A 123926-nucleotide genomic window follows, 5' to 3' on the forward strand; every position below is an offset into this window, starting at 1 on the left:
AATTTATACATTCATTGACTATGTTAGATTCATATATTTTTTTAAATAATTAGAGTGAAATGTTAATTGTATCAAAAGTTGTGTGAGTGGTCAGTTAGATGTGTTCTATCCAGTCAGTATGTTTTTAGCGTGGATAATGATAACATTGTTCCCGTATTTTTTTGTGTTTTTGAGTAAAATATTTTTTAGTTTTGAACTAATATTCTTAAAATGATTTTAATTTGAAGTAATGTTTAATAAGCTCATTAATAATGTACCAGTAAGATCTCGATATGAGAATTATATTTTCCTACTGATTTCTTACTGGTATCAGAAATACTAAGGCTGGCTTCAATATACATTATTTAATTTGCGCCTTAAATGCTGAGTATTATCTGTCAAGATAATTTAATAGAATTAAGAATTTTTAGAAATTTAGCATTTAGTTTTTCTTAAGATATATTGTCCTAAACACCTTCTGTTTTGTTAAACATTTTTAAAATAATGGTCATGGAAAGTATAACCGTTATATTCTCGGTTTGGCCCTCCACCTAAGATTAACAGTGACTGTGTAGCTTAATACCTAAGTAATACGGGCTACTGGATTACTATGGTACATTACTCCTCAAAATTTATATTTTAAATAGTTGTTGATATTTATATTGTTTCAAGTTCAGTTCATAGAAATAACTAATTGTCAATAGTACTAATATTAGCGAACGATTCTGAACACAATTTTTTGTAAATAATGGTCCATTAAAATTAATTATATATATTTGTATTAACAAAGTGAGCTTGTGACCTAATTGCTAATTAAATCTACCTTAATTTACTAATATTCTTATGTTTTCAAGATCATTATATTTTTCAGTAAGATGTAATACCAATAATATTATTACTATAATACTTATTAATGGATAATTTAGGTAATTAGCGTTAGTTAAGTTCAAAGTTCAAGTTCATCAAAATGTATTATTATATAAGTATCATAATATTAGAAAAGAAATTTACTTATTTTTCTAGTGTTGATTAAGTATTAAAATTTTGTAAATCTTTTAATCGGTTTTTGTAGTCAATTTTTTCAATAAAAAAAAAAAATTAGACAAATAAATAAATTGAAATAAATAAGTATTACAAATTCATTTAAAGTTGTATTTAATTTACTATTCACTTTTTCTGTTCATTTTTATAATAGTTTCAAAATTCTAACGTATTTGATTATATTTAATCAATTAAATATTTAATTGATTTATTTTTATTCTTTTTTTAAATTAAAATAATTAACGTTAATAATGTTACAAGTATGATTAGGTTTTTATAATTCAATAATTAATAGAAATATGCGTGTTGGCAATTTTTGATTAAAAGTAACCTTTGCTATAAATATACAGAACAAAACATGATATTTTTACTTATGTAACAAAATTAATATTATTTCTAACATAGATTAAAAATAGTTAATATCTTAACCTTATAATAATATCATGACATAGAAAAATTAAATGAGAATTTATAGTTTGAAAATCCCAAATTAGATAGCCAAGTAAAGTTCTTTTTTGCGGTTAATAATTATACAAATTCGGAGCAGGTTGTAATTTTAAAATTCAAGCTAAAAGAAAAAGTTTTTAATGTACTTGAAAAAAAAAGTTTTGGGCAGAATTTGATAGTCAATCAGAATATTTAATCAAATTAATTTTTTCATCAATGTTTCTATTGTTAACAAGAGTAAAGTTAATTTGAATAAAAAATACCTAAACAATGTAACTCATACTTGAATGATTTTTTTCTGGCAAATTTATTTACTAATAATTACAACGTTTAAGTTTTAAATGTCTTATATATGTGATAAATTGTTCAAATTTTCGCCGTATATGTCTGATTCTGAAGCTGGCGGACCAGGCATCTATAATTTGCCGTCATATATTTAAGTACAAATTATTGAGGCACTTACTTTTTGTGTATCCATGTCGCGAATATGATCAGTCTTATTATATTAAATAAGTAACGTAGTTTTAATGTTAAAAACATATGTACGCTTAGTTTTCATCGCACATGACACACGACCGATTGAAGCCTACCAAATCAAAACGCGAACCATAATTATTAGAATAACGAACGTAGTAGACAATATACAAGGACGGTATGATATGATAGTATAGTAGTGAGTCAATGCAGCGTTAATGATATAATTGTAAAGGAGTGAGGTACGTATATACGCACTCGTGCGAGCCGCATACATAATGTTCTATGTATTGTTCTAGTAATTATTGATACGAACTGGCGGGCACGATAACAACGCAGGTAACGCGATGTTTGACGTGATGCGTTTAAAAAGTATATAATCATAAATAATAAACAAATTTTTGATATTATCACAGGTGTTAAGAAAATACTACTGTTGTTCAATTAGTTCCGTGTAATTGAAGGTACCGGTGCACACAAGCGGAAATAGATAAAAAAAATTGGGCAGCAAATGATATATTTTTATATTATTCACTCATTCCAAAACATGTTTTTATAGTACAATAATTATAATTTTGTAAATTTTTGAGAAGGCTAAGCTCTTCTGGTGCAATAACAATAAAATATTTAAAATGCAGTGTTTGCAATCATAAGGTATCAATTTAAAAGCGAGTATTTTGTATAAGAACGGAGCCACTGTCTCAAATTTGATTTAGGGGTCTCAAATACAATATAGTACAACAATAATTATATCATTGTATTTGAGAAGACCCAATTTTCTATTATAATTATTACAATTGAATATTGGAGCTTCCCAAGAAAAAAAAATTTCCTCACTACACACAGACATGTTGCAATTTAGAACGATCAAAATAATTAAAATATATCATTCTGACGAAACTGAAAACACAATGCTCAAATTGAAGTATTTAAATGCTTATTTATTCATACTTAATAATTGTTTAATATCTTAATAACAAAATATTAGACTTATATTCCATTTATTTTTAAATAAAAACATAAAATTCTCAGCGGGGACATAGTACCTGCTGATTCTATGTATTTAAAAAATACATCATGTAGAATAATTCCTTCTACAACCAAATTATAGGTTTATAATGCAATATATTAAACGGACCTGATAAGCCAAAAATAAAAAATGGTCAATAATGACAATAATTCAATAATCGCTTCCACTTCAGGAGGGGTATAAAATCGCTGGTTGCGCCACTGGTCTGAAGTACAAAATCTATACGGTGGATGTCGTTATAGAAATCGTTTTTAAAAAGTGATGATTTCGAAGATCACATTGTATTATATCTCATTTGTAAAATCTTTGATTTTTTCATAAATTTCTTTTGATTAATATCAGTGCCTAAAATTTTATATTTAGTTTTATGAAGCCATCTTAATAATGAGTTTAATGATGTTTGTTTTATTCATGTGAAAAGTCAAAGTCATTAATTTTAAATATATTTACACCTATATTTTAATTTTCAAGTTCTTTTGTAAATTTGTAAATTTATACGTTTAAATTATTGTTAGGTTATAAATAATAGTTTATTTAGTTGGTTGTCATTTAATAATATTGTCTTACCTATTATTATGAACATCATTTTAATGGCTTTTTTATCATTGACATTTTGCCTAACTTTTATACAAACAGGTGCTTCTTAAGTAAATTTTCAAGTTATATTAGTGATTTCTACGAGTTCGTATATTTTCTATAAGCTGTTGAACAACTGATAAAGTTATTATTTTTTCGTAAATCACTTAAAGTAAAAAAAAATGAAAGATTAGCTAATTAACTATTGTACATAAAATAATGATATTTATGTATATAATTTATAACCATAAAAAACATTTCGTATACACAGTATGTTACGTATACTGTACAATGTACAGTGTACATATCTGTTTATACTATACAGAGTAATCCATAATGTTCTGACAAATTCACATACTTTTTTTATGGAAAATTGTTAGAACATTGTAGGACAATTGTATTTTGTTGAGAAAAAATGTTCTTTAATAAAAAAGATGATTAATTTATCATTGACATCTAGATTATTTCTAAGGCAATAATGAGAATTTTAAGAATTTTTTCTTGGCTAGTATTTATTTTTTGATTTTTAAGTAGTAAAATATTTTTAAGGATCATCCGATATAAAGGGATTATTATTTACAGTACATTTATTCTTCAAATAATACTATACATATTTAAGTAGATTATAATCTCCTAATCAGGACAAGAAAACGTAATTTATAATGTTATAATTATAACGTTTAAAACGAAAAATGTTGTCTTGTCACTTCTTCTTCTTCTTCTGCAGTATTCAATCTAATAATTGGTTTGGAGCAACTTCCATGTTATTCTATCACTAGCCTTTCTCTTTAACTCTTGATATGAACTACATCCTTGATCTTCTATTATTTAACTTATGTATTGCAATCTTGGTCTTCCTCTATGATTTTTCAATCGATTATTCATTCTAAGATTAATAATCGCAACCCATTGTGACTTAAAGTATGACCATTAATTCATTTCGCCTTCTCTGTATACTCTTTCATGTTAATTTCCTCTAAGAAACCCTTTCTAAAACTTCTTCAATAGTAATTCTATCAGTTCAACTTATCTTTTCCATTCTCCTATAGCATCACATTTCAAATGCCTCTTTTTTTCTCATTTCTTCTCTTGCAATAGTCCATGTTTCACATCCATATAAAATGATGCTCCAGATGCACGTTTTAAGTAGATTTTTTCTAATATTAAGGACAATGTTTTTTGAAGTAAAAAGGCTTATTTACTTATTAAAATGCCTTATCCCTATTAAACCTTTTTAAAGGTAAAGACCTTTTTATATTACTCATCATTAAAAAAATTTGGATGCTCCTATTAAAAATTTATACATACGCTGAAAATACGTAATGATAAAAATAACATTACCTGCACCCACCTTCAATCTATGTTTTAAAATGTTAATAACTTCTGAAGTACTGGTTTAAAAGTTGTTATCAGCCAATTATTCTCTAAATTGGATTATTTTCTGACATTTAAGCTAGTAAAATATGTATGTTGCCTTTAAAAAAATAATAAGGCAGAAATTTAAAAAATATTTAACTTTTTATTAATTAAGAATTAAATGTTATATAACAAAATCAACATAAAATTTTCAAAATTATCATTATTTTAGTAGAAATTTAATGATCAACAATAAATTAATTAAACATAAAAAAATTAATTATTGACCGAAGGTAAAGTATTTTTAAATAGCTTTTTTACAATTATAAAAATATTAGCTTCGACACAAATTAAAATAATACTACGGGTTAAAAAAAAAGGATTGTAAATTTAATCACATTAATATTGCGTCAAGGCTTTTAATTTTTCATTGCTATAAAATTTTCATGACAGAGTTCAATGAATCAAAAACGTTGTAATACTTTTCAAATTACGTTCATGATCAATTATAACAAAACCATTAAAAATAAAACTGAAATACATCATATTGTATTGCAGTTGATGGTTTTTCGGATAGATGTCGGACAAGGCAGCTATTCTAAAATTTATTTCAACCCTCCGTGTCTAGGGTAAGATAACTTGGTAGCGTTTTCCATTGCGGAAACAGTAGTATTCCGACCGCGTTGAACACGCAGACGTTTCTTATACGACTGTATTCGTCGCAGCTGTTATTGTTTGATTTGCATGGTTCGCATTAACGATATTTTGAATTTAAATCAATTATAACAAGAATGTTTCTATTTTGAGCTAACAGGATAAACGCTTTTAGTGAGTACAGTATTTTACTATTTTTTTTTTTTAATAAAGCAGTAGAATAATTAATATTGAAATTTTATTTATACTTTTTATATTTATGACATTTTTGTCTTTTGTTAGTTAAATACTTGAATTGTTTAAGTATTAAACAGAATTTGATTATTAAACATGTTTTACTTATTCAAATTTATAAATTTATTAATAAATTTATCAGTTAAACAAAAAAAAAAATTATAATTGGTTACTTGTGGTTACTTTATTTTCAAAAAACTGTATTTTTATAGTTTTACTTTAAGTGACATCAAATACATTTAAATAATGTTACGTTTAAGTTAAACAATTCTTTATACATATAAGATGTTGTGATGACAAAATAATTATAATTTAATAACTATCCAAGTATAAATTTAGGTGTATTTAAAATATTTATCCTTTTAACACCAGTGGTGTTGAACACACGTTAAATATAACTTAACCACGATAAAAGTTTGTTTATGAGATCAACACTTCTAACTTAGAATAGAAATTTTTTTGAAACACAATTATGTACAAATTAAAATTGATTGTACAACTAAAGTACGTGGGTTTTAAGAAATAGAAACAGTTTTCAATAAGGTATTGATTTTATGTTTCAAAAATGCGTGGGCAGAGCTATGCAACTTTTTTTAATTAATGGAAATTATATGAATAATACACATAACCATATAAAAGTATAACATTAATTATGCAATGTGGTGAAGTAAACATATCACAAGAGTAGGTAGTTGGAAAACGTGTCAAAAGCTAAAATGAGAGTAAACATTTTTAAAACGAACACGGTCCTCCCATTTTCTGGGTTTCTTTACTATAATAATGCAGTCATTCTAATGCATATGACTTGATATGAGTAGACCACTTGCCTTTGAAATCTCAAAAGTTAAAAACATGATTATTTCTTAATACACGGAAAAAAATATTTAGTTTTATATAGTTGATTATGCCTGTATATTTGATTTATTTTTTAGTTACTTTTGGTACAATACAAGATTTTGAATTGAAAAATATATTATATGCGCCCCTCCCTTCATTCTAATTTTCTTCTGGGTTTTCACTTTTTATACGTAAAATACACGTACATTTACTGTAAGCGCTCAAATTCGCGACTAGGTGCCATGGATTGTATTATTAAAAATAGGCGTGGTAAAAAAAAAACTTGGGTTTTGAATAACTATTGAACTCTGAGGCTTATTTTCTATTTTTATTCGAAACTATAGATTATATTATTATTTAACAAATATTCTATAATTAAGGTAACGACTATAAGAAGCAATATATTGGTTTTGAAAATATTGAACTTCTTTACGATACATTTCAAGAGATATAACGGTAATTTTGGATAATTTGAGTCTTTACTTAAGGTGCGTAGACGATGTTTAATTTTTTTTTAATTTTTCAAGTAATATTTTTTGAACGTAGAGGAGTTTTGCGTTGATTTTTAGTTAGTAAGAATAAAAGAAGCATAAATTAATTAACATCTATTTGTAAATGTGTTTATAAATTAAAGAATCATGAGTTTTTGTATTTGTGTAAACTATTTATATTATTCTTGAAATAAATTGAGTTTATTAATTTGTCGAAAGTAAAATATTAAAGAATTTAATGTATACTAGTAGTTAGTTTAGTCGGTGCATTAATAAATTAATAATTAAGTCTAATGTTGGCAAACAAAATGTAGCCATATTATTGCTATGAATAGAATTATTAGTTTTTATTTGCTAGGATAAATTAAACAACAGACACCGTTAAAATCTATACTTGTAGAAGGTTTAAATATTATTTCCAACTAGGTAATGTGTGAGGGTTTTACCCAAACGCCTTCGTACGTCTCCCTTATTATTTATAGATATAAAAACAGTATCAGTTTAATTGATTTATACGTTAAAATTCATACGTATTATTAGATTAAATTCTATCATAAAATATAAAACGAGAGCCGACGCTAGAGATTTTATGAGGTTTGCCTTCGTACCAGGACTCGCAAATTAAGTTGATGAAAAACAAAAGTTCTTTTCTACCATTTAGAATCTAGAAAAATTGTGCACTCTATTATAGGTTTATAAAGCAATTATGTGTATCTCATTGCCAGTAATGTAAAAATATTATGTGAAGTATAAGTTTATAAAGCATGTGTTAACTACTTGTTTGGGGCGTAGACTCAACGGGTTATTTTGTCAATATTAAAAAAAAAAAATCATGTAGCACAACATTATAGATATAAAATGGATCCTAACCTATAATTACTATATTTATTGTCACACGTAGTCATATAAAAACTGTACGACTATGCATATTTATTGTCACGCACATAGTATGTTCACGAGGAACGATTTTATGCTTAACTAGAGAGTATGGTAATTAACAAGTAAAAAATAGTTCTGTAAGTTTATTGTCGAATTTAGTGATCTGCACCGCGTTAATAAACTAATATATTTTTAATGTTAATTAAATTTTTATGCTTGTACTATTTATTTGTTAAACTTCATACTAGTATTGTAACAGTTAATGTTTATAATCGACTAAAATACGTGCAATACATGAATAGGTGCAACTGTAAAAAACTTAAATTAATATTTATGAAGACAGTATCTTAATTTTATTTATTACAAACAAAATAAACTTTAGGTTTTATGTTTCATTTCTACAATTATTTATTTTGTTATAACTGAAATTGTTAAATTATATGTTGCTATCCCTTTATATACGTTGATTTCATGTTTTTTCTAGTAGGTTCCATCAGTGTTCTTTTTTTTTAACGCCATTTATATTTTACCAACCTTTTTTCTATTGTTATTTGTTGCCAAAAGTTTCTAAAAAACTTTTATTGCAATACCACGTTGTCGGCAAAGGTGTCGCGTGCCAGCCATATTTTTGGCTGTCTACCAGAAACAATGCTTATTGATCGCAGTCATTCAGTTGTACTCAACCATTGGATGATACCGTGAAGAATGTAAATAAATATAAAGAACACAAGAGAATTGTATGACCTAAAGTTCTAATCAGTGGCAAATCTATATTATTTTTAGGGGTAGAAGTGCAATATGAAATTTGTCAATTTAATTACCTAAATGAGTAAAAAATGGCACAATTTATTTTCAAAATGTCCAACACTAAGGACTTTGATGAACGATTGCGCGGTATGACATCGCTCCACCTCCTATGATATCACCCCTGGTTCTAATAAACACGACTTCTTGGCAAACAGTCAAGACGTGTTTGGAATTATACCACCAATGTGCAATTCGTCAATGACAGCACGACTTAGTAGTGTGAAATACGTTTTGTTCATTTAGCTGACAGTAACTATCGTCAATTAGAAAAATGCTTATTGAATTTTGAAACGTTTATTTTTTTTAAACAACTGGAATTACTGGACAGTGATGGAACACCCAATAAATTGTTAAAGAAAAAAAATTATACAACACGAAACACGTGGTTTATAAATGATGTAAAATAAACTATTTAAAATGTAAACATTGAATATGTGTTGGACTTTGTTATTAAAAATTATCTACATAAAATTTACACCATGTTAAGTAAATATTTTAATTTGCTTGTACTTTTAATACACTGTTAATTTTTTCTTTTATTAACTTGATCACTCTAGTAATAAAAACAACAAATTTATGTTGAATATATTTAATAAATATTATTTATACATTATGTTTGTATCTTAAAACGAATAACGTCAGTGAAGGTTGATACAATCGTTATTGAGTCATTGTCGCCGGATTTATACTTGCTATTGGTGGAGCTGAAAAATAAGCAAGGAAATACGGAGGTTTGGTTTAGTATAAGTCACCCTAGCGGAATCAAAACTAGGCCGATGGGTATGCAATACACCGTCAAAGAAATGGATAAGTTTACAAAATCGAATGTGAATTATCGTCCTTGGATATGAAGAATAATAATTGAAAATAATTTCAATTTAATGTGACCTTCCATATTTATGGGACCGCCCCTGGTAGTTATCTATTTGGAAAAATAGGTGTCAGGGAAATGGACTATGGGGAATTTGGTCTTCTACTGTTTCATGTGAAATAGATTTATCAATATTAAGAAATCGAACATATTGAAACATTTTACTTTTGCGTTATATAGCTCTATGTTAATATTTGTACTTGATAATTAACTTTTAGTTGTATTTTTATAATTGTAAAATCAACATTTTATGTGATTTTTGTTGAATATCAAACTACTACATTTTTTAAAATGATTGGTTCACATAGTTTGTAACACATGATTACTTAGTTTGTATAATGCATGTCAAGGCTTAACCAAAGGGTCAGTTGTTTGAAATTTGGAGTTCATTTATTGTTTTTGTATGTTATATCAAGTATAAAATACTTCAATAAATGAAATTTCTTTGATGTACTGTGAAATACCAGTCCCGACAAATTTTATTAAATGTTGTTTAGTGTTGTTCAAACATTATACATTTTTTATTTAACAGTTAAATAGTTTTTTGTTGATTTAAGTTTAACTTTTGATATATATATATTATGGCATAGTGAACTGTACATATTGCAATATTATAACTATATGTTTAATAGGCGAGGTAAAAGAAGACGATATGTTAAATGTTAATATTTTTATGAGTAGGAAATAAATAAAACAGCTAATGTCGTACTAAAAAAGTTACTTTTCATAGAAGCCAAACGAAATTTTAAAAATGAATACAACATTAATATTGGATAGCACTAATCCTTAAAATAAGGTGTTATTACAAATATGGGGGATAATGAGTATTATTAAAAAATATGACAATTCTTACTATATAATTATAGATGATGAAATAAAAAACAAACTAGTCTGAATTCCTTAAAAGAATGACAGTGAACGACGTTGTACACGTGATATTAAACGGTAGGTTTTAAAATGAGACGGCAACATATGAAATTTAAATTTAAAAACAAAACTGTATTGATGTAAGAGTTATTAAGTTAGTTATATTTTAATAAAAAAATGAAAGAACTTTGAACATGCAAAAAAAGTTTTTTTCTGTTAAAAATTAGTAACATTTAATACATATTTATGAAAAGTTTTAAGATTGAGTTGACACAAGTGATGTTAGTAGATCGATAGTGTATAACGTTTTAAGTTATAATGTTTGATACGTGTGACAAATGATGGATGGAAAGGAAACCCCAGATCTAAGACAGTTTCGAAAAGAATCTATGTTAGAGAAAGGCTTGTTGGAAAATATTTTTATTGACATCAATCCTATCATTTACGTGTTAGAATGGAAAATGTATTACGAAAAATTACTACACGCCCTAAAGGAGCAAATGGAGATGTGCATATATAAATATTAAATATACATATATCACTATTGAGCACTTGCTGAAGAATTTACCACATGAACAGTAGGTTACTATTCCTATATTTTCTCTCTTAATATATTGATATATTTTATGTTATATTAATATTTTACCTCTCATAAGTCTAATCGTATATATATGATGTATATCTGAATGGCGAAAGAGAATAAATATATATACGCCGAGTCGAAATGTCCGTAGTATAAAATAACGCATTGTACAAAAGATAAAAAAGTATTGTCTCTCAAGCAATCTGGTTTTATGAGATTTTTTTATTTTATTTTATAAACAGATATTTCCGTAAGCTAAATTCAATTTAATCTCTCTGTTACACCTGGTGCGAAGCAATTTTTGCGCACTTGCATCTAGTTCTTTACTAAGTATTATTGAATTTCCCAATTTCATTTGGTCGATAATATTAATGATTGTTATTATTTCATATTATTATATTCTGTTGTAATCAGATAGTTTTTTTATCATTATATATTATTGAATAAGGTCGAGGTATTTAATAATAGGTAAATTTCACAGTGATGGAATTTAAAAAAGTGTATTAAAGTTTTTATATAATTATAGGTATTTCAATATTGTTGTCTATAGGCAGAACTACGTATAAACAAATAGAAGGGCTGTAATTTCTAAAAATGCGAATGTTTCGGTGTATTTTGTAAACTATAGGTAGGTATATAATCTCAGATTTACAATTACAATTTAATCATATTAACAAGAAATTTACATTGATTTAAACTAAAATTATTAACCAAAGCTTAATTATATTAATTATAATTACTAACTGATGTAGTATAACAGAATTATATTATAATTAAATTTTTAAATCTTTTCGATATTTTTCTTATGTTTAAATTGTTTACAATATTATCATAATAATAAGATTATAATAAAGAGTGCATAGTATTTTAATCCTTGGAAAATTATATACATAAATATATATATTATTTTTTAACATTTTCAAAGTTTTTTCTTAAAAGTTCAAATATTTAAAATTAAATGGACATGTACTTGTGACTATTCATATCTATTTTTTAAATTTTGTTTAAAAATTAGCGAGACGTTAGTGAAGCTATTAGTAACAATTGATTTTTTTTTTGTTTACCTTATAACTTGTCAATTAGGCATGGCATTATTGTTCATGTTAAGTTATCTAGGACATTCAAAGTTCATAAAATTTGAGAATATTCATTTCGTATTATAATTTGTATTGGTAACGTACTTCAAGGACCTTAAGGTTTGTCTCGTTTTATATAAAAAAATGCATCGGAGTTTATGTTGTAATTTTTATGTTAATAATTCGACAAAATTGATTGAAATTTATTATTTTCATTAGGTCACTAGGTTTTCTCAACATAATTCAGTTTATAGTTCATGATTAAGTTGAACATGAAAATTTAGGCAAATAACTTCTTGTTATATAGGACTTCTTAATAATTCCAAGGATTTTATGTTAATAGTACTTAGTAAAAAATAGTTGATCCTCAACAAAAGCCTAACTATGACAAAGTGTCTAGTTCCAATCTTTTCTTTCCTAAAAAAGTAAACATATATATATATATATATATATATGTAGCCAAGTTTGCTCTTTATTAGTTCATCAACTTCAATCCCGCTTTCATCACCAACATTACTCCTTTAATCGTATATAAATAATACTTGGCCATAAATGAAGTATAAAACAGATTTTGCCACAATTCTAGATGAATCCTCTGAGATGAGAACCTTTTTTCTTTTCTTTTGAGTTCTCTCTTCACATTTCTCGCGTAATTTTTAAATGAGTATTGTGCCAGTTTTTGACCAGAAATTAGTGTTAAGCATTACAAATAAAGGACCAATGGTGCTCATAAAAGTAGGATTGATGTTCAATATTTAAATAAAGCGCCTAATTTAAATTTCAAAACCTATTTCAAAAGAAAACAGAGATACAGGGGTTAGAAAAACTGGGCGAATTGTTTTATACACTAGAATTTCTAAAACTGATGACTGCTGTGCGCTCAGATACAAAATGATAATTTGTAGAATTATAAATGTTTAAGTATCAAAAAACTTTTTTGTAGTTATTTATCATTATGCATCCATTAAAATAACATTAGTTGTGTTTTGTATTGTATGTTGTCGTATTTTATAAATTAAAAAAGATTTATTAAAATAAGAGTTTGAATAGGTATTTTTTAATTATTAGGGAATACCTTCTCAAATCGTAATTTGTTCACACTAAATAAAGCTGCATGAAATATTTTTTTGGCCATTTTTATCATTTTATATATATTTAATATCAGAGTATAAAGTAACATGCAGGTAAATAGAGAAATTTAATTATCTGTAACTTATTAAAACTTTTTGAAGTGTTGAAATTATAATTTTCACCAATATACTATTTAATAATATTTACTCGTTAAATTTTTTAAAAATATTTTTAGGTATGAGAAAATTGTATCAAATCCTCCTAATGCTGGTGCTATATTTTGTGGGATCCTGGAAAATTAATAAATGTGGAGAAATAAAATAAATGATTTTATCACCAAATGACCTTTTTTTGTACATCATATTTTTGTTTATGGCTCAAGAGCGTTATAAATTATAACAACGATGAAGTATTAAATTGAGAATTGGTGGAAAAATTTAAGAGTTTTGCAAAACCTAATGTATTCATATTTAGGTTACGATTTTAATATTTTATACACTAATGTTAGTTTTAGATATCGGCTTTTAAAACCTTTTTTATTCATTTTCACTGGTGTTTAAAATCTTGCAAATTTAAAATTGATGTTTTAACTAATTAACATTCTTAAATATTCTGAAATATTTATAAGATGTTTTGTGAAATGTAAAAACGTATACATAATGTTAATGTATTATACTAATACTGAAGTACGCATAAAAAATAATTTTCATAAATCGAATATATTGTCTGAAGTAGTTTCATAGGATTTAGTATTTCAGAACTAGAAACAAACTTAATTATTTTATTGAAAAATATAAAAAGTATTCAATTTTTAATCAAAGTTTTATAACTTGAATTTCACTTGTTTTAGTGTTTTATACATTTTAATTTTAGAAATCTAATATATCTGATATCACTTGAAACTCTGTTTATGTACAGAATAAGTTTCAAATATGAAAAAAATTTAAGATTTAAAAATATCTTATACTTAGAATAGACGAGACTCGTATTTATAGTAGGGAACGAAGGATTCCTTTTAGGCATCACATTTGTGTGTTATTTAAATTGTATAAAATAAAATTTGAATATTTTGTATTATTCTTCATTGACTGTCCTATCTGTAAATGTACTCCTGGAATTTATACCTATTTAATATAGTCATTTATGATTAGCAAATAGCATAAATATTTTAAATACTTTGTAAATTTTAATTATAAACATTTTAAAATTCAATTTAAAGGTTCGAATTATTTTTCAATTCACTTGCACTAACGTTGATTTCTTGTTGAAATATAATTGAAAAAAAGTGTTTCAGCTCTAGAAAGTTACTGTTAAGTAACTTAAAAATGTTTTAAGTTACATTTTAACTCAGTAGTTAAAATGTGTACTACTTTACCAGAACGTACATAGTTTTCCTAAAAAATAAAAAAAGTTCTTATTTACTGAAATCCCATTAATTAAATATGATTTTTTTGTTAGAACAATGTGTACTTTACTAAAAACGCCTACTGGTTTTAGCAATACACCCCAATAAAATAATCTGTAAAAAAAAAAAAAAAATACTACCATGGAATAATTTATTTCGGTGACCAGAAATAGGACAGAGACGAGTACAAATACTCTTTAATTAAAAAAATCCGGAGGGCAAAAAAAAAACGAGTTAGTACTTTAAATGTGCGAGGGTATGCCACTGTGATGAGTAGGAGATATAATGGTTATCGATGAAAGGGTGCCAGTAGTAGTATTTATTGGAATATCTCGTCAAAAATAATTTATAATTTATGAAATTTTCTCTCATTTAAACTAGTGTATCTACACACATGTGATGTGATACGTGCTTCTTAATATGGTCGGCATTCTAATATTGATTTTGTCTTTTTACTCTGTGGCCCATGAACAATCGACTCCGTAGCGTAGTAAGTATGCAATTGTGGACAGGAGGTTGGGGTAAAATGGAAAGCGGTGGTCGCCAAGCGAAAGCTATAAATAAATGATTGCATGTTGTTTGGTGTATGGCGATGACGATGACGGTAGTGGCGCCGACCCACTGAGTTGGAATGGATGAGGTCGGACATAGATGTATTAGGAGGGATATTTGAGCTCTAAGGAACGTTCTTCCCTACCCTTAAATGGTCGACGATGCCTTTTGCCGAATGTCAAATGCAGGGTTTTACCGCGGAACAATCCCTAAAGGTCAGCAGATTCACGGATAGTTAAAGGGTATGAGATACTGCTATATACATGTCCTCTTCACGACCTTTACGGTGAAATTATTAAGAGTTACAGTACAGTATAGAAACGAGAAAAAATTACAGCTGATGTAGACTGCGTTTTTTGAATTAATTTATGTCTTTTTCGAAGTGAATCATATCAACAAAATAAGCTCTTAAGTACTCAAACAGTAAAATAAAAGTAATAAACATTGAACAAAAGGAAAAAAAATGAATTACATAGACACAATATCTCATAAAGTGGGGACAATATATTTGTTGGAATAAAACGCTAATAATTTCGTGTCATCAATATAACAAAAGTGATAATTTTGAATAGCTTGATGTAAGATACTTAAAAATTAGAACTTGTAAAATGATATACAAGTTATTGGTTTAATTTAATTATATAATTTATTTGGGCTACACTTATTTCGAGGATTTATGGAAAATATGGCTACAAGAATTATTGCCGTACGGGGTATTTTATATTATCAAAAGAATGTGACGAGCAAAACAAAATATGATTACCAAAAGACTAAAATTATTGTGATTTACTAAATAATAGTTGCCATTAATTATAATATGAGCGATACAATATAATCGGGCGATCGACCTACCAAGTATCCCGTTGGCATAATCTGATGCTGTACATAAATAACGTCAAATAAAATTACTCAGGAAAAACAATATCTTATTAATTAATAATTTTGACTAAAGTGAAGAATAGTATATTTATAGTTCTGAAACAACTTTTATTTTGTTATAGATCTATCGAAGAAAAATGAAAAAAATTGTCTGGTCTATCATCTTCCTAGTGATATTCACTAATGGTTCAGAAGTCAATGCCAAGGTATATTTTTAATTACATTAATAAACAATCATTAACTGTATATCATATCGTATAGTATTATGCATAATAGCGAAATTTACACGTGTCAACATTAAAATGTTATGCGACTTTATGTATTTAAGTTAAAATAATTTTGTAATGATGATGATGATGTACTTTTTAAGGTAATTTTTGAAATCGTAAAATTTTGAACTATGTCGCCAGAAATATACTTTTACCTTGGTTGCTTTTTTATAAACATTTTGTTTGACGCTGGAATAAAAGTTAAAGTAAGAAAGTATTTTTACTTTTGGATTAAGGGAAAAATGGATAACGAATAATATGAGCGGAATACAAATTGGCCAGTTTCCATTTTAAATAGCGACCTTTTTCTCGGTTTCCTTTATACACCGATTTTATAGCCATCACCCACAGTTAACGTATAGGAACCATGGCTTTTATCTTTTATGAAATGCTCTACAGGACTATTTCATTAAGATCGGGAATTTTGCAGATTGGTGTAATTAGAAAGTTAGGGAAAAACAATGGGCCGTAAATAACAATGCCGTAATATTACCGAAAAAGCCGGCCAAACTTTCGAACGTCTTTTAATTATGTCGTACACGCCGCTTTAATTTTAATCAACTGCATTGTACGTAGACTATGTATGCCTTATCTATTATATAATATTAATTTTCGTCTACAAATGAATAGTTAATTCGGAGATGGTGAAAATTACAAGGCAAATTTACTTTTTCAAATTATTTTTTGAAAATGGATAAATTTTAACATTAATTATAATTTAGGAAAAAAAAAATTTTTTTAGTAATATTACAGTATGTTTTGTCATTTTATAATGACTATTATTTTATCAGTCATTATGAATACATAATAGATGGCAGGGAAAATTTAACTTAATTTTTAATTATTATTTCATGAATATGACTACTTTTAAAAATAAAGAACATTACTTATTGTCACTATTTACAAACGAGATTTGTCGAATCTATGAATTATGAGTGTTTTATTTTTATTTTTTTTTTGTAATATTTAGTTTAATGTAATTACAGCAATAGAAATTCATTATAAAATGACAATTTATGTTTTGATTTATCATACAAGTTCTTTTTATCGCGAAACGTTAAAAATACTTTTTAGAGCTGTTAATTAGTTTTTCTTTGGCCGACTGAAAGTATAATAAATAAAAACTATGCGGTGGGTACTAGAAGAAATTCGCAGAAAAAGTTTTTATGGTTTATCGTGCACACCTCGACGATATTCACCCATGAAACATCACCCCGAAATGGAAAACGGTTTTTTATCCTTTCACGTACAACAGCCTTTGGGAAATATTAGTTGCGATCCAAATCTACCCGGATGCAACATTTTCGCCTTGTGTACAAGGGAGATGCTCTCGCTTTTTTTGCACTATCTATACTATTTACTTGAAGCGTTAGGGTTACGACGATTGGACGTGGAATCATCGTATAGCTGGATACATACATCCTAAACGTAAATGCAATTTATATTTTCTTTAGGGGTAAAAATCTTATACCATGTCACCTCGGTGTGTTGATATCCATGTTGTATAAACGAAATCCATACTTCACCGTCTTGTCGTATCGGATTGCCTATACATATATAGTGATGATGGTGTGCCGTCCGATTTTCTAAGGGGAGTTGGATAAATGTTAGTTGCGGCAACACCTCTCTCGGATTTTATTATATTCTTCTAAATGTATTTACTAGAATGAAAACGTGCGAAAACTGTGATTTGATAGATGTGCCGGAGAGAATACAAATCTGAAAAATCTTTTTCTCGTATAACAAGAATAAATTTGATTATTTATTCATAAATCATTTTATTTAAAATTACGTTGTTTTGAAATTTCATTACAGATATTTACAAAATTAATTTTTCATACTATCAGCCAAATCAATGTTATTTAACTTGAGATAAATATTCATAATATTGTTTACCAATGATAAAAATTAAATTATACTTATTTTATAAAGTAATGCATATTTCTTAACAAATAACACAATTGTATTTTTCCCATTTATTTTTTTTTACTTTGAGAAATTTTTATAACCTCTAATGATATTTGAATTTATATCACTATGATTAATGATATTTAAATAAAATAATAATCAAAATGAAATATTATCAATTAAAAATATGAACTAACTGTCGATTGTAAAAACCAGAACTTTTTAAATTTTTAACATGATATTAAATTTTAAGGATGCTAAACGCTTAAGTAATTTAGTTTATTTAAGGAATTATAATATATGAAATTTATTTACATTTATTTTCTTGCCTTTTTATAAAAAAAAATGTCTATGAAGTTTTTTTTTTATTTAATAATAAGACAAGTTTGTCAGTCTGAGTTTATAATGGGCTTACTTTGATTAAATTTTCAATTGTTAATATTATGTATAATATAATAGACTGGAAATATTTAACTAAGAAAATATCATGATTTGAAAAATTTTAAAAGTGAAAGTTTAAGACTTGATATTCTACTTGAATAATTAAAAAGCAATTCTTTATTTATCTTTTTTATATATTTTCTTTAAATAATAAAATATTTATCGTTAATTATTGAAGGAATTTGGGAGGAGCTAAGACCTTCCAAAAATAAAAATAATTAAATAACATTATGTATTGATTTTTCATATAATATATTCAAAAGTAGGGTTTTTATCGTACAACATATTTGTTTAAGTTACTAATTTTTTCAAATTATCTAAATTTTACTATAGTTAAATAACATATGTTGTTTTTACATGAGTGTAATCATTAAATATAGTTTTTTAATTTAGTTAAAAATTTATCTGTTTTCGATTATTTTTAGATAATAGTATGATAAAATAATCTTTATTTTCAATGTACAATGTATCAAACAACTCAGTCTTAATTGTAAAAGATCTTTAAAACCCTGATGGTTTAGTCTTGTTGCAATGACAGGCAAAGTAGGGGAATTCATTTTCTTTTTGGGTTGACGTTTTTCGTGACTATGCTGTTTGTAAGTATATTTCGTTGTTGACTTTTTTTACTTTAATTAAAACCGTCTGGCTTAACGGAGGATAATGTAAATGCAGTTTATGTCAAAGACGGTGACGCTAGTTGAATGTGCATCAAATCAAATGACATTCTAACGGGTAATGGGTATCGAGTAAATATTTATTTGCGCTCTAGTCCGTTTTGGTCCACGATGATAACGTTTCGCGTCTTTCACTGACAAGGAGGTCTTGGCAACACGAGGATCCGAAATATGATTGATTATAATCGCTTTACACCCCTTGGTTAAACTCTCCACGATCGTCAGCTATAAATTAATCGCTATATTAAATTCCAAATTATGAATACATAATGCAATTTCCTTTTTTTATAATATTTCATTTTTTTAAACTGTATCAACAAAATAAATTAAGGGTTATCGATAATCGGCTTGTTTAGCAAACATAATTAATTGATTCTAAGATTTTGAGGATTTTTGCGATAATGAGGAATTTCAAAAATAGTCCTTTATTAATACAAATTTTTTTTTGTATCGCACTTAATTTTGTTGTCTCCTTGAGATATATATTTTCTATGATTAAAATCTCTATTGTTATTTTTTGGTATATGAGTATTATGATAATATGAAACTACAATTTAAAAATCATAAAAATGTTCCCCTTCAAATAAGTTTTTCATCTGTAACAAAGAGTTTTAACAATTTGAAAACAATGAATTGTTGCATAAATTTAAATATTAATTTTGAAAAAGATACTACAACTTGAATTACTATCTATTTTATAACCATATTTATAATTAGTATAGGCGAAGATTAAGGAGAGGCTAAAGATCTTTAAACTCTTCAAAATTAGCTTCCCTAAACATAAAATAAATCCGCACGTGTCGTTATATTATCGTACATAAATTTTTAAAAAGAATTCTGGAGGACTGTTGAAAATTTTGAGAAATTTAAAGATTTTAGCACCACTTAAATTTGCACCTATGATCCTCAGAAATAAAATTAAATCAGTCAATAAAAATTAATTAATAATCATTAAATTTAGTAAATGGTATTAAATCTTGTTTAATAAGAATAAAAATTCCATCATTTTATATTTTCTAATAAAACAATTATTTTCACCTTTGACTTGTTAATTAAATTTTAATTAAGAGATGTGCATTTTTTTTTGATAAACCTAAATGAATAAAAGTAATAATAATTTTTTTGAAACTATAAGAAACAGAAGTATAAATTTAGTAGTAGCAATTTTATGCAGATAAAAAAGAAAATTATCTTTAAATTTTTTAGCCTCTAGCCCAACTATTGAGTCGGATCTATCTTATAATGATTTGACAGAATTTTTAAATCGGTTTCTATCTGAAGCAACCATATTATAATTGAGGGAGCTATTAAGGGAAAAAGTGTGTGTGTTTCTGTTAAAGATTCTTATGGTTACCCATCCAAGAATCAAAATCAAACATTACACCTGAACATCATCACTAAGACGGTGACTGAATAAGACACTACTCCATTCTGCGTCTATTTTATTTCATCTTTACTATGAAAATATTTTATAAAGTTATATCATTAAAAAAATCTAGTATAGCTAGGGCCTAGCGTAGTAGAGATCGGGTAAAGTAAACTTTAATATAGTATGATGTTTAATGGTGATTAATATCATTAACATAAAACTTTTTGATACCATTGTTTATAAAGAATGGCTAGAAAATGAATAAAAAACATTTTATCGAAAGTTTTTCAAATTTCGATTTCAGTTGTCTATTATTTAAAGAAAATATATTACCAAGAGGTTTTTCTTTTAATTTGAAATACATTTTATGAGTTATAATTTGTTTAGGTATAAATAACGTTGATGGTCATGAACATTACCAATATCTAATTAAAAAAAAATTGTATAAATATTGCTGCATTTAAAAAAATCTTGTGCATATGGTTTTGATTAAATTTTTATAAAATGTATATTAACAAAAAGTTAATTATTTTTATAATCACTAATAAAATTTAATTTTTATCAAAAACAACCTAAATCAATTAATCTATATTAAATTAAAATAATAAATCATTTAAAAATAATCAATAATAAGCAATCAATTATTATTCAATTAAAATATGTTTATCACTAAATCGATAATTCTTTGTGAGTTATAATAAAAATTAACAGTGTTAAACTAGTTAAGGGAATATTTATCGAAGTAATTTTTTTGCAACGCTGAATAATTTTTATCGTTGTAAAAATGACTTAGTGTTTTGTACTCTAAAATGTTTTAATTTAAGGAAATTAGAAATATTATACCTATATGATTATGAACATAAGTATATCATACTTTTTATTTTACTTCTATTGCTCGGCGAGAAATTAAATATAAACTGTAAAATAATATTTATTAACAATTAATGTTACCTAAGTATTATTAGAAATATTTTTAAAAGTAGTTTTTTTTTTAATTCTACATATTTTTTCTCTAATGAGTATTAAATTCATTTTTAGGCTTTTTATGTCAAATATATACACTATGAATCTTGAACAACTATTTTAACTAAAATATCTAAAAAAAATTAATTTGCTTACCATAAATCAATAAAATTTTGAGTTATAAATAAACACCATCGAACACAGTTAAAATCAAATACTTATTTTTAAATTATACTCATTAAAATTAAATATTTTTTTATTGGAATAAACAAATTTGTTTTAACTTAAAGAGGAATTTTTAAAAAATACAATTTAATATTTTGTAATGAATTTAATGCAAATATATATTTAAATTATTACACTTCTATTAAAAAGTTTCACGGTTTTGTTTATTTTCTATTTTAATATTTTATCAGAAAAACAAGCTTATTTATTTGAAATACATTTAAATTGCAATATACTCAATTATAAAAATTCTATAAATTTCTATTCTGACATACTGTTAGTACGTTGCTATGATTCCATATCTTATGAATATATATATATATTGGTTTGTATACAATGGTTACTATACAGCCCGTATTCGACAGGGTTTAACTTGCAATTATTTTCTATTTGGATTGTTTGTGCCTCATTTAAAATAATTGAATAACTATGATTTCATGATTACAGTAATAACACGTTTGACAATTATTCACTAAAACAATGTTTTAGATTTTCAAATATTCTATAATATATTTTTCAACTAATTTAAATGATTTCCCTTTAAATAATTAATCTGATAAGTACTAATTATTATACGTGAGTTATGTAATTCATTAATTATTAGTTACTCTACGTATACATTAACTATCAGCAAAAATAGTCCATCTTTATGGTCAATGTTCATATTTATTTTAGTTGTAAAGTGACTTTCTTTTATTGTGACTTTAATTTAAGATTCTTCTCTTACCATATTTAAAGCTCCAGGTAAAATATATCGTAAACAAATAAAAAGATAAATAGGACAATGACAATGCACTGTACTATTGTAGAATGGTTTAAATTTCATCAAAACTAAATTGTGTCGATGAAGTCGTTGAGAATTTTAAATAATAATGTAGAGGTAGGAAGATAAATTTAGTAAACCAAATAATAGGTGTATTTGCGTAACTATTATTAGTGAGTTTTAGAAATTTGACTACTCTCAATACAATTACATAATAATAATTAATGTAATAATGTTCATATTTCTTTTAGACGTAATAAAAAAACCCAGCACAGTGGGGTCACGGCACAGTGGGGATGTGACATAATTGGGTCAAGTATAATGATATCTGACTGTGATTATTATCATAAAAAACGCTTCGATTCTAATCTGTAGAAAGTGTTTAATTTTAAAAAATTGGTGGATTATTCTAAAAGCTGCATGATCTCCTATTTCCATATTTATATCCTGATTACAAGTTTTGTGATTTTTAAGTGTATTATATGAATAAATATATATATATATATATATATATATAATCACTGGCGTACGCAAGGAGTGGAGGGGTTGGGGGTTGAAACCCCCCAAAATTTATAAGCATAGCGATAATTTTGGACTATAAACAAGAAGTAATAACAAGAAAAAAGATCATATCATACTATAAATATTTCCACAATAAAGTAATTGAAAACAGAAATTTTTGTGATCGAATAATATGGGCAGTGTCACATCTAATTTTCTTTAAATTTCAAAACCCTCCCCCAAATTTAATTTCTGTGTACACCACTGTTTATAATATATAAATATATAAAGGGAAATGGTGGTGTTTATTAAAAAAAAAGTATGTCGAATGAAAGCAGGATATAAATATTATTTCTCATAAAAAATTGTATTTATCCATACACTTTTCAATTAGTTCAAACATTATAAAGTTAAAAATTTTAAATATAAAATCGAGAATTTTCACACAAAAATAGCATTTATTAACTATTTTCACCGTGAAGATAAAATAAAGTCCAAAATTTTTTTTTCCTAAATAAAGTATATTACATTATGTTTAATTTTAAATACATAAAAAAGTGGCAAACTTTCCGAAACACTTTCAAAAGTTAAGTTTTTTAAAATTTTTTGTGAAACAGTTGTCATTTTAAATCCCCCCCTTGTGGGCAGGTTAAGGGTCAGTTTATAAGAAAAATATACCAAATGATAAGTAAATACATAATGTATGTATGAAAAAAAAAATTATGTTAATTTGGTTTTAAGTTTTAAGTACAAAAAGTTGAAAAAATAATTCCTTCTCAGCTTTGCATCGAAGCTAAAAATGATACCAGTATTTTATTAATTAAACAATAGAATTTGTTTTTAGCTTCGATGCGAAGCTGAGAAGGTATCAATTTTACCATGATGCGTTTATTTATTATTATTTTTTTTTTGTGTCTATTAACACCTTTCCTCAGCTCTCACCGAACCGATTTCTTTCAACGATACGTCAAAAGATCACAAATCGTATCTAGTCGAAGACATTAACTTCGAAAATTGAAAATTTTTCCTCTTTCCCCGTAAATGGGGGAAATCTCCAGAAAAATTGCTAATTTAAAAATCGCTAATTTTTGACACTTTTTCAATTTTTTTTACTTATAACTGCCATAACTTTTTTAAAAATAACCAAATCAATATAATTTTTATTTATAGATGTATGATGTCTTTACCTTTCATTTGGTATATTTTTTTATAAATCTGACCCTTTATCTGCCTACAGGGGTGATTTAAAATGACAACTTTTTCACAAAAATATAACTATTGAAAGTGTTCCGGAAAGTCTAACACTTTTATATATATCATAAATTAAAGGTAATATATTGTAATAAATAAATTAATGTAATATATTTTATTATAGAAAAAAAAAATTCGGAGTTTATTTTGTCTTCACGGTAAAAATAGTTACCGAATTCTCTATTTTTGTGTGAAAATTCTGTATTTTATATTTTTAACTTTATAATGTTTGAACTTATTGAAAAGTGTATGGATCAATACAATTTTTTTATGAGAAATAATATTTATATCCCTCTTTTATTCGGCATACTTTATCTTAATCAGGATATAAATAAGGAAATAGCAGATCATGTAGCTTTTGTAATAATCCACCAATTTTTTTAAATTAAACACAATCTAAAGATTTGCATCGAAGCGTTTTTTATGATAGTGATTTTAATCACTGTCAGATATCATTATACTTGACCTAACTATGCCACGTCATCACTGTACCGTGACCCCTCTGTGCTGGGTTTTTATTTACCTAAAATGCAATAACATATACATATTAGATAGTTCACCATATTTTAACAATACTAAATTATAACTACATTACATTTTATGAAACAAATGGGGTCTATACTTTTACAATTTAATGTTTATAAGTAGAGTTGTGGATTAGAACTGTGCTATGGAGAAGAGGAAATGGATACAAGTGACAAAAAAATATAAAAAGAATTTATTTATAAGATAAATTTTATATAAAAATATACTAAATAGAGGCATCAAATATATTATTAATCTAGGACGCCAATGAAATTTAGCATGGCATTGTTTAGGACAATGCCTTAATGCAATTATAAAGTTTGATTAGATCACTTTTGAGTCACATAACCTCATGAATACAGTACCACTGGAAATTTTTTTTGTTATAGGGTATGATTCCCATAGGTCTTTCCAAAATTAAAATCCTATTAAATGTACATTGATAACGATTAAAAAAACAAAAAATGGATAACTATTTATCATTGATGTACTCTAGGTGAAAAAAAAAATACTTTATAAATGCTTCGAATCTAATTAATGAATTTTTTTTAGCCATTAGGTTGGAATACGTTAGTTACTTTTAAATATTGAACAAGTGTAACCTGGAGAATTATTAAGTATAAGGTTTCATGTTTTCCATCAGTTTGCCGTCGTTAATATTGACGTGTAGTAACTCATCTGACAACTGACAGTGGCAGGTGAAGTTTAACTTCAGAGATTAGTATCATTTAAAGTGTCCACTGTCCACGCATGCTTCCTGTTCATAAGTCATAGCTAGGAAATTTTTTTCAAATTATAACATTGATAGGTTCAACTAGATATAATTTGTGAGCTTTTGATTATTTTTAAGTGAAATCTATCCAGTTGACGGCGAAAAAAGTGTAGACAGACACAAAAAAATACACAATATGATACAATTAGTACCTTCTTAGCTTCCCATCAAAACTAAAAGTGGATAGATTACAAATACTATAACGTTTAATGCTATGAATCAAGTAAACAATTTAAAATTAAAACATTTAATTTGAACGTCGTAAATTTTAATAATGTCTTTTAGAGTGATCGATATTACACGTTATTATTATTATAATTTTTATAAAATTTACAAAAGTGTATTACTGTTAATTTTCAGTAATGGTAAAACTTAATTTATACAAAGATAATTTAATAATCCATTTTTTATTAATATAAAATTTTCAATTGGTTTAGCAAAATTAAATTAATCATATTAATATTATAAAGTTATAACACTAATTATATAATATTAAACTCTAAATATTGCGTTATGTATAATATACAATATACAAATTAGGTGCCCATAAAATAAACCAAATTGTATTTCAACAATTTTAATTAAAATAAAATTAATTTTTGAAAACTTGTAGTATTTATCTTAGCGTAGCTTACCAGAAGATTTCGAACATGATTATAATTATAATCTTAGTAGTAAGAATATGTGTTCTTCCATTTTTTAAATATACTTGTATGATGTGTAAAATTTACACCCAATGTAATTTATCAAATGATAAATAACCTAAGAACATTGGGATTAACATAGAAGAAAACGTTAGCATAAGTAAGATAACTCTTTGCTGCTCTTTACATTGTTTTTGTTTGGTGACTATCTTAAGTATGTACTATAGTAAGACATAAGCTTACATACTTGTACATTAACTTTTATTATCTTATTTCTGATAAAAATAAATTTTAATTAATCATGTGACTCAGTTATTTTGTTCAATAGATTTTTTTAGTTATAGTTTAAAGAATTATACAATTGTAAAATTTAAAATCTGCTTAAATCATTCAGTCTAAAGACTTAAAAATTTATTTGATAATAGATTAAAATAATATTGTGATAAAGTACATCAAGTTGATAGGGAACTTAAGTGTGTATTTTCTTTGAATAATAGCAAGTTTTCTTGTAATTATTATAATTCAAACAACAAATTACATAGCGCGTTTGGGCAAACCTAAAATTTACGGAATTAATTTTTGTGAAAACGATTTGCCGACATTTTGTAAAATAAATTATGCTGTATTTAAAATTAATTTTCTTGGTGATATACATTCATTAATGACTTTGCTACACCGAATTTCATTTTGGAATAATATTTAACATTTAATCAGAGTTTGAAATATTTACTACATATCTGTTTTAAATGACATACTTGTTTATTATCTAAAATTTTAAATTTTTATGAAGCACATTTTTTATAACTGCTATGAAAAATTACGGTAATCAAAACTAAGGCTCTAAAATCTGTCAAAAATGGTATAATATCAATTTCTATCTAAACTGAGTTTTTGCTCATTCATTAAGTATTAAAAATATTATATGATTAGAAATTTAATCATTTAAATAAATTTTAGCAGCCAACATGAATAATACAATGAATTTTTTCCCCCCGCGTTTCTTTAATGAAAAAAAAAATTATTTTTAAAATTCGAGTCCTTTTTATTCTATATTTTATGGTTATAAAATTTACTTAGGTAATTATTTATTTGACATTTTATTTATTATAATAAATAAAATAGTTGAGATAAATTTGTTCATTTTAATCTTTCAACAGCAGTTGTATATATTTAGAACTCAAAGTAATCTAGTATATCGTTAAATAGCCTTTTTATTTGTGAAAACAGAAGGTTTTATGATAGTTTAATATTTTGTGTAATAATGTTTTGTATAATTGTTTAAAAAAATAACAGGAAATTCAATTGTAGTAAGTTTCCGTGTAATAAATATATTTTTTTATTAACATAGTATAAATGAATTGTTGAATACTTAACTGCAAATTTTCTAAAATCATCGAAATCATATCGCCACATTAAAGTAGTACTACTTATTTGAGTTAAATTTACTATAAATACTATTGAACATGAAATCCTAATTTGTAGATTTAATGGAACCATTTGATTTATTGTTCAATATAATCGTTTTTCCACAAATATACCGTATAAGTGGCAAACAGTTTAAGTATTTATTAATGAATTGAGTAAGAATCTTATTAGATTCATCAAGTGAAAATAAATTTATATGATCCGGAGGTGCCTGTAACAAAATGTTATATTGATTATAGACATAAATAAACAATAACAATAATAAACTAATAAAAACATAAAATTTAATATAATGTTTGTCTTTTTGAGGTGATTACCAGTACTGAATGACGAATCATGAGTTCTTCGAAAAATGTATAAACTTCTTTAAAATTCAATTCCTTTAAAGATAAAGCAAAGGAATGAGTAAAAAAATAATTGCCAATTAAAGATGACATTTGTGCATTAGTCATGTATTCATTGTTACAATACATCTTTAGGTCAACGAATAGTTTAAACATAATTTCCTTTTCATCTGACGATTTCATAATACATCCAAAAGCTTCATCTATAAATTATGACTATTTTTTATTTTTGTATATGAATGTATTTTTTTAATCAAGTCATAAAAACCAAAAGGTTCTACTATATGCAGCGTATATGAGTGAGAACATCTTGATTTTCATATTATATGAATATTGTAAATATATGATAGAATATTTTGGTTTTCATACCACGAAATGTCATTACCGAATATTAGTTTAAGATCTTCGTAAGTTACGGCGAAGTTAAGATCATAGCAATGTTGTTTTGTCAAGTACAACCAAGTGGTGATTTTAGGTGTAAACTTTGTGATGGAATTGGTGTAAAATTTTTTTCCTGCTGGTAAGTTACACAATTCGTGAAAGCTATTGCTCCATTTTCTGAGCGTATCGGTGCCTTGAATTTGTATTGTTTGTAAATGAGGCTCTGATACTGATCGGCCGAAACTGGGCTGCACATACTTCCAATATGATAGGAAATCTCCCGTAATTGATTTATCATAATTTTGAAAACGCTCAGTGTTGATTAAGTCAAGCCAATAGCGTTCTATTTGTCGCCTACGAGAAGAATAGGTTTTATCAAAATTGTTTTAAACTAATAGACAAGTATCTCCTTACGAAGGTTTTGTGAGATTCGACCTAATACAATTAGTTTACGGAAGACTGTCGTATTTTAATGTCACACCGATTATTTATACCCTAAGAGTTGGAATTAGTTTCCAACTAACTTTTAAGAATAAAAAAACAAAGTCTGTTGGGAAAATACTCATTCGTGTTAATTGATAAGTGTTTTTGTATTGATATTGGCAGAATTACACGTTTGGATTGAACTGTTTTTAATCATAACGGAAAAGTACGATTTTAACTTAAAATCTGTTTTTTCATTATTTATTTATTTTCATTTAACCTAAGTAAAGTACTTTACACTGTATATTACACTTTGTATGCCGTGAGCGCATAATGATCTCGCTCTTTACACGTTACACTTGGACAGCTTTAATCAAATTAGTAAAGCTTCGAGGTACCGCACTTAATGTTTTCAGAAGATTTTACTTTGACGGTTCGAGTAATGTGATACTACAATGTTCCAAGAAAATAATTGTAATTACAATCTTAAATTACGTTACTTCAGTTTGATACGTTAGTCGTAACTTTTAATAATTAAAATATACTCCATTAAGGAATGTTCCAACTTGAAATTTTCAATTGAATTTTTTTGCTGTGTTTTGAATACACATTTGGACTTTAAAAACTTTTTGAATAGTTTTATTTTTTAATTTTAAAGACTCGGAAAGAAAAAATAATGTGCTCATATATTTATAGAATATTGACCGTAAATAATAATTTTTTTAATATTCAGTCATTGGTCACCAATTTGCATTATCGTTTTACTCGATGATCGAATAGTATTGAATATAATCACTTAATATTTAATTTTAAATATTTTAAATTAAAGCGATTTGAACGAGAAGAATTATTGTAATGTTGGGCACTACGCCTGAGACATTTTATGAATAAATATAGTAGCTCGGAGTTTTAAAGAGAATTAAGTTAATACCTGGAAAATAATTTTTTGTTATGTAAAAATATGCTGTCTTCAAGTTTGTGGAAATTTTGTCGTTGAAATGAATGTGGATCATTATCGAGTTCACTACTTTTGTTGTTACTTTTTACAGCCGAATCTTCGTTAAGAATTTTGATTGCGTCATCTTTTAAATTCTCCTCGTCGTTATTCTTCATAGTCGCTGCAAATTTTAGTTAAATAACAAACGAAATGTCTGTGTGATGGTTTTACTAGAAATAATGAATTTTATTTTGTTGCTATTGTTATTTATATCGGATTTTGTTTGCACTGTTATTATTTTGCTCAGAAACCTGAATAGATAAAACATTTTTTACGACAAAATTCAATTAATATTCCTCTTGTTATGATATATTTTTTTAATAATATGTGTGTATGCACACACGCAATATGGGTCCAGTAGTGTAGGGAGAGATTGAGTGCTGTTAGCGTAATAAAATTCACTCTATGGACCGGTAGTTTTAATTGGTTTCTTGCTGTCAACCTGGATTGGAGTTGGCTTACTGCTGACGGTTTTTGCTCGATGTCATCTCCATTATTAAAGTTCGTGCATGTTTTCGACTGCTTTTAGAATTGAAGAAGGCCAAACGTCATTATAATTATCAGAAAATAGATATACTACACATTCAAACTGTACGATAAATTTCAAATGGAAATTCTTTAGAAAAACGCGCAGAACAAAATACCTATGTATTTATAAGGTTTCCTTTTTTTAAGAACTCAGACCGTAGAAAGCTTTTTAAAATCATTATAATGTAAAATTTAACGAATGTTAACAAAAAAAAATAGCAGCGATTGTTTTTTCTCGTTTTACAGTCAAGGATCTTGAAACGCTCAAAGATTATCATCATTATTTGTAATTAGTTCCGCGGAAGAGTAACTTAGTGAAACTTAAAAAAAAATCTCAGAAATTTTAGAGAAGAGTTCTCTAGTTTTTGCTCGTTTCAACAATTACGGACGAAACATTACTATTTGACTAATAAACTTTAGCGATGCTTGCGGTGCATAATCCGATGTAAGACAAAAAAAAAATATCATTTTAATAATCTGATTCTCTTATACAAATTAATTTTAATTTTTTTCATAGCTTCCAAGCTGTTTGAATGATATTAAAATTTCCAATTGTAGTCAAGTTTTAAAATTCGTCTGCACATGACGATAGCTAAATGGTTCACATTTAGGTAAAAATAAAAACGCGCTTGTCACGTGCTAAAACCAAATCAATCCGCAAAACTCGTTAAGCTGTTGTGTGTTAACGTATGTGTTACGGAACAACTAAAATCCGCTTGTACCGTTTCCTTTGTTTATTATGCCACGTTAATGTGCTTGCAAAAGTTCGGCAATTACTAAGCGTCTAACCATAACTTTTTGAAGAGACAAAACGTGTCCAGGTTTTAGAGATTTAGTGCAATAATTATGACAAGGTTTAAAGCTGCTGCTACAAAGTGACCGAAATATATCACTCAAAAATGTATTATTGCCGTGTACTTTCAAAAAATCAATATTATATCAACTCTAATATTTTTCATAATGTTGAAAGTGCTTCGACGAGAAACTTTATTTTAGAATAACAAAAATGGACATTGAACATTTTTTAATAAATCGATTTTAAAAACTAACTTGATTTTTTACAAAAAAAAATTTAAAATGTTATTCTATAATCTAAAATTTTCATAATTATGGAGAATTAAAATTTTTACTTAAACACGTACCGTTAAAAAATATATGTATTTAAATATTTTGTAAAATTCAAAGAAATAAATATATAGAAAAATTGTGTATAAATTTAATATTATTTCAACTTTGGACCCAATAAATAAAATATGTTATAAAATTTTTAATTTTCTTTCAATAACTTAATGAAAATCTTTTTTATTGACATAGACACATTATTGTTTGGAGAGTATGTAATTATTATTTTTAATCTTTAACATTAAATTTCATTAAATGCATTTTATAAATAATAAATACACAAAGATTTGTCTCGAATTTTCAGAGCTAATGAAAAAGTATTTATTTTCCAGAATGTCTTTTCAGGTAATACGAGTGCAGAAATCAACATCGAAATATTTAACTATTAGAAATATGTTTGATTCTTTATTAAATGTGTCAGACAATAATTATTTAAATAAATTTCATTGAAAAGTGACGATTGTCACGTAGATAGGTGCTTGAACTATATTTCTCCATAATTGACAATATTTACATTATCTGAATTGCACTTGTAAATTAATTAATATTACATAGTTATAAAATTAATAATAAATCCTTTAAATTCTATAATTCTGGTTTTTTTTTTCGTTCATGTTGCATAATATGAGTCACCGTTAAATATAAATAATATAACAATTATTAAATTATATTAAATGTTTATTTTTTAATTTTTTTTTATGATTATAAAATTATGACTTGTACACATTAATAATACTGATATTGTAATGCCTGAATAATAGTGTCTTAAATTGACTTTTGATATTAAAAAATATTATGTCTCAATAATTAGTTCGTCGGTTAGTAACATTATTTTGATAAATTAATGATTCTGAGTATTAGACGAATTTAAGAAGTTTACATGTCTAGACGTTCTATTTACCATATTTATTATGGGAACATTTAATTTCAAATGAGTAATGAAATCTTTAATCATACTCAAACATGATAAAATTATTAAATAAAATTATGATTAGAAACTTATATTAGTTTTTAATTTTTAACAGTGTTATTCTACGTAAAAGAAAAAAATACTTTTATTAAAGGAGCCACTTTCAAAATGAATAGACATTTGAAAAAACGAGAAGCCCAAATTTGTGTTGTTTTATTTAAAATATATTTTTACATCACCAATTATTTTAAATTATAATTTGATTGGATTAAATTCATTTATGTTATGAACTTAACTTGATTTAAGTAAATAAAATTTATATATTTTTTTGATAATCTGTTGAATTAGTAATAAAATTGCGACACTAGAATAAAATTAAATAACTAGTACTAGTAATATTTTATGAATAATTCATAAACTCAATTTAGGAACATTTGCATTTCGCGTGTATATAAATTGTAAACCAATTTCACTTAGAATTCGCGTATACTTATTAATGTAGTAATAGTGAATAATAATTACCCACTACTTAGTTTAATTAATATTTAACTATGTGCCTTAGTTAATGAATAGGATGTGGATTTATATGTATTTGTAATTTTTATTATGTTATACACAACACACCATTAGCCAATACAATTATTTATAAATTAGTATTTAGTGATATGTTATTATTGAGGTTATAGAATTGGATTTTTTAGAGGGGTTGATCCCCTCTAAATCGAATATTATTTCCTATGCTACTATATAGTCCTACGACAAAGTTTCACAAATGGGATTCATCAAAGTGGCTTTAACAAAATTTATAATTCCGTGCTCTAGTAACAAGTATTTTATAAATAAAAGTTTTGTTAATTGTACATTTTTATCTGTAAATCAATTGAATTACTTTTTTTCCCTCAAAATTATTAAGAAAACAATTTTAAGTCTCTAACATAAGATAACTCGTCTAATTATGGAATCATAAGCAAATAGCATATTTAAATGTCGACATACACAAGTGTTTTAAGTTATGTTATCTATGTCATTCAACACAAATTAACATAATTACTCAACTTTGATGGTTAATAGTTACAATTTCAAGTAATGCCAATTGTGTTCACTTATTAAGGGTATTAAGTAACCAAACCAGTTACCTTATTTGAAGAAGTTATTACAAATAAATACTATATATTTCATTAATATGCTCCACAGCAATTTAATTATATTAATGAAATTTACTACATTTTTTATTATTATAGAATTTTCGGAAACAATAATATTATTTTTTAATTTAGATATTTCCTTATTCAGACAAATTTTGCAAATATTTATTTTTGATTCAAGTCGTGTAAAAACTGTTATTTACATTGACAACAGTAAGATTTTATATGTATCTTCATAGAATTATTGAAAAATTGATTTTTCAAACATTTTGGAAAATAAAAACTATTCTTGGTATTGATTTATGTTGAAAAAGACTATGGTCAAATAAAAAAGGTAAAGAGGGATTTACTATACATTGTATTCATAAGCGCAGAATAAACGACAGGCTGAGAGAGTAGATTTATGGACGTGTAATAGATGTGCAAAAAAAGGTCAAATCATGAAGGTAGCAGGAGCAGAGTGGTCTAGTTGTTGATAAGGGAAGAGCGGTACGTTTCACAGTCAACTATTAATCAATCTCATTGTAGACTGACAACTTATCGTTGTGGGTATGGATGGAATTTGCCGCCGTAGGACTATTGGTGCCAGTTTTAACGTAGCTGACAACACTTTTAAAACCACATGAATTATGTTTTTGATTAAAACGCATGTAACGAGTAGCTTTTCATCCATTCTATATTTCATTTTTCATTTCACCCTCATAATTTGTATTGTTCGTTGGAAATTATTTTTATACAGTTTAAATGAAAAAAATTGGAATTCTATGACAAAATAAAAATAAATTTATTTGGTAGTCATAATATTTTGTGGGGACCATTTATTATGGCACTTGAATAATGCTCATCGTGTAAAAACTTGAAATTTATATTATTATTAAAAACATTATAAATTTTTATAGTAAGATTATGCTCTCTCAAACACTTTTGAGACACTGCTAACTAGAGGTTTGCTTAAGAAAGCAAAAAAATATATAATAAAATTAATTAAAAAAAACACGTTAAAAATGATTAAACATGTTAAATAAAAATGATAGATTATTATAATTTATTCAGAATGTTCGGTTATTAAGTAAACAGGTAAACTGTTATAAACAATGTGAACATTAAGTACATTTTGTGTACTTACCTCTGGAAGATTATAACACTCTGTATATAGTATAGATTAATAATAAAAATAAGCATTCTAATTGTATGCATATGTAGATAATTAGTTTTCTAAGTTATACTATTTTTAAACGGTTTTCTTTAGTGTAAATATGTCGTACTCAAAAGTTATTGGAAAGAATGAGATTTTAATTAGCTTTGTATCTATTTTAAGTTAGAAAACTCAAATATATAAATGAAGTAAAGCTATATATTGACTAATAGCTTGCTTTGAAAAAGAAATATACAAAAAATTAAGCTTGAGTCATGAAACTGTCATTTCTTAAAAATAAAATAATAGTTTGTAATAATGTACCAAACACATCATATTTCTAAAAAGAAAATTTGGTCTATTAAAAGTAAATCGAATTTTTACGAAACGTCGATATTTTTAGTTTTGTTTTTATTTTAAAGTTTTGGAAGAATATATTTTCAATCTACGTTTTCATCTTAAGATAAGAATAAATTATTGAGATCTCAATAAATTAAAATTTTTTCGAGAATTTTGCTTAATTGGATAGATAAAAATATTATTTTCTTGTTAAATATTTTGAGTTATTTGACCACTATTTTTCGCTAATGAATACTAAAGAAAAGTAAATTATTGTATAGTTTTGTTTCTACAAAGAAAAAAATATCCGAAATGTATTGTTGTTTACACTTACAATATGTTTATCCCTGGCTTTCGTTGCTTAACACCTTCGACCAAAAAGTCTTCCTCGAGAATAAAATTTACTTTCAATCTATCTTCAGGGAGTTAAAAGTTTAATGTTTATAACGTTTAGGTGTCCCTGCGGGACTATTCCAATAAAATACGAAAACAAACTTTAAAGATACTTCCTGAAAAAAGTGTTGATATTTTAATGCTGAAGTAATTTACCTTAGATGTTACATTTCTAGGTATAAACACACAGAAAATTTTTTAATGAATATTGTTAAAGAAGTATTTGTTCGATAGTATTTTGTTAAACTGTACCAATTTGGATGTCTCTTAAATGTGAAAAAATTTAGAATTAGAATGCATTAAATTTGTGTTATAAAAACTTACTGAAAAACCTTATAGATATTGTTTACAATAACTGAAATTTTACTGAAATAGACTTTTAAAAATATGTTTTCGATTTTAGTTTTAAAAAGGCAATACATACTGAATATGTAATTTATGGTTGATAATTGTTATCAAGTACTTTTTGATCTAACTAAGCAAATTACTAGTGTATAATAACTTTTAAAGCAGTATTTCGGAAGTTAATTATATTTTTAAATGTAAATTAGACGTGAGGCGTGGGTTATTGCATTTTTATCTTTAGACATTTCTCGGCCGCACTCATTCTGGCTAGGCATAAAAAAAGTGTTCATTACATTCAAAATATTGGTTAAAATATTGTTTTGGGCCTGTCATTTTCTTAAGTTAACCTCTACTTAAAAAAAGACTAATTATCTATTTATGTCTGTATATATATATGAAAAAAAGTTGATACCCTTATAAGAGACAAAGGATAGATTTAAAAATTATTTAAATTCATATAAATCAAGGAATAAATATGGTTAAATCATGTCGAAAAAAAAATTCTCAAAATTATTTTATAGATAATAGTAGTCAACGGATAAGTCAATCACTCCGTATTTAATAAGTTTTGTCAACTATTCCATCAAGGTTCATTTATCAAGCTTCGACTCGGTAGACGTATGTAATCCGTTTTAACGTTTTTTTAATAGGATTTTGGACTTTTCAAAAGAAATCAATGCTTTGATTAATTTATAACACAGCCAATATATATATTTACTATTGATCACGTGAGACTAGCTATGTTAGACATCGTTGTTCTAATATTTTGAAATATTCAAACGAAATTAAATTTATATGTTTTATATTTAAAATGTTATATTATCTTTGGTCAATAAATCACAATATCTGTTTGATTATGATGTCATTGGGGTTTAGTAAGATTGGTCGATGTAACAGAAAAAGAAGGGTCGATGGTTGAAGAATAGTGCGTAATATTAAAAATGCGTGAATTTTGTGTGCAAAAAATACTGTTGGCTACCACTTTTTCTTCTTGTCAGTATAGAGATTGCACTATCGTTGGATTATACGGCTCACCGGGCTCGAGACCAATTTGTAAAACGTCCGTTACCGGTAAAACACATTATTCGCAGCGCCTTGTGTGTGGGGCACCGTGTCTCTTCCAGCACATTCTATCGTAAGTATCATCTTAAACAGAGTGCGCATGATCGAATGATAGTATTTATTTTAAGCGTTCTTGTTGAACGGGTCGATTATGTTTTATAGAAAATTGAAAAAACTAAACTATATTGTTACAATTATTTTTAAATATTTATAAAAAATATGTTTTGGTGTGATGATAAAATATTAAATTTTATGCAAAACGCAATATTTTAAATACCGTGAAAACAGGATTTGAATAAAAAGAGGACGTTTTGTTAAAGTTATTTAAAAGAGGTTTGGAACACCAAATCGAGAATGATCGCATCGATAAAATTCATATATATATATACAGGGTGGCCCACCACTCACTGACAACTTAAATAACTTTTGATCCAGTTAATATTTTTAGTTGATTTTTTTTTTAAATAATATTTATACGTTAGGTCTATAGGTATATCTCAATAATTAATTTTTTTACATTTTATTAAAAATATTAATTATTTTAAAATTTTAAATAAAATGTAAAAAAAAAATCTAAGATAGCTATTTTGTAGAGTAGAATTTAAGAAAAATTTTAGTAAAAAAATATCTTATTAATATTCAGTAGTAAATATTCTGTAGCGTTTTGAAGTTTGTGAAAATTTGAATTTTCATGTACTATTTTACGGTATTAAACATTGAAATACGTATTGAGAAAAGGACAGAAGAAAACGATATATTTTCAATATACTTTTGAATGAGAGTGATAAGTAATAATTGCCTTATCTAATTTCTTATCATGGTATTAATGCCATGTTTGTAATGTATACACACTATCATCATATGTATACACAGTAATCATGAAAAGATAGCGTTTTCTTCTGTCCTTTTCTCAATACGTATTTCAATGTTTAATACCGTAAAATAGTACATGAAAATTCAAATTTTCACAAACTTCAAAACGCTACAGAATATTTACTACTGAATATTAATAAGATATTTTTTTACTAAAATTTTTCTTAAATTCTACTCTACAAAATAGCTATCTTAGATTTTTTTTTTACATTTTATTTAAAATTTAAAAATAAATAATATTTTTAATAAAATGTAAAAAAATTAATTATTGAGATATAGCTATAGATCTAACGTCTAACTAATATTTAAAAAAGAAATCAGCTGAAAATATTAACTGGATCAAAAGTTATTTAAGTTGTCAGTGAGTGGTGGGCCACTCTGTATATATATATATATATATATATATATATGAATTTAACTATATATATTATATAGTTGGAGACGTCGCAAAAAATTGACATTTAACTGATAAATACATTTGCACTTGTTTATAACAGGCTAAACGAAATATAAACTGGATAGATATTGAAACATCTTATTTAAAATCAAGTTGTTAGTTATTGTAAAGTTCTAAAATCAATAAAATTGATTTAGATGTATTTTTCATATTTTACTGTTATCTTAATTCGAATATTATTTAAATTTTATTCCATGTATGATAGAGTAGATGAACGATACGGACTTAACATAGTATTTTACTTGTCCATTAAATACTTATATCAGTTAGTTTTTTCATTGGTAAATAAGTAGAATATGTAAGCCAAATATTATGTTATGCGTAAATTACCTTGACGCATATCCGCTAGAGCAAATACACAAAATTTTATTTGTTATTTATTTTTATTTTTTACCTTCGATGAAATTTTTGTCAAATGCCCGCCTGTTTTATCTACATTACCCAGATGCCAGTTTCATTAGCATATATATTTATATTCACGTACAAAAAGCTTAACCATTTGGGTTTATAATTTATTAGAATACAATCTGAATTTTTTTTTCTTTTAGTAAGAGTAATTTTCTTTACATATACTATTGAAATAAAAATGATATTTTACTTTATTTTTTATCGAACAATCAATACCAGTGAACAAATATTGTATAGTATATTATAAATCTAGTAAATTTTCCTCTATTATACTTTTTAATTGTGAAGTGAATAAATCGTTTGATGATTGAAATAACACAATAACCATTTAGAGGTGCCTGTAATTAAAAACATTATTATGTCGAGCATTAGCATGATCCGTTAGATTTTTTTCAAGGGTGTAAAATGTTTTTTTTATAAAATAGTTTTGAAGAGTAATACGAAAATCAAATGAAATTAGTCCAGTTCATTTTGAACTATAGGTTACACAATAAAAAAAAACCTTTTAAATAACAACGATATACATTATTTGAGTACAAGTTAAAATTACTTTCAAAGTAAGGAAACTATTTTCTTTTTCAAGTTAATTAAATTTATTTCGAAAATAACGAATTGTGAAAAAGTTAGTTGACACGAATTACTGATTTTTAATAAAATATTACTGTAATTAATTGGCATTCGTTGTTTTTATAACTATAGAGTATTTTTACAAACATCATAGGATTTTTATTTAAATTGATAATAATTTTATCAAAAAAGTAATTTTTTGTTTTTATAAGCTTATATACTTTTTTGAATAAATTATTTAGGTTAATAATTCATTTATCTTTGTTTAGCTAAATGATAATAGTGTTTTTAAATTTTTGATGTGAATACTCAATATTTACTTTATTTTTGTAACTTTAGCATAAAACTTTGTTTAACTTGAATAGTATTTAATGAAATATTAATTATTAGTAATGCTTTGGTGTGTTTACAGTTCTGTTTGATTATTTATGAGAATATTTCCAGCAAAGATTGACTAACTCAAAAATAATTGAATTAATAGCTGCCTTAACTGAATTATACTAATAATAATAAGTTCGCGTCAATTAGATTTTTTTATCATCATTGTTCAAATTGTGATCAGTTTTATAATTAAAAGGTCATTAGGAAATAATATTGCGCGCTATTAAAGGGTTCGGAGAGATTAATTTTGGAGTACTTCTTATGTGATCTGTCAACATTCATAAAAAAGAAAGTAGCGATTTAAATATTTCTATAACTAAAATATTAATTAAATATAATTTAAAATGATTAAAAGAAAAGTTGTTTACCATTTTGCTTAAGTTAATCTGTGATAATATAGTTTTTAATGAATAAGTCTTGTTTATTAATTAAAATTTATAATCTAAATAAATGCTTGATTTTTCTGTTTCAGGTAATTATGATAAACATTTCCTTCTAGTCTGGCAGTTTAAGTTTGTAATAAACTTTATTTTGGAGATACGATGTCACGTAGGCATAAGTTTGTGTATACAAAACAAGTATTAAGTAGATTTGTTGAATATTATTCTTGAATATTAAATTAGAGATATCAAATAAGTCATGTGTACACAGCTAAGGGTAAACATCATTGATAGTAAAACTATATACTTATGTAGTAGAGATTACAGTGTATTATTTCATTATTGAAACAAAAATCACTTTGTTTACATACTTTTTTTAAGATATTAAGACTGACATAGTTTAATTAAAAATGAAGTTTTGAAATTTTTTCAACATTAAGTTTAAGTATAATAATTAAAAATTTTATATTTATTCATAATACTTCCATCAAAAACATAGAAATATATATTTTTTTTATAGTTAATATTACACAAAATTATCTGAATTTATGTTGCTTTAATGGGAGTTGTATAAGAAATTTCAATTGCACAAATAATATTTAAATATTGTATACACTTTTATTTGTTATACATTTCAATGGAATATTTTCGTTTTTAATTTTGGGTAATTTTTTAAATTTTATATCAATACAAATTCAAAAAGAGTGAAAATGTAATAAATGATAATAGTAACGTTGCAGTCATCTTGATGGGCAGCATTCCGCGAACTAATGTACTTATTCAAAATACAATATAGATTTTAGGTAATGTTGTCAACAAGTTATAGTGAAATGAAATTTTGAACATTATTGATATTTGGTTCCTGTTGAACTTATTATAAAAAAAAATGGAAAGTTGAATTATATTGATTGTAAATTGTATACTATAAAAGTTATATAATTGAATTTATTTTATTTGATTTTTTTATCAGTTATTTTCTGTTACTTTGTCACCAACAGACATAACAGAAATTACGCGTAAAGACGTTTTTTTATTAACTTCATTGTTCTCAAACAAATCTTTACTTAAATTTTATAGTGTCTCGAGGCGAGTAATGCTAAAACGTAAAACTGTAAGAATTTTTCTATGTATGTTGCTTTTTACTGATATACCATATGATGACATTCGGTCAAAAGTTTTTTTAACTAACAGTTTCTTATAAGATCAGAAAAGTTTCTTAAACGTCTTTATTTGTACAGTATACCACTGTATATTTTATAAAAAACGCATGTTGGTTTGAAAATCTTTAAAAGCAAGGAACGTTTCCTATAGAATTTACTTTGTATATAGTTTTATGTATTTGTCTGGATGGTGAAAAATAACTAGAGTTGTTCACTTAATAAAAATAAATCGTAGTCAGTTAACTAATATTACGAAGCATTTCTTAGAGACAATCTCTGCAAGTATGTTTTGTCGGATATTTGACCATGAACACCATGAATGTATTTTTTGTGAGTTATGTGTTCAATCAGTATTATTCGTAATACAAATCCTTTAAAGTAAAAATTATTATTTCAAATTTATTAATAATCAGTCGTTTGCTTGTGACACATTCGGATTTAAGTGTTTCATCAGACTTATCGTTTACAGTATATATTTTAGATATACTTTTTAACTCGAAGTCTTTTGCAATCTTTATCGATTCACATAAACCGATTTTTAAAACTCAAGTTCACTATATGTTCACACATGATTTTTGTAATTTGTTCTAGTTTTTTTTTTTAATTTTTATCCGTAGTGCTATAATCAGTATATTTTTTAATGGAAAAATTAAATGAAATGAACAATTAAAAAACTGCGAAAGATTTCACTTTAAAATTATACTTTAGATAGTTCAAAAGACGGGCGTATAATTTAAGCAAATCATTGAAATTATCAAAGAATCCTGGAGTTCGCAAATAAAATGACAAATTAAAACTATTAGAATCTTGAAACTTTAACACTAATATTATTAGGAAAAATGATTTTTATAGTTAACCTTGTAAAGCGTGCAATTTGTATTCAATGAGGTGATAATAACTATTGTTATTATTTGTTGACTTTGCTAAAATTCAATTAGTAAATAATGCTCGGCATAATTCATTTAAAATTAATTATGCGTGAACAAGGAAGTACACATGTTGGTAAATTTTCATTAAATTTGTTTATACAAACTAGTACGTCTCGACTGACAGCATCGAATAACGACTAAATTGACCGTCAACCACTTCGCCCCTCTTTGTCTTATCTTAACAACGACACTTCATTCAATTATGTGTGTTGATAATAATACAGTAAATATTGAACGTGTCGAGAAAAATGACTGAAAGATGAGATTGAACATTTGAATCTACGTAATGGTACGATGGAATAGTATTAAAATGCTGGAAAAATATGTTTCATAAGCGGCTCTCTTGACTTTTAAGTGTGTTTTCTGTAATATTATTCTGAGTTTAAACGTTTGGTCTAGTAAAATAGAAGAAAATGCGTTACAGGTGTATTTTATTGCGTAAGAAAATACAAATTCTCACGGTACTACAGTAATACTGAGCTTACCATAAGTTATTATCCTTGTTAAATGTTCAAAACAATATAGGAATTTAGCATGGTCTCATAGTTTTCTATGTCTGCGTATATTAATTTGAAATTATACTGTTTAGAATAATGTTTTATTTGCTTTAAAAGTACGTCTGTTTTGTTTTGTTTAATATTACGGTATTTAAAAACGGCATATTGAGTTAAAATAAAATAATTGAGTCATTTAAGAAATGTACGATTAGAGCTGTAAGTGTATGCTAAGTGTGGTAAACGAAGTTCAAGAGCTAATTAATATCTTTTATACATCTGTAAATCAAAATTATTGATACGAGGAGTAAATTAATTCAGTAGTGATAATATATATGATAAAAATTTACAATTAAATTATGAATTTTTCAAATCATTTTTTATGTTCTAAAATATTTTATGGTTTACATTTTGATATTGCACACTTTAAACTTTAATACTATAGAACAAGTTAATATTTAGCTTCTTTTTATTGTATTTCAGGAGTATTTGACAAAGTATAGTATTCGTATAAAATGTTTATAGTAAAATATGTTTTATGAAATAAAATTTTTTATTCTAACATTTTACTTGAAGTTTTTCATATCGATATACGGTTGTCTTTTATGTACTCTGATTTGTTAATAATCAGCGAACTGTTATCGTTTTGACTTGTGTCATTTTGAATTTTCAGCAGCACAACTGTGTAACGGTATTTACAGAATTCTTAACAGCCATCCTTCGAAATGACGCTCTATTGTGTTCACCCTCTTTTTGAGTTTGAGTAAACATTTCTATAAACAGCATTATAAAGTTCGCGTGGTGTTTGACTCTCGGCCCAATGAATATTTACCGTATTTTATAGTTAAAACTTTTTAAATTTGAGTTAGGCTATCGATTTAGTTATAAATATCGTAGGCTTATCTTTCTAGAAGTCTTTTTTGATAAAACACTAGACAATATACTGTTATAGTAGTGTGTGTTTAACAGAGTATTCTTGAACAAGCCATGTATTAAATATCAAAACTTTGCGAAAATTCTAAATATAAACAATAGAACTTACAAAATAAAGTTAAACTGAAAGCATTTGTCGATTCATAATGGTTCGTCGATAGAGTAGTTTTAACAATTACATTTTTGAAACTTATTAATAACCGAAACTATATCAGCTACTACAATCGAAATAATCCTATTGGTTTTATTTTTTGCTATTAATTAGTTTTAAAAGCCTAACGAGTAAATCTATTTTATGATTTAATTTCATATATAAAAAATAAGTTGTTTAAATAAATTATAAGGGTTATTTTTGTTAAGTTATTTTCTTTATAATTTGTTGTCTCTGTGGCCAGCAAATGTTGAATCATGGTTATTTTAGTAAAAGTTTAACTATCATAAATGATTTCCGATTAAAATACTGTAGAACTGATAAAAAATTAATTAAGTTTAAGTTTCTACGCCAATTGAATATTTTGTTCACTCTTCGGGCTCCGGTCAACCGCTAAGTTCTTAACAATATATCTACTTCCAAGTCAAAGAGTTTTAAGTGTGTGTTGTTGGTTTGGGCTGACTTTAGTTAAATTTAATTAAAACTGCTATCGCTTCGCACTTATTCGAAAACCGCGTATAACTCTGCAAAAATAAAAGGTATACTTTATAAGTTTTTTAAAGTCAGTAACGTTAACGTTTAGCCAGTATAAAATTATTTTTGCCTTGTTTGTCTATAAATTCGTATCTCTTCTTAGTTGTAAAATAGAGTAAAGGGACATTTTATCCGATTGTTGTACAAATTAGAAGGAATTTTTAGGTGTGCGAATTTTATGTGTGTAGCAATCATTCATAAGTATTAAACACTTCAACAAATATAAGAAAATTTGAGTTTCTGGATGTGAATGTATTTTACATGACATACTAAACCTTCGCGAATGTAAATAATATTCAATGTTTTATACAAAAGAAAGGAAATAATACGAGTGTAAGGTCGATGAACGACTGATGTACTCTATATGAATTGAAAATGGGGTGTTTGACAAGAGATACAAATGCACGAAGAGAACAAAATTTAATATTGTATTATGAACTAACGCTAAAAGTTTTGTTAACCTATTGTGGCATTTAATTTCATTAAACAGATTACATATATGCTCGGGTGGTATATAGTTTGAAATGTGATTTCTTCATCTTGTGGTTTGTTGAATACAGTATTAAGCAAATTTTATTATATTAGTGATGCTTCATTATTATCAATGAGATACTTCTTGGAGATAAAATCTTTAATGAGCAAATATTGTTTGGCTTGGGAATTTTAAAATTGAAAAACGTTATAGAGCAAAATTTAATTTGACATCCTATGAAATACGCAGATTGATTAGACAGCCATTATAATAAAATTATTATTTACTTATGTTGTTTTAGCGTTGGTTGTTATTAATCAGTGTTTGGGGAATTATGCTACATAGAAATTATGCAGGCTGCTGCACCGGATGTCTAAAGCTAATTTGATAAGACAAAATTCTCATTACTCCTTAGTTTGTGTAATATTTTATTAAACCAAATTGGATTTATTTACAGGACCCAGAAATAGATCCAGTTTTAATAAATAATCATAAAGGTTTTCCAAAAATTTCATAAAGATCAGATTTCAACGTTACTAAAATTGTATTATATTATTTTGTACAACACAAATTATATTTGCTTCTAATAATTTACTAAATTTGTTTAAAAATAAACAATTCAAACATGTTTTTTAATGGGATATTTCCTGTATTATAATTTTAACTAAAATTATTTTAGGATTAGTTTATTCCGTATATAAAAAGTTGACAGTATTGTACCTTAACAGAAACATTATAATTCTTTGTGTCGGTGTTGCATTTTTATAATGGAACTTTGATTAAATAACTTTTAAAAATTCCTCAGTATTTCTTATTAATATAAACAATAATTTAATCAATCATTACTCCTTATAATATATATATTATTTCTTTGTGATATTACGAATTTTTTTTATGATTTTTTTCTAATCAAACTGTCAGGATTTTTTCTGATTTAAGATTATAGGTATTATAATTTATTAAAACCGAAAAGGAAAACTTCATAAATATGGATTATGAGAAAACCTTAAAGGGAAGAAGTGTACCACACAAAGAATAAAAAAAGACATCAAATATTATATCGGGTTTTCGTTGAATGAAAAGGCAAAAATACCTACTCTCAGACAAATAACTATGTGTTTCAAATCTTATGTGCAATGCGAAAAATATGTCAGAAAATCGTTCTCTTATTGTATAAATATTTCAAAATATTTTGCTACATAATCTAAGCGTATTTAAAAATTAAGAAGCGAATTAATTGAAACATCAGGATTTAAACTTTTTTTGGAGATAATTCCAAAACTATTTTTTTGCTATTTATTTCAATGAAATATCAACTTATAAAAAAATCGGTATCGCTTAGTTGGTGTATTCGCACTGAAAATAGTCGTGTTATAATAATATATTTTAGACACAAGCAGCGGTTTTCTAGAGGAATTTGCTTGAATTATTAAATACCTGTTTTTGTAGTAAACAATGGCTGTGCACACCTTTTCATCTTCATGGCGCTAATAATTTACACGTTACGAGCTGCTGACGATTTACCGCTGTGTTGTCCTTGCAACCTCTTACGGTTTGGGTATACACACAACAATCGAACACCGAAGCACAAAACAGCTCGTAATTAAAAGGTTCTTTGTGGCGTTGGTGGTGAGAAGGGTATGGTTTAGTCATTGTCCGCGATAAGTGAGCCGATTAAGCTCGTGAGATGCGTCAGCCGACTTGTTATTTATTAACCGTTGGGCGATGTGACTTGCAAGTGAAACGATTGAATTCACTTGGATATAATAAATAATAGACGATTACTTTTGGTCATATCGATATTTTTGTGTTTGATTTGTCTCTGTCACTCTATTAAATCCAAACATGATTCTGCCTATTTTGACTAGAAATCAATAAAACGGTTTAGTTTCGTGCTGGACAGGTACGGTTACCTATTCAAAAATAGGACATTTGGGTCACATGCCCCGTCCATTATTTACTGGAATTGATTCGTAGAATCTGTCAAGTAACATTCGGTAAATCAAATTAAATTTATCACACTTTGTAAATGATAAAAATCAATATTATAAATGAAATTTGTCTAAACCAACGAACAATTGAGTCCAGTTAGTTCTTTTTGTCAAATAAAATGTTTGTTTTATACAAAATTATCTTTTTGAAATTCTTACTAGTTATTAAAATAATTTTTAATGAATAATTGAATCAAGTACATGAGGGAAAGCTGGCGACGACTTTGGATGGCGTCAGTCTTTGTGCCCCACCGTCTCGATATCGATTGTCATATATTCTCAAAACTTGTCACTCCATTCTACAAACTACTCTTAAAAATAATAACGATAATAAAAGATAATTGTCGAGCTATAATAATACAATGTATTGATGATAGCTATAAATAAAAAATATTAAATAATAAGTTTCAAATAAAATTTTTTTTTAGTCGCAATTATAATATATTAATAAATATACTGGTATATATTTGTTAATTAGTCAAAATATTATTATTATTTACATTGAAAGACAACATGCGTATTTTTATGTATAATATATAGGAGAATAATATGTTACTATACATACAGGTTATAATTTTTACGAATCAATTAAACCTGATAATTCACGTGTTTAATTGGGTAAACGTCAAGATTATACAGTTTTATTAAAAAATAAATAAATACATGATTATTATAAGCGAATTGCTTGTTGGAGTAACATCAAATAAAAAATCGGTACATGATTCAGTGAGCAATAAAAATCTTATTAAAACATACTATTATAGTACGTATAATATATTGACATATATTTTATTTTACTGCTACATTGATTAAAAGTTTGACTATAATACAAACCTTGTTCATAAATCTATTGTGAAATAACCCTTGAAGTTTCATGATTGCTGTTGTGTGGTCGCAATTGCATTACAAATATAAAATATCTTTAACAATTCACTTTAATAAAATCGATAAAAATTCTGAGCTGTCAAATAATAAAAAATAATTGAAAAGGTTACTGATAATCTTTAGTATTGCCATTCAACGAATTTCAAACCAAATGAAAATGTTGTGTTTTAAACATAAATATATTGTTATCCGAAAGCTTTTTAAATGTATTTATACAAAAAATTAACAAGGAAAATCGAAATAAAGGAGCTTGACAGCTCATTCGATGCCATTGGTTGGGCATTGTTATTTCGTGAACGACAACAGTTTTAGTTTTTACGAGCGTTATAGAAATAAATACTGAAATTGTTACGAGTTTTTCATGGAACTCCGAATCCAGTAATTGTGTTTGTGTAGACAAATGTATTTATTCGATGCCGTCGTTGTTTGCTCATAAATTCCATTTTTTAAAAGAAATTTATTTTTAAAAGAAATAGAAGGTAATAGTAATAACAATAGTCATATCTACTGAGTGGTAAAGTAAGAGACACTAAACAATTACTACTATTAGATGGGGACCCTAAGGGTTTCTTATGTTATACAAACATATATAATAATCATTCACCGTATCGTATTATTTATATTTAATAAATTCCATCAAATATAAATGTTAATATATGACTGGTCCTATAAATCAATAGACGAAACAATTAGTTTGATACAGTTATTATTGTCGTTTTACCATTCCGTATATTATATATTGTTTAAATAATATTTTTTTTTAGTTCTATGGTAATACAGTTGATAATAAATTAAATAATTTCATATACCAATACTTATAGTAACATTATATTTTTTAATTATATTGCTATTGTTGTTTGTTCTCTAAAACTAATTGTCTACAGTTCAACATAATAGTTTTGCCGATATATTCACGAGTTAAATGAATAATTATAGCTAAAGAACTCATTTGTGTGATATTATTTTTTTATTTTACAAATGGATATATGTAATATTAAATAAAATTTGATATGTTTGTAAAAGTATTAATCATTTTTTGATTAATGTGTTGACCCATCTTTGTCATAAATTTGTTGAATTTATGACGAAGATGGGTCAACACCAGAATTTATGTCCAATACAATTCCAGATGTATAGTTTAAGATGCATAAATTTTATCACGGAGTATTGGATAGGCAAAACAGGTACATTTGTACATTGGAATTTCCTTGTGGTGTGTTTCTTGTGTAACGCTATTACTTATTCGTTGTTCGGATATACTTGAAAAATATCTTGCAGTATATATTCCTCATTCTACTGACAACTCAATAAAATTTTTTTTAATTTTGTATTAAGAATAAAAAACAATTTTTACTTAAATAATAACATTGTTACTTGATTTCGTGGTATTGGTACACACAATTATGATAGAATACTACGAATGTTTTTGAAATTGGTTTTGCTTAAAATCGATCGTACTATGTTAGAATATACGAAATAAGATTATTAAGTGTCTTGTCAAAAATATCTTGCAGTATATATTGTAGATACATTCAATGATCTACATGTGTAATTTGTTTTTTATTAACCGTAATTTTTTAAAATCTAATCAACAGCACAATGTATCACAGGTTCGTAGTTATACGTGAAAATTAAAAAAATAACCATGTCTTGTTTAAATTGTTGAATACGTAGTTTTTAATCAGAACAATATTTTATAGGTATGCCTATATTTATTAAAAATGAAAATCGAAAGTGTGAAAAGAATATGTTTTGTATATAAACGTATTTTTTAAAAGTTTTTGTAAGAATACAATATGTTTGTTTTAAAACGCTCTTATAATGTTCTTGGAATGCGATGCTATAAAAATATATGTCTCCGTGTTGTCCTTACTCTATTGTTTGAATAAACACTCATTGTGTGCATTCGTTTGAAATTTTTACGACACATTTACAAAATGTTCAATATACAGTGAGATTTTATACTGTACTAAATACAAAAAATAAAAATAACATTTTTAAATATAAATTTTAATTCTATATTACTAGTTAAAATGACTAGTTATTGTTTTATAAAATATATCAAATTTATTAACATTTTGTTATACATTTCATCAAAGTTGTATTATACTGCATAGTGCAATTAATTGGAATGAAAAAATAATTTTTATACTGAGTGGCCCACCACTCGCTGACAACTTAAATAACTTTTGATCCAGTTAATATTTTTAGCTGATTTTTTTTTTAAATAATAGTTAGGTCCATTGCTATATCTCAATAATTAAATTTTTTACATTTTATTAAAAATATTAATTATTTTTAAATTTTAAATAAAATGTAAAAAATTTAATTATTGAGATATAGCTATGGACCTAACGTATAACTATTATTTAAAAAAAAAATCAACTAAAAATATTAACTAGATCAAAAGTTATTTAAGTTGTCAGTGAGTGGTGGGCCACTCTGTATATAATAATACAAAAAATTTCTTTATCATAACTCACTTAAGTTGTTTCTCAAGTTAAGAGTGGATTATGATAAAGAAAATCATCCTGCATATATTACTCAAGTGTCCATAAACATTTTTTGATAGACATACAATATTACTTATTCATAGATTAATGGGGAGAAAAATTGTCTAACTCTATGTTTTTAATTATGTTCGACATGTTCCCAAAATATTTATTTATTTTTGTTAATTTATTTTACTGCTAATTATACTATGATTGAATTATTGCTATGGAAATTTTATCTCATTATTATCTACCGATGAAATAATATTCTACTATTCTGGTTTATCTCTTCTTACTGTCGTTGCCATGTAATAGTAGAGTGGTATTTAATTCGCAAATTACTTTTCAAGTGCTCGCTCCGGTAAAAAAAGCATAAAAAAGACAACGAAAAAGAGATATTGTGTAAAAAAAAAATATCTACCACCATCACTGCTTTGAATTACATTACAGCGCACCGGCACAACGCGTGACGCCGCCGCACGCAGAACGATAAAAACTCTCCATTTTATTCTGTTATTTTATTTTTTGCATAGGAATAATTAGATTCTGGTTTCCTTCTGACTGTCAGAAGTTTAAAAATTATACGCTACGGTCTGGCCGATGCGCCTCAGAAGTTTTGCTTTGCCCCTAATATTATACTAACACAGCTATAGAGTTAGACGGCCCTTACCATCGCTTGGAACTCATATAAATTCAACAGTTTTGGACAAATTTTGCACTAACTTTAATCTTTGTTTAACAAAGCTATAGAATTTTTCCGACAGAGTTTACTGGAAATGTTCACAAGTTATTTGTTATTTTTCATAGCATAAGATAAAACTAACACGATCGGAACGGTATAAAAACAATTCAACATAAAACTATTATCTGTACAATACGAGTATTCATTTAAGTAAATTTAAAGTAAAGTTGGTCAAATATTTGCGTGTATAATTTATTTTATAGCGTTACATATGCTCATTATCTAATATTAAAACAAAATATTTATTTAAAAAATAAGCTGAAAAATGGATTAAATGAAGACATTATTGATACTCAAACTTTAGCCATGTTAAGAATAGGACGACTTAAGAGAAGAGTTAAGGATGACGTTTTTTGTGATTGTATGCAGAAATGTATCTCAGCAAACCCTAATGGTACATGTCGAGGACAAAACTTGATGAACTGATAAATTGAAGTCATTAGCTGATGGGTAACGAAGATAGTAATTAATTGCTACGCAATTTTGTTAGTTAGTCTTGCATGAAAACTTACACAGGAAGTCGTCAGATCTTCCATTAATACTCACGAGGATTTTGGCATGGAAAAATTAGTTACTGAAGTAATTTTATATCATAAATATCGATTATGTAATATTACATTGTCTTGTTGGTTAATTTAATTTTTACGTTCTTTTGATAAAATAAAATAAATATATTAATGGAATGCGGCATTAACAACTGATATTTCCTAGGAGAAATTTTCAAGTATATAGATTTTTAAACTGGTGTTATTTTCTCTGACGACAGTATTTGATTTATCGCTTAGAAACGCTTAGACACTGCGGGGACTATCGTTATTAACGAATGGCTTTTAGTTTTTAATGACAGGCCCAATAGTACAGTGTAATAAACTGCACACGATTGAAAGAGTTTATACATTTTTCAGTTGAGATTTTATCATTGATGTCACCAGTTAAGTTGTTGGATGTTAATAACGTTATGAAAGTTCAGCTCGTTAAACGAGATTGAACAACGATCAATGTCGCAGACTGTAACATGATCAAAATAAAAATAAATTAAATGAATCCACTTTACCATTTTACCAGCAAGATAATAAATGTAGTTTAACAGAAGTCGAGGATATGTTAGACGTGAAGCCAATGGCATCTACAAAGGGGTGCAACAAAGATTACATGCGAATAAGACAAAAGTCTATCTCAGGGGAAATCGGGGTAGAAAGAGTGCCAATTTGAACCTTAATGGCCGTTTGGCGATAACAGTATTTTCATCGCCCACAGTGAATGGGTTATGTTTACAGTAGCTATATGATTATATTACATTGCGTTGTATTTACACCACTTGCATTTACAACTTCAATAAAGCATATTGGAGCTCGTAAAGGTTATAAAAACTCAAATACGAACAAGTCGCTATATTTGCATCTATAATTAAGACTTCATCTAATATTTGTGTTAATTTATTTATTTATTCTATTTAATTAGAACTCAAATCTACATTATAATTTGAAAATAACACCTTATTATAAATACAGTAATAAATAAAGCACGTGGTTGGATTTTTCATATAGTTATATTTAACATATATATTACAGTAAACAATGTATTCTATATTATTTATTATTCACATTTAAGGTGACATTACTATATTTATGTACTCAATTGAACGTCGAGTTTATGTTGCCAAGCCCTCTGTGTTAAGTATAATTATAATATTTATAGCAGTAAATTATTATGGAGATTAATAATACGGCGTCAATTGGGGGAAAAGTAGAGTGTGAACTATAATATTGTTCAATATTATCTAGCAAGGAATAATGATAATAGTAATCATCATTAATATGTGGGTTTTATGAATATCTACGGAGCATGAATTTCCTTAATGACGACTATTTTAATAAGCTTTTTTACTTAATGATATGAATTTCGATTATGCGTTAATGAAAATTTCAGAAAATATTTCTTTATATTTTAACCCCAATTATTCAAGAGACACAAAAGCGTTTTTTTCTTCTCAAATGAATTATGTTTATTTTTTATTCTCAGTTATATGTTACAGAAAATACTTATTAGTGACGTTTATTGACTAAATTTTTTAACATATATTTCTCAAATGAGTTATGTATTTAGGAAAAATAAAAATAGAAATTATTCTTATTTTTAATATTCAAAAGTAAACCTTACCTCATAATACCATTGAGTAATTATTGGTAAAGGTGTGTTTATTTTTGTACGTTGTTTTTGGTAAGACACTTCATAATCCTCGTGAAATATTAAAGTAACACAATGACTAAGCGTATATACTGTATGAAATATATACTGTAAATCCTATGCTCACTCTGTAGTTGTCTGTAGCTTAAGTTGTCAGAAAGATGAGATATCTTATAATTCGTTATATAATCTATAACTCTAAAACAATGGAATTAGAAGGGTTCGTGTTTGGCTGAATATACACAAGAAGTTTAACTTGAAAATAATTATTTTGGATTTTATCTAAACGGTTAATTTTAATCTGATCTGTAAAAAACAACAAAATTTCAAAATTAAGCGAATAAGTCAATTAATGAAAATTAACAAATTAAGTTAAAATAAATGTGTCGGATTTTCAAGGAAAACGTCAAATAATATTTTGTATAAATATTAGAGAAGTATTATTTTGTACAATATGATAAATGATATTCATTAATGTTGATTGGCATATTTTTAATTAATATAATTTAAAAGTATTATTTTTTGTGACATTTATCAAAACTTGTTATTTTTATAAATGTACTGGATTTGTATTACTTTTGCAAATTGATAAATTATGAAAATTGATTTTAAAGTTTCCCAACATAATAAATGTATTTATAATGTAAAATATCCAACTTTATATTTACCAAATAAATATTATACTTACTATTAGAAATATTAATTTTCATAAATGTTTTATTATTTGAAAAACTATGTTACTAGACTTTTCAATATTTTTTAAGACTAAGCAAACAATATTCCATATATATATATATATATATATATATATGTATAGGTAATAATAAAATTATTTTTAAAATACTCTATCGTGACTAGAAAAATATAAGTTTTTTATTTCAATAACATTTAAACTTATATCAACATTCTAAAAATTCTCAAAATGTCGATGAATGTTATTTCCTTTTGAAGATGACGATGGAGAAATTGTTATTGTACTTAATTTTTGGTCAAACAGGAAAATTTTACTTAAATTAATATACCGGTACTTGAGATTTATTTACTGAGAATAAAGTAAAATAACTTTCGCACTTGAACGTAACAAATTAATTGCCTACACAATGCGCCGGTGTACAAGTGTCTTTGATAATAATATTATTCTAAGGACAAAATTCCTTTACTGATGAAACATAAACATTGTGTGATAATTTTATGTAGCCTAATTGTGTTTACCGCGAGTTTTACTCATTTGATGTTGTTTTTGAGTAAATTGTTGGTTTTATGTATGTTTCCGTGCATATAAGGAATTCCAGTAATTGTGTGATAATCAAAATGAGGTTTATGAACATTCTGGAAATTTTCTTAATCGGTCAAAGTTTTAATTAAGATATATCATGTACATTTTATAACCAGAGTAGAACACAATATGCAATTTTGGAGTAAAAATTGATTTTTTTTTTTTAACAAAGAAAACACGGAATGGTATAAAGCTATAAATAAAATTACAATCTGATTTGTTTTTCATATGTTACACTGATATATTGTGAACAAAGGTAAAATAAAAGGTATTTATTTTCAAAACCGTACGACCTTCATAAGTTTATAGATCGATATTTTTTTCTACACGTGTCAAATACTTTTTAATAAAACACTATAAACAACAATTTTATCGGAAAGTAAATGAACAGTAACAAAATATTGTAATTTATTTTCCATGAGACTGTTGTTTCAATGATATTGTGCTGACCTAATTTTATAATTAAATTTAAAAATAATAAACTATAAAAGTTCAGATTCGGGTGAAAACTCTTAGTGTGTTTGTGTGGCATACAATGATTTTTCTAGAAACTTGCCATACATCATGTGCGCGTGGGTTGAGTTAGTCACGGTCGATGTAGTGTGATAGTTATTTCCCTACTTGAGGATATATAGATGCGCTCATAGTTTATACATCTTTACTTTATTTTTCGCAAACGATGTGGCGTGTTGCGTGTTATAGGCAGAAGGATTGGGCCGGAGAAGGAAGGAAAGAATATGGTTATGCAGCGATACCATAGCGTGAGAAACATTTTATTACTCGGTACGGCCTATATCCGACTGAACATGTATCAAGTATATATAAACATATATGTTGGAAGCATATAATGTGTACTTCTGCGGCGACGTGATATGGCTGCGGCGAAACGAGTACTGTTTTACTACAGTAAAACTATAACGACGGCTGCAGTGCACAATACAATGAGACCAACTGTAGATATTTCTAAATAACATTCATTATACGAGAACGGGGAATAATACTAAATTGTCGAAAATGTCGTTTACAGAGAGAAATATAGAAATGGAGACAGAGAAAAAGGATATAATGAATAGTCGTCGGTTGCCCTGATGAGGATTCGGCGTTGCCTAGGTTTCTTCAGTCCATAAACCATTAATGAACGTTATAATATAAGGACGAGGGTTTGTTAATATGTGGTGGTTTTATGGGTTCGACATGTACCAGGACGCGAAAAAATGTCACGACCGCATCATATAACCGTCAGAATTCTGTAAATACCTCTAGGTGGACGTGTTCGGACGCATATAGTGTGTAGTCTTTTATTGTTCCATAAATTCTTGACCGTATTAGCAAAGATGCGCTGAAATGTCATCTAGTCCCGGCAGCTGACAGTGTTTTCTGGTTTTCCGTTTCAACCACACAAACCAGAACTGTATTAATGCGGTGCCATTACACCTAAGTGTCTCGAGGGATTCAGAAGATAACGCGGCCGGTTTGCGGTTTTCAGCGAGATCGAGTGTTATACGGTTATCGTTACCAGTAACGAATTTCGGAGATTCAAAAACACTTGGGACACAGTCTGTGCATTGTTAGAAATGATTTACAAATGGGCACATTCAAATGATATTTCTAGATCAAGAGAACGTTGTACAGTAATAATGTAAAAGTTTTTTTGGAATAACGTTTCCATTTTTTACTCCTCGCACACTGCGTCATGGGCCGAATCTTGTAAAACATTTTTAAGGGTGTTTTTTTTTGTCGAGAAAAAAGCATTAAAGGCGAAAAAGGCGTCAGTGTTCTTGCGTGATACTAATGAACACCCTGTGCGTCGCTGATAGCTTTACACAATGAAAAAGGCGACGGCATGCCTACCGTTATCGCGACGTGCCGCTCCGACCGGAACCCGTAAACGGTCCGTTCGTAGACGAGAGTCGTTTTTTGGCATAGATCCTAACGATGCGATACGAGCATTTCTATGTATTATTCAATATTATGTGCTTGTAAGCATTAAGCGTGTGAATGTCGGTTGTAAAATAGTTTTCTGGTTTCAGCAGTGCTGCGTTAGATTAATTTGGGTACGACAGCAATTCGGAGTTGCCACGATTATTCTAAAGTTGCCGTTCTTGTTTAACTAATAAGAATATACACTTGTTCACAATAAGAGGTAAAAATAGTTTATAGCTTTGTTATTGAAAACGGAACGCTTGTATTGAACTTTCTAAATGTCACTAATTATAGAGATTCTCTACAATATTACATCTTAAGTTAATAACGGCAAAGTTAGTATAATTATAATTCAGACAATGTACTGTAAAGATTTACCGCAAAACGGAGGAACCTTAATCTTGGATGACAAGGATTGGTTACGAGTAAATAATTTTCGAAAAGGTTTCCTAGGACCCGGAGGCAATCTGTATTGTAGTCTGCCTTGTATTAATATATAATGGTTAGGATTATGATCCGGGATTGTTGAACGTCAAACTTTAGTTATTATTACTGACGTTACACAACATACTTGTATCTCTTTTCTATATTACAGTATGTTTTTTAGTTTTAGTCGTTTTTGAAAATATTTTTTTTAAGTTGTAATGAAATAGAACTTTAATTTGAACGTATAAGGGTCCCAATTACAAAAAGTGTTTTCTAAAAGTAATGCCCTTATTTAATGTTATGTATTAACTATATATAATATATATAGTTAATATAGATATTAACTACAATATTATTATTGGAATAATTATTTTTGTTATTTCAATAATATACTTGTGTTTCATTTCATATTTTAAAAAAAGTATACATATTATTGTAACTATCTTAAATTATAATTTTGGTTAAAAAAAATTGCGTATTTAGTTCTATAAGTAAAATAACATTGTATTATTTTTAATTGTAAAAAAACATTAAAAATATTCTGTGACGAACTACAAGGCCATTAAATACTCCTTATAGTACAATTTTTATGTCATTAATATTGTCGGATGCCGAGTTGGCAACTTTAGTATAATTATCACCGCAGAAACTAGATTACTCTCTGAAATTGTTTACTTAATAATTGTACGCTTTAAAAATTACCAATTAAATTTGATGAATAAGAATTACAGGCTTATTAATAACAAATTTAAAAATATTTTACAGAATTCAAATTGTAATAGTTTTAAAGAATAGGTAAAACTATGAAAAAATTACTAAAGACACTTTTGTAAAAAAAGAACCTTATTTATTTAGTTTCTTACAGAAATAAATATAAATTGCTCAACAATTTCTAAAGAAATATCACGAGAATATTTATTAAATTCAATAAGCGACGTCAATGTAAAAAAAAAGTATTTTAGGTAAAGATTTCTTACATTTACAATTACCACCTTTCTCTAAATATCGTACGACTACTTATCATATTTTTGCTCACTAGTTTTTCTACTATAATTTTTAAACTTGAATATAGTCATTCCCACAGTAAAATTACTTTATTCGCCGCTTTGAAAAAAAAAAACATTTCTCTTTAAGAAATTCAAACTTAGAATTTTAGCAAATATTTTAATTACTATTGGAAAATAATAATTAACTTTTCTTGGTATAACAGAATATTTAAAAACATTTCTATTGTAAGATAAAGTGATATAAAACTAGGTATAATAATGTTACAAAAACCTATTTAGAAGGTAAGCATATTTAACGTGTTCAGTAATTACTATAGAAATACTATTTTTCAAATTACAATTTATGATGTTTTTTTTCAGTTTACCACTCATAAAATCGTTATAGTTTATTTACCTCACAATTTGTCTTCCACTCATTTATACAAATAAATGTTAGTACAATGTGGTGTATTTTGTTTTTTTTCACTAAGTAATTAAACGATCACTTTGGCGAACAACCAACAGAGGTAAAATGAAATTATTTATTTCCAAAAATTTTTACTGGTTTGGATAGATTAAATATCTGATAATAATATAAAAATATACAAAGATAAAAGCTCAATAATTTTTTTAAACATTTTACTACGACATCGTATGAAATAATGGTTATAATTACACAAGCCATAAGTTAAAATGTTTAAAATTTATTAACGAATATAATTACGTTATTTTTAGTTACAAACATTTCAGAAATATAAATTATTTTATGGGCAATGATTGATGTTTAATTTTTAATAGTTTTTTTTATGAAATTTCGTTGATACTGTGTTTTTCTTGCACCCCTTAGCATTTAATTCTTCTGTTGTTTTATTTTAATAGTGCTTTCATTTTTATGTGTTGTACCGTATACATTTCCAAAGCACGTCGTCATGTATGCAGACCACAGCAAACTATACTTTCAACAAAAACCAAATGAAAGAGAATTATACGGTTAACTTTGTACATAAATGTAGGTTTATATGAATCTATTCGAAAAAGAGAGTACCCAACGACATTGTTGCAAAAGTTAGCTGTTGGATTTTAAACACAAGCAAAGCGGTGGATTTACTCGTTTTTTATGTACACATTGAAAACTTAGGCAGCATTGGAAATTTTTATGCGTATTAGAATTTTATTTATGACTTTTACTTATTCATCCGGCCGAGTATAACACGGTAGCATACATTTGTTCGAATAAAACGGTTTAACCTACAAAATCGGCTTATCAATGTGGTTAAATTATAAAGGGTTCGAAAGTTCGGCGAAACTTAATAGTATTGAAAATTTAATGTGTGACATTCTAAATAAGTTACGAAAGCGTAAAAACTTTCTAGATATTTGAAGGTTGCGGTGACGTTCCATGACAACAGACATTTTTTGAGCTGTATGAATTTGTTGCTATGTACCGCAGACTATAGAAAGGATTTCAATCTTGGTAAATGGAAATTATAAAAAGATACTCCCGTACCGAGTAAATATAGGTCAAGTCGATAGTTGTGATTATTAAATTGCTGACGCTTTTGTCTTTTTTGCAGGCATATGAATGAATATTATCCTCCATCTCTTTATAACTCTGTTGTGGTGTATCATGTGGATATTGCACATATTTACTGTAGTAGAAGCCCGTGAAGCGCTATTATAGAATCGATGGATACGATTTGCATATAAACTGGATCCGCTCCATTAACCTGAGCGCAACACGATACAGCGATTTAGGCGGCCTTTTGACATACGACGCGTTGGGACCCATTGGCGGGCGAGGAATGAGCGTTTATTGCTTTTTGCTGGAACACAACCCCTTCTCAAAATCGTAAAATACAATTAAAATAGATGTGTACATACCTATCGACCAATTGTGTATATTATACTATTTTACCGTTTAAGTTGAAAAACGTTAATGCGTGTTACTTCACCCCATCTCAGTGCATTGCCTGAACCGATTAATAAACGTGGGTGTGCAGATAAAAACCGGCAATTTTAGAATCTCCGAACGGTAATCATACCCTTTAAAACTAAACGTTGGCATCAATTTACCCTTTTTAAGTGTAATGATTATAGTTATTATTATGTTTCTGTATGTTGCGCTGTTGTCTAATGGTGTAAACTGGACAAAGTTCTTTCATCGTAGGTATGGGTACCTTTGAAATGCGTTTGTTTATTCAACATGTATATATATATATATATATAAATATTTACGCTATACCTATAAATATCATAACTCTGAGTATTAGCACACCAAAGGTGGTTGTTGATTTTTTAAATGGTTGGGTGTGAAGTTTACAGTCCATAGCACAAGCTGTTTACACTAAAATTTTGCGGCTCAGTATGGTTTTCAATTTAATAAAGGCGATTTCGCTATTATATTATGCCATAAATCCAAAGAACGTACACCGGTAAAACGAGAGATTTCCAGAGAGGGTCCAATACCGTTGTGTATATAATGGGGTGAGCTTATCATTTTTGAAAATTGGTTTTCATCAATGCTCTTGTAATATTTTAAACAATTTTCTCAATATATCAAAAAATTCAAATGTATATATGTAAATCAATGATGCCTAATGGAGTTGGTAATTACTATAATATTATAGAAAAGTTCTTTTAGAATATTTTCTTTGAGAATACACCGGAGATTCATTTCAGAGTCTGGTTGGCTTTCAAGTCTACTAACAATAAAAATAAAAAAGTACCAACCTGTATAAAATAAAAATGTTGGAGAGAAATAAAGAAAAAAATAACTAAAGAGTAGTAAAATTGCTATCTTTTAAGTTTTTAATACTACCATATAACTGTATAATGCATGATAAATATTATATTATATATTTGGAGCTTAAAAAAAATTCTTTGAAATGTTCAATAATGATCTTAAAGTTAAAATGCATCGAAACTAAAACTTATTTCAATATTACACAATCGCTTTATCAAACAAAACTATAAAAATTTAACGTTCTGGGTCTCTTTATAATTATACTGCCAGTTGACAGCTATTAAGCAGTAATTACATTAAGACTTTGTTTATTATTTCTTGTTATGTAAAAAAGGAGTTTTCAAACATAAATTATAAAAAAAAAAGTTTCAAATAATTTACTTCTCTGTAAAATGGAAAAAGAAAACTCATTATTATATAAGTTACATGTTTTAAACATACCTTAGGACATGCGTGACCTAAAAACATTGCAAATAAATCAACTTAATAAAATGTATTAGCTAAGGTATTGAATAAAAAAATAAGCTACGTTTTGCTATAGAGTATATCTATTACATAAATCTACAATGAAAAATTTCAATTAGCACGAAGAATTATAATGCTCAATTATGGTAAATTTATATAATAAATTAGACTCTATTGTTGAATTATTCAATTAAGAACAATTAAACTAAATCCTTCAAATCTATCAAATACAGCCAGAACATTTAATTACAATTTTACGACGGTATATAATAGAACTCTCGTTAGTTTGTTGAAAATTGAATCGATGTAGCGCTTAAGTAACCTCTTAATACTATTGATATATATGGTGTTGATGTTGTAAATTCGAAACCAATTCGTTGAATTTAGTACGGAAGACTAGAGAATGTTGTGAAATTATATTCTCACACTGAGTTTCCAAATACTTATAATTTTGATTGTCGAGAATGACGATCAATAAGATTACGATTATTGCCAACGTTTCCTTTTTCCCTTAGTCTTTTATCAAGTAAAAGACGTTTTTAAGGTACATGACAAGCGTTCAGAGTTTCATAATGTGATAACCCTCGCTCTGTTGACAAGATTGATTGCAACCATAATTATTGATAGTCAAAATGTTTCCGCTTCTCATCATTCGGATTTAGTCAACGTGCACAAGTTCTCAGCGAGCGAACGTTATGAAATAAAAGACGGAAATGCTCTACTCTTTACTGAAAATAATTTTATTTAACCAAGTTTTCCGCTTCAACTAATAGCTCATCACAAATTTTTATCGAACACCAGCTGTGGTTTAAATTTAATTATTATTTCTCGTCGTTATTGATTCAACTTTTATTAAATGATTGCGCATCGTATATAAACACTTTACGTAAAGATTATGTAAAAAAAATCAATGAGTTATTGATTTTAAGTAAATATATTTACTATAGCCTTAAGAATTGTATTCGGCAAAGAATGTAACATAGAATCATTGGAATAAATATATTTTGGTTTAGTAGTATTGTTTTTTTTTCATTTTAATACTGAAACAAACCAACTGAAGTGAATCATAAAGTGTGTTAAGGATTTTATGCTTTAATTTATAGCCCTAAATCTAAAACTTATTACGTACTTATCATTTATATCTCTTTAGCAACTATAATAGAGTTTTAAGATTTTTTTCATTTGGTTTTATAGAGATTATTTCAATATATTTGCGCTTACCAAAGTTTTAGCTCTCCACTTGACACATAAAAACTATTAAAACTCAATTGTTCTCATTTGTTTAGTCTCATTAAACGTGAGCATGTGCTTAGAAAATATGATATACATTTCAAATGAAACCTTTATTACAATTTTTTTCAATAAATTATATCAAATATAATGTCAATAGTATTAAAAATAATTAACAACAATATTTATTGTAATTAAAATGGCTCAATATTATTTTAAAATAACTTTGAATAATTAAATATGTTTACACAATAATAATCATTTACATATTATTACAGTTTTCGCATATTTTTTTAAGCATTATTAGTAATTGTGATGAAATAGATAAAATATCACATACGAATCCCAGTACTAAAAACTTCATGCTTACATAGACAATTTTGATATGTTATTTATAGATAATGCTTAAACAAAAAACCAATTCAAAATGATGCTATATATCAAAAAGTTTTTATTGTTGTGTCTTGATTGTAGATTTATAGGTATGTAAAACCATAAATTCGCACTTTGATATTTTATGCAATTTGTTATTGGATCTATTTGAAGACATTAGAATATATTCGTCCCTAGAGAAGTATTTTATCACAATGTCAGTATTTTTTCCAAATAAAAAAATTGTCGAGGAAATATTTAAAATTATTAACGTACTCTTCAAAAGTTTTATTAATGATAATTATATTTTTCACTTAACATTTGTTATGGAATATTAAATTATCCAAAAAATATTATAGTTATATAGATGAATTTAACACTGTAATCGTTATTAAAATATTTTTTTTTATTCAAAACTATAGACGATGTAGTTGAAAGAAAAACTGTACAAAAGATTTAGATAAATATCATTAGTTTAATACAGTTTGAAATAATGTGATCTTTATCAATTTTATATAATATTTAGAACGTTGTTATTTTTTGGACTATATAAATTATTTGTCGAAATATCGCATCGAAGATTTGATGGAATGATTTTTGTTTTTTAAAGAGAAACGTCGCTGTACTATATTATTGTGTTTTATTCGTTGAATTAAATTAAGCTACCATCATGTAACCAAAGCGTTACCCTCAGGTGCTTTTTCCTTTGCTCACTAATAAGTAAACAAAACGAATAAACTTTACAAGAGTAACATTAAGTCAACAAACTATGCGATACAATCGAAATAGTAATAATAAATTGTAAATAATATACATAATAATGCCATACACGATATCTGTGGTAGTTAAGATCACAAGTCCGCCTTTTGCACATTAAAACTATAGCATTTATATAGACTATAAGTTTTGTTACTTACACAATTGTAAATATTATCAAAGCATTAATTTTACACATCGAGTTGGGATAACAATTTTAAACTTTCTTGTTGTTCTTATATTTTCTCACGTATCAAAGATAAAATTGTGTTTCTGCTGAACGATCGACTAAAATATTTGAAATCATAACGAACTATATTTTGAATGAATTCTTATGAGTCTTAGATCTATCTATTTATATTGTGCCTAACTTCGATTGGTTGAATTGTATAACATATAATATTTTGAATGTATATCTTTTTAGATTGAAAAAAACGGTCAGGGCATTCGCGTAAAAAAAAATAAACGGTGTCTGTATCCGATGGCGATATCAAAACTCCAAATGTGGTGAAGCGTGTAGAAATAGAGGTGCATCTTCGTTATCTTTGATCACGTTTCCAGTCGGGTACCATCAACGCTTCCTGTGATTTCCTCGTTAGCCCGTCAAGGGATTAAAGAAAAGTTTTAAAACTGCTGCAACGTTAGTCCGAGGATGGAATTCAGATCGTTTTAGTGTCGTTGCCTATAAAATAGTTTTTCCTCGATAAGTTTGGATATTATCTGTCCCATCTCTCCAACATAGTTTTTGATCATTTTAAAAGGGATGAAAATTTAACATACACGAGTTCTAACCAATACTTCACAAGTTTGGGTCAGGTAAAATTATAACTTGCACGCATAGAGCACAATTTATGAGTCGCCCATACAGTGAACATGTAGTTGATGACCGGATATCCGTTTAGCGGAATTCACTTCTAGTCAATGAATCATTTGTCCGTCTCTGGGGTCCGAAATAGGTAGAAACTTTTTTTTTCATAATACCTTCAACAAAAAGAGCTTACTCACATGAAGATGCATTGTTTTTATTTATTGCGTTAATTTAATTAAAAATAGTAGTTACATAAATTTAGTATTGACATTTTTAATATTATAATAAGATTACACTAAAAAGTTTTAATTGAGTTCTTTCCCTTAATTATGTAAATAATTTTAGTTATCGACGAGGGTGTTTCAAATAATATTGTCACACAAATGTAATTAAATTGCAATAAAAGCAATTGAATGTTATCGAATCAAAACGGTCTGCTTGCATCACGGTAGTGAATACAAAAATTGTTCAGAAAAGTTTCTGTACGCTTTTCATAAATGGGAGTTAACAATTTTAATCGAATTAAAAATAATTATATAAACTTTTGGGACGTTGATTGAATGCATCTTGTGAGTTTTAGTTGTAAATTCATTATAGATTCTTTTTTAGTGAATTCAAGTACAGCTGATTTTCACAAAAAAGAGGTACAGAAAAAATATTGTTTACAAGTTATTTATAAAATTATAGAAAGAAATTTTGTTACAATATTCAAAAAAAGTGAATTAAATTTTATAAAAATTGTTTGCTTTTGTTAAACAAAAATGAAATGTCTGTGATCATTTATTTTACATGTAATTATAAATTATTTTCAATTAGTCCTACAAAATAAATTTTCCGTTTAACTACTTAAATGACTATTAAAGAAAATTTTTAATTTAACCTTAATGTTTCTTACGCTTATATATTGATAACAAATATTAACGGAAATTCTTTTAGGGAAAATCAAATGTATTTCAAAAGTCAATAACACCATTGTCAAGTAAAATAGAAAACTCTTAATTCTATCTTAATAATTTTTTTGTGCTACCTTATACATATTTTTTTTTTAAATCTAGTAGATTTTTTTTAATTGGACTTAAGAGGATGGCAAAATGAGAAATAAGAAAAAACTTCAGTTTTGTTGAGTATAATATAAAAAATAGTTAAAAAATCAATTTTATAATTTAAAAATAACAAAATTGAGACAAAAATTGTTCATGCGGAATCAAAAGAAGGAACTAAATTATTTTATGGTTCATTTCAACTTGCACCATAATAAAAATTTTTATTTCTATACTATTATAGTTGTGATGACTTTTGAAAATGAATATTATTGCAGTAAAATATGTTTGGTTTAATTATTTAACAGTTATTTTTAATTTAAATGTATTCTCTACATTAAAATCACTATATTAAAAATTAAATGTGTTTATAAAAACTGTTTTATAATTTTAGAAATCACGACATCATCGATTGCAGGAAGTTTACGATAGCAGTAGTATTCAATCTCCCAAATCGATTCAGTTGATACCAACACTTAAAACCAATGAAGAATACGTCGAATCCGACGAAGATATTGATGAGGATGACGATGGATATGAAAGTGATGACGAAGGTGAAGAAACCGCTGAAATTTTAGAGAAACAAAGTGAGTAAAGTAAATACAGTAAAACAGTGATATATCAAAGTGTACCTACGCGTGGCGGTATTTGTAGACTGCTATAGAATAGGTTAGGTTAAGCCTGTAAAAATGAACGAGAAAAGATTCGAAGTGTATCTCATTTGTCAAAGGACTGCCGGAAAAGTAGATAACGTTTCTACCGGCGACCTTCATGATGTTAAATAATTTTTTCTCGACTACACTCTGGAAAACAGAATTTTTTATGGCCCCAATTTATAATAACTCTGACAAACGATCCACATTATGCTAAATGTTTTTACAATTGCTCGTATTATCTTAAAAAGAAAAAAAACATACCATAAAAAGCCTATTATTTTTAGTTTACTGGGGAAATTGTAAACTCCAACTAAAAGACCCTACTTTACACGAGTGAATAAATATAAAATTTCCTAAAAATTCTATAATCGTTTGACACATAAACAATTGGCCGATGTATATTGACAAATTAAAGGGTCTTGGTAGAATAATAACTTATTATCTTACTAAGAACATTAACGTTATTACTAATAAAGTGTGTTAAATTATAACAAGTGTGTTTAACATTATTATCATAAAAAACACTTCGATAATAATCTGTTAGGTTATGAATGTGTTAAAGTTTTCATGGATTGTCTTGTTGCTTGAAGTGCTTGAGGATATATCCATGTTTGCAGTTGAGTTCTGACGTTTCAGTATAGTTGCAGCCACCGACTAGCAACCATCACTCTGAAGATGGACTCTGCAATGAGTCCGAAACGTCAGAACTCAACTGCAAACATGGATATATCCTCAAGCACTTCAAGCAACTCTGTTAGGTTTCAAAATAATTTGTATATATGTAATTTTATAATTTCTATATTATAATATTTCTTTCAAATATTGATTATGTTAATTTTTGCATTATTGAAAATTGAGTATTGTTTAGCTGTGAACTCTTTTAATTTGATAACTGATTTTTCATAGTAGAAAAACCGTAGGGATAAATTTTTTCATATTATAATTTTAAAATCTTTCATTTGGAATGGGTTAGAAAAGCTTAGTCGTTTTTAGGTTTCTCATTGAATTTTTTCAAAGAGAATTCCAAAAGAAAGATCATTGTATCATTTATAATGTATTGAAATTTCATTACGATCAATATTAAAAAATCAATATTACGTCTGTCATAGACAAACAAAAAAAAATATAAATCATGGTAAAACTAATACTTTCTAAGCTTCGCTAGTAAAATATATTTAAATATATGTAATGGTAATTATTAAAAATAAAGATTAATAAAGAAGCAGTAAGTCAAAATAATTGAATTACTTTGTTAAGTTTTCTTTTTATTATTTAAATAGATTCTTCAACTTAAATTTATATTTGTTCAATAGTGAAAATATTTAAATATGAGGTAATGTAATGTGTATGAAGTTTTTTCCATACAAATAAAATTTAATAAACTTCACACCTAAAATATGAAGTATGATCTCTAAAATTAAAAAATACATATAAATTGTTTGTTTGACATCATATTTTTATTATATCATTCTCTAATATATTTTATACATATGAATTTTATAATTACTAACATTTAGTGAATATAATATTATAATTGTTATTTTATTCTAAGAAGTTTATTAAACAAAAGTTTGTTAGACAACACTTTTTTGGAATTTACTTAGCAAAATTTAAAGGAAGAAAATTTGTTTTAAATGAATTTAAATTATGGTATAATAAGAAAATTGTACAGTTCCTAAAGTGTGGTATTTCATGTATCATATGATCATATGATACTATTTTTTCATTGGAATTAAGAACTAGTAACTTCTAATAAAGATTACCACTTCGTTTTGGAAGCCAAAATTAATTGGCACTATTTTACGACGCTCATTTTACAAATTATCAATGTTTGAGACAAGTTTGTATTTTTTATCAAAAATCTATGGTAATTCATATTGATTTGGTCTTAAATATTGTATTAAATTAAAATTTTTCAAAAAATAAAAAAAAACAAATATATATAATTGTGTTTAAATTAAAATTATGTGAATATTAGCTCAAAATATTTAAATTTTAATAGTACTTTATGATAAAAAATTTTTAATTTTTAAAATTGCAATAAGATATTTATCTTAAAATTAATTAAGAATAGTTAATTAATTTTATATCAATTTATATGTAAAGCAAAAAAAAGTGATTTATGAGTAAAGTAATGAAATTACTAAATACGTTCCTTAAATCTATATCTTCCAAAAGATATTTTTGATTAAAATATTTGAACAAAATAAAAAAATAGCTTTATTCACTTGTGTTACGTGTATGCCATAATCTTAGTTTTGCTGAAAAATGACAGTTATTTTCATAATAATTGTTCTTTTATGACTATCAAATATATGAACTGTTCATTTTAGTTGACTTCCATAAGACTTGACATTTTCTCTCATGTAAGCCTTTTATTCATCAAATTTTTGACAAAGTGTAGTAATATTTTTATTTTTATTAGAAAGTTACGAAAAATGACACATGACATAAGTAACTTTTTTATCAAAGTAGACTTCTCTTATTTATCATGAAACCCAACTTTATTTATCCATTACCTGATATATAATAACATTAAATATTTACTTAGGATACACGATATTGATGCATAAGAAATGCATTAATCGTGATGTGATAACGTGTACTACAATATCCACGATAATTAAGGATATAGATCATGAATAATTCACCAGTAGTATTATGTTGCCTACATAGTGTAATGTGTGCACAACTATAATGATATTACCTAATACACAATAATCAAAAGCCCAGGAAAGTTATTCGAACCCTTGCATTATTTGCTCTCCCGTTCGCATGCAATTACGGCTCACCTACTCTCTTCGCCCATATGCTTCGATTGACATGCTTCTACTTATGCTACGGTATGGTAGTTGGTTGGAAATTTGATAAAGTCCGTTGCTATTTCCCGAGAGGATTATAAAATCCCCGTTCGTGACCGACTAAAAGATAAGAAAAATAAAGGACACCCTCCTGTTATTGTAATTGCATCAGCTTTTATATCCGTACTACGAAATTTTATATGTAGCCCTAGTATGCGTATAAGTCTATTTATTATGATTGTTTTACTGCCTGTTTTCTTCTATGAATGTTCATGAAAAAAAGAAATAGAAATAGTGGGTAAAAGAAAAGCTTAATTAATTTAGTTTCGTAATGCTATCATACAACCAATTGTTATAAAAATAACCTGTCAGGTGCCACAATACTTGTCTATTTATTGATGCCCAACATTTTATCTGATTGAGAAGCACTACTATAAAACTTATTAGCATATCAAAAAAAAAAAAAAATACAACAAACAACTTTTCTCACAATAAAATCAAAATTCTTAAGAAAAAATGAACTTGCATAATTTATAAATATTGAATTCATTTTCAGAGAAATTAAGTACACCTACTGCATTTATTTTTATTATTTTTGTTAAGACAGATATGTAGTCGAGAAGTTTTATAATTAGTGTTTACAGTAAATTTTTGAAAAAAGCTTAAATTTTCTTTAAAATTACAATGTTTTGCATTTTTATCCTAATAAATCATTTTAATAGAAATCATAGTAATTATTCCTATGTAACTATTGGAGTTTAAAAAGATGCTGGATTGAAATATTCAGATATTAATTAATTTTGTAATAATTTAAATAAATAAAAAGAATAAAATGAAATTGAAAAATACATCAACGGACGAAACTATGTTTAATCCGTCTAGCCCACGGCTGACCTAATATTTAAGACTCTTTCCCGATATTATTGACAAGAATAATATCACAAAATCATTATACTTAAATTATGATTATGTTAGAATCTTATATAAGCCAAATAATAAGGAAAAAAACCTTAAAAAAACCAGATTTTCCTACTTGAGCATGTGAAGTCGAGTTGTTCTACGGCCGACACCCATCTCTTTCTCTTTTCTTCATCAAGGAGGGTTATTAGTCGACTGGCCGAAACCTCATTATTGTCACATTCATACTCTCTGAGTAGTCTCTCACGTTTTTTTGTTCTTTCGGTGAACCTTTGGTAATTTGTCGCTACCTGATTGGTACGATTTATATTTATCTCAATATACTTAGTGTATTTGTCCCAATTTGCCTTACGGAGATTCCGCCTTGGCAGTTCTGGTTTATTGATCCAGGGAAAATGTATTCTTATGTCTATTATTACTGACCGGTGCTAACTCTTTTACTGAACTGGTTCAGTATTGTGCGTTTGGCTTGTTGGGGTTGGCCTGACTCGTCGCTCGTGACAAAACACAGGTCTGAGGTAGTTGTTATTCTCCACCTGCCTGATTCAAAAGTGCCTCCCTGTTTGGCATCATATAGCAGGTGCATGTAGTTAAGATTTGACCAGTTGGCAAGCCGTCTTCGTCTTCCGTGTTGTACTCCCATTCAGTGCTGTATGAGTTGTCTATGTATACCCCCTGGTGTTGACAGCTTGGAAGCACGAGTTATTCCAATTACTTGAGGAAGGTTTATAGATAATAAAGATCATGACTTCTCCTAATTGAACTCCTATCGTGTGCTCATTTTCCTGTATTTTTTTCACAAGCTGCTGATTTATTTGTTGGTTCACATATGTAGCGATGCCGTGTTTATTGTGATCTATGTAGTCAATTATATTATAGCCAGGTATTATCAGCCGTTTCGTTTCTCCCTCTGGTATGTTGGTTTCTTGTAGTGACAGTACATCTGCCTCTTTAAACATTTCTCCCATTATCTCATTTTTGGCTCTAGTTAGGCCTTCGACATTTATCTGTACTATTTTTGCATTTCTCTGGCAGTCTTTATCAGCCATGGTTTTCTGTTATTTTGTCTTTATTCACTTTATTTGTTGTTTTATTTTGATTTAAGCTCTCATGTGATTTGTTTTTGTCAGTGTTAAGTGGTGGGGTGGATGAGTAGAGGGAGGGGTAACCCTTAAAGAGGCTGTTTTTCCCGATATAGCCAGGAAGTCCTCGAACTTCTGGCTGTCGGGTTAATGCTGTTTCGTTTCATGCCTTCATCTTGAGAGAACTCAGTATAATAACTTTGAAAATTCAACGAAAAATACTAATCACATAGGAGACCACGTGAAGATACAGCATACCTCCCTTGAGCTAAAAAATAATTATGGTAAAAAGTTTATATATATATTTTTTTTTTTCATTATAAATTTCTGTTAAAATTAACTTTAAAGGACTAAATAAACTGGATATACATGAAATCAAAATTTTCATTGTTCATTTTCATTTTCGTGTTACACGACCCGCGACACCTTTGTCAGCAGTTACGGGTATATAGTAGTTTGACTGACCAAAACCGCGTGTCATACGCCACACGGTAAAAAGTCCAGCAAATGCCGTATGGTCGACGTCAACCCGTCGCAAACACACGCTGAGATTTGTTAACGTCGTCGAGAATGTCGCCATCGAACACAACGAATTGATAGCGCACCGTCACTATCAGCACTGCTAACTTTTGACGTCCGAAGACCATGTCGGACGACACAGTGTCGTCGACACCAGCGAAATTCCGGGTTTTAATGTAAAGATTATTATTAACTGTGTTCGTCTTTTTGGTTTTGTATATTTACCCCATTTTCCGGTAATTTTCATTATTTGAGAGTAATTTCTTACTCATTGTTCTTCAAAATTGGTCAAGTGAAAGCTGAGTATAAGTAGTAACAGCCACGAAAAAAACACATAATAATAAATTAATACCTCCTCAACTTCGAATCGAAACTAAAATATATAATTTGTATTTTAACTAATGATTCAAGTCATAAAAAATGATAAAGTATTAATAATTTAGTAGTAAATTTCTTTATTTTATTTGGAAAATTATAAATTATACTACTATGTGGAATATTTATATAAAAATAAGATATAAATGAAATTTATGAACATATTTTCGAACGTAGTAAATATGAATTTAAGAAATTCCTTACAATGCTTTTTGGGCTATGGAATTTTCGAGTTATTTTTAAAAGATTGTAAAGTAACAACATCTAAATGTTTTATTTCTTAAATTGTAGTCATATCGTTATTTTTATTACTTTAATCGTCAAATTATTAAGTAACTTATTAGATTAAATTTAATAATCGATGCAATATTAGGATTATTTTGATAAAATATTTGAATATAGTAAAAATGCGTAAAAAATTACATGTAACAAAAGACTAAGAAATTATTGAATTTGGGGTTACTTTTCATTGCAATAATAAAAAAGTCTTTATCTCAATTAATTTGCTTTCAAAAGTGACGATATTATTGTAACACACTCAGATTTATTATTTCGGTAGCTAAAAACTTTTAATATATTTTTTTTCAATAGATATTATACAATTTTGTTATGTTGATCGCAGAAAAAATTAAACAAAACAAAATTTTTAAATATTTTCTAATCCTTAATAGTAACTTCAATAACAATTTTTTAAAAATAAATTTCATAAATACCAATAATTTTTACTAAATTTTTTAAATAAAACGGAAGCCCATTTATAGTCCCAGTTTGTCGAGGTAATGGTGCATTTATACGCAATATTTCTTTTTTGCATTCCATCTAAGATGGGATTGTTATATTACTAGATAACTATACAATACATTTGTTTCAAACTCTGCAAAATATTAAAAACATCTAAGCGAATTTAACTGGCTGAATTTAAAATGCATATCTGTTCTGAGCGCACACTTGATGCTAAATTGCCTAATTATAACGCCGTTCGATTTAATTGAATTGGTTTTTATTGTTTTTAAACATAATCTTAAGAACCATAATGTGGGTTTAAATTTTCGCGTATCATTTTAAATTTTCATTAGTGAATTTTCGGGAATTAAATGACTTAAATGATAAAACTTAAGAGTAGTGATATTAGAAATATGAATATGAATGCACCAAAAATGATATGCCAAAACCGATAACTTGATTGACTTTTTAATTTAGGTGAAAGTTTATAAATTGTATGCGTTTACTAAAGATAGATTACTCATTTTATCTGAGTATTTTTTATATTAGAACACTATAATAGATAATAAAATTGTGTAGTTCTTTTATAGTATACAATGCATATACGACATACATGTATAATTTTAGTTGCGTGATTAATATTCTGATCTTGTTTAGAGAGATTTTCTCAATAACAAATGAATTTCCGGCCGATTTTTTAGGATGACTAATTTGATGGTATATTATTAAGTAAAATAACGTCAAAAACAATAATAGAATAAGTAAAAAATGAATTACAATAATCTAAAATGTTTATAATCAGTACACACATCAATGACATCACATTTCACTAAATTATAAAAGTTCTTAGTATAGTTAAAGAAAACGTTTAAGTTCTTAGATGGAATAATAATTTTAAGTATAAATAATATTGATAATACAAAATAAAAATGAAATCCAATTGATTTTTATTATTTAATTTAAATTCTATTCCATTCTATTTCCTTTTTTGTTTTCATTAAGAATGGTATTCTTTTTATCAGTTTATCAATTGACTTATGAATATTTTAAGTATAAATTAATTTTAAATTTAGATTTTAGTTATTCTATTATGTAAAATAAAAAATATAAATTGAAGAAAATAAACATGACTACACTGATTTTTAAAAATACCAATATAATGTGAATGTAGAGAGTTGATAAATTTAACTTTAGCTTGTTAAATAGAAAACGATATATTTGAAAACAAATTCTCAAAATATATTTTTGTGTCACAAAAAGTTTCATTTGTTATAGTTTGATTCAATTATCAAAATAATAAAATATCTTAAGAATAATTATTAGAACATACATTATATCATTTCCCTACATACTTATATGTGTTCTTGAAGAAAAGGTATGTAAAAAGACCCGTTTTGATATTCCATAAACAAATCGATTTGTTTATATACACTTAAGTTTGCCATTGAAAAACAATGACATTGTATTTGAAAAACAATACATTGTTTTATTTATTTCACTATTTTAGCTTCAATACCAAGCTTAGAAGGTATCATAAAGATCATGTAGTTTTTGGAATAATCCACCAATTTTTTAAAATTATACATTATCTACAGATTTGCATCGAAACGTTTTTTATGATAGTGATTTTAATCATTGTCAGATATCATTATACTTGACCCAACTTTGCCATATCCCCACTGAGCCGCGACCCCACTGTGCTGGTTTTTTGTTTATACGCAGCTGTTATAATGCTATCTATTTAAAATTATAAAAAAAATTATATGAGTTTAATTAGTTAAATTAAAAACCAGTATCATTTTTTTAAATACCCTAAAAGTATCTAGAAATTTGATCTGTTATTAAAACAACATAATATGAATTGATATAAAATTCCAGATAAATATAATATAATAGTTAAACATTGAATAGTACGATATAGAACATTTTAATTTTTCACTTATTTATTTTATAATTATAGTGCTGAAAATATTTTGATAGTGTAACTAATTAAAAATGATGAATATATTTTTTTGTTGTAGACGAAATAGGCAGAGTGTTTCCTTAATAAATTAAAATTTAATGTTACTTTTTAAAGTTAAATTGTCATTCAAAAGTAACATACTTTACTAATTTCCTTCATTAATATTAAAAGTTTAAATGAAACACATTAATTTGTAAACATACGGTCCAGTTGGACGTCGTTTATGAGAAACTATAGTACTCAATAAATTGTAAATTTTATTCTATTCTTACAATCGTAATTTTTTCCCACGTAGAAAAAATGTCATGAAAGCATGACTTCTACTGATCTGTAAAATTTATTTAATAATATATTTATTTAAATTAGATATGTTTGTTTATTATAAAAGGTTGAAAATAATAATGACGTAGAATCTAAAATTAAATGGCGTAATTTTATGATAAAATCTTCTGTAAATAATAACAATTTCTAGTATTGTAGACTTCAAAATGCATTAATAATGAAAGTTTCTTAATTTAATTATAATTGTTTGATTTAAAATTAGTTGTTATGAAATAACAACCATTCCACGAATCGGATGTATAAATAAATAAGAAAAATTAATTGAATTAAATATCACCAAATAAATAACAAAATATGCTACTACTTAAATACAGTTCGCCATATTTAAATATATAATTCTTTAAAAAAATATACTGGTAAATCTTTTGGAAAATTGAATTTTATCATAGAAATATAAGTACTTTTTTCTTAGTTTAAATATAATTTCAGTTAAAGTAATAACATAATTAGAAATTAATTATAAACTATAAAATAGTAGATTTACAATTCATCAATGACGTTTTTAGAGTCTTTTAACATAATTTCTTATTATTTACATCTGGTATAAGTATCTGTATAAAACCTGATTTTTTTTATGACTTAATTACACGTGTTTCGTTACCGAGTAACAAAACTATTTCAATGATTTCTCAAAGTCATAGTCGTAAACAAGGTATTGTCGTAAATTCAGATTGCACATAACTTTGAACAACCAGATTTCTACATTGCTTCTAATCAAATGTTAGGTATCTATCATTTAGTTGGCACAGGCAAACGTGACTTAAAGTTTAACATAATCTTATCTGTTTCCTCATAATTACTAGAGAAGGTACAAAGATGTAATTGGAACAATCTTCGAGTTTCTCAGTTTGTTTTATTAATTACTTCTACCATTTGTTCACGTGCTATACTTTAAACAGTGGTCAAATTTGTGACATTAAATTTTTTTTAAACATGCAAGGTAAAGTGTTTTGTTATTGGCACAATTTTAACTATTTTATCAATAAAACGGGCGTGTTGTTTTTTGAAACTAATTAATTTTTTTTTAGAATTAGGTATTCGCTTTATATTTTTATCAAAAATTTGATTTAACTGTGTACTATAAGCAATTTATAAAAAGTGCCAATAACTGTCTGATATTATACAATCTTTTAAAAAATCTATTAATTATAAAAAATTCTTATTAATTTTAGACATTGATGATTATAAAATTCTAATAAGATATTTTACTTGTATATTCTAGTTAGAAAAATTTAACTTGTGTATCTAAATTTATTAAAATTTAATTAAAAGCTACGTAATTCCCTTAAGATGTAAATAGCTGTAAATTTTACTCTGCAGTTTTTACTTATGATTTCGAAAAACAATTATATTATGCATAAATTTTCGTTTTAAATATTTACTGTGCACCGCTGAAATTTATTAGTTTCAAGCTATCAAGTATTATAGTTTTAATTGTCAATAAAATGTAAGTAAGCAAAGTCCTCTTTGAATTCAGTACTGATTACATAAAATAATTACACAACGATATTCTTTAAATTGATATAATTTGCAAAAACTTGTAGTGTTTTAATTTTATAGCTTGAACTAGTACATTGTCTATCATTTAATTAGTTAAATGAAGGCTCATTAAAATTAAATGGTCCGTATTACTATGGTCTCCTAGTCAGTGATAATAAAAATTTCTTCTCAGTTTAATAGAACAATTGAATAATTTAATCTAACTCCGTTATACAATAGCGTTATTAGTATTCACTGTTCTAAGGATAATATTTTAGTTGTAGACATTATTTTATTTCCAACGCAGTTTATATTCCTAGTGACCATGTCAAAGAAGCATTTAACTACATTAGTGTAATAGAACGAACCAGACATTTAATTTTAAAATGAAATCAATTAAATTAAGTTGATTCAGGATTATTAGGTATAGATAAACTAACGCATTTCCGGCGTAATTGCTAAGACAAATCGATATTTAATTAAATACTTTGTTAGAAACAAAACGTTTACAGTTAATGGTTTTTTATGATTAAAATAGAATTTCTACAACAATGAAAAGTGATTAAATGGAAAAACAAATAGGTAGTGCAGCGGATTTGGCCCATAATCGTTTGAGGATAAAAGTCGACAGCGATCGTTTTGGATTACATTTGAAATAACATATTATGCGTAAGCGTTTACTTTTCAGTTTCAAAGTTTACTGGATAAAACGAGCACTGTGTATTTGTAAAGGCTAATTCGAACGGTATGTTGACTGTCATTTGCAATGGCGGTCGGATTACTAATAAACAGTAAATCTACCGGCTAACCGAAATTATGGTATTGCTGGCCCGCTAATTTTCTGGACACACGCCATGTGTGTTTGTCCGCATGATTTTTGTTTTTCACGATTTTAACGTTCAGTATTCATATTATACAAGCAAGCGTTAACGCGTTGTATGTCGAGCACAATTATTGTACGTGAGCGCATACAGTACCGAAATAAAACTTTTTTCCCCTTTTTAAAACAACTTCAGGGCAGTACTTGCGATTCACTTCACGTCCAAGTACTCCCATTGTTCAACAGAGAGTAGCTTCGCAATTATACATCTCGTGCAAGCGTAAACAATCTAGCGCGGGTAACACGAGCCTTTTTTTGTTATTTGTGTACATTAACCTTTGTCGGGACTGTACTCTTTTTTTTTTTTTCTCTGTTTGCTTTATTCGACTGCCCGAATGGTTATACGTGATAAATTATAAATAAAGTCATCAACGACTTAATTGGAATACAAAATTAATTGTTCTTTTTCGACGATAAACTAAATTTAAGATTACTGTTAACTTAGTAACATTATTCTAGAAATTTTACTCTGATACTTTTAAGTCTTTAATTTATTTTTTCGCAACACACACGTGTTACTATTGTAGATAACAGAGCAAAAAATTAACTAATATAAATATGAATATATTATTTTTCAGTTATTCAGATTGCGTTTGCTTTATTTCACTTTTTTCGTTTTAACTGTTTTCAGAAGATAAGCGTTGATCGAAACTCATTGAATATGGTACAACGAGATAATCGTATATCCCTGTAAAATAAGTAACAGAAATACCAAAATAAAATAATTTAAATAAGTATATGCATCCAAAAAAAAAAAGACATTTCGGTACGGTATCATTAAATACTCGGTTGTATCGCGCCATCATCTCGTAGACTGGCTACTTTACATTACAATAGATATTCATTTATACGTGTATATTATATGTATACAAACCGAATAGAGAAAAACAAGTTTGTTGCTTTTTATTCTTGTTTTATCTCATTTTACCTTTAGTTTATCGTGGCGTGGCCCGGAATTAATTCAAGTAAGAAAAACGACCAGATAAGTGCTGCAAGAGGCCCTCGAATTTTGCCGGTTGATAAACAATGAGACTCCACGCCAGTATGCCTCGACCCTCTTTAATGATGAGTTACGTTTTTTTTTTCTTTCTTTAGCTCCTATCTGTGAGTAAAACAAAACGTTTAATTCAAAAATGCATCAATTTAGAAACTTTTCCATCGATTCAAAACGTTTGTACACTTTACTTAATGTTCTGTAGATTGCGTAGAACAATTTAAAACTACCCGAACAAGAAGACCTACAATAATTTTATTTCTATTAACAAAAAATATACAAGTACTTAAAATATTTCTAAATGATTAACACTGTTAATGTCGATAGTGTGTATGATATAATTTAAGTACTTGTATTTCAGACGAACTCTGATCAATAGCAATTCAAATAGGAAAAGGCGGATTCGGTCTAGTTGAACGTTATTTTTTATACCCTCAAACTTTCCCGGGCATTAAATCTTCTTTGGGAAGTGATGACGAATACGAATGAATAAAATATCGATACATTTTCGCAACGACGGTGTTGGATTGTATGTGAATAACGCCAGTACTCGCCCCCTTACTTTTTAATCTACTTTTCTTTGTTGACTTTGGTATTGAAACGTTTTTTCATTTTTTATTCTGCGTCGATGCACCCACCGAAAATTGAAGAAAACAATAAAGGAATTGACTACCGAATATTTTCCAACGTTTTTATGTTGGTCGAGATACGTTATTGCGAGTCGTCTCATTTTTGGCAAGTGGATCGTTTTATTTTGTATACCTTATATACGATTTAAATGAGCAGCCAAGTGCCAGTAAGAAATAGAATTCATATAATTCTCTTTGGTATTAAATACAATGATCTCAATTCTATGTAGCTGATGGTAATTTTATTGAAGTACATTTTATCATAGTTCGATTGATAATATACTTGAATTCTTTTTGTTGTTATCCAATACGTGGAAAACAACCCTACAATATGTGTACGTTATAGTTTACAAATGAAACAATTTTACTTCCAGGGAACAATCTCTTCGTTTGTCTTTAAGCAAACGTTATTTTCCAAATTGTGTTCTCGGGTATATTTGTATTTATATTCTGAACTATAGTCACGCGACATCGAGCACATGTCCCTTGTGAGATGGTTGAAATTCCACTGAGTACTTAGTAAACCCGTATGCGTTCCTTTGCTTTCTTTGGTGCGCTCTTAAACGTTTAACGTTTATCCAGAAATTTCCAAAAAGGATATTTGATAATCTTTGAAGCGGATATTGAAAATATCCAACATATCAGAACGTTGTTTGAAAACTAGTTGCTAAAAAGTTTTTTTTTAATTGTCAAAAGTTTTGGCTAATTAACTAATTATGTAGACAATCGAAATATAAATAAAAAATCTTAGTAGTTAAGTAATTGTTTTTATAATTATAAAATGTACTACATATTAAATATAACATTTATATTAATAGTAAATGTTTTATATTGATGTAAAATTTTTTATTCAAAACGTATTTAACTTGTTTATGTATTTAAACTGATTCTTTGATCATTTACATTTAGTTAATTTATTTTGTTGTTTTATAATTTTTTAGATGTTATTACAAATTTTATTTTCTTAAGTATATATACTTCATATTACCAAATATTTCACTGTTTCTTAGCTTACTGTCATAGGATATTTAGTCTAATTAATTAAAATATTTGTGATTAATTAGTCTATTAAAATATAAAATAAGTGATATATATATAATCTTAAAAATAAATTATGTATAATATATCGTCTGTTGAAAGGCTATTTTCCGTAAGCAATACTTTGCAATAAACAACACTATATAGTCTTGTAAAAGACATTGCCGAATCCATATATTGTTTTCATTTAGTGATAACATAGTTTTAAATCGTGTTATCAGTGATTAAATTTTGTGTTGTAAACGATATTAATTAAGTATGTAAAAAAACAATTGTTAATTTTCATTAATTTTTTTTAATTTTAAAGTACACGAAAAGAAACTAATATAAAATACTAACATATCATAAATTAATAAAATTAAAAATTATTTATTTGCCTTAAAGATTAATAGAACGCGTATTTATAAAAAAAAATACTAGTTCAGTAAACTCGCAACACAGTGGGGACGCTGGTAGTAATTAAAATCACTATCATAAAGAACCATTCAATGAAAACCTGTAGATAGCTTATATTTTAGAATAAAAGATAATTTCAAAAGCACTTCAATTTTAATTTCTTAATTATATTCCTGATTACTATATTTGATTTATAACTATAATACTTGAATAGATATTTATTATTGTAATTAAATTGGATATGAAATTAAAATACAATATTTTGTTTTATAATATTCACCAGAAATTATAAAAATTTATAGAGTAATTGTATATTTTCTTATCTTTATATGAAATGCGTATCAAAATGATAAATCTGTTTATTATCGTAAATAAGGATTTATAAAAATAAAAAAATAATAACTTCTTTAATTCGATAAATTATTTATTATATAATATTATTTCATTCATGAAATTGAAATTGATTTTTATTATAAGCTATTGGTAGATAGAACAATTTTTTTGTTAAGGGCAGGCCTCTTCCATTTTATATACTTAATGGATTGAAATCTGTAAAAATTCTCAATGAAAATATTTATAACTAACATTAATATGTTTTGTTAATTAATATGTTAAAAAAATTTTATTTTTATTTTGTAAAAAAGGGGTGTCAAATGGGAGGTGGTACTCATTCCATCCCTATATGACTATAACAATTTGATCTGAAAAAAATGTAAATAATATAAAAAAAACATGAGAGCAGTGTTTTATACACTAATATAACATTTTTTGTTTAACTTCAGGGTTGTTTACATATAGAAGATAAGGTGTTGGGACAAATTTTTTTTTAACTTAAAATATGTAACAAGTATTAATTTATCATATGTTTAAAGTCCATTTTCAAATGTTAAGTTGAAAAGGTTTCCTACAAAAGATGCTATTTTGAATGCCTTTGTAATCAAGTAAAGAGTCAGATAAAAAAAAAAAAAAGAATGTGTAGTAACAAGAATATACATAAAATAAATAAAATGGTTTTGATTTATTCATTTTTTAAATAATTATGACAGTTTAAAATAAATAAAAGTTTGAAAAATATCAAATTTATCGATTTTAATTATGGCATTTTTTGGTAATTTTCCCAATTTACGGAAGGAAATTTCTTAAAATTTCAATTCAATGTCTTTAACTAGATACAATTGGTGATCTTTTGGTGTATCATTGAAAAATATCAATTTAGTGAGACCGGAGAGAATATAGTGAGACACAAAAAACAATATATATAAACATATCAAGGTGAAATTGATATCTTCTCAGCTTTGCATTGAAGCAAATTTGACGGATTATCTATAAAATTACAAAACATAATCTATTTTAAAAATCAAAAAAAGACAACATTTATTCTGGCTCTCCTAAATAGTGTGAATAATGTCGCATAAAGCAAATATCCTTTTAATTGACAATACATTATCATTTGCATATAATTAACACATATGTCTAGGTAAAATGTAGTTTTTATGTAATATTATTATTTCTACTGCATTGTTTTACTAATTTATGGTAAAGTATTACCTTTGATTGTTGAAACTTAAATGTATTTTGACGAATTGTAAAATTTTGTGTAATGAAACTCAAGGGAGGAATTATTATTGATTTCTATTGTATTTACTAAAATCTATTTATAACCAATTTATGTAACATGCGGTAAGAAATCAATATTATATAATAATCAATTAGATTCCATCTTTGAATAAGTGAATAAACTATTTAACATAAACGTTAAAATAAGAAGGAGAAGAATTTTAGTATTTTAGTTTAAATTTTAAATTGAAGGTAAAATGAATTTAAGGTATATCTCATAAAATTTCACGAAATATCATGAAAAATATAAAAACTTATCATTATTTTAACAATAATAAATATTTATTAAACTGCTCTATACGAAAAAAAATTTCTAAATAGTTTTTTAGCTTCGATGCGAAGCGGAGAAGGTATTAATTTTACTATGATGTGTTTTTTTTTTTTTTTTTTTTTTTTTTTTTNNAGAAATACTGCGTCCTTTAAACATATATAAAATTAAAGCTTATTTTATGTACTACAAAATGAAAAAAAAAAATTTGTCCCGACGACCTATCTTCTATACGCAAATGGCTACCATATTGAAAAATATACTATTTTTGTATGATAATTATGGGTTTTGTATTTTATTTTAATAGAAGTTGATGTTGCTTTTGCAATTATCCATCAATTTTTTAAAATTAAACACTATCTACAGATTTGCATCGAAGCGTTTCTTATGATAGTGATTTTAATCACTGTCAGATTAAATCTATACTGGACCCTACTATGCAATGTCTCCACTATGCCGCGACCTCACTGTGCTACCGTTTTTTTTTTTAATTGAATAAATCTGATGATATAAAAAAAAATTGGCGTTGTAATTTGAAAATCTAAATCTGATATGAGTTTAGAGTATAAAGAAATGATAGCAGAAAGTTAATTTTCATATAAAGCATCTCAACAATACATCCATTATTTTTAGAAAATTAAAATATTGATTAGCTTTATTATTTTCAATGATATTTTGTAAGGCGTAGTTAAGGTATCACTCTGTTTACCTTAACTATTTAACTATTGTCTGCTCATTTAAATCGTGTATAAGGTATAAAAAATCAAAAAACAGTACAAAAATAATTGAATTTAGTTTTAGTATAAGACTTAAAGACTACTCCTCTAGATATCTTTGTTTTATCTTGATTTACCTATTATTAAAGAAATGACACATAATGCTTCTTGATCGCACCTCATGCGTTTACTTTGTTTTTCTGGATGGCTAACGGAAATCATTGTTCAGAAAACACCAAAAATCACGTTCCAAGACACAAAACCTTTTAAACTAATCTAATAAAAGTCCTTGAAAGTATTTTGTTCTATTACTTTACCTAGAGCAGCAGTAAATTTTTGAAATTAAATTAAAAGAATCTATCACCATTATTTGTCTTTTATTTTATTTTTGTTCAATTAAATTGTTACGTTATTTCAGAAATAAATTAACTTTGATAACTGTGTTCAATATTTGTAAATAAAATAAGATTATTTTTTATAGTGTATGTTAAGGACTAAGTTTAAATTTTCATCTGATGGTAAACAGCTAATTTGAAGTTCATTTACATTTTTTTTTTTATTGTTCATTTTAAACAATTCGATTTGTGTTTGAATTTTTATATATGTGAAGTTTCATTAAAAATTAAACTGTAGTTTTAACACTCACTATGAAACTAAATATATTTTTATAAGTGAAATAAATAATTAGATATTTGAGTTGTCAAATTATTAATTATTTCCATCGCTGTTTTGGAGTTAATAATTAAATTCTATACTTACATTTAAATATAATACCTACTCATCATTTTCTCTAACTATATTCGACCCAAAAAATATTAATAATTTTTATTATTCATTATCAAATTTAAAATTTATTTATTTTATAAAATAGCTCGAGTTTTCATTAAATTTCATATTTTAATATTTCAGTTTTTATGACTAAAAGTGGTTTTTAAGTTATAACTATTTTATAAAATGCTTTATATAATTTATAGAAAAATAAATAGCACTTATGATGGTGAATTTATTTTACCAATTGGAATTCGTGTAGATATTCATGAATCTAAAAAAAAAAATTATTTCAGATCCATGTCTGGTACACTATTGTGGACGTGGTGAAGAATGTGTAGCTGTTGGTGGTGTAGCTCGATGTGTTTGTATACGAAAATGTGGATTAGCCAAAAGGAGGGTATGTGGTACTGATGGACAACTGTATGACAATAGATGTGAATTACACAAAGCAGGATGTCTAATGGGAGTCAATATTCAAATAGATCATTCTTACAAATGTTTCATGCTATCAAGTAAGTTAATTAAAGTTTATATTATACCTTCTTTAAATATAAAATTGTTATTAATTGTATTTCGTAGTCTTATGATTTAATTATATTTTTTTGTAAAGTTTTTGAAGTGTTCAAAATTTAATTTAAATATTCATCTCAAGTTCTTTTTATAGTATTTTTATACATAGTTTTTATATAAACCATTTATTTATATTATTTATTTATATTTTTTAATTAATAAATTTAATTGTTGAAAAAAAATTAGTTTTCTATGGTAAATTAATATTTAATTTGAAGTGCTAAAAATTTCTTTCTCTTATTTATAAAAACCTAAATATGAAAACTTGAGCATTAAAAGTGCTCTATTCAACAAGAGATAACTGAAGAGTCAAAAGTTCGAGAATAAATTTCTCCGTTATGAAACTCTTATTAAATATAATGAAGGGAATTCGGAAATGTAGAGAAAAGTTTTAACTATACATATTATAACAAAGAATAGTTAGATAACTAAGAATTATCTCTTTAAGTATGTATATATTACATACGATAGAAAAGTTTCTGGGGTTTTCTTGTCAAAGCGACGACGAAAACAATTTGATAGTATACTGATTAAATTAAGTCAAGTATCAAAAGTTTATAAAAGTGATTGTATTGATGTGTAGTTAAGAGTCCAGTTTAAATAATAATATTGTTGTATTGTTGTCCATTTATTTATAATTTCCTAATCCAATTTTTGTTTTACTATTTAAGCATCAAAAGAGAAAAATGTCCGTGTATTATCCAAAGTTGAAGACAATACAGTAGAAACAGAAGACAAAACTAAAAAAGTGAAAAAATGCGATTCATCTCAATACGAAATCATGAAGGTAAATTATAAAGTATATATTATTTATTTTAAAATAATTTGAAAAAATATTCACTAACATATACTATCATCGAGTCTTGATCTTTAGAGCCTTAGATGGTAATGCCCAAGAGTTTAAATCATGATTTTTTAAATAAATTCAATAAATTTGTTTGTTAACTATAGTCGAAATGTTTAAAAGAAATGTATCGTATAGATTTTTTAAGAAATGGCAAATTTTTATTTTAATTAAATAAAGTTAACTATTTATGTTTTAGTAAGCTTCACTATTTATGAGCTTACTATATTTTATCATCATAAACCTATTTCAACATTACTAACATACTCGTCTGTAAGATTAGGTAGTCTCAATTAAAGCTCAGTTAAGTGCAATTAATTTTAACAATTAGTGGCAAAATTTATATAGCTTACAACATTTTACGACTCCACAATTTTCCCAATATTAGACCTTTTATTTTTATTTCAATTGCTGTTTTGGAAAATCGAAAAATGTAATATATGTATTTAACAATAAAATACGATACATAATACAATTTTATGGAAGTAAAAATAAAAGTGTATTTTTTCCATAACTTTCGAGAATTGCATATAGATAATGCTCAATGTCGTGGAGAGCAGATTTTATGTCATTTATATATAAGTCGGAACTCAAAGTATGATTTAATGCAGGGACATAACGTATGAAGACTGTCCGCAGTACTTTTTTTTATAATAATTTTGGAAATTTATCATCATGACAATCTGAATAGAATACTAATAGATACATTAGTAATATGTCATTTAATTTTTCTTACAAAAAAATTCTGATATTTAATGGAAATGGAAGTTTGGTGTAAAAAACGAATGAAAATATTTACTTTGTAGACTAGACAATCTTATTAATTATGTAAAATTTAAATCAATTGTCATAAAAATATTTTTCTTTATTAAAATATAATAATCTGTCTTATTAATAATTCATTTTTAAACTATTTTTGTGCGTACTCAACATGCGCCTTTGTGGTTTTTTGACATAAAACACATAAAATGATAATAAATGTTTCTTGTACAATTAAAAGGGGGTTCAACCGCAGAAATTAATGCCAGCGGTCAGGATTTATTGTACTTCTGGGATAGCATCCCTTCTAGACCGTCTTTACTCTATAGTGATACCTATATAAATTATGTTTACAAAAAGCCCTATTCCTCCCGTAATGGGCCACGCAATGTCACTAAGTATACGACTCATTTTGAAGCTATAACGCCTATGGGTTTACTATATGAAGTCTTATGGTAATAAGAATTTTTAAAATAAAAAAATCAGGTAAATGCAAGAGAAAATCTTATAATACACGGGATTTTCACTACGTTGCATCAAAAAAGTTATATTTTTTTTTATTGTTACACATTCTTCTCGTTAATATATTAATATAAAAAGTTAAATTGTAGAATCTGAACAATGTTCCTAATTCTATGAACAAAAATTATGTCCAATAAATCTTATTTTTTTTTTTTTAGGACAATTTACTTCTCATCAATCATGCCAAATTAATGTATGAAAAAAGTTGGAATGGCGGTAAAGAATATATTTCAAATGCGCTTTTTAAGTATTTAGATTTGGATGGCAATGGATTTTTACAACGAGATGAACTTGTCAAGGTATACAATGATACTCTTTGTTGTCTGAATTACTTACTCTTATATTAATACTCGTACAATATGACATTATATGAATAACTGATTTCGTGTTTTAAAGGTCACAATATATTGATTTATAGTGTTATTTATATGGCTTCTTATAAACCTGATTAACGAATAACACTAATTTTATTAACTATGTTTTACGAGTTCCACAAAAAACATATATCTCCGTAGTTAAATAATCAATTGTTTGTGATGTTTTTATTTTTACTTAAGGGGTTTCTAATATTTGTGCAATTATCAGTAAAACAATTTAGGACCTTAAAAATGCAAATTAAACATATTTTAGAAATAATTGTAGGAAATTTTCATCTTTTAGGTCCTCATCTGTATTTATAGAAAATATTTCTGATTTAAATTACTAACGAAATCATAAATTTATTAAAAAATAATAAATAATATTACAAGTCATATTAGATATTTTAGTTTAAACTGTTTTACAATTTTTTTGGCAGATTGGCATTACATTTTTTTCTTATTATCATACCTTCTAGTGAAACCCATTAAGTATAAACTTTTATAAAAAAACTTGTTCCAACTTTTATGTTGTTAAAAAAACTATTTATACAAGATTCAAAAAATAAATTTCCATTTCCCAAAAAAGTATTTTCATATTTAATTTCTTAGCTGGCATAATGATTAAAGTAATTTGTATATAAATAAACAATAACAACAACAGTGAACAATAAAAATACATTTTTTATACTTCAAATAAATGTAATGTAATTAATTTTATTCCAATAATTGGAAAATTTCACAATTGAAATTAATGTGAATAATTTAAAATTAAGTATACAACATAAAAGTTACGGAATTTCAAATTTTAAATTCAATTATAGTGATTTCATGATTTTCCTAAATAATTTTTCAAACGTAGTTAAGATTAATTCATTTACTTGGAAATATTATAATATAAAAAAATTTGGGCCACAGTTAGCCCAAAATGTTTGTTAACACTCAATTAACTATCTGACATTGAGATTAACAAAAAATATGGTTAAGGATTATGAAATTTGACTAAATGTATAATAATAATTAGTCAAATATGTATAAATTATGTGTAAAAAATTGATTTTACATTTCTTATAGTGTGAATTATTGCCAATATTTTGGTATTTTTCAAATCAAATTATGTAGTTTAATAATTATATTTAACATTTAGGTCAACAAACAAGAAAAATTAAAAGCTTTATCCAATGTTTGCGTTTTGTCAGATATGATTATTTTTGAAGATATGGATAAAGATGGCCGTCTCGGTTTGAATGAATTCTATGCAGCCTTCAGCAAGTTATATAGTAAGCTTTAATATTATATAAAAATATACTTTGTTAAATTTAAATATGAACAAAAAATCATATTATGTATTACTGTCGTTTACCATTCTAAAAGAATTCGTATATCAATTTATCTATTACACACTAGTCACTACGTTAAATAGATTTACTTTGATCAACCAACCATACTAATACTTTACTCGGAACATATGAACTTAATTTCCGTAATATCTATTTAGGCTTGTCTGTAGTGACTTTAGAAAAAGCTCTGGAAGTGAATAGAATATCCGCTAAAGTCGGAGATAATGTAGAAATTCGATGTGATGTCAATGGCAATCCCCCGCCGCCAATAATTTGGAAACGGTACTCGGCCGATTTAACTGCTTTAGGTGATGAGGATCTAAGAGTATTCAGTGATGGGTCTTTATATTTAACAAATGTGCAGTTAGTACACGCAGGAAATTACACGTGCAGATCGCTCAGAAATTCTGAAGTAACCCAAACTCATGTTTTATCCGTTCACAGTAAGATAAAACCATTTAATAATTATGAAATAAAAATTTTTCTATGTTTATATATTTTTTTTAGCTATACCTGAAGTCAAAGTGACTCCTAGAATTCAATCACGTAGACCTAGTGAGAAGACCTCGATGTTTTGTCATGTTATAGGTGAACCTTTTCCGGAGGTAATGTTTGAAACATTTTATTGGAATTAAAAATATTTTTTTCTTTTAACACGTTTTTTTTTAGGTCGTTTGGTTGAAAAATGAAGATCGTCTTAAGTTAGATTTAGTTCATAAGTATCAAGTCGTTGGTAATGGAACCGAATTGAGTATAGAAAATATAGACTACGCTGATACCGGTGCGTACATGTGCCAGGCTTCCAATACTGGGGGAGTTACCAGAGACATATCATCATTAATAGTTCAAGAAGTCTTAACACCTAGTAAATATTACTCATAATATTATTATATTTTTACTTAATATTTAAATGTTTAAATTGTTTTATTAGCCGCACCAAAAGAAGAAAGACGATTTTTCGCTTTTCACGATTGGGGAATTTCTGTATACGAACCAACAGCATGTCGTTTATACCATCAAATCCAGTCAACTGATATAATACCAGGTACTCAAGAATATGTATGTGGAAATAAGGGAGTTAATTGTAGTTGGGGCCAAGCCATTAATGTGGCCAACCGATACGTATATGTATCCCAACCTCTTAATGACCGTGTACTTGTCATCAGTAAGATCCAAATGGTCGTCGTAGACGTAAGTCTGACTATTTAAACTCATAATTATGATGTTTAAATATTATGGTAACTTTACAGGTAGTAGTTACTGATAAATACCCTGTTGAATTACATTATGTCGCTCATCTAGACCAAGTTTGGGTGTTAAATTGGAGAAGCGTATACAACGATGGCGTGAAGACAATACAAGTGATAAGAGACGCATCACAGAAGAGAAAACATCACACTGTTCACCCAGAACCAATTGATGGACAATTTGATTTAGTCAGAAATTTATTTATGCCTAAAGCACAGGTAAGTGTTGTAAACAATTTTTATCTCATCACTTTGCACATCAAACTGCTTTATATAAGTATAAAGCTATTTAACTATAGTAAAACACATTCGAAATTTGTCGAAACTTACTGTTTTAGGATTTAAATCACTGGTTTAAATATGGATATGTAAGCCATGCTAATCAAAGAGGACTTTATAAATTAGATTTGGCTAACATGCGTTACTTACGAAGCATTGACCTTTCACCATACAATTGTGTTCCTAGAAATCTTCAATTTTCATCATTATGTCAGTATATTTTTTTAAATTTATTAAAAACATATTTTGTCGAGCGTAGATACGTAATATTCATTACTCATTTTTTTTTTTAATGTATTTTGGTCAAATTGTGTAGATGGATTTGTCATCATAGAATGTGAAGAACCAGGTACCGGACACTCTACGGGTCAAGTGATCTTAGACTACTTAACTGACACTATAGTCTATCAAAAGCCTACGGTCCGAGGAAGCCCACTTGTTTCACCTGATAGCAGAATTGTTGTATCTATTGACAGAGCTCCAGATGGAGTGACTCTAATTGTGCAAAAAGTTTTGGGTAACTTTTTATTGAATATTTTTCTGACTAGATATTTTTTTAATAAATCATTGCTATTTAATTTATAATTTTTAATTCATTCGTAGAGTCTGGACTGAAATTCTCATTTGACGTTAAAACAACTCTAATGATTAGCGGAATTGCGTTTTATCCATCGAGAACTACCCATGGATATGACTTATATGCAAGTGCGACTGATAAAGAAGACATACTATTTTTGAACCTTTCAAATGGTGATTATATTTTATCAGAATTTATAAGGTTTAATATAATTCATCTAAAATAATGTCAATTTTTTTATACTTTTAAGTATACATGTATATTTTTTCTTTAAAATTTTGCTTGAACTACTATTTACGAGGTATGTTCAGAAAATAACAGGAATTTTTAAATTTTGCGGGTTTGAAGAAACTGATTATTAAAATTTTTTTTCATAATGTTGGTGGGCATGTCTCTGAAGTATGATAAAATTTTCAGCTGGATTCATTCTTTACTTTGTCAGTGGCAGCCGCTAAGGTTAGACGTGTTTTTATGAGTACGGCGATTATTGTTTGTTAAAAAAATGGATCAAATGATTTATATAAAATTTCGAGTAAATATGAAATAAAATGTAACAAAGTGTGTGAAATTTTAACAAATATTTATGGTGAATCTCTCATGAGTAAAACAATGGTTTACAAATGGTATATGCGTTTCCAAGATGGCCTTGAAGACGTTGAAAATGACGGAAGCCCCAGCACATCGACAACCAATGAAAAATTGAAAAATGCTTATGAACGATTGCCGAATTACAATCAGAGAAGTCACTGATGATGTTAGAATATCGATTGGTTTATGCCATGAAATTTTTTTGCGAATGTTTTGGGTATGAAACGCGTAGCGCAAAATTTGTTGAATTTTGACCAAAAATTGCGGTGAATGAAATTTGCTTAGGAGTCACTTAAAAACTAAGGCTCAATTTTCCTAGTGGAGACATTCTGATCGCCAAGACTGAAAAAGGCTCAACAAGTACGATCGACTGTGAAGGCTATGCTCACTGTGTTCTTTGATTTTAATGGCATAATACATCATGAATTCTTGCTACAAGGTCAAACAGTCAATAAGGAGTACTACCTACAAGTTCAACGCCGTTTTCGTGAAGCAATCCGATAAAAACGCTCGGATTTGTGGCAAAACAATTCATAGCTTTTGCACCACAATAATGCACCTGCTCACACTTCATTGCTTGTTCGTGAATTTTTGACCGAAAACAATACTATAATGATGCATATTCGCCAGACGTGATTCCATGTGACTTTTTTTTTCTAATTCCAAAAATAAAGAGATCTTTAAAGAGTCATTGTTTTACAATCATAGATGACATTAAAAGTGCACCGCTGAAGGCTATCCCAAAGATTGAGTTTATAAAGTGTTTCGAGGAATAGAAGAAACGTTGGCACAAGTGCATAATATCTAATGGGGACTTGATTGAAGTGGACAACATTAATGTAGATGAATAAATAAATATTATTTTCAAAAAATGAAAATTCCGTTAATTTTTTTAACACACCTCGTACACATGAAATTATTAAAAACATTTTTTTATTCCATTTAAAATTTCCACGTTTAAATGTTTTTAGATTTGAAAGTCATTAAAAAGTTTTCAGAATTTTATATTTATTATTTTTTAGTTATAATTTTATACTGGTATCACATTGTGCCATAAACGACAACATCTTATAGCTAATATATCATTTAAAATGTTTTTCATGGAATTCTTGCTTTTTTGTTTTCAATGTTAATAAAATTTTCAAATAAAAATAATATATTATTAAAATATAATTATCTTATCGCTTTTTGTATTCAAAAAATTACATGCAATTGAAGCATTTTGATTAAAAATAACCTAAAGTAATTTAAAATAATATCACACTAACATTTAATAAATTAATAATTGCATTAATTAATAATCATTAATATATTTACTTTTATGTAGTGTTATAGATAAATATTAAAATTCAAATAAGTTATCTTTATTGATCTACATAAGTAAGCTTAAAATTAATTTGGTCATTAGTACTTTTTTTATTTTGGTAACATTACTTGTAATGATGGATTATATTTTAGGTATAACCCTTTCGTCCTCTAAAATATATATTTGAATAATTTATGATTTATTTACGTAAGATAATATATATATTTCCAGGCAAAGTAGAAATGATAACTGGAGTTGGTAAAGCAATGAAACAATCATTGGCTCAATGGGGTAACCCTAACCGACCGATTGCTGCGTCTGGAATATTTGGTCACTACATGGTTACTCCTGCTGATAAAGCACTATTTGTAGTTAATGGGGAGACGCGTACAGTTAACTGCGAGATTGGAGGTTTAGTTCATCCTAGATTAGTCACTTGGGTAACGATGCAACTACAGTAAACCACTTGTCACTGTGGTATCAACAATGTTGATTATTGACAGCAAATATTAATATTTTTTTTAGACGAGAAAAATACATTGTTATTAAAATTATTTATTTATAATTGTAAAATATTATTTACGGTTTTAGCTTGGTGTACCGAAACTTTTTAGCACTTTAACATCACTTCTTTTTTTTTAATACCTATGAAATAAATTACTACTTTTATCCCATTACTGTATTGTCCACGCTTTCCATAAGCTAAAATGAATAAAAGTTTAATTATTTGAGGGAAAATGTCATTTCCTGTTAATTGTATTTTTGATATAAATCTTGTTAAGCACAAGTTTTCCATAATTTTCATATATATCAAGTACCTGTATGATCAAAGAAACATTCGTTCCTAGAATTTTTACTTTATATTTATATAAAGTTATATTAATACTACAGAATTTGAATTTTTATTTTTTGAGTTTTTATTATTTATAATGTATCAATTTTAAATCTAAAATAATCCGTTAGCGTTAATTATATAATTTTACATACAATCCCAAGTTTATCAATTAAAATGAAATTAGGAAGACGGATTTCAATCTTTTATTTTTAAAGATATTCAATTTACGCTAATATATTAATCTTAAAAATACAAACAATTATTAGAAATAATAAATAAATATCCATTTGATTTTCATATGCACATTTATAAATTTAAATGGCTTATTATTATTTGAAATTTCACTTTTTAATACGTCTGATACTTATGTTTTAATATAATACCGTTTTATTTTGTTGTTTGTTTTTGATTATTTTACTCTAATCGTTAACTAATATTTATATATCCAGCTAAACGCGTAAATAATACAAGTCGTGTGAAGAATGATATATTTGTATGAATTATAATTAAAAAATTTAGTGACCTAAGCATATTTTCGTGTATAACGATAGACAGACAGATGTTATTGACTTTGTTTTTAATTTATGGAACCAAGTAAAATTATTTATACACATGTATAAAAATGCCACAAAACTAGAATTTACAACGTCGTGTGATAAATATCTAATGATTTTCTGATTCCGAGCCAAGTATACATTACACGAGCCAACGTTATTCAATTTATAAAAGTGGCATGTGACATTAATTTTTTCAATTCTATTATTTTTACCCTGGCCACATTTTTGTATGAATGTACATATAACATTACATTAGATCGGTTTTGTAAAAAATAAAATAGTCTCATTTGGTAGCAATTACTCGATATTTTATAATTTTCATTTAAATCAAAAACATTAGTTTAAATGTTGAATGTTCTTCAAATGATTTTTTTATATAATTTTATTTATTTAAAAAAAATCAAATATTGTTTGAACTGTAATAACATTGTAATTTTGTTTGAAAATAAATTATGATTTTTAAGTGGTGCCCTTTAAGGGAAAATATATTTTCAAGAAGCTATTTTATACATTATATAATTTCTCGATCGTACTTCTATAATCACATTTTTTTTAGGCAATTAATTGGAGTAGAAATATTATTTTTGTATTCTATGTTACATTGTTTGTGTGACTAGGTGTAAAAAACGACTAAATGTTTTGTCGGAAATGTAAAATTTGTCTTTGTAATATTAATTATTCTCAAAACTATTGCCACAACATGTAAATAAAATGTTAAGTAATATTATACTTATATAAAAAAGATAACTATATAGCTTTAGAAGGTGTTCAAATTTGTCATAATTATTGTTTATATACAAATCTATTAATGTATTAATATGGTCGAAATTCGTTCTGTATTGTATACAATCGATAATTTTAATATAATTTTTATATAGCGTGGGCTTATTTTTTAATAAGTTATAAACAATAGTGTAACATTTATAATTAACCGTTAATATTAATAAAATAAGTCACAGAAATAATTAAAACAATTACTATTTTATATTTTATTCTTTTTTTCAGGTTAAATATTTTTTGTTTCTTAACATTCTTAATGTGATACATTGTATTGTAATACAATGATATACGAGTTATTAAATTCCAACAATATCTCGGCAAAGAATTGCTGGGATGTATTTTAATCAATATTTTAATTTATTTTATTTAATCATTATTTTTGTGTTATGGATGAATGAGAAATAATAAGAACAGAGTAAAATATGTTCTGTACCAAATATTTCAATTGGTATGATTCTTAGATATTCATTTAGATTTTCATCATCAATCAGCATAAATTTAAAACAAAACATTTTTACTAAATTTTTAAAATAGTTACTGCTCTACTACTATTTATATAAATTCATTTACAAAAAATGTTGTTTTAAAAGTGAATGTATTAAAAAAAAAAAATAGAATAAATAAAAGGTATTATTAATGAGTTATAAAATCATACAAAAATAATGCGAAGCAATGAAAATCGATGTTTTGTTTTGTTTTTAAAATTCCACTCTATTACATTTGTTTAAAAGTACATTTGACATTGAATATTTTTGTTTTCTTAAAATCAAAGCTCTATAATATACTGAAGCTTATAATTATTAAAAATTAGTAGTAAGAGATTAATTAAATGTAAGATTAATTAATAATAGTCATTACTTATTACAAATTGACATGTTGTCTTTTTTGCCTATGTTGATACGCATTTAACATTTTTATGTTAATATTTCCCCTCGAGCCATAATATCGAACACATAAAACACTTTGAAACTTGTTCTATCGCAATGCGAACTGTATTTCTTGAAATTAAATCAATAAAATCTTTTATGATTGTATAAAAATTAATAGAGAGACTATGCAAACTGAGCATAGCGAATATAGCAATGATTAAGAGACGCTTTCAAAACAACATATTTTCCAATATGATTTTTGTTACATAATACAAATGTTTTTGCTTTTTTTGAAATGCAAATTTTTTTTCAAAATATAAAACAATTACTTTTCGAGTGATGATCTAATTTTCAATTGAATAACAGATATGAAAATATTTTCAAAGTTATTGTTCTCGATATTAAAGGGCAGATCAAATAATTAAATGTCACAGTTATCTACAACGTGTCGATAACCGTAGTAACTACAAATGTCAACGCATTAAAATTACACATTTCTTCTTGAAGAAAAAAAATGTCAGTTTATTTTCAATAGATACAACAGACAAATACAATGAAATTTAACATAATTTACATCTAAACCTTTTAATGCGTTTTTATAATAAAATACACACGAAACGTCTTGTGCGTTAAAATAATAAAATACGTATAATACGTCCGACTTGACAGATATGTCTTTTCCACGTATACCTCTATAAGAAATGGTATTATACAGAAGTGAAAAACAACTACCAACAGCAACGAGATAACCAAATATTATCCTCCAACGCTTCAGTAGCGTTTGTTGTACGAAAAAAAATCAACAAGTGTTGGAATATTTTCATTTTCGTTCGAACTGGTCATCTGACTCGTCCAGAAGGAGATCGCAAATGTGACCGTATGTATCCAGTTCTATAGTCGATTTCCACTTTTGGTGGGTTTGGCTGTAGTCCTCTATTTTTTCTACTCCATCTATAGTTTTAAACAGTTCAAATTTTTAATGTTATACTCCTCTTGTAATTAATAAATAAAACTCTAATATCTAAAATTTGCACTCGCATATCAATTGTATTATGATTATCTAAACAATCACGTACATTTTTTTTTACACACAACAATTATTTTATTATGATTACATGTTTATGCTATTTTACATCACCAAAAACCGCATGCAAGTATTTATCGTTTCTAAAATCGCCATGCAAAATATGTGTAGTGTATATAATTTGGGCACAAAAAGAAGAGGTTGCTTGAGCTCAACAGTGGTAAGAAGATGTATATAAACTTATGATTTATTAATCAATATTTGTACATAATTACACACGCACGCATACGTCGAAAATTTACTTAAACCATGTAAAACATGAAATTTTATCGTACTATTACTATACTACTTCTACCAGTATGACTGTTGGCCAACCACTTCTTTTTATTGTTATTTTACTGCATCCTACTTATGCGTTCATTAAAACACCTGCCACAAGCTACACAACTTTTTTTTTTAATACATAAAAAGTAAATTCCACTCTTTCAATAAATTTCCACAATAAAATATCATGCTTGGTTTTCTTTACTTCACGCCACACTCACCTAGCGCTATGGCTCAGTAGTACTATATTCCTGAAAATAATTTTTACAAATATTATAGATATTTTTTTTTAATTTGCCAGCGCTAGAATTTCCTGTTTCGCTTGCAATATTTATTTAATTGAATTATGTCGATGGCATACTATATGACAAAATTCGAAAATTTGGAACATGAATTTTCAGTAGTACAAAACTTGAATCTATGATTTACTGTTGGACAAAAAAATAATAATATAATATACTTTATGATGTGCTTTTTATTGGCGTTGGGTTTGAATTTTTTGTCATAAAATCATGTATTAGTCATGTCATCGACATGGTATTATGTACGTGTTATTTACCTTAGAACCCAAAAAATATACTCGGGCCAATTATTAGGAAACATGACCAGTAAAAATCCGATTGATATTAATATGATTCCCGATAATTTCATTCCGTAAAATTGTTGGTCGTGCATTGTTATATCAATAGCTGTAAATGTATTTTTTAAGTTATAAATCAAAGTTAACACTACGAACAGTAAAATTATATATTAATTTATACGATTAATACATAGAATGTTCAGTAAGTAAGCAAACGGGTTTTTATTGTTCTCATTGTTTATAAACAATGACCCGTTTCCTTACTTACTTATCACCCTGTATATAGTACCTGCAGATACTGGTACAGCAGTAATGAGACCAAACGTAATGAATATGTCATAAGTAAAAGCAACGCTCAAATTCCCCAACAGGTTGGCCACTATTGTCATATAAAAGTTGGTTTAAATTAAAAGGCTGACATACGAACAAACTTTAGTTTTTGCGGTGAGTTACCTAATGATAGTGTGCTAGCTGATAAAAGTATCAACCATGGCAGTCGGTCCCAGTGAAGAATTTCGATTTCAGAAAAATACAACACAAGACACACGGGCCACAATAGTGCCGCATTAAGTAGTCCAATTAGAGAGAAAAACAATGACACTTGTCCGTAAGTGGCATCGCCAATCATTTTTTTGAACATAACCTGTAACATTAGTAAAACTCCATCAAAATACAAAATGAAATTGAGAAATATTTAATCGAAATGATTGGCACAGTTTGAACAATAATTTTGGAAGATATATTTCATATCTACCCATCTTGAAAAATGTTTTTAAATGACCACTACATATAAGTTTTCTTTTTTTTTTTTGAGGGGAACTAAATCTACTCAAAATTAAACATATAAGCATAATAAATCATAAAAAATGAAATTTTTATTCGTTGAGTAATGTTCACAAATACTTTTAATGAAAAACGTTTATCTTTTAAATGTAATACTCCTGATAATTATAATAACATTCAAATACATTATTACATAACGATAATCTAAGTACAAGGTGATTTATAATTTGGGTTGAATATAATATTTTATCTGTGCTGATGAACTTTTAAATCATACGACCTTCGTAAAATTTATATCGTTTTACGCCATAACTTACTTTATACACTGCAGATCCACCTGCCGCCGTAGCAGCCAACATGACTCCGGTCAAGGTTTTCTTTTTATTTGCTATTCCGGCGTCCATATAGGCCAGTAAGGCGATTCCCGTGTTACACAGTATTACAGCCACAATCTGAAAGAAAAAACGTGCAAATTATTTCATTATTGTTTACATTAATAGACGTGAGCAGACTTTTGGGTTCGGGGCAGCAAAGACCTACACCGACCTACATTGCTATGTTAACAAAAAGTTTAATCTAAAACTCAAGTAATCGCCTCGAAATATTTCAAACGAAGTAATTACCCTTTCTAATGCCCTCCTCTTCCTTACATGTTGAGGCATTGCTAGAACGTTTTGCTTTATCTTATATCTTATATAACAAATACTAATAATTAATAAAGTTTATAATAATTATAGTGATTAATTAAATAAAACCTCAGTACTAGATACTAGAGTTATATAATTGAAATATTGATCAATATTTTGTTAATGCATAATGCCATTTTTTATCTTTAATAATATTTCATTTTTATTTATTGTAATGGGCCGCTATGGTATGATGATAAGTTATTAGGTCTATGAAAAGTCATGCTGAATTCAATTTTTTTAAGACTGACCACTTTTTCTCTAAAATATTGTTAGGAGATTTTTAAGGTAGAATAAACATCTGGCGGTGACTCTAACTGGCTCGCCTAATATAAGCACACTAGTCGGGGGCAGCAAAAGCATCTTTTGTGCGCATACCTATAGCTTAAGTTTCATACAATTTATTTTGTATTAATTTAATATTTAAGCTTGTAACTTCACAACTTTAATTCTAAAGTCACTTTTACTTGGTGATCAGAAAATGTGGCGTACATGGATTTTGTTATGGGGATAAATTAAGCGGCTAGTGTCCCCGAAAACACACACTAGTCCCTTCTTCAACAAAAAAGGAATTATATTAAGCCGGTAAAAATGTATTTAACACTCAAGAAATTTGATAGTAAGATCGTCTGAGTGAAATTGGAACACTTACCCGAACACCGACAAATTGGTCGTGTAGTATGACCCACGACAATAAGTACACACAGGCGACATTAGTGGCAAACAACGCTAAAGCATCGGTTGCCACTAGTATGCTGAGAGCATGTATGTACAAGTAGTTAGTGAACACCCATAGCATGCAAAACATACAACACCGGGAAAGAAAATGAGCTGCTGTAAAACCACGATCACGGAAATTTCGAACACTCTCACCGAGTATGTCCGTTGGTGATTGATGATTGGGACTACCCAATTGACACAGGAAATACAACGGGAAGAAGAGCACCGTCCAATTTGTGCAAAACCAAGTCGTAAAAAATGGTGCTTTGTACGTCATCAACTGAAATAATAAAAATAATAAGGCTGTTATTTGTTATGCATAGAAGTATAATTACTGTAATATAAACTATTAATATATTTTTGGCATATTATGGTTCAAAAAATCAATAAAATATACATCTTATTAGGATCAACTTTAAACGCAAAAATAATTTTGAATTAAAGCCAAAAGTATTTTAACGATTTACAGTTTAAAAGGTCAGTGACAATTTTAAACTATTATAAATAAACAGTATTGATTATCAAATATTTATTTCAATAGAATTAACTAGAGTATTAAAAAAACAAATTTAAGAAAATAATTTATGAAATAGTTCAACAATCAATTTTAAGAAAATATTAACACGTAAAGCTTAGAGACAGTACAAAATACACTCATTATCGATTTTTTAAATTTTACCTTTAAAGAAGAAAAGTACATTAGACAAAAAAATTTATTTATTTCCTTATGCATGCAATCTACTCGTGAGTTGTCTCTGAATTTTATAAATGATTATAAATTTGCATGAAATTTAATTTTATAGTATTATCATTTTTTAATTTCCAAGTAAATTGTACGATAGAAATAATACTTATTTTTTGTTTGTATTTAATGAATAATAATTACTCTTGACCATAAAAATATTTTCAATTCAGAAAACGGTACTTAAAATTGTTTAATTTATATTATTTTTATATTTACCGTCTGTTGATGAATGGACGAATAGTTGAAATTAGAGCTACTTAGCACGGGATACTTAGTAGGGTGGTACATATATAGATATTTGATGGCATGAGTTGCTCCTGCCCAAGAAAAGGTCACGCAAACTGTAACACATAGTCCGTAGTACACCTGCAAATCGAAAAATTTGTAATTTTAGAATAAAAAAATAATACATTTTTCACAATACTGACTTTCCTTGCCGTTTGAGAGCAGCATTTGTTTTTTATCCTTTTAAACATGCCCACTTGCCGCCTCTGGCATTGCTCAACCTGTTCCACGTCTTCTTGTTGACATACTAATGAAAAAAACCATGGTAAAAAATTAGTTCAGTAGAGAAGTTTAAACCAATTATAAGTGTATAAACATTGAACTTTACAGGATTCGCTTCGGGAAAGAACGTGGGAAAAGGGACCATATGGACGATGATCCGAGGTCAGTACAGCATTACTCTGCGACAGTCTGGGCTTTTTAGGGTTGAATATAGTTGGCACATCGTTTTCGACCTTCATCACTCAGATATCTACGTAAAAAATTCAATAGTTACTTAAATATAATGACATCTTCTCCCTCAAACGAAACATAATTAATTTATAATTATTTTAAGTTTTTAGAAAATAAATGTATGTCCCTTAAAACTGTTGAATTTTATCTAAATAATATAAAATTTGATAAAATAAACCGGTTTTCTAAAAAAATTAAACACTATCTACAAATGATAGTAATTTTAATCAGATACATAATTAATCTACTTATACGGAGTGGTTGATTTATGCTTGACCTGTAAATTTCTCCTAAAATAATAGTAGTTTTGAGAATTATTCTTGGTTTTGTTCGTTAATATTTACTTTTCAATTTATAAATGGTTAAATACATTATTTAGGTGCACATTTTTTATGCACCTAAATAATGTTATGTGACGGGTAAATAGCTCGCAGTGCGGTTTCCGGATACGGTCTACAGAGCCTGAAGCTCTGCGCACCACTACCTCCAATAGTTGGTGGTTAGTCAATACACCCCCCAAGTTACTCAAGCCAGAAGTAACTATGACTCTTTTAAGGTATTTTTAAGTTCATTCCTTATGCCTTATTAGAATACCAATTACATTTTTTGAAATAGTTACATTCATATTTAACTAGCTCATATAATAAAGAATAAACCAACTAAGAAAATTACTGGTCCATACCAATTTTTTAACCAGTATCCTGAAAGCTCTTAACATTTTAACACATAGGCTGGGGGTGAGATGCGATTTATGTTATTCAAAAATTGATATCGACCAGTAGTTTTGTAGTTGGATCATTTTCCAACATCGACACTAGTGAAATAATATATTATGTATGTTGCTATAAAAAAAATAAATAAATAAGCTGATACTCATATATGAAAAATCAATTATAAATCGAAAAATAAATACTAGCGAGTAAAGTCAAAATATTTTTTTAGGATTATTATTATTTTAGGAAGAATCTAGCTGCTTATGAATAATCAGTCACTTTGTACTTGTGTCTACTTATTTCCTTTTAACCGGCACTGTGTAGTACTAAATATTTTATTAACTATTAGAGAAATATAATAATGTAAAGAAGTATTTAAACTGTTCAACATCTAATTAATGCATGTACAATTTATTTAAATTTAATTGAAATCTAAAAGTAATTTTATATTGGCTTATTTTTTCTTTGACTTAAATATTACTTGCATAATATAAATAAATTCATAATTTTGTTTGTCAAGTAATCTGTAAATAAATATAAGCTTTTAATTTTGGGGCATCAGGGTAACGAGTTTCATAATTAGTAAAATGTTAATACACTTATATATTATTATTTTTATATTGATATAGCGATTAGCCTAAATAATTGGCGATGATAAGTAAATGTGACATCATAACTACGTTATTGTTTGTCCTATTTCTAAATTTAAATTTCATAAATATATTGTTATAAGCAATGGTGTTGATTCCCATATATACGTATTGCGGTAAAATGTTCATAATTTTGCGGAAAAGATGCATTAATAATAAATAATGAGCTAAAAATGATAAAAAAATATTTATAGTTGATTTCCTAGAGATTTATTTTATGCAATAACCATAATATTTTACATATCATATAATTTGTTACAATAACAACAAATAATTACTATAAAGAATGTAATATTGACACTTATCTTGAACAAATGATTAGAAAATACATTTTTTGTGTAACATGCATTTTTATTTTAGTTTAGTTAGAGTTTAAAAATCAGTAAAAATTTGATAATATATATGAATCATTAACGGAAAAAATCCTTATAAAATCATTAAAATTACTTTTTAATTTTTAGCCAAAAACTTTTTTTGTTCATTAAACAAAAGTGTGAGAATAAATAACTTATCAGTCAAAACAAATATTTTGTTGAAATAAAAGAAGTGCTAGCAGAGTTTTTTAATTATTGTTATTTATCAACAATTTATCATATTTCTTTATATAGTTGTAAAGGTACAGAGAAAAAACTGTAGAAGTCCATTTTCATTTTATTTTATTTTATGATTCGATTCAATAGCCCATTAGAAGTAATATCAAGTAATGGAATCCATTCTTTGATAAATGTTTTCATTTTTCTAATATTAATGTGTCTATTTTTGTTTTATCATTAAAAATATAGGAATTGATGAGTTTATTTTTGCTTTCCTGAAAAATATACAGAAATATACCGTTTTTCTTTAGTACCTTTCAATTTCTATGTGTTTTTCTTTTTTTAATATTTAGGCTTATATTATATTATTATTAATAATAATATACTACATTCATTAAATTTTCAATTAAATTAAATACGCATATAAAAATTCTATTCTTATGGTTTTACAATTTTTTTCTAAATTATAATATTTCACGAATAACAGTTTTCAAACAAATAACTTTTTCATCGAATAGCTATCGTGCTTTTCAATTGTAATTTCCTGTCTCTTAATGGAAAAAATAGAAACGCCTACGTTGCTCATCTTAATTATGTCTATGAATAACTTCAAATCATTTTGACTGTAAAAAATGTTAAACTTATTAGTTGAGAATTTTACAAAAAAAAATTAAAACCAACGAAATTCAAAGAAAACAACACTCAGGTTTTTTTAATATAATAATTTTGTTTTACTATTATTTTGAATGCATTTTATTGTGCAAAAGTTTAGGTTTCTGCTTAGTGAAGATTTTTTCTAGAATATAAATATTTTATTGATACGGTAATAGAATATTTAAAACTACGAAATTACCATCAAAACAACTTCCCTTCGTTTTAATAAACGTAATGAAGTCCACAGTTGGCTAGGTAGAAGCACATTAAAGTGTAATTAAATTTATATTGATTTTGCTATAGACATTGTAAAGATTCTACATGAGACATACATTTTAATAGATTAATACAAAATAATGTTGCCCAACACAAAAAACATTTCCGTTAGAATAATATCTCATTGAATGAATTCAATTAGAAGTATTACTTTTAATTATTATTAATTTAGACAGTCATCGTTTAATTTGATGTATAGTAGTTTTTAATATAACTGACTATACAGAATAATAATAATAAAAAAATGTTTTGTGTTTATTATCAATCATCGGTGATTTGCATTTCAAACAACTCTTCACATTTCAAAGACTTATCTACAGTGAATTTAAATACAAAAAAGCCTTAAATATCACCATTTGTGATCGTAAAATAAAAATCAATATTTAATAGTTTACATGTGAAACAAATGTCTGAGAAATTAAATGATATGAAGCCAAACCGCTTCATATATTTGATTTCATCATTCTAATTTCATTAGAGCCTACATTCATTAACGATGTGACTAGAACTTTCAACAAATTAATATAATTGCTTTCATTAATTCCAATGAGGAATACAGTCTTCTTAAAATTCCCACCGAATAATATTAAATTTTTCCTAAATAATTTTACTTCCCGTAAACAAATCAATTGTATGTATTAAAATATTTATAAGTATACTACAAGTGCGAATGACAATTTTCGCAACTGCTTCTAATTTTTCTATTAAATATTTAACATTCATAATTTCTTTACAACATTATCAAGCCTTAAAGAAATGAGTACTTATATATGCAAAAAAGGATAAACAAGTTGTGTGTTTATTAAAATAAATTAAAGAATGTTTTAACATGTTTTGTCGCATTGCGCACCGTGTTTACATAAAATATTGAAGTTTTATTTTATTTCTAGTTTTTTATAACTTTAATAAAATGAAAATGTTAAACTAAATGCAATATTTACTTATTAATGAGGATAATAATTGTTTGAATGCACATAATTGTTCGTATAAAAATATGTGCATAACGCCACAAACCATTGATATTTTATTAACCCTATTCATTGTTTCATTCATCTACGTCTATTCATTCTTATGTCCTTAAATACATCTAATTATGAGGTATTTGTTTAATTCCACTATTGAAATCATCGTTGTTTGATAATAATTATTATTATTTGTTAATGTTTGTATTTATTATCTAAGTATGCTACTTTAGAGACTAACTCAAAATATCTTATACTGCCTTTGATAAATGACACTTTTTCAAAACGTATATAATTACTCGTTATTAATCTGCAACGTTTACTAAAAAAAGATTATCGTTATAATAAGGCCTTTCTCTCGATACAATACAACATCTGATAACGTATAAAAAAAAATAGTATAATAAAATAGAATATATTCAGCTTACGGATAGTCTCATTTAAATTCTAGAAAAAAAATGAATACTACTCATTTTACAATTTGTAATGTTATTTTTACTTTCTCGTGTTAAAACAATGTCTAATTTATGATACTGTCAATAAAAAAAGTCGCATCGATTTTATTGAATATTATTAATTTACTACATGACATATGTTTTCTTACCGTTAGACTTTTTGGCGGATTCGTGAGAAGTCGTCTGTCACTGAAAGACATGACAATTAACTTCTACGCGGACGGCTAATGACGGTACAACATGTAAACAATATGATAGCAACAAACGAGGCAATCGCTGTTTATAAACTAAAATAAAGCGATGTCGGGGGTTGAAAGACGCGAGGTAATTATTTTGGAATTATGTTCTAGAAAATTCAATGGGCAATTATATATGTAGAGGGGCATTTAAGTGGAGAAGAACACCACCGCCGTGACCCGATAACCCTGTTGGCTGCAGCGGCGGCGTTCGGTTCAGGCCGCGTCAGTACGCACACTGTGTGCTCCACAAGATACAACAACAGCAGCTCCTCCTATACACACACGCACACAGCTTTCCTTCCTTCTGCTGGCTACGACCGCAATTGATTTTTCCCGCCGCCGCCGCCGCCGCCACCTGAAGGGACAGTCGGCCGAGCGCACCCACCGACCTCTGGCGGCGCATTAATTGTCCGCTGTAGTCGCCGTTGCCGCCAAAGCGCGCGCACATCCCTTTCCGCCATACGTTAAACCTCCACCGGTTTTCTCGTCAAAATCATTTTTTATTAACCAATTCATTCATCTCGAAATGTATTCATAACGTTATCGTGTAACTCGATTGTTCTTGAATGAAACTGCTCTTTTAAAAAAAAGTCGCTATTGACACTGACGAATAATACGACAAATAAACAATGGTTTATATTTAGATTTCACAAAGAAAACATTTATTTTCCAACTGATCTAACGCTGTTAACTAATTATGTATTTTTTTCAGTTTAAAAGTCTTGTCGTCTACCGTGTTTGAACTTTTAATGTTTACAATAATGCCTTCCCCTAAGGTGGCCTATCTAATGTAAAATATATTTTAGAAAAAAGTCTTCTATGACACGGTCGTCGTGTATAATACATAATAGTAAATCGAATTATTATTGATTTAACTTAATCTTTAACGTCAATTTCTAATTTATTTACCGACCGCTATGGATCAACCACGCGTCGATATTGCCAACAATTAAATATATCATCAAAGACTAACACTCTTTTCTAAGTGATACCTCTACATGTGTAACATCAAATAATGTATAACAAATAATTATTTATTAAGATAATTTACATGAACATGACTTACATAAAATTTTTTATGATAGACCTTAGCAGCATAGACCAACAGCGTAATTAGGGTTTCGCTTTTGATGAGACATACAGAAATTTTCAATTCTCTATCCAAACGAAAAAAAATTATCTTCGTCATAAAATGATTTTTTTCATGAGAGCATATGACACCCATATATCACTCCATAATTATGCCAGCTGCGTAGACTAAAATATAGATCAAATGTCATCGACACAAAAAAAAAAAAAAATGAAAGCTTCAATTGTAGACATAAAAGTTTATAGTAGTGTATAATAATCAGGGCTGTGAATCACATCCATTCATATCATATTTTGTCGAGTTCATACAAACACACAATCATCAATCAGTATAAATTTTTATTTATTCACTTGAAAACTTAGTAATGTATTTTTTAGATGTTATAGTCCGAGTGTGGTTAACAGAAATAACAAAACGAAAAATATTTCTGCATTCATATATAATCCCACGATAAAGTTGCACAAACTTGGGACCCTTCAAAGTGGTTCGAACAAAATTTATAAATCTATATAATCCGTGCCCTAGTAACGAGTATTATATAAATAAAAGTTTTTCATTTAATGTATATATGTTATATTTATAAATTCTCAGCCCTGATAATAATGTATAGGAAATATAGTAGGGTATCATCATTATCTCCTTAACCTTATCCCAACTACTTCGGATCGGCTTAACCCTACGATTTGACAGGATTTTTACAGCGGCTGTCGACCTAACTCAATCTTTTTATGGCTGAGGGAGTCAGTAAGTGGGCAAGGTGTGTTAATGCTCCCGTATGGTCATCCATTCATCCAACAACAAACAGCGCTGAAGAAACGACTAGATGATTCACTACGCCACACTAGGCCTCAAGTATAATGAAATATAGAAACGAAAATTAATCTTATGTATAACTAGCTCTTTTATCGAGATTTTTTTTATAGAGGCCCTCCTCTAATAAGGGGCATTAGTTTGCTTAACTTAGATAATTTATAATACTGAAAAAATTTCAATAACCTTTTATCTTTTGTTTAAAATATAGATTCAACGCAGTCAATATGATGAAAGCATAAGTCTCTGATAAAAATTATAAAAAAAAAAACATTGAAAACACGAACAAAACGAAAAAATTACTAAACAACTATAAGAAACAAAAAATAAATCGCTAGTTATAATTTAGTGTTATAGATAAGTAAAATGTATAAGGTGTCATTTGGGATGCTTCCTCTTCATTTTAAATACAAATAAATGTTCGTTTGCTGAGAATGAAATGCAACTCGCTTTAATCAAAACTAAGTTAAGAAAAAATACATGCTGTATATTTGTATAAGAAAAACTCATGAATTGAATTATTAATGAAAGTATTTTCAAGATCACCATTTCGAAATCTATTTCTGACACAATACTGCTCTATATTTTTATTTTTATATTAATAAAAAATTCTTTTTAATTTTAATTCCTACTGTTTTTGGGTATTTGATATCATATACTCTAAGGTGAGCTGATATTACTAGGGAAGAGATAAGTGCAGTGGTTTGCCGTTACCTTCTGTACTGTGGACATGGTGTTTTTTTGCCATTATAAAAAGCACGCTTGGTTACCCATCAGTACACTAAGGCTGCAGGCATAGCTTAACACTAGAGTTTTGTCAACATTTAGTGTGTCCACCACGCCAATAAAAATTATAAATTTAAATACTCTACGTAAATCTGCGTTACTATGAGAAAAGGCCTCAAGTTTAATAAAACAAAATGTTTCATAATCAACTATTAAAATTCTTATTTATTAAAGAACATTGAAATTTTATTTTTTTTATGATTTATAAAATTATGTTATGGTTAAAGTCGTTTTGCTCGAGGAAACTAATGGTTTTAAATCCAAAGTATATGTAATAAAAATTAATTTGTACATGTTTTTATGTATGAAATATATAATAGTGCACACGTTTCGTGTCCATTCACTCTGAATACGCTAGTATTACATTTAATATTTTTTAATGAATAAAAATTTAAATAAATATATTACAAATATTTTTAGTTTAGTTTATAGAAAAATAATTTTATTTGCATAAATTACTATTGTTTATATATATATGTAAAAGAAATCATAAAAATTATGTTTACATCGTATATATACATATATATTTTTATACAAAGTGAGGTGGTAGTTCTGAATCATAAAAAGTAAATTTTTTTTTTTTAATATACTATGATTGCCAAGTATATATTATTACATATGTATCGTGGATAATGTAGGCAGAGAGAACACCACCCCATCAGGTGAATACTATATGTATTTTTATCACACCATCATTATATGTTTATAATGAGATATGTTGTTGTTGTTGTTTTTATTGTTGCTGCTGCTGGTTGCTGTTGGTGCTGTTATTGATTGTTGCTGTTCTGCGTTATGCAGAAATAACACACAATTTTTTCTACAATTACGAAAAATTTGGCATCTTATTTATTATCGAATGTATTGTTCGATAGTTACATGTTAGAAGTTTAAATAAATGTTATTTAAGTTGTTCTATCTAGTTGTTAATAAAAGAACTACCAAAAAAGTTGTATATACAATTAATGATAAGAAATGTGTTGGTTCGACGAATTACCTTGTCGAAATAATTCTGATAATATAATTTTAAGATTTACTGATAAGAAAGATGGTTACAAATATCAAAATAAATTTATCTAACATTTTGATTATGTGGAAGTTGAATATGATTAGTTATTAGAAATCATTGACAATTATCATGTCGTCTTTGAATAAAATACGAAAAAATATACCTCACATAAAACGCAACGTTGAATTGTTATTCAATAATACTGGTCAGTGTATTAAAGTCATATCTTTTATTTTATCATTTTGTTATTTTTTTTCATTCTTTGAAAAAAGCAAGGTAATATTTGGAGTAACACCTGGTTATGTGTTCCCACCGTCTTTTTGGCTATGGACACCATTTACCTTTTGTTTTTTTGAATCTCATCTGTGGCAAGTACTTCTTGACATAGCTGTTGTAGCTATTTGTGGTAAACTTATTGAACCACTTTGGGGTGAACTTCACTTTCTAATTTTTTTTGCAATTGTCAATATTGGAGTTGGTTTGTCATGTGCGATTTTCTATTATATTCTTTATGTTTTTTATAAGTCAACACTTCTATTATTTGAAGTGCACATACATGGATTAGCAGGTTATTTAGCTGGTGTAACTGTAGCAGTTAAACAAATTATGCCAGATAGTCCAGTCATAGATACACCTGTTGGTCGTATAACTAACCGCAATATGCCACTATATTCAATAATTACATCATTACTTTTCTGGATCATTGGATTTGTTGATAGTACTAAACCTACAATGGTAATAAGCGGTGTACTTACAAGTTGGATATATTTAAGATTTTATCAAAGACACACAAATGGTACTAGAGGTGATATGGCAGATAATTTTTCTTTTGCCAGGTATTTAATTTGTCTTTTCATAAACGTGTATTCAATGTTTAAATAATGAATAGGTGACCTATCTAGCTTAATTGGTAATGCATCGTGCCTTAAGTACCATGATTTGATTCCAATTGAGATAGGTTTTCCTATCCTCTTTGTCATAAGCAAAAGCTTTTAGAGAGGCATTTAACATTTTTAACGTTATTTATGTTTAAAGAAAAAATTAATTACTCTAGAACCAAAAATCAATCATTCATTTTATTATTATTTGTTTTTAGCTTCTTTCCTGTTACTATTCAACCACCTATATCAGTTCTTTCCAATTCAGTTTACAGTGGTTTAGTAAGAGCTGGTATTTGTAGAAAAACAGTACGGCGAGTAGATATAGCTAGTGCACCAACAGGTATTACAGTTGCTCTACCTGGTATTCGATCTCAAGATATTGATAGAAGAAAGTATGTATATTAAAACAAATTTGTACATATAGTTCATTAATTTTTAGTGTATATAACTGTAATTAATCAAATTTTGTATTGATCTTTTATAAAATTTGGCTGTTTTGGTTGAGGGATTTTTTAATATTATCATTATAATATTATTACATTAAATATTTTTCTATAATAAATAATTTGTTATTTCAGTTATTTTAATATTTAATATAAAAATACAGTTTTAAATAAGAGTAGTGTTTTTACGTTAATTACAAACCATATATTCCCATTAAAAAATATTGATGCAATTATAAAATGGATGATAGATATTTTACATTTTTAACCTAAGCTTAAATAATTATTAATATCTATATTATCAAGCTTGTTAATAAATATTTACAAATATTTCTACATTAAATACTAGTTTTATTAGTTATTTTTAATATTCTAAATCCTTTTTTATGTATATTTAGACTATTAGCTCTTAAAGCCCTTAACACTCGTTTAGTGGACAATACAAAAGAAACAATCAAGTCAAATAATGATGAAACTAAGAAAAAAGATTCTGTAGTCATAAGTATGGGAGATTCAGAACTGTCTGCTGATTCGCCAAAAAATAATATATCTTCAAATATGTAGTATTCAAAATTGACAGCCAAAACATTGATCAAATTTAAATAAAAATATATGTGTACTTGATAAAGTTTGATGTACACATAAACTTATAAAAACATCTATAAGTGTGTATATTATTTTCTAATTTATTGTAAATAATTTAATTTTTAATATTTTAATTGATTTATACTAACAATAATATGTTTTGAAACCCCATGTTCTGTTGAATTGAATTTAGTTATTTTTTTAATTAATGTAAATTTGTAGACATATAAAACAATTTTGTTTAAAGTTATATAATGTAAGCCTGTGATAATATAATATTTTACTATAAAAATCTGGTTTATCTTTTACAACTTATCCTTTCTTAATTATTTCATGAGATCAAAGGTAAGAAACTAATAATGACCTATTGATATGTAATGGTGAACTTCTGTTTTACTAGATTAGGAAATTTTATAAATTACATTATGATGTAAGCCAGTTTCATTGAACTCAATTTGTCTCTGTTTATAGTTAAAATAAGTTTATTTTTTAATTAAAAAAAAATGTTAAACTTAAGTTACAATGAAATGTCAAACGCATGGAATAATTTAGATGAAGTTGAAGATTCAAGACCAGTTTTTAAAAATGATTTAGTTTTGTCATGGAAACAACTTAGTGTAACTGTCAAGAAAAAAACCCCTAGATTATTTGGAGCCAGTAAAGTTGTATACAAAAAAATACTAAGTAATGGTCAGTAAGGCTTATTTGATATAAATCGATTAATTTTCAAGTAGAAAAATTATGAAAGAATTGATCTTCTTTCTTTGTACATTTATTCTTTCTACAAAATATTACAATAATTTATTTAATAGAATATTGTTTGAATTGTCATGAATAATTATCACAAACATTAAAACATATAAGAAATTTAATATATCTAATTAATGACAAACATTTTTTCAGTAAGTGGTAATGTTGAATGTGGTACATTATTGGGAATAATGGGTCCAAGGTTTGTGATTTTTTAAGTAATATAAAAAATTATGATAATATTGTGGATTTTTTTTCAGTGGCTCTGGAAAAACAACATTAATGGCAACAATAAGTCATCGAACTAAAGGTAATAATAAATACTTTAAAAATTTATTAAAAAAAAAAGCCATTAGTAATTTATTTATAATTATACTTTAGGAAATTTTAAAGGAGAGCTTTTTCTTAATGGTAGACCTGTATCTGAAAGGGTCATGATTAAAATATCAGGATTTGTCGCACAAGAAGATATAAGTTTTGATAAGTTGACTGCGTTTGAACAATTAAACTTCATGGTAATATATTCTTAAGCAAAACAGTATAGTTAGTTAATTTTTAGGATTATTAGCTTTCTTAGAAAATGGGTCCCAGGTCTTATAAAGAATAATATTGTAACTTAGTAGTAAACATTTTTCTCTTTTTAGAATTACACTCTTGGCCCATGACCTTAGTCCTTTCTTAATGTTTTTATTTTAGAATATTGTTTTTTTTCTAGGCTAAATTTAAAATGGATCGCTTTGCCAATGAAAAAGTTATTCAAGGAAGAATTAATTATCTTGTAAAGAATCTTGGTTTATCAACATTTCTTTATACTAGACTAGATTTTTTATCTGGTGGAGAGCGAAAAAAAATTGCATTAGCAGTACAACTTTTAAATGATCCACCTATCCTTTTTTGTGATGAAATAACAACTGGCTTAGATAGTTACTCAGCTACACATATTATAAATACATTAAGGAAAGTGGCATATTCTGGGAAAATTGTAATATGCACAATACATCAACCCGCTTCTGGTATTTTTGATAAATTTCATGAAGTAGTTTTACTGACAAATGGGAGGTTAGCTTATCAAGGACCTGTGTCTTTAGTTAATGAATTGTTTAAAAAGTATTGGCAGATAGATATAGATATGTGTACTCTCATGTTATATTATTTGGAATATTAATATCAAAAACTTGTTTCATAGGTATAACTATGTATGTCCAAATACATATAATAAAGCAGATTTCATTATATCTATTTTAAACTCAAATGACACACAAGATAAGTATAATGTTGATGAAATGTGTAATTTATCATCAACAGTATCACAAATGAATATGAAGTATAATTTATTTAATAAAGATGTTAGTTTAAAACATAATTCATTTAAATTTTTCGTATTAATGAACAAATATTTTCTTTCAGGTACAATTTGAGTATGAGCACCATTTAGAATCGTAAGATAAAAATTTGTAATTTAATTGATAGTAAACAATTAATTTGATTTTAAACTTTTTAGAATAAAACCTCTTTGGATAACTCAACTATTGTTTCTTTTATATCGATCTGTCTTATGTTTTATACGTAATTACAAAAACAAATTATTAGAATTTGGAATATTCATGGTAAAATTTTGATTCGCAATTAATTTTATTATAAATGAGTAAATATGCTTATAAAAATTATTTTCAGTATCTAGCAGTCATAACTGCTATACCTTATAGTAATTTAAAATTTGATACAAAAGCAGTTCAAAATTGGCAAGGTTTTTGGTTTTGTTTAGTAATCAATTCTATATTTCATGCTAGCTATGGTGCAATGTATGCTCACAATGAAAATTTTTCAATTGTTCATAGAGAAATCAGTAATAAATTATACTCATTAAGTGCCTATTATGTTGCTGAAATAATAATAATGGTTTGTTCAAAGATATAATGGATTCATTTTATTTTTTTTTGATATATTAATACATTTCTGTTAATCATTTTTTTTTTTTTTTTAGGTTATTTGGGCTACTATTCAAACATTAGCCTACAGTATTTTAGTTTTTTGGGTGGTCGGTGTGAAATGGGTATATCTTCAATTATTTATTCTTGTACTCATACTACTGACTGCTAGATCATATGGTAAATACTTAAGCAATATTATCAATTATATGGATATTTTATATTTATATTATATTATTATTGTATATTTATGATATATAACTATACTATTTTATAATGATGATTTAGGAAGTTTAATGTCTGCTTTCTTTGCTGATATAGAAAAAGCAATTACTGTGTCTCTAGCTTATGACTATTTTTCCTTGCCTCTCAGTGGTGCCTACATTTCATTTGGGTATATTAAAAATATTAATAATTAATAATTTCTAAAAAATAATAATAAAATTATAATATTAAACTATCTATTCTTATAAAATATTCTTTTTCAAAATAAATTTTTTTATAGATCATTACCAAAATTGTTGGTTTATTTTAAATATTTGTCATTATTTTATCTTGGCTGTGAATCTTTATCAATCGTACAATGGGAAAAAGTTAACTCTATTCGTAAGTTAAACAAATATTTAAATTTACATTCAATGTTTTTTATTTATAATTTATTTTAAACCTAACTTTATATAAAAATGTTACTTACAAAATTATTAAATATAAAATTAATAAAACTTTTGCAGCTTGTATTGATTCTCATAGTTGTTTGGATAACGGACAAGCAGTACTAAATCATTATGGTTTTGTCAGTGAAAATTTATATATGGATATAGTAATATTATTAATAATTACAATCATTGCAAATATTTTAGCATATTTTGGTATACTTTTAAGAATCAAAAAACAGCCTCCATATTAGATAGATAAAAAAATTGAACATTTTTATTTATTAAATAATATTGATAATATTTTTTACAAATTATTATATTAAAAAAAAAGAATATACCGTATGCAACTGATCTAACCGACGAGTCTTAAATTTTTTGATACAATTATTATTTTGCAGTATTTTTTTTTTTTAATTTTAAATTATTTGTTTTTAATAAAGTTATATAAAAAAATAAAAGAAAGGTAATTTTTATATTTTGTAAAAAATTTTAAATAACCATTTTGTAAATTATCCCCTTTAAATACTTGCTGTATTCAATCATACTATTTACTCACTTTACATATTTAAAAACTTAGTAAGCAATTTACATGAAATTTTTATCGACCTATTAAAATTTTTTCTAGGAAAAGCTTTAAAAATGTTAAAAATTGACCTTTATTTATTTTTTGTTCAAAACATTCTATTAACATATTCTAAAAATGTAAAATTTGTTAAAAAAAAAAATTATAAAGAAAGGATCATTTGAAAATTATAAGTGTTGGTATAGTAAATAATTTTTTTATTTTTATTGTATATTTTATTTTTATCTTTATACAAATTAGTTTCAGATACTATTCTTTGATATTTATTAGGAATTGGTCAACAATTTATTTATTTAATAATATTTTATTTATTAAAATAAATAACTATACTTTTTATTTTGATTTATTATACATATTTTTCCTAGTGATTTTGGTTTGTACATTTATTTTTTATTATAATTTTTTTTCTTAGGGCCATTGTTAGTTAAACAAAAAAAAAAACGAATCCTAGAAATTTAAAATTTTTATCTTCTATATTCTGAACATTAAAGCATATAATTGTTGGTGGTTATGATAAACAGCTTTATTTGAATAATAATGTTTGTATAAAAAAAAATTTACAATGGTAATTTTTAAAACAAGTGCCCTACTTTCAATTAAATTTTTTGAAAATACTATCATTTACCAAGGTACTCTAAGAGTCTGAAAATCATATTAGCACTATTTTTCCTTTCAATTTTTGATGATGTTCAAACTTTAATTGAAAAAAACTATATTTTAAGTATATTAAAAAAGAAATCATACTAAAATACCTTACGTTTAAACTCAATAAATATTATTAAACACTATTAACAATAAGAAGAATGAAAATTCAAGTTATTTTTTTTTTATTATCAAGTTCTGAATAATATGATTACAAAAATATCTTCCAAAGAGATCAATTTATACAATAATTTTTTGTTCAAAGTTATTTTTTTACATTATTAAAAAAACTATCGCCATAACATTATGATACATATTTTGTGTATAGCAACAATTTGGGTATGAATCATAAACGACAAACTTTACTTTTTGAGGAGATCTACAATATCGATTGAAACCAATAATATCTTCCTAAAAAGTAAAGAAACTTTTAAACTTAAAATTTTTAATTTTAGCGTTTTTTTTATAATTATTTGAACTAATAATAATATACATGTGTAATCGTTTTCATACCAAAACCACGTATGACAATTTTTTTTAATTATTCTGAAAGAAGCTACTTTTTATTCTAAAAACGCTTAAAATACATTTAAATTCCAAGTATGTATTTTTTGATGAAAAAAAAATTTTTTTTAATGTTGATCACGTGATTTCACCACGGAGGCAGTCGTATCATAATGTGCTTAATCTTTTGAAAGTATAGCATTTTCCATCGCACAATACCTTCTTTAATCTTACGCGTTTATTTTTCAACATATTTTCTACAGATGTTACTCTGAACTCTGTTGTACGTTTGATAATCCAATTTTCTTCAGGTGCAATGTCAGGAGAGCAGAGATTATGCGCATCTTCTTGCAACTCCTCAGGAATCGTGCGGAACTCACTTATTTCATCAATAACTTCTAATTAATAATATTTCAAATTTTATTACTAGTATTATTAGACATTAAGTCCAATATGACATTTGTTGACTCTCTTTTAAAGTATACTTTATTTACAAATTATTGTTATTCACTCATTTAATATAATAAAATTTATTATATTAAAATATTATCTGTATAATATACAGATTAAATATTATATCATTAACTAATTTAATAAAAACACTTTATAAATGAAATATAGTTACTGTAATTTATTCAACTATTTCAATTTATAACAATAAAAAATTTTCCAATTTATTAAATATTACAATGAATAAACTTATAAATTGATGCGGTTTATGAAAAATTATTTTAATTATTAACAACAATGCTATAAATCTAAACTTTTTCTTATTGTCAGAGTTATATATAAACTCTACTAGACCTATCTTTATTTATATATATTAATTTAACACTTTAACAATTATTTTTGTTGATTAAATTCAATAGTACAGAATCGCAATCTTCAAATATAATATTACGATAGAATTTTATAAGACTGGATTTGAAATAAGGACTAAGAATTAATTGAAACTTGATTATATTGATCTGATCAGTGTTATTAATTGTAATTAAAACAAATTATTTGTATTAACTTTTATTAATTTATAAATATTCAATTAAAAATTTAAATATGATAGTTTCATGAATATTGGAATCGCTAAATCTCGTATAAGTTACAACACGTGAAACATTTATGAATACATTACCAGCTTTAGAAATTATTTTAGTTTAAAACTTATTAAGTAATATAACACACAGATTTAGTATAGTACATAAAATATAAATTTATCACCTCAAAATGCTTAAGTTTTCATAAAAACATGTAATAATTTAAGTTCCGAATACATTTTTTTGTTAAATACATATAATTTTTAAACAGGAGTCGCAGCAATGTGTCGTTTTACAAGGTCACTTTAGGTTGATGGTAACTACCACTGATCAGTTGTCGGGTGTAATATTTAAAATCATGGTAACATTTTCATCTGCTATTCGCCAACTTAAATTCATTCAGTTGTCAGGTTTACTAGACTACCGGCTATCGTCAGCCGATCATTCTTACAAACAATTAAACATTACTGTCTGTTACCAAAAGTTGAGCACGACCAATTTCAATCTACGCTGACAAATACACACCGGCTAGCGGAGTCAGCGGCGAATTTTATAGTCTCATCAGTCTGATCAAAAAGCTAATTAAATTCGCACTATATTGTTATGTGGCCTTTGCCTAAAAGAGCATTTACGCTATGGTACCATTACCACGGCTTAAACAATACATGTTGCCAATTTCTTAAATGTTTTCAAGGAAAAACAATTTGTACCAAGATTTCATGAAGTACCGCCCAAATAGTTTATTAATGTGTTAGATCGGATCGATATTATCTAGCAAATATCAAAATTCAGTACCAGGGATTCATAAGAGTAATGTATGCGTTTATACATTCAGGCGTCTCGAAATGGTGTCCAGTCTCTCGCCGACGAATTTTAAAGTGGCCATCAAGATAATTCAATGACACGGTCCCAATTATGATGTTACTTGTTGGTCATCTCATGAGTTCCTGGTACTAAAATTTTACATTTATCCGAAATATATGAACACCAAATCTTGTTTATACAATCTCAATATGGTGTCCAAATGCCGCAGATCAAACATTGCAAGAGAGACACAATTAGTTTATAGTTCTTTAGATGAAATTTAAAAAAAGGGCAGCTGTCTATTTGAGCCTAGCTAAAGAATTTGACAATGTTGATCACAATATTTGATTACATAAATTGCGAGTGGGCTTTTATATTAGTTCGGCCTGTAACAACAACGTAGTTTGCCACTTGCATAACGACTAGCTATAGTAGCAAGGGTCGCCACCACCTAGGCGAGGTGTCACATCTGTCAGATATGATTACCGGACCATAGGTGGAATTTAATTTTAAGTTAATTAAAAGTATAATCTAAGTTAATATGTCGTTATATGTATAAATTACTATAATACCTCATGGTTTATTAAACACAATTATGACAATTAAAGTTTGTGGTTGATATGTAAAACATATCGTAGCCCGTGTCTAGATTACGGAATAGGGATAAATACACGCGAGTAATTAAGTTACTCGCGCAATAAAATAAATATTACAGTTGAAATTAATAAGGAAATTTAATTTAATTGTTAAAAAAAAGAAAATTAAGTTAAACATGGACAAAAATGCGAATGCATCAAAAACCATGTCTACAAATAAAGGCAATACAAATAAAATAAAATATTTAAACAAAACAAACAAATAATATTACAAACATCATGGACGGTATTGGAACACATCCGTTAATGTTAATCGGAGATTAATGAAGAACACCAGGAGCGGTCTGGACACTCGCTCCTTAGCGTTGGCTAGAAGAAAAGGGAAACACGTGCTCTCCACACATAAACAAAATTAAGTTAATTTACAATAAAATAAAATGAAATAAAATAATTAATAAATTATAGCTCATTACATAAATATAATATAAAAAAGAAAACGATACCCGGTCTCCGAAGAGACCCATCCGATGGTCTGAATGCTTCGCCGAAAAGACCTGGCCATTCGCCGTTGGCGGCTCTACTCCAACATTGTAAAAAAAGTGTTAATAAAACAACAGATGTGTGCACCCTAGCACGGTCAATGACAGAAGTAAGAATAGAGAAGAGTCAACACCGATCTAACGGTAATTTCAAATCGATAACGGCCTGTATTTTTGGAAGGGATCAATACTGATAAACAATTCGATTTTAATTATAATCTCTTTTATCGCCTTATCTAGCGGTCAGCGGTAAAATAATGAGTGGTTGACACCGTTGTGTCAGAAAAAGGTTCTTTCACGCGATAAAATAAATAAGTAGACATAACAAAAAATCATAAACGGTCCACCTTCGAATTTGTGAAGTTACAAAATTTAAAAAAATAAGATAAAGTGAGCTCTCCAACATATTTTTTGTCTTACTTAAATAACAGAAAACAGTATGTTATTATAAATGAGTGCATTGTTTCTCTGTAGTACGTGAAATTCTGGATATCGAGAAAATTTTTGGTGTTAAGCTAAACACTATACCACTTTTATTATGATTATTTTTATTGGAAACATAACATGTCGAAAATCTCGTCAATCGTCGAAATTAACTCTATATCTTCATCCTTTTTTAAATTGTAAATAACTAAATCGAAGTATCGAAAATTTTTTTCAAGTATAACGTGGTTGTCATTAATTGTAAACAAGTATGAAAAAATAATTTATTTTCATTGAAATTTAACAACAAACTGATTTATATTTGTCAATAAATTTCCTGTTTATTATTACTAGGTTGCGCATGGCAACTTATCTCCCTAATACCTATTTTTGGTTTACTATTTTTATAATTTGAAGACATTTAAAAGTAATTACATTAAATTAAGAGATGTACAAGTATAGAATTTTAAAAAACTTTATTCGTAATATAAAATTACAAAATTACATTTATATGATTTCTTTAATCTTGACAACTATTTAAATAATTTAAATAGTCACATTATTAATTCATTAATAGAAAATAACATACAAAAATGTATGCGAAGTTATCAAAAATAACTAGTTTTAAATAAACATTAGTATCACATAATTTTGAATTATGGCTTATATGAATTACTCAAGTACGATAATATTTAATGTTAAACCTATACTCTATCAAGAGGATATAATAAAAAACAACATTTTTAATTTAGAGTTATTTTATTAGATTGCGCTATTTTGAAATTTAATTTTCAGATAACTTAAAATAATTTATTTAACTAACAACGATCTTGTGTTGAATTTCAGCTAACTTTTAACTTATTTATTTTGATTGTGAATTTTTAAAAAATGAATATGAAAATATGAGTACTAAAAATAAACAAATAACTAAAGAACTTAATTTTAGGCTCACTATTTTCATTTAAATTAAAAATTTTTTAATAATTTTGATATTTAATGTTAACTTAAACGGATTAACATTTTACAAGATAATACTATATGTCACTTTAATAGTTAGCTGCAGTACAAAATATTTTTTTATACAAAAATTAAAATATACCATACCAACTTAATAATGGATTTTTTTTATTAAAATGCGTATATAATGGTAAATACAACCTTATTACCTTCGATACCTTTTCAGATTCGCATCGTAAAATTAAAAATAAATTATATTAATTTAAATAATGGTTTAATTTACAATTTAATTTTGAAACCTTACTCAACAATTTTAACAGAATAATGTTTTTGCAGTTTTTAAATTTATAATAAACTAAAATTTTATGAAGTTATATTGAGGCTTTTATGAAGGTATTAAGTACATATAACTTTTATTTTCATAAAAAAAAAACATTGTGTTGTACTCGCTTATATAACTGAAGGATTTAATAGGTAAATTATATGTTTGATATTAAAAGTTTTTTTTATCATGACCTTTTATTAGAGTAATTTTATTATAATAAAAAAATGTAGGGTTTATAATTACTTTTGTCAATTATTATGATTTTTATAAGATTTAAATAAATTCGAGAGTAAATCAGTTTAACATACAATCGATTTAAATAAAAAATAAATATACAGTTGCTAAAATTTTTTGAACATTATTGATTATAAAAAATACGTTAATGTGAAAAATATATTATAAAATATAACGAATTAGAAATCAGTTTCGTTTATTATTCGTGATTTACTTTTTATACAATAATATGAATTGAATTTTATGTCATAACATTTTATTCGCGTTAAGATATATGGTCTGAAAATGTTCCATTTAAAAATATATTTTTAACAATACATCAATACTTTGACTTCCACCTCATAAATTATATATTTTGTATGTTGAATCATATTGAAATTGAAATTTTATTGCTATGAAGGGTCTCAACAAGGAGGGGAAGCTAGGTGCACATTCAGGATAGTTCTTCGTCATGTTATGATGATATTTTTTCATCATTCATATAAAGGTTTAAGTATAAAATTTCTTTTTTTGAAAATTGTTCAATATTTCAGTAAAAAAAAAAATAAACTTTGTTTTTAAATGACCAATGGTTATTTTAAACATGGTTATTAACCATACTTAAGTTTAAATTAAAAATAAAATGTCCTATAATTATTAGCTTTGACAATAGTTACTGTTTAGAAAGCAATTTAGGTTTGAACTTTGTTTAGTTCTATAAAAAAAAACAAAAGCACAGCGGGGTTGTGGAACAGTATGGATGTGAAAAATATTATTTTGGTTCGTTCATTTTTCAAACATTTATGGCAGTTTTAAGTACCAAAAATTAATACCAACCCCGTGCTTGGCTACAGGAGCCTGCCTCAACACTCCTGCATTTGGTGCGTATTCGTTTGATGACGACACCTGGTGGGTACGCCCCCCACCAATCGCCGGCACTGGGAGCATCTGAATCCCCTGATGCAGTAACCTTGACTCCGTTCGATTCCATTTTCATAATATTATATGGTTTGAGGGGGTTGCCCTCATAGCCAGTCCCTCCGGCCAGTGAGCGGCTAACTTCACTGGTTGCGTTGCCATAATTCTCCGTTCTCAACCAAATGCTACCGCTTATTCGTTCATAAGGCTTATTTCACGGCTACCCTGTATATCTACAGGATTAACAAGCGTCTGGGCGGCTCGCTGTCTGCGACCGCTTATTCGTCAGCCCAAATAAATGGACTACTTATTTCGCGGCTAACCTGCATATCTACAGGCCGTTCCTCTATCCGCAACCTGAGGACGCACCCGATTCCCCGAGCTAGGGAAACTGCGCTTGTGCCGACATTTCGTAGTCCCTTAGAGCTCGATCACACCGACACTGTAGCGCAGTGCAACGGGCATCCATGCCATTCAGCGCCTTTTTGATATTGGCGGCCAACAAGTCGGTTTGGGTCCCAGTTCCCCGAACCTCCAGGAGCACCGCTCTCGTCTTTGTTCTGCGAGTACCGGAGATCACGACACCCAGCGCCTAGAGGTCAACTGCATTTATTACCGTTTTTAATACGGCCGAGTACTTTTGGTTCTCTTTGAGGGAACCAATAATAACCGCCTCTATGTGGGGGGCCTTCGCCTTTATCGCCGGTCACCGCGCCGAGACAGGTAGTCCGGGGTTAGGGCGAGAGTCTACCGTCGCTTTAGGAGTCTTACGCGTGATAACTTCCGACCAGGTTGCCGGCGTTATCAACGGCGCTAACGCAGTTTGTAGCGGTGGGCCCGGTGCGCAAGGAGCCACCACCATTCCTGGTTTAAGGGCAGGTTCCTCTCCCGCATTATCATTCCTCTGTCTCCTCCGTTTCTTGCGCACTTGTTTTCCAGTCTTTACGGTGGATGGCTGGTCGACAGGTGACGCAATCACACCGGGTGTTATCGACACAGCGGATTCAGTGTTCGGGTCAATGATGCTGACTGTAATCTCTGGAGGCTGCCTCTGTGTCGACGATTCGACTGCCGGCATGTCCTCCTCCGGGGTACGGGTCTGTTCCAGATCATTCATGGAGCGGACGCTCTTGATGAGGTCCCTCACTGCCGATGTCACGTGGTCGTGCGGTGACACGACGAGAATCACGTTCTCCAGGCGTTGTATCTGCCTGCACGCCAGGACGAGACCTCGTCTCGAGGTCCTCGAGAACGGACCTCGAGCTCGCCCGGTTCAGCTTTGGCGTACAGTCCTCGTAAAAGAGATCGGCAGCCGCGATTTCGCTGCACTTCTTTCTTTTGAAATCTGGCCCTTTACCAGGGCTTTTCATTGGCGAGATTGGCGCACCAGGAGGTGTATCCTCCAAAGTGACCGTCGCAGTCGTGTTCAGCGTCGAGGAATTCTCCTTGAGTTTACCACGCAAGGATTCGTCCTCCCCTATGTCTAGGAGACTGACGCCTTCTGAGGAGTTCGACGCTCTCTCGTCAGGCGCATTCCTCGATCGGCGTTCTTTGCTGGCCAACCAGAAAACATAATCATATGCCTTGATTGCGTTTTCTAGACCCATACCTGCGGCCACAAGAGTAGGATTACTCTTGAGCCGGGTAAGGATCTCGCTGAAGGCAAGTCTGGCGGCATTCACGACCCGGTCGGCCGCATTGTCGCTGCCTCCCTTCAGCGCAGAGACGCAGCGAGACATGAGGCTCGCCCGATCTGTTTCCTCTACTATTCCCTCAAAGGGGTATTACCCGTTCGGGGCTAAACCCGACACCAGCGAAGAAGTCCTTCCGCATCATCTTAAGTATGGAGTGGACAGAGCTGCGGAAGTCTCCGGACGACTGGAAACCTCCGTACAGCAAGCACTCCAAATTGTCGGCCTCCAAGTGCGGCTCAATGTCAGCCAATCGCTTGAACTCAGAGCGTGACAAAGGAATATCGTCAGTAAAACGAGCCCTAATGCCCGACCACTCCTCGACAACATCACGGTTGAAGTCAAGTCAACCTTCCGGCAGTAACCTCGGTGTCCTTGAGGATGTCTGCTCCCCACATCCTTCAGCAGTAACTTGGTCGCGTACGCCCTCTGGACCCTGCCACAACAGTCCAACGGTTTATATGCAGTCGTTGGATAACGATCATGTCGAGCCTGCAACTACACTCTTTCCAGCCGGGCCTGAAGTCTCCGAATCTTGTTTTTTTTAAATGTATTTCAAATACGCTTAGAAGCATTTTATGATAGTGATTTTAATCACTATCATAAAATATCAATTAATAGTATATCATAAAGATATAAATTAATAGTAATATAAAAAATGCCACTTTATTGGAACCCTACATTACTTTACTATTAATCAACAAAAATGAAAACTTAAAAAGCACAGTGGTGACGTGGCATAGTTGGATCAAGTATAATGATATCTGACGGTGATTAAAATCACTATAAAAAAAACGCTTCGATGCAAATCTTTAGATAGTGTTTAATTTTAAAAAATTGGTGGATTATTCCAAAAGCTTCATAAACTGCTAGTTCCTTATTAATATTCTGATTATGATAAAGTATGTCGAATGAAAAAAAAAAACCCAGCACAGGGGGGTCGCGGCACAGTTGTGACGTGGTATAGTTGGATCAAGTATAATGATATCTGACAGTGATTAAAATCACTATCAAAAATAAACGCTTCGATGCAAATCTTTAGATAGTGTTTAATTTTAAAAAA

General features: G+C 27.1%; 6 protein-coding genes and 1 long non-coding RNA gene across 10 annotated transcripts in view; 3 read left to right on the plus strand and 4 right to left on the minus strand.

The window, feature by feature from the left end:
* LOC126903033 (protein Malvolio) overlaps positions 1-2161 on the minus strand; it is a 20048-nt gene extending 17887 nt beyond the window's left edge. The window contains exon 1 of one of the 2 annotated variants that reach the window (XM_050680940.1): positions 1931-2161. Coding sequence is in view for 1 of the 2 variants with exons in the window: in XM_050680941.1 (XP_050536898.1) it covers positions 1931-1945 (15 nt within the window). In the remaining variant the exon portion in view is untranslated. The remainder of the gene's footprint in view (positions 1-1930) is intronic. The other variant, XM_050680941.1, reaches the window with a different exon arrangement.
* A 3391-nt stretch (positions 2162-5552) lies between these two features.
* On the plus strand, positions 5553-93915 carry LOC126900170 (follistatin-related protein 5-like). The gene is made up of 16 exons (XM_050675654.1): positions 5553-5731; positions 16232-16315; positions 65419-65611; positions 83485-83703; positions 84433-84548; positions 86045-86185; positions 87390-87522; positions 87741-88025; positions 88090-88187; positions 88252-88447; positions 88514-88773; positions 88833-89048; positions 89168-89318; positions 89425-89625; positions 89712-89858; positions 91811-93915. The coding sequence occupies exons 2-16, from the start codon at positions 16247-16249 to the stop codon at positions 92038-92040; spliced, it is 2655 nt and encodes an 884-aa protein (XP_050531611.1). The 5' UTR covers positions 5553-5731; positions 16232-16246; the 3' UTR covers positions 92041-93915.
* Positions 27743-30146, minus strand: LOC126900172 (uncharacterized). Its single transcript, XM_050675657.1, has 4 exons — positions 29919-30146; positions 28569-28918; positions 28157-28386; positions 27743-28050 (listed from the first exon to the last, which is right to left on the minus strand). The coding sequence occupies exons 1-4, from the start codon at positions 30098-30100 to the stop codon at positions 27886-27888; spliced, it is 927 nt and encodes a 308-aa protein (XP_050531614.1). The 5' UTR covers positions 30101-30146; the 3' UTR covers positions 27743-27885.
* A 450-nt stretch (positions 93916-94365) lies between the features above and the next one.
* Positions 94366-95088, minus strand: LOC126900173 (uncharacterized). Its single transcript, XR_007702805.1, has 2 exons — positions 94610-95088; positions 94366-94525 (listed from the first exon to the last, which is right to left on the minus strand). It is a non-coding gene; the product is annotated as an uncharacterized LOC126900173 (long non-coding RNA).
* Positions 95089-95117: 29 nt separating this feature from the next.
* LOC126900171 (putative thiamine transporter SLC35F3) lies at positions 95118-104949 on the minus strand. 2 transcript variants are annotated; one of them, XM_050675655.1, is made up of 11 exons: positions 104613-104948; positions 100096-100239; positions 99911-100014; positions 99699-99848; positions 98670-99017; positions 97649-97783; positions 97002-97191; positions 96838-96927; positions 96528-96657; positions 96190-96219; positions 95118-95571 (listed from the first exon to the last, which is right to left on the minus strand). In XM_050675655.1, exons 2-11 carry the CDS (start codon positions 100226-100228, stop codon positions 95460-95462), a joined length of 1422 nt encoding a protein of 473 aa, XP_050531612.1. In that variant the 5' UTR covers positions 100229-100239; positions 104613-104948; the 3' UTR covers positions 95118-95459. The 2 variants fall into 2 exon arrangements, with proteins under 2 accessions (XP_050531612.1, XP_050531613.1); XM_050675656.1 differs by lacking the exon at positions 96190-96219 and having other exon boundaries at positions 104613-104949.
* Positions 104950-108439: 3490 nt separating this feature from the next.
* LOC126901057 (transmembrane protein 115) lies at positions 108440-110416 on the plus strand. Of its 2 annotated transcripts, XM_050677189.1 has the most exons (4): positions 108440-108881; positions 108963-109230; positions 109491-109667; positions 110117-110416. In XM_050677189.1, exons 1-4 carry the CDS (start codon positions 108524-108526, stop codon positions 110280-110282), a joined length of 969 nt encoding a protein of 322 aa, XP_050533146.1. In that variant the 5' UTR covers positions 108440-108523; the 3' UTR covers positions 110283-110416. The 2 variants fall into 2 exon arrangements, with proteins under 2 accessions (XP_050533146.1, XP_050533145.1); XM_050677188.1 differs by having other exon boundaries at positions 108441-109230.
* Positions 110417-110678: 262 nt separating this feature from the next.
* LOC126901056 (protein scarlet-like) lies at positions 110679-114257 on the plus strand. The gene is made up of 13 exons (XM_050677187.1): positions 110679-110993; positions 111207-111255; positions 111314-111363; positions 111435-111568; positions 111769-112160; positions 112240-112399; positions 112461-112492; positions 112555-112660; positions 112728-112952; positions 113038-113161; positions 113270-113375; positions 113487-113587; positions 113713-114257. The coding sequence occupies exons 1-13, from the start codon at positions 110807-110809 to the stop codon at positions 113886-113888; spliced, it is 1842 nt and encodes a 613-aa protein (XP_050533144.1). The 5' UTR covers positions 110679-110806; the 3' UTR covers positions 113889-114257.
* The last annotated feature ends 9669 nt before the right edge of the window (positions 114258-123926 follow it).

This window comes from Daktulosphaira vitifoliae, unplaced genomic scaffold (assembly GCF_025091365.1).
Source record: "Daktulosphaira vitifoliae isolate Bord-2020 unplaced genomic scaffold, ASM2509136v1 Scaffold_3, whole genome shotgun sequence".
NCBI classification, from domain to species: domain Eukaryota; kingdom Metazoa; phylum Arthropoda; class Insecta; order Hemiptera; family Phylloxeridae; genus Daktulosphaira; species Daktulosphaira vitifoliae.

Bases quoted from the DNA above. Each gene is read 5' to 3' on its own strand.
- LOC126900171 (XM_050675655.1), bottom strand. From the start codon at position 100,228: ATGAAGGTCGAAAACGATGTGCCAACTATATTCAACCCTAAAAAGCCC. The intron at 99,849-99,910 runs GTCAGTATTGTG...TTCGATTTGCAG, and splicing joins GCTCTCAAACGGCAAGGAAA to GTGTACTACGGACTATGTGT. The intron at 96,658-96,837 runs GTACTATATACA...ATACATTTACAG, and splicing joins TGCTGTACCAGTATCTGCAG to CTATTGATATAACAATGCAC.
- LOC126900170 (XM_050675654.1), top strand. From the start codon at position 16,247: ATGAAAAAAATTGTCTGGTCTATCATCTTCCTAGTGATATTCACTAAT. The intron at 65,612-83,484 runs GTGAGTAAAGTA...AAATTATTTCAG, and splicing joins TGAAATTTTAGAGAAACAAA to ATCCATGTCTGGTACACTAT. The intron at 84,549-86,044 runs GTAAATTATAAA...TTTTTTTTTTAG, and splicing joins CTCAATACGAAATCATGAAG to GACAATTTACTTCTCATCAA.
- LOC126901056 (XM_050677187.1), top strand. From the start codon at position 110,807: ATGTTAAACTTAAGTTACAATGAAATGTCAAACGCATGGAATAATTTA. The intron at 113,162-113,269 runs GTAAATACTTAA...ATGATGATTTAG, and splicing joins ACTGACTGCTAGATCATATG to GAAGTTTAATGTCTGCTTTC. The intron at 113,588-113,712 runs GTAAGTTAAACA...AAACTTTTGCAG, and splicing joins GGAAAAAGTTAACTCTATTC to CTTGTATTGATTCTCATAGT.
- LOC126900172 (XM_050675657.1), bottom strand. From the start codon at position 30,100: ATGAAGAATAACGACGAGGAGAATTTAAAAGATGACGCAATCAAAATT. The intron at 28,919-29,918 runs GTATTAACTTAA...TTCTTCTCGTAG, and splicing joins AACAAAAAATTATTTTCCAG to GCGACAAATAGAACGCTATT. The intron at 28,387-28,568 runs GTAATGACATTT...CATAATTTATAG, and splicing joins AGATCTTAAACTAATATTCG to ATGAAGCTTTTGGATGTATT.
- LOC126901057 (XM_050677188.1), top strand. From the start codon at position 108,524: ATGTCGTCTTTGAATAAAATACGAAAAAATATACCTCACATAAAACGC. The intron at 109,231-109,490 runs GTATTTAATTTG...ATTTGTTTTTAG, and splicing joins GATAATTTTTCTTTTGCCAG to CTTCTTTCCTGTTACTATTC. The intron at 109,668-110,116 runs GTATGTATATTA...ATGTATATTTAG, and splicing joins CAAGATATTGATAGAAGAAA to ACTATTAGCTCTTAAAGCCC.